Below are 131,611 nucleotides of genomic sequence, written 5' to 3'. Positions count from 1 at the left end.
TTCCAGAGAAGCATGGACGGTCTCTGGCTGGACAGTCCCTGGCTGGACGGTCTCTGGCTGGACGGTCTCTGGCTGGACGGTCTCTGGCTGGACGGTCCCTGGCTGGACGGTCTCTGGCTGGACGGTCTCTGGCTGGACGGTCCCTGGCTGGACGGTCTCTGGCTGGACGGTCTCTGGCTGGACGTGGCTGACGTGAAGCTCTGGCTGGACGTGGCTGACGTGAAGCTCTGGCTGGACGTGGCTGACGTGAAGCTCTGGCTGGACGTGGCTGACGGCTGACGTGAAGCTCTGGCTGGACGTGGCTGACGTGAAGTTCTGGCTGGACGTGGCTGACGTGAAGCTCTGGCTGGACGTGGCTGACGTGAAGCTCTGGCTGGACGTGACTGACGTAAAGCTCTGGCTGAACGTGGCTGACGTGAAGCTCTGGCTGGACGTGTCTGACGTGAAGCTCTGGCTGGACGTGGCTGACGTGAAGCTCTGGCTGGACGTGGCTGACGTGACTGACGTGAAGCTCTGGCTGGACGTGGCTGACGTGAAGCTCTGGCTGGACGTGGCTGACGTGACTGACGTGAAGCTCTGGCTGGACGTGGCTGACGTAAAGCTCTGGCTGAACGTGGCTGACGTGAAGCTCTGGCTGGACGTGTCTGACGTGAAGCTCTGGCTGGACGTGGCTGACGTGAAGCTCTGGCTGGACGTAGCTGACGTGACTGACGTGAAGCTCTGGCTGGACGTGGCTGACGTGAAGCTCTGGCTGGACGTGGCTGACGTAAAATTCTGGCTGGACGTGGCTGACGTGAAGCTCTGGCTGGACGTGGCTGACGTGAAGCTCTGGCTGGACGTGGCTGACGTGACTGACGTGAAGCTCTGGCTGGACGTGGCTGACGTGAAGCTCTGGCTGGACGTGGCTGACGTGAAGCTCTGGCTGGACGTGGCTGACGTGACTGACGTGAAGCTCTGGCTGGACGTGGCTGACGTGAAGCTCTGGCTGGACGTGGCTGACGTAAAGCTCTGGCTGAACGTGGCTGACGTGAAGCTCTGGCTGGACGTGTCTGACGTGAAGCTCTGGCTGGACGTGGCTGACGTGAAGCTCTGGCTGGACGTGGCTGACGTGGCTGACGTGAAGCTCTGGCTGGACGTGGCTGACGTGACTGACGTGAAGCTCTGGCTGGACGTGGCTGACGTGAAGCTCTGGCTGGACGTGGCTGACGTAAAGCTCTGGCTGAACGTGGCTGACGTGAAGCTCTGGCTGGACGTGTCTGACATGAAGCTCTGGCTGGACGTGGCTGACGTGACTGACGTGAAGCTCTGGCTGGACGTGGCTGACGTGAAGCTCTGGCTGGACGTGGCTGACGTGACTGACATGAAGCTCTGGCTGGACGTGGCTGACGTAAAGCTCTGGCTGAACGTGGCTGACGTGAAGCTCTGGCTGGACGTGGCTGACGTGAAGCTCTGGCTGGACGTGGCTGACGTGAAGCTCTGGCTGGACGTGGCTGACGTGACTGACGTGAAGCTCTAGCTGGACGTGGCTGACGTGAAGCTCTGGCTGGACGTGGCTGACGTGAAGCTCTGGCTGGACGTGGCTGACGTGAAGCTCTGGCTGGACGTGGCTGACGTAAAGCTCTGGCTGGACGTGGCTGACGTGAAGCTCTGGCTGGACGTGGCTGACGTGAAGCTCTGGCTGGACGTGGCTGACGTGACTGACGTGAAGCTATGGCTGGACGTGGCTGACGTGAAGCTCTGGCTGGACGTGGCTGACGTGACTGACGTGAAGCTCTGGCTGGACGTGGCTGACGTGAAGCTCTGGCTGGACGTGGCTGACGTGAAGCTCTGGCTGAACGTGGCTGACGTGAAGCTCTGGCTGGACGTGGCTGACGTGAAGCTCTGGCTGGACGTGGCTGACGTGAAGCTCTGGCTGGACGTGGCTGACGTGAAGCTCTGGCTGGACGTGGCTGACGTGAAGCTCTGGCTGGACGTGGCTGACGTGACTGACGTGAAGCTTTGGCTGGACGTGGCTGACGTGAAGCTCTGGGTGGACGTGGCTGACGTGACTGACGTGAAGCTCTGGCTGGACGTGGCTGACGTGAAGCTCTGGCTGGACGTGTCTGACGTGAAGCTCTGGCTGGACGTGGCTGACGTGAAGCTCTGGCTGGACGTGGCTGACGTGAAGCTCTGGCTGGACGTGTCTGACGTGAAGCTCTGGCTGGACGTGTCTGACGTGAAGCTCTGGCTGGACGTGACTGACGTAAAGCTCTGGCTGGACGTGTCTGACGTGAAGCTCTGGCTGGACGTGGCTGACGTGAAGCTCTGGCTGGACGTGGCTGACGTGACTGACGTGAAGCTCTGGCTGGACGTGGCTGACGTGAAGCTCTGGCTGGACGTGGCTGACGTAAAGCTCTGGCTGAACGTAGCTGACGTGAAGCTCTGGCTGGACGTGTCTGACGTGAAGCTCTGGCTGGACGTGGCTGACGTGAAGCTCTGGCTGGACGTGGCTGACGTGACTGACGTGAAGCTCTGGCTGGACGTGGCTGACGTGAAGCTCTGGCTGGACGTGGCTGACGTGACTGACGTGAAGCTCTGGCTGGACGTGGCTGACGTAAAGCTCTGGCTGAACGTGGCTGACGTGAAGCTCTGGCTGGACGTGGCTGACGTGAAGCTCTGGCTGGACGTGGCTGACGTGACTGACGTGAAGCTCTGGCTGGACGTGGCTGACTGACGTGAAGCTCTGGCTGGACGTGGCTGACGTGACTGACGTGAAGCTCTGGCTGGACGTGGCTGACGTGGCTGACGTGAAGCTCTGGCTGGACGTGGCTGACGTGACTGACGTGAAGCTCTGGCTGGACGTGGCTGACGTAAAGCTCTGGCTGAACGTGGCTGACGTGAAGCTCTGGCTGGACGTGGCTGACGTGAAGCTCTGGCTGGACGTGGCTGACGTGAAGCTCTGGCTGGACGTGGCTGACGTGAAGCTCTGGCTGGACGTGGCTGACGTGAAGCTCTGGGCTGGACATCACCAACCCAGGGTCGAAGAATGGCCAGCGTGGAGAGTGGTGTCGGGGCTCCTCTCGACCACCTCCTCAGTGATATAAGATTGTGTGTATGCATTTTTATTGTACTTACCCTGTAACTACATGGAACAAGAGGGTAACAATTTACAAAGCACCACTAATTTACAGCCCGCAATGTCACACTTACCCTTTAACTACATGGAACAAGGGAGTAACAAGCTACATGAAACAAGAGTATCTTTCCCCAATATTTAAGCAAAAGTTGCAATAGATTTCGTTTTCAGTGCACTTTTGTTAAAAATATTAAATTTTTTAAATTACAGGGTACATATCCATGCATTTATAAAGCCTATACAATATGTACTGGTACACCATTATTTTAAAAAGGTACGCAGTATGTTCTTGCTAAATTGATCACAAATGTAAGATTGTTATATCATAATAGTAGAATAAGTACCCCTTAGTTCTATAATACTTACAATATAAATAATTTTTTAATTCTCCTGGTTGTTACCCCTTTATTCCCCAAACTTAAAATATTGTTCCCTTATACTTATATTGTAAGTACGTTAAAGGTACACTATAATTACCGAAGGTTACGCTGTAAAATTGCTTTAATTACGCAGTACTTTCCCGGGCTGTAATCTGAAGCATTACCAACAATGTCTATGACAACTATGACAAAGTATCAAATTAAGTTTGTGTAACTCATTATATAGAAATACCGAAAGGGTTGTTTCTATAAGTAGCTCAACTGATAGAACATGGTAAATGTATACCTTGAATGCATGTTGTTTTCAACTAATCTTAAAGCAAGCTATTAATGGGTGACATTTGCCAAGCAATAAAAAACATTTTCAGTTTCTGGAATCAATAAGACAGTAGCGCAGAAAACAGATGTGATTCGAAATGATGTAAACCTCTAATTTAGTGAACTCAAAGCATGCAGCTTCTTTTCTCAGCAAAGTGCGTTCTGAAGCAGACAGCTTTCTTTTGTGTTATTATATCTGACACCAGAACTTAGTTAATGCTTCTCTGATTACTTTGCCCCTCTTGAACACTGCAATTAATTCTGGTCTCATAGCTGAGAGTTAAACAAGAAAACGAGTGTTTCATCAAGGACTATGATAATTAAAGCCTCATCCCTAGCAATTAGCCCTTGCATCACGCAGAGGAAGAAGTTGCTCAGAAACGCTCATCATTATTAAGGCCACTGCATGTCAAACACGAATAAAGCTTCATTGAGCTCTTCTGTTCCTTGTCAGCCAATGCTGAAATGTCTAGAATGTGTCTTTGTAGGCCTACTTTAATATTAATATAATGTTATATTTGCTACGTAGCTTTCGGAAAGTTTTATTTTTGTCAGAATACACTGATTCTTTTAAATGGCTGTCGATGTACAAACTTTTGCTCACAAAATGGTCTAGTCACGGTGCCGTGCAAAACCCCAAGAGGGGTTTCTAATGTATCTGTTCAAACTCTAATACATTTGTGCAGTATTTTCTGCTGTACATGTTCATAATAGCATATCAACTAAATCAGTTTCCCAATGGAGAAAATGAAAGGGATTTTTACTTTTGGAAAACAACTGTGCTCTTTAACAAATCTTTAATTGAACCTTTCATAGCTTTATTTATATAATGTGGTATGTCATTTAAAAGACGTTCATCAGCTTTTATTAATAATTAAGGCTAAATACACCATGTACAGCGATTTTCTATAATTTCTAATGAAATATGCTGTTCCAAATTCAGACAGTGTCTACTCACGGCTCCTTTAACCTTTGACCTTCCTTCCTTCCCACTAATGTGACTTCTGACTTTGGCTAGAAGCAGTTGACCTTGATGGCCTTTTCTTTTGGTTGGTGGCTAGCTGCAGTTAAGCTGGTTTTGAAACCAGCATTCATACGTGCCACTGACCACAGGCTTTAGCAGGGGAAGTCTCTTTTCTCTGCCCCAAAACCTTGACCTCTTAACTGTAATGTCACATTACAGATTCATACAGACTTGACTTATTCATGCATACAGTGAGTGCATGAATTAGCCACAAAAGGCACAGAACACAGAACATGTACGTACGGTGCCTGAGGTTATTAAACCCATCTGGGCACAAACTCTCTCAAAGTTCACTCTGAGCCAGTTATAATCACAATATATCTGCAATGAGCATAACGTAGAATAAAGTAAAAACGAATTTATCAGTCCTTTGGTGACCAGAATGATAAACACTCTTTAGAGTGTTTAACTTGATTTAACATTAAAAACTAGATGTTTTATAAGATATAAATGTAATTATGGTGCTTTCAGCCCCACAAAAATATATTTATTTGTGAGGCATGGTTATTGTCGCAAAATAAACCCTGACTTTTTTTTTTCAAAATGTGTTTTGTACATAAAATACATGCAATTAAGTAATAATCCATTCAGACCAGCTGACTGTTCATTATAATACTTCTTATGTGGCTACCAAATAATAATAAAAAATGGACATATTATTCATATTAAAATTGTTATATTATGTGAGAAGAAAGTAACCACAAAGCGGTACAAAATACATGAAACTAACTCTATAGAAAATCAGTTGCTCGGGGCAACAGACAGTTTAGCTGTCATTATATAAAAACTTTGTCAACAGAATATTGAGTCAGCTAATAAAAAAGTAATTCTCAGCCACTTTTTTCTGTTCTGCAAAAAAAAAATCAAAAAATATCCAAAGTAACTTAAAAGTTGACATATGGTGGCCAAAAGTGATGTCGCTAGGGGGCATATTTGTTTTAATGACTATACAAGTTTGATTAAACCATCAAAGTATGAGAACAATATTTTATATTTGTTGATTATTTTTAATATGAGAGAAGAGCAAAACATTAAACTTGGTTAAGGTATTTATCTGACAAAATTATTTAGCAAAAAAGGGAAAACCAATTGACTCCAAGCAAAGCTATACGCAATACGCTTACAAAACCTTGAACAAATTTTTATAAACATTTGAATAAAGGGTGAAGATCTCAATTTTACTGTAGGTTGGACATCATTGTTGGCCTCTACTGTATCCGTATAACTCAGAGAGAATTATAAGAACCTAAATGTTCATGAGCTTGTTGTGTAGATTCATTATCACATTAGTTGGTTTGTAATAAGGAATATTCTCTGTTTTGACAGACGTCTCTAGAGACCATCCCAATGCTCCCTCTCCTTCGTGTATCTCTCTCGATTCCCCTAAATCCCTGCTGATGACACAGATTACCCTTCACAGTGTTCCTGGAGGAGGTAATGAAATCTGTAATGGAACAGCGGGGCCGTGGACCATTTGGTCCGTCTGAGTCTGAGATGTTTGTCCCTGCAGCTGCGCAATAGACCTGGAATTACTGAATCAGAACAACACCAGTCAGACACTACCGTACTGGAGTTTGTTAAACACAGTTTAAAAGACTGAATTGTCCATGTCATGGTAGTTTTACATTAAGAGACACACACACACGGATCCATTTTCAATGGAAAACTCTTCTGAGTTTCTTTCTTCTTTCGCTGCTGGCCTTTCTGTGTCAATCATCACTTTTTCAATTATACTATTAGTGATTATAGACACAGCAATTTCTTCTCATCAGACCCAGTGTCTTCATGATTGTAATCAAGCCCAGATCATTCCTTCCTGTCTTCCACTTAATAAAACAGTGTAAAAAGGGAGAAACAGTACAGTTTCATTAATCAAGATGCAGCATCTTCATATCAGACATTTGTGATTGAAGAGCTAAAAAGAACTAAAAACGTATGTGTCCAAAAAGTATTCTGATGCCTAAACCACTCATACATGAATGTCATTGCATTGGAAACAACATTTGTTTTCACGTTTTGAATAATGTGCTTGTCCTCAATCAGTTTTTATTCCAAGTGGTGCACAATGGGAAGTGAGTTTCTGTCATTTTGCTGAAAAAATAATAATAATAAAGGTATTTGCATCATTTATCACACAGTTCTGACTTTATTTCTCATAATTTGAAGTATATTTCTCAAAATTATCAAAAACTCAAAATCGCGAGATATAAACGGTAAAATTGTGTGATTAAAATGCTCTTTTAATTTTTGAAATCCTGGGTTCTGATAATTTTGACTTTTTTTCTTGCAATTCTAACACATCACACATTATATCACACAACTTCTTTTCTTGAAATTGTAAGTTTACATCTCGCAATTCAGACTTTTTTCTTTTCTCTTTTAATTGCGTGTTTTTTCCCCTCAGTTCTGAGATTACATATCACAATTCTGATTTCTTGAAATTGCAAATTTATACAATATCTCGAAAATGTTTTCCTCTGAATTCTCAGCCCATTATTAAAGTATGGTGCTCTGGGATTGATTCTGACAAAAAAATAGATTTTAAAATTAAAAAAATAAATTTGGATTAATAACCTAAAAAAATATTCAAAGAATAGGCCTACTGCAAGTTGTTATTTCATGGTCTGTTTCTTTGTCTTGTTTAGGCTATGTTTACACGGAAACGATCTGAAGAGAAAACGCAAAAGTGGCGTTGCGTTATCACTTTTTATTCTGCGTTTAGACGAGCGTTATGGTTGGGAAATCCGCGTGCACATGGTGACGCAAAAGTGTGTGAAATTCGATGTAGTATGCACTCCAGGCGGCTAGGTGGCAATGTGAAGCACTGCCACACAACAACACCAATATCTTAGAATATTTTGTACAACTGCTAAAAAGACTCTTGTATGTTTTTCAGAGCTGCTAGGGCAACTTGAAGGTCCGACGTATGGAAATAATCTGACATGTTGGTTGTTATTTTCCTGTACTAGCGCATGCCTGTGACGTAAACGCGTACGCGACGAGAGCCACCGTGAGCAGATTTGCGTTTTTACCGTTTAGACGGGAACGCGACGGTGGAGCGTTTTTAAGATTTCCACTTTGGAGGGTGGTTTCACTTTTTTGCGTTTTTAAGCCCCCAAAACGCCGTTGCCGTGTAAACGAAAGGCACATCCGATAAAATAGTTTTACGTTTTCACCCGGAATCGTTCTCGTGTAAACGGGGCCTTAGTTTAGTCATAGTTTTTCTTGTCACTGTTTTGTGTTCTTCATCGATTCTTCATTAGTTGACATGGTTTCTTATTAGTTACACACCTGTTCCCTGTTCCGTTGATCATCATGCTCAGTGTATTTAACCCCTCTGTTTCTTTTCTTCATGGTCTTGTGTTAAAGTTACATTTCTGTGTGTTGTGCGTTCTGGTTCCTCTTTATTGAAAGGTATAATTGTTCGTTCTGTCATGCATCATTCTTGGTTTTCACCATACATGCAACACCAGACAGCTACGTTTTCCCCCGGTTTCACATGCAGACAATGCTTAAGCCATAGTCCCAGACTAAAATGCATGTCTGAGCTGTCTTAACTGAAAGTAACTTGCACTGACATATGTTAAAATATGTTAGTGCCATTGTTTTGTCTCAAGATGCACACCACTAATGTTTTACTTTTCTATGGCATGCTTATAAAAGCTACTTAAATGTCCTTAAAGGGGGGGTGAAATGCTGTTTCATGCATAGTGAGTTTTTTACACTGTTAAAGAGTTGGATTCCCATGCTAAACATGGACAAAGTTTCAAAAATGAAGTTGTAAGTTTGATGGAGTAATTCTGTTCCAAAAATACTCCTTCCGGGTTGTCACAAGTTTCGGAAAGTTTTTTTCGAATACGGGCGTGTGTGACGTCAGAGTGGCCGGAATTTCCTTATACGGGTCTTAAGGGCACTTCTCCCGGAAGGGCGCGCGCGCATCTGTAGCCTAGTGCCTGCGAGAGTACGCCTATGCCCATCAGAGCGCTGGGCTCGGTCGGCTGCGCTGCAATTAAAAAAATGGCACCAAAAAAGTGTGTTTTTGGTTGCCAGGGCAAGACAACACTGCACAAATTTCCAAAGAACCCAGCGTTAAGGGACCTGTGGATGGATTTTGTTTTTCCAGAGCAGCAACGGAGTTGTGCAAGTGTTTTTGTTTGTTCCCTTCATTTCGACGGTAATAGTTTTATAAACAAGGCCCAGTTCAACGCCGGATTTGCAGATCGCCTAATACCTCTTGAGTGGAGAAGTCTCAAATCTCATCTTTAGATGGAGCAGTCCCAACGATAAAGGTTCACGGTCGTGCGTTGGAACCGCAGGTCTGTCTAAACCACGAGTTTGTCTGTTTACAACACACAAATGTTGTAAAACTCGCGCATGACATGGTGTTCTAAAAACACTGCGCTCAAGTTCAAATCATTTCTATTTTAAAAAAAACGCTCGAGACCTTATGTTTTTCACCCATTTCACTGCCCATCTCACGTTTTTGTGAGCAAAAACGCGTTCTGTATGAACGAGCCCTTAGTATTGTTTAGATCCTTGTTCTGCATGGGATTACTATCTGATTATTAGCCATGGTTTATTTTCGGATGTCACTCACAGCTTCCAGACGCTCTCAACGCAAAAGCTTCGCGCGCTCGTGTCGTGATTATTTAGCTCCGCCCACACGGCACGCCTCCACCCGCTCGGGTTTTTCCGGAAAGACTCGGTACAGCCTATCTTTCTTTTATAAATATAATAAAACTAAAGACTTTTTGGAGATATGAAGGATGCAATACTACTCTATAGGTACTCAAGATGAACATGAGATTGAGTGAAACTGAGTGTTTCACCCCCCCTTTAATTGAACTAAGGCCTAATCCTGGATTAATCTAAACCCTGTCTGTGAAACCTGGCCTTTAACCTTTTTTTTTTCTTCTTCACTAAGATGCCTCTGGACACGCAGTAGTTTGCTCCTGCTTGCAGTGTCTGAGTTCAACATCAACATGATGATAGTCTGATGACATACAATACTAAAAAACAAAATCTCTGTGCAAAATCAAACTGTAGACCATGTTTTACTATTTACAGTAACATGAAACTGGTGATGATACAAATATCACTTAACGTCCCTAATTACAGTATATCCTTATACGTTCTCCACCCACGTGCAATAACCAATGTCCACTAGAGGGCAGACGAGACGAGTAGGACTGTAGAAATGGAACAGGATGTGGAACGGTCCATTTACATACCAATGACTTTATTAGGTGATGTAAACAGCATCTTTTAATTACCTTAACCCTGTAAAGCTTATATAGGAATAAGCATAATTTAATTAAAACATGAAGTTTTCCAATTTTAATTCGATTATTCCATGCAGGATGTCCACCTGACAGAATGTCTGGATTCCTCAGTCTAAAATAATTATTCAAATGTGATTTTATTTAGGTGAAGGCAACAGAAAAAATATATATATTGGTTTAATTTCAACAGAGTTGTTTTAATATCTTAATCCTGCATAGAATCAATGCCAATATGCAAAATCCTTCTTCAGACTGGCACCATTTGCCTGGTCTTTGCCCTTTCCTTTCACCCTCAAGAAGAAATGGATTTGGGATCAGGTCTTAGTTATGAAGGTAAAATTAATATAACATGACATGATGGCATTTTTTTAAATCCACTTTAAAAAAGAATGTGGATGTCTTGCAACTGGGTATTGATATTCAGCTAAGCATGCAAAGAACTAACCACTAAACGACATGATCTCATTAGGACTAATGATTGTGTCCAACAAACTTTAGTTCAATTTTAGAAATGTTGTGTTGCTCATTGACAGCTGCTAATCTGTTTATTTTTATGACGGGGAAGCATTTGAAAAAGCCCCTCAAAGTTCAGTTCATTTTGCACATTGGAAATGGAAGACAAACACTGTTCATGAAAAAAAGGAATCTGATTGTACTTTAAAAGGTTTATTGAATTTGTGGAAATTTGTTGATAGTTTGGTCTTATGGTGAAAGAGACACAAGTTCATCAAGTTTTTGGTCATTTGCAATAATTATACACAACAGAAAAAGTTGAAGCAGTGTATTGCTGTGGTCTTCAACAGTGTAAACTACAGACTTTGTGGTAAACATAAACCTGGTTAAAGCTGGTTTACTCAGTGGCCTACGTTGTCTTTTCAGCTCTAATACAGCTCTATTAACAGACCGCTCTAATGTGGCAATGCAAAAAAAAGGCACTTTAAAGCAGTTTTTATTTTTTACTCTTAACAGAAAAAACAAAAGAAACTTCATTCTCTTCCTCTTCTACTCCAGCGTGGATCTTCAGCTCTCTATTGCCCCTACTGGTCACAGGTACACATGCGGTTCATTCATCATCCTCGTTTTGGGAGGACTCGTTAATTATCTGTGATGATCGAAAGGTCAAAAGGTTACAATTTTCATATAAAAACGTAATATCTTATTTAAAAACTTTTTTCATGTCACTTACATGTCCATCTCTTGTCTCGATGGTCTTTATCACCAATTTCTTTGACTGGTTGTCCATCATAGGTCTGGTTTCCCTCATGGACTCTGCAGGCAGAATATCAATCCAAATATAGTCATTTCATCATAAAGGTGTGATTGTGCTTCACTTGGGCTGAATAGGAAAATTGACCATTTTGATTTCTAAATTAATGTTGAATTTCAATGGTTTTATACTCAAACCATGCTTATTCCCACTGCATGTGAACATGTATTTGATTTGATATGATTGGATGCAAGTTTAACACAAGATATGGGACATGTGAAGCATCTTCTTGTCTGTTTTAAAAGTTGATAAGCCTATTTATTTTACTATCATAATTATGCATGGGTTTTTTTTGTTAGTTTTCATACATTATTTACATTCAGCATTGTTTTCCCTAACGTTCACAACATTCATAAGGATGATCTGAAGCATACTATACCTCGAAGGGTTAATGATGTGAGGTTGGGAAATGGTGTGGTGATCCTTGAGAGAAATAAAGAGAGAAATAATGTGTAAAAACATATTCTGATAGTCAAGTCTTAAATTTCCACTCAGTATTTTTTCCCCATTAAAAAGTTTTAGCCCTATAAAGAACTAAATAGTACTTCTGAAAGATATATTTATATATTTATTTACATTATAGGTCACTTTAAGGGACTGACATGTTGAGATCAAGTGACCAGCTGAATACTATTCACTTTATCGTTTGCTCACAGAGTAATAATTAAAAATAAAATTATAATAAAATTGTCTCGTTAACAGGGTTAAACAGGTCAACTGAAACTAAAACTGATAATAACTTTTTTTCAATTGAAAAAAAAAAAAAAAAAGAAATAAAAAAAAAGTATTAATAAAAAACGTAAACTAAAGGACAATTAGAAATGTTTAGAAACTAAAACTGAACTGAAATTATAACTGGAAAAAATTAACCTAAATAGTAATATTTTAAAAACTAATAAAAATGACAAAATCATATATCAAAATTACTAATAATTAAATTAAAATTAAAAAGAAAACTGAAAATACAAAAATAAAAGCACATTAATAAAACATCTATTACATTTTTTTTTTATTAATTTGAATGAATAATTTAAAAAACAATGGTTTGAATGAATGATTCAATGACTCACTCATAAAGACATTACTGGATGAATTAGCGTTTTTGAATCAGCTATTGTTTTCATGATGCTGCATTTATTCCACTAAGTGTCATTATACTGTAAGTCCATGTTGAGTGCACCTTTAAAGAAAACATAATATAAACATGCAAAAGCAAGAATTCACCTGCTTTCTTCCCCTTCCAGCAGCTTCCTGTAGGTGGCGATCTCAATATCCAGGGCCATTTTAACGTTCAGCAGATCCTGGTATTCACGTAGATGACGCGCCATCTCATCCTTCATGTTCCGGATATCGTCCTCTAGATGGCCGATGGTGTCCTGGTAACCGGATGCCTCCATGGAAAAGTTATCTTCCATCTCTCTCATCTGGCGCTCCATGGACTCATTCTGAAATGATGGATCCGATAATTTAACATTTAAGCAGCCATAATATAAAGCACTTTAATAAATGCTAATCAGGGTTATTATAGTTAACTAAAACCATAAAAAAAATTGTCATTTAATAATAAATAAAATAGTGCTGTCAAATTGATTAATCACGATTAATCGCATCTAACATAAAAGTTTGTGCTTATATAATATATGTGTACACACACACATATATACATACATATATACATACACACACAGACAAATATATATAAGTATAATATATATACACAAACTTTTATGTAAGATGCGATTAATCATGATTAATCAATTTGACAGCAAATTTATTTTATTTCAGCTAGTTGCCATTGCAGCATTTCTCATTTTCATTTAGTTTAACTTGATGTATTTTATATATTTTTTTTAAACTAAAACTGAAATAAAATAAATAAAAACTATACACATGAAACAAAACTAAAACTTTAACTCAAATGGAAATGAAATAAAATGAAAACAGAAAATGTAAAATCGAATTTAAAATATTAATAGAAACTATAATCCCAGCTAACAATATGTTCTAAGATCATTTTGCTAATATTCTCATAAAGTTATGAACGTTCAAGTATGTCAAAGGAACATTCCGTTTGATCTCTCTTCAAACATTTTGGAAGTGTTACTTTTGAATGTTCTGAACATTCCGAAACAACATTTGAAAAACCAAAACATTTCAGTACAAAATGCTCCATGAACTATTTATACATAATATTTTTGTGACGTTTTGAGAACATTATTAGAGACCAGATAACTTTTGACTAACATTCTATTAGTGTTACTGGAACGTTACTGGTGTTCTGAGAACGTTCCCTTTTAGCTTGTATATTATCTCAATGATCCTAAAATAACACTGATGTTAATATAATCTTCTCCAGTACTCACAGTTCCCCTAAGAGCTTCTAAGTCACAGGTGAGAGACTGAAGCTGGCGACGGTAGTCATTGGCCTCCTGCTTGGCCAGACGGATCGCGTCGTTGTTGCGGGCAGCGGCTTCTGACAGGTCAGCAAACTACAAAAGAAAGAGAAAGTCCAAGATTAGGAGAAAGATAAAGCTCCATCTGCCTCTCTCTTTGTTTTCTGTTTACCACTGACTGACACTGATTGTGCCAGTTTCAAGTTTGAAGATCTAGGCTAATAGATCAATAAGTCCATTAAGAAGATCAATACTGTGACACAAGAGCAGATGGTCTCGAAATCCACACAAGCCTCTGCGTCGGCCATCTGCCATGTCTGAGATGATACTTACTCATTCCTGAAACATCTCACACTGTCTTACAAGATCAGCAGCACTTCCACTCACAATAATGCTAAATGATCCTTTGTGTTATTGTTTCATTGTTCCTTTGTTGTTCTTTAGTCACAGGAGATTTAATAGATGTTCCTCAACTTTTTATTTGGAGACATAAATACACATACAGTAATAGATTAAAAGAAAAATATATAAAATTTGCATAGCAGCCCAGACTCTTAAAATCAAAATGTTTTGTCAGGCCTGGTTTCACAGACAGGGTTTAGATTAAGCCAGGATTAGGCCTTTAAAGGGATACTCCACTTTTTTTGGAAATAGGCTCATTTTACAACTCCCCCAGAGTTAAACTGTTGAGTTTGACCGTTTTTGAATCCATTCAGCCGATCTCCGGTTCTGGCGGTACCACTTTTAGCATAGCTTAGCATACATCATTGAAGTGGACAAGACCATTAGCAGTTCTCAAACAAAAATCACCAAAGAGTTTCAACATTTTTCCTATTTAAAACTTGACTCTTCTGTAGTTACATCGTGCACTAAGACCGACGGAAAATGTAAAGTTGCGATTTTCTAGGCTGATACTTCAATGATGTATGCTAAGCTATGCTAAAAGTGGTACCGCCAGAACCGGAGATCGGCTGAATGGATTCAAAAACGGTCAAACTCAACAGTTTAACTCTGGGGGAGTTGTAAAATGAGCCTATTTCCAAAAAAAGTGGAGTATCCCTTTAAGTAGCTTTTATAAACATGTCTTAGAAAGAAACTGGTGTGCATCTTGAGACAAAACAATGGCACTGAAATGTTTTAAGATATGACAGTGCAAGTTGCTTTCAGTTAAAACAGCTCAAACATGCATTTTAATCTGGGACTAGCTTAAACCTTTTCTTTAAACGTATGGTAAATGTAGTAATGTTCAACGTGTGGTTGGCACAAACCATGTTTATTCTCGCTGCAGGAAAATCCATATTAGATCAGATTTGAATTGGTTGCACAACTTACATATAGAGAAAGATATGGAATATTGGAAAGTTTTTTTGAGATACTGACCTTGGATTTGTACCATTCCTCAGATTCCTGGATGTTCCTGGAAGCCAGAGTCTCGTACTGCTGCCGGACGTCTTTCAGGGCGGCGGTGAGGTCAGGTTTGGACACTTCCATATCAATCTGCACATGCTGCTCCTGGATCTGGACCTGGAGTTCGGCAAGTTCCTGAGGAGATGTTGGACAAAATCACTTGAACAATCCAAATGCACAGTTTGTACTGTTCAATGTTTGGGGTCTGAAAAGAAGTCCCTTTACGCTGCATTTAATTGATCAAAAATACAGTAAAAACAATAACATTGTGAAATATTACTTTTAATGTTTTAATATAATTTATTGCTGTAATGGCAAAGCTGAATTTTCAGCATCATTACTCCAGTCTTCAGTGTCACATGATCCTTCAGAAATCATTCTAATACGCTGATTTGATGCTCAAGAATTATTTCTTATTATTATAATTATTGAAAACACTTGTGCTACTTAAAGGGGTGGTTCAGGATTTTGGACATCGGGCCTCATTTCCAAGTTAGCCGTAGTGTTTTTTATCAGTGGAGACAGTTTTTAAAAAAATTTCATCCTGTCGTTCCAGTTGCATAGTTCGCCGGTGCTAGGCTAGCGCGAGTAAACGGTAACTGCTAGCCTGCCATTAAAAACAGTTTTACCCACTCCACAGTACACCAAAAGCAAATAAATTATAACGCCAGACTATCGATGTAAATGTCTGTTAAGAGAATAATGTTAGAAATCAAACTACCCTTGCATCTCAATGATCGCAATACATTTACAGGAACTAGTTTCTCAACAGCGGCGGAATTTTACTTTGCTCCGGTTAGTAGTACCGCGCCGAAAATTAAACACAGAACCGAAGCGCACTTCAGTCGGAACTACCTGCACTACCTCTCTCTACCTCTCTCTCTCTCTACCTCTCTCTCTCTCTACCTCTCTCGGTTGCCGAGGTAACTACATATCACTCCGCCGCTGCTGTAGACTGTGCTAATAAATACAGGGAACAAAGTATAACTATTGCAATGCAATGAAAGGGTAGTTTGATTTCTAACATTATTCTCTTAACAGACATTTACATCGATAGTCTGGCGTTATAATTTATTTGCTTTTGGTGTACTGTGGACTGGGTAAACTGTTTTTAATGGCAAGCTAGCAGTTACCGTTGACTCGCGCTAGCCTAGCACCGGCGAACTATGCAACTGGAACGACAGGATGAAATTTTTTGAAAACTGTCTCCACTGATAAATAACACTAAGGCTAACTTGGAAATGAGGCCCGATGTCCAAAATCCTGAACCACCCCTTTAATTTTTGTGGAAACTGTGATACATCTTTTTCAGGATTCTTTGATGAATGGAGTTCAAAAGAACAGCAGATAACATTAAAAATGTCTTTACTGTCACTTTTTTTTTATCAATTTAATGCATAATTGCAGAATAAAGTATTAAAAAAAATACCTTACTGACCCCAAACTTTTTAGTGTTGATGTCAGTTTTAGTTTTTGATTTGAATGTACTGTAAACAGAACAAATATGACTGAAATAAAGTAGCGATAGTTTATTAGCCCTGAACTAATGTACGTCCTGATCCTGGAACAATGTCTCAGCTTTATTCCCTTGGAATTACTCCCGTTTCCACAACCCATTTAATCGCCATGGCAGCAGGTCAAACATGCCTGACAATCCCCTGATATTAACAACAAAAGCCCAACAAAAGAGTCAGTCGGCCAGAAAACCAGGACTGTGAGCGGAAGAGTTGAATTCCCAGAGGAAATTAAATTCACTTTATTGTTCAGATGTTACTTTTTATAGCTCAGGAGAATCTGAGTTGTTTCTTTTAAGTGTCAGCTTTGTCTCAGATGCTTCTCCTTATAGATCTATAAACATAATGTGGATAAGTATTGCTCAGATAATTCGGTCCCCGGAAGAATCGGAAGATAAGTGTTTGAATTCATCTCTCATTTTTGATTGCATGTCTTTGGCAAATCTGAGACACGACTGATATCTATTCTGAGACGCATATGAGATTATTGGGGTCTTTTTCTCAGGAGCAAAATCTGTGAAAATGGTCATTTAATGTTATTGTCATCAGTGAGATATTAAAGACATCTAATTTTTTATGTTTCTGTCTCCAGGTGGTTCAGTACCTCATCGTGAAGCTTCTTCAAGAAAGCGATCTCTTCTTGTAAGGACTCCACCTTTCTCTCCAGGTCCAGTCGGGCCAGCGAGGCGTTATCAACATCCTGTGGGCGTAACACATGTCAAATATATCAATTATGTGCCAACCTAGGAGACATCTCTCCTAAATTTAAGGTGTCCTTACTACAGTGTAATTATACATTTACGGTAAGTACTGAGTAACACTACATGTACTTACTATAGGGTTAGGGTTAAGAATAGGGGTTAGTTTAGGGTTAGTTGCATGTAATTGTGCATAATTACTACAGTAACTACATGTAACGTGTAACAAGGACACTGTAAATCAAATGTTGTTTTGAACTTGTGCTTCCTTGACATCATCTGAATTCCTTTTTCATGTGCAATTCTAATTCAGTTCCTTTTTTCATTTTTTTATTTCTCTGCACTAAAAGAATCACATTATACACTACCGTTCAAAAGATTGGGGTCGGTTTTTTTTTTAAACCTCTCACCATGTATGGCAGCCACTACTCTGGTCTTCAGTGTCACATGATCCTTCAGAAATCATTCTAATATGCTGATTTGCTGCTCAAGAAACATTTAATATTTTTATCAATGCTGAAAACAGTTGTGCTGCCTAATATTTTCGAGGAAACCGTGATACATTTTTTTTCAGGATTCTTTGTTGAATAGAAAGTTCAAACGAAAAACATTTATTTGAAATAGAAACAATTTGTAATCCCATAAATGTCTGTCACTTTTGATCAATTTAATGCGTCCTTTCAGAATAAAAGTATTGATTTATTTCAAAAAGAAAAATCTTACTGACCCCAAACTTCTAAACCATTCCTGAATGAATTAAATAACAATAGCTCGCCTGCTGCTAATTGTTTGTAGAGCTGCAGCTGGTGGTGGCAGACACACACACACACACACACACACTCTTCTCTGCGACCATAAGTCACCAATGTCCCCTGGTAAATACTGGCTCCTCCCACTCGTACAACAGTTTACATTGTCCTGAACGCCCAGCCTGCTCTCAGACAAAGCTCTCTTTTCAGTGGTGTGTCTAAATCTGCTGCCGGACAAGAGGGCAGCTTGAACAGGCCTGCCCTGACCCTGTTATTGTGAGGAAGCTGATCACAATAAGTAGTGTCTTGCAAACACTGACTGGAACGCTAACTGATCACATGCAACTGGTGCTAGCGCTCAGTTAAACATCAGGCCCAATGATATGTCTAAAAAATGTTTGTTATACTTTGCAGATGCATACCTGTCTGAAGCTCCGAAGGCCGTTCTCAGCATCTTCTTTCTGGAGCATCTCTTCTTGAAGTCTGAAAATGATATGAATATTTGAGCCGAGCCACACCCTCATATGCACTGGAGCATCTCACAAGGGAAATATGTTCTCCGGATAAAGCCTTTGATATCAAACTAACATAAATCCATTTCTTCTCATTTGCTGTATCAAAAAATTAAACCAATGATGGGTAGTTCTTAATCTGGCAAAAGGGAAAAACATGTATCGAAGAGCTTTGTTCTAAAAGAAAAGTCTTATGCAGAATCACCTTGCACAGTAAAAATGTTGTAACATTTAACTGCTTTTATTGAGGTCATAAATATGATTTAAATGACTGAATTACTAGTCATTTAAAAGTCAGGTCAGGGAGAAATAGATCCTCAGCAAATCATATCTTAAAATAAAAATAGAATTATAAAATCTTTATATATTTTCTTATTAACCCACGGTTTATACAGTTTATATCACATTTCATATTCTGGTGATATGAAATATGAAACTTTAGACAACATTTTGGTTTTATTTGACCTGGTAAAGAAAAAAGAAGCACCTATTTTGTTTGTAAAAATACTTTGACAGACTGGGGTGGGGTTCAATAAGTTTTACTTCTCCCCACTCCATTTCAAGCATAAGTGTTATTATTATTACTACTATTATTATTATTGTACATCCTTTCTGTTGTTACACTCTTTGCTTGAAACAAACAAACAAATAAATAAATAAAATGCATTTTTTAGCCTACGTTTATTCATTTATGTTAAATGCGAAATGACAATAATCTGATTTAGACTAAACCCCAAATCTAGTTTGCAAAAACTGCCTTCCTATTATAAAAGTATGAACGTGCACCTGCCAGATATTTATTGTTTGAAACTTTGATCAGTTTTTGTCAGTTGGACATACTTCTCTTTGAGGCGCTCGATGTCCTCTCCCAGATTGTCCCGGTCCACCTCCACTCTGGCCTTGTCGTTGGTGAGCTGATCCACTTGTCTCCGCAGTTCCCTCATCTCATCCTCGTACAGATCCCCGACCCGGGACGCGCCTTTGCCCCTCATCTGCTCCAGCTCCGCCGTCAAGATCTTATTCTGCTGCTCCAGAAACCTCACTTTCTCTATGTAACTGACAAACCTGTCGTTGAGATGCTGCATCTGCGCTTTCTCGTTGGTTCGGTTGGCTTTAAACTCGATGTTGATGGCGTCGGCGAGCCCGAAATCCAGTGTATCGGTGGCGAGCCTGGGCAGGGGCGCGTTGGTGCGCACCCTCGCGCCCCTGCTCGCGTAGATGGATGGAGACGCGGAGGACGCGCTGCTGTAGGACACGCGTGGGGTTGTGCGCACCGGGCTGCTGTACTGCCGACTCGAGTAAGTGGACCGGGACATCGCAGGTCGCTCCCCACCGAACATCCTTTTATACGAAGAGGTGCTTGTTCGGTTGGCCATTGTAATCCTTTAGTTCTGGGTTGTTGTTGAAGTCAGCGTCTCCTTTCACTAACTACCGCACCCTGTCCGGACCAACCGAGACCACTGCAGAGGTTCTGCTTGCATTTATAGTCCACTCCCTATGCTAATGACATAACGGTGCAGGGAGGTTTAGTGACGTAGAAGTGTCGGGGCGGAGGAGCAGCATGTGCCCCTCTATTAATAAAAGAGCTTGACCATGGCAAATACAGGCAAATTATATAGCTGTAAAACTAAAAAGAGATAAAGGCCTAGATATAGCCTGTTTACTGTATAATACAGCTTATGTGTGTAACAAATGCAGGTTACCACGTTTCATAATGCATATATTAATAGTTAAAAAGAATGTAAACATACATGAATATAATGTTATTTCAAATAATTACTACGAAAATAAATACATAAATTCAAAATATTTATATATTCAAATTATATACTATATTATTAATGTATTTGGCAATATAATATATTATTATTAAAACATTATTACTGTATTTAGTAGATTATATTAGCCTATATAATATTGTATTTAGTAGAAAATTATATTACTATTAAAAAGAATGTAAACATAAATAAAAAATAATATAATTTCAAATAATTACTACGAAAACAAATAGGCTACATAAATACAACATATTTATATATTCAAATTATATAGGTCTACTTATTATTAATCTATTATATAATATAATTATATTATTATTAAAACATGATTATATATATATATATATATATGATATATATTTATGTATTTAGTAGAAAGTATATTATATAAATAACACCGTATGTATATATTCAAATTATATAGTTTATTATTTATTTATTTATTATATAATATATTACTATTAAAAAAGTTGATCATTTTTGAGGATAACGTAATCTACTTGTACTGTAACAATTTAAAACGCAAATGACTTTTTTTTGTGTGTGTGTTTTTATTGACACAACAATCAACCCACATATTCACATAACCCACATATTCACATAACACAAATGACATTTTAACGTAAAATTATTATTATTATTATTAAGAAGAAGAAGAAAAATAGAAGAGGAAGAAATCGGTTTAAAAAAGCGGAACGATTCGCGTATGGATTTGTTTCTAGACGGTCATGTATTCGGTATTGCACATGTGGCATGTCTGAGACGCTGTCAAAATATAATAAACATCATCCAGCAGTGAAGAATGGACAACATGGACCGACTCCGTGTTTTGGAATTATACAGCGGAATAGGCGGGATGCATTATGCTTTAAAGGGTACGTCATTTTGTTTAAATCCGGAGCGATTATTAAAACACATGACTGACACAGGATCAGTTGCAAAGGCTCTGTCTCTGTCAAGTTATTGACACGCTGGTGAAGTTTGAGTCTCTGTTGTATGATTCCCACAGGTGTCACTGTTCCCTTACTGTACTGTACATTGTTCTTTATAAACAAAAAATTAAACAGATTCACTGGAGTTGTGTAGACTAGCTAAATCTCACAGTAAATTTAGTTGAATTAATTTGCGTTTCTTTCAGAGAGCTCAGTTCCATCTGAAGTTGTGGCTGCTGTGGATGTCAATACATCAGCCAATGAAATCTACAAACACAACTTCCCCAGTACCCCACTCTTGCCCAAAACTATCGAGGTCAGTCCTTGCCCACTTGAATCTTATTTGATTGTGTAAATGATTAGACACATTTTGTTTGGACGCATACACATAATACGAAGTGGCTCCCATAAGAAGTTTTGTATGAATCAGTCTCTTCTTTATTCCAATTAATACAGGCAAACAATATGCATAATTAGATTACAACTAAGATTATTATCACTGACTTGCATTTCTTGCATAGATTTATGTCACTGTAATCACTGTATTATATATGCTTGTGCAAAATCTTATTTAACTGATTTATTGCACTCATAACTACACATCTCTTTTGTAACATCCTTAAAATGACGTTTTTGTAAGTCCTACCACATAGTCCCGTGACTGGGCTTTTAAAAGCAATAGGAGGTAAAGTGTAACTGAGTGGTTTTTGTGGTGGTTAAAGGTTCAATGCTTTGTCAGCATGGTAATAATGTACCTGCCACTGGCCTCAATTCAGAAGAATACACAACAATGAATGGAGATTTTTAAAAATTGATAATGATTATGGATTAGCTATTTAAATGGTATTATTGTAGAGTAAATTTATGTTTTTTTAACTGGATGCACTAAGAATGTTTTAAGTTCAAGACTTAAAGCATAAATAACTTAATAATCATAAATACTTTTTCCTTTATATCATCATGTATATGTCTACATGTGGGTTATATGATACGCTTATGTTTTTTAATAAACAAGGGAGAGCATTTTTTGTCATTTTATTTGTTTTTTCTTAATAATTTGTTTAAAGCTATCTCTTGGTTTTGTTTATAAGGGAATGACGTTACAGGATTTTGACAAGCTGAACTTTGACATGATTTTGATGAGTCCACCATGTCAACCATTCACCAGGTGATCTGCTTTTTTCTCTTGTTCATTGAAGAAATATTGAAATTCTGATTTTATTTTCTCATGCGTATGTTGTTTCAAATTATATGCCTTTCTTTCTCTTGTGGAACACAACAGGAGAAATCTTGAGTACTGTCATGGTCGTTCTTTTCCATGCAATTACAGCAAATGGAGACTGGATCTTTCAAGCTCGGAAAGGGATCATAAAAGCATTATAGATATAACTCATACAGCTTGTGCACTTTATTGCTAGTTTTCTGAAGCCGAATGGTAGCTTTTTGTGAGAAAGAGACTGAAGTTTAAGCCTCTTATGATCCTTTATGGTGCTTTTGCATGAATCTTAAAGATGGTTTGCCTCCCATATATTGTGATTGCATGGAAAAGAGCGAGTGGTACAAATCTTTAAAATGGTTCCAGTTGTGTTCCACAATAAAATGAAAGGCATACAGGTTTGGAACAACATGAGAGTGAGTAAATAACAGAATTAAATTTCTGGCTGAACTATTATTTCTCCACCTTTTTCCTAACAAGCCAACTGTGTTTTAGATTATGGGAGGCACTTCCGGTTTGTTTGGAGATGTTCCACTCAAAAAGACAATCATTTAAAATCATAAGGTTGCACTACAAATGATCCTTATCTGTCGTTTGGACTGAATGAGTTGTAAAATGTCCTTCATGTTCTATTTTCAGACGTCATGAGAATAATGTAATGCTTGGTATTTTTTAATGTGACAAGAATGTCTGTCTATGTTGGCAAGAGCTTTTTTCAGTCACTGCATTCTTTAACTCCTGATCATTTTCTTGTTTTCCCTTTGTATCTCACTGTAACAGTATGAAACAAGACAACATATAGTCCGTGTTTGTAGTCTGCTCTCTAGATTTAGTATATATCCCATGAATAATTGAGTGGAATGCACTAAGAATCTCTTGTTTTTCTCCCCAAATCCTCACGCCTCTTTCAAGGTTTGTTTTCACATGGATGCTTTGTAATTGTCTCCGCTTTTCACGTCTAATCCCTATAGCAGTGTTTACTGGAAATGTTTCTAAAGCAGGTAAATACAATATTTATTTTCTGTCAAAATGACAGAAATCACTTTGAAATATTATCACTTAACGTTCCAGTTAATTAACATTTTTATTAAGGCAATGCATGTTGCATAATACATGCATGTATTACTACATTGATGTTTGAACGAATGGACAACGGACGACGATTTTAACGGAAGTCACTCCCATGATTTGTGCAAAGCGTCATGGGGCGTAGAAAAAAGGTGGATACTGTTCAAAAGTTTAATGTCAGTAAGGCTTGTTATTGTTTGTTTTTGTTTTTTGAAAGAAAGAAATTAATACTTTATTCGGTGATAGAAAACTGGAGTAATGATGCTGAAAATTCAGCTTTGCATCACAGAAGTAAATTATTACATTTGAAAACAAATGGTTATTTTAAATTACAGTCATATTTCACAATATTACTGTTTTTACTGCATTTTTAAGCAAACAAATGCAGCCTTGGTGAGCACAAGAGATCTTTCCAATCCTAAACTTTTGAACGGTTGTGTATTACTGCTCTATACTGTATGTCTGTAATGTGAAAAAGGCTGCTAAATTGGTTGACTAAAGCTAACGTGTGTTTCTCAATAGGATTGGTTTGCAGGGAGATGTTGCTGACCCCAGAACAAAGAGCTTCCTTTATATCCTGGACCTTATGCCAAGGTCAGACTGATCAATCTGAGCTCTTTTAAATGCCTGCTACAGACTGTGCCATTTCAGCAATCCTATAAGATCATTACAAATCACACCGTACGACCATAGACGTGTACGACATGGATCTAATGAACTTGGGGACGACATGTATGTAGACTGTGCGATGATGACACCTATTGAATCATAGGCTACGATCCAAGCTAGTATAGAAGAATAAAAACGTCATTAGCATGCGCTAGTGGTAATTGTGCACTTGGACAATTGTGGTTTTTATGTGTGTTAAACGAAAGAGGAGAATATGAACGCGGTCAATGCTGGGGAAAAGAGGCCAACTTGCCATGACAATTTTGTAAGCGGAGCTTGAGGTAAGTAGGTTTAAGTTTTAGCGCCATGTTGCATTGATCAATACGCCATTTCATGTTGCATCTTTATTGGCTAGTCGTTTAGTCGCAGTGACCGCAGAAATCGGCACAATTGGTCATCTTTCGTATGGGACAGCCCAAAATCTCACAATGGGTACCGGGCATAAGTCACTGAAAGTCCCACTCCGACCATATTTTGAGCTATTTTTAAACATTCCCAGTGGTCTTTAAATTATGATTATGCCATTTTTAGCCAAAATCACAAAACCTGTGCCGTTTTCTGGGACTTCGCTTCAGCAGAGCGGCAGTAGCTCATTAGCAATTCGCCTCTGCGTTGTGGGAGGAGCCGTTGGCACGGAGACGACCCTCCCCCTGCCCGTTGCTGAGAGCTCTGTCTCTCCCGCTAGCTTACACCCCCAATACCGGTGGGGCAACAGTATTATATACACGTTAATTATTATTATCCGAAGTTAATCAAAGTTATCACCGATCACCGATCATTATTTCACTCCAAGACGTCGCGTGAGGAGACGCCCAGTGGAGTTACTACGTCACAACTCCAGTATATTTTAGCCGGCATTTTAGCGTCTGCTACTGATTCACAGCCATTTGAATGTAGAAATACTCAGAAAAACAACTTTGAGCTTATTTTTCTCAAGATATGTCCTCTAACATCAGAAAAATGCCACAAGAACATGTTAACACCTAGAAAAACATTATTTTCATCGTAGTGGGTCTACGGTTCTGTGATATTGATTTCCAAATTTGAGTTGGTCTCTCTCTCTCTCTCTCTCTCTCTCTCTCTCTCTCTCTCTCTCTCTCTCTCTCTCTCTCTCTCTCTCTCTCTCTCTCAATACTTCTTCCTATGAACAAAGCCAAACTTCCTGGCAACGTTCATTCTACAGTATTTTTGCACATCTCACATCATTAATTCATGTCTAATAAAGGAATAAAGAATTGCTTCCCCTCTCTCTTCCTCTCCATTTGCCCTTTCTCAAGTCTATTGTCCTATTCCCAAACTCAGCCAAGGTGTTTTTTTCCCCAGAGCGTGTTTGTGAAGGAATGTGCCTCTCTTTGTCCCTGCAGGCTCAGCGAGCGGCCGCAATTCATTCTGCTGGAGAATGTGAAGGGCTTTGAGACTTCTGCTGCAAGGTAACCAGGGCGGCACAGGGGCTTTGAGATCACCATGGTTATGTGGCTATGAGCCAATGGGGTCATGGGTTTCCCCTCTGTGTTACTGTCACCATGTATTGTGTTAATAAGAATCTTATACAGTAGTTGTCTGCGCATTAAACTGAGATGGATGAAAGTATTTTAATATTGAAAAAGTACGCACTTTGCCTTAAATTGGTCTTATCAATGGTTTATAGTGTCTAAATATATATTAGTTGTTCTGTTTTTTTAATTGGCAGGGATGCTTTGCTTAAGACACTGAGAGAGTGTGACTACATCTTTCAGGAGTTTCTGATCTCACCAACATCTGTGAGTATGTCTCATCCTTTGACATCCTTAAAAAAGAGCTGTTAATGTCTCTTAAAAACCTCAGAAAGTATATGCCAGTCTTGTTTTTGTGATGGTTTTTTTGGTCACAGCTTGGGATCCCTAACTCTAGGCTCAGATACTTCCTCATTGCAAAGAGACCACCAGGATCCTTCTCATTCCCAACATCAGCAGAGGTATTTTTCTGGTTAGACCTATTCTAACTAAGAGACCACAATACAGTTACTATTGAATACTAAAGCTTTCTATCTACTGGCAGATTATAGAGGGTTTCCCCATGTCTGAATCCCCAGACAGTCTCGCTGTTCCACACGATCATCCTACACCTTCTGAATCTGAGAGAGAAAAGACGGGGACGATCATTTTTAAGCTGGAGACTGAACGGGAGTTAGAAAAGAAGAGGAATCAGGACCAACAGGAGACTGTCCAGAGGCTGCAGGACTTTCTGCAGAAGGAAGAGGAGGACATGGACCAGTATCTGCTGCCTCCCAAAACCCTGCTCAGATACGCTCTACTGATGGATATAGTTCAGCCCAGTAGCAGGAGATCAGTTTGCTTTACTAAAGGGTGTGTGTATTATTAATATTATTATAATTAAATTATAATTATAATCAATATAAAAATGATAATGAATGATAAACTAATTAAAATATGTTTATATAAGAAAAAAAACATACACACATAAATATATTTTCCTCATTATAATTGCATTTTTTATATATTAAAAGTATCATAATAAATTGTAACCTGTGCAAGTGTTGTGTGTGTATATATATATATATATATACACTCACCGGCCACTTTATTAGGTACACCTGTCCAACTGCTCGTTAACACTTAATTTCTAAGCAGCCAATCACATGGCGGCAACTCAGTGCATTTAGGCATGTAGACATGGTCAAGACAATCTCCTGCAGTTCAAACCGAGCATCAGTATGGGGAAGAAAGGTGATTTGAGTGACTTTGAACGTGGCATGATTGTTGGTGCCAGAAGGGCTGGTCTGAGTATTTCAGAAACTGCTAATCTACTGGGATTTTCACGCACAACCATCTCTAGGGTTTACAGAGAATGGTCCGAAAAAGAAAAAACATCCAGTGAGCGGCAGTTCTGTGGGCGGAAATGCCTTGTTGATGCCAGAGGTCAGAGGAGAATGGCCAGACTGGTTCGAGCTGATAGAAGGGCAACAGTGACTGAAATAACCACTCGTTACAACCGAGGTATGCAGCAAAGCATTTGTGAAGCCACAACACGCACAACCTTGAGGCGGATGGGCTACAACAGCAGAAGACTCCACCGGGTACCACTCATCTCCACTACAAATAGGAAAAAGAGGCTACAATTTGCAAGAGCTCACCAAAATTGAACAGTTGAAGACTGGAAAAATGTTGCCTGGTCTGATGAGTCTCGATTTCTGTTGAGACATTCAGATGTTAGAGTCAGAATTTGGCGTAAACAGAATGAGAACATGGAACCATCATGCCTTGTTACCACTGTGCAGGCTGGTGGTGGTGGTGTAATGGTGTGGGGGATGTTTTCCTGGCACACTTTAGGCCCCTTAGTGCCAATTGGGCATCGTTTAAATGCCACGGCCTACCTGAGCATTGTTTCTGACCATGTCCATCCCTTTATGGCCACCATGTACCCATCCTCTGATGGCTACTTCCACCATGTCACAAAGCTCTAATCATTTCAAATTGGTTTCTTGAACATGACAATGAGTTCACTGTACTAAAATGGCCTCCACAGTCACCAGATCTCAACCCAATAGAGCATCTTTGGGATGTGGTGGAACGGGAGATTCGCATCATGGATGTGCAGCCGACAAATCTGCGGCAACTGTGTGATGCCATCATGTCAATATGGACCAAACTCCCTGAGGAATGCTTCCAGCACCTTGTTGAATCTATGCCACGAAGAATTGAGGCAGTTCTGAAGGCAAAAGGGGGTCCAACCCGTTACTAGCATGGGGTACCTAATAAAGTGGCCGGTGAGTGTATATACATTGTGTACATAATATATACATTGTGTGTGTGTGTGTGTATAGACACTGAACAAAATTATAAACACAACACTTGTTTTTGCCCCCATTTTTCATGAGCTGAACTCAAAGATCTAAGACTTTTTCTATGTACACAGAAGGCCTATTTCTCTTAAATATTGTTCACAAATCTGTCTAAATTTGTGTTAGTGAGCACTTCTCCTTTGCCGAGATAATCCATCCACTTCACAGGTGTGGCATATCAAGATGCTGATTATTAGACAGTATGATTATTGCACAGGTGTGCCTTAGGCTGGCCACAATAAAAGGCCACTCTAAAATGTATATGTTTGTTTTTCATCAATATAATTGATTTTTTAAATAAAAGTATCATTACATATTTTATATATAATGTGTGTGTATATATATATATAATATATAAACACACACCAAAATATGACAATTTAATTCGTTTTTCTTCCTTATTATAACTTATAATGTAACTTATGTATATATAACTGTTGATTCTGTCTGTGTAGTTATGGTCACTATGTGGAGGGCACGGGCTCCGTCCTGCAGTGCTGTGGGGATGTAGAGCTAGAGAGTGTGTTTAAGAGCCTGGAACTGCTTTCTGAAGAGGACAAACTGAAGCAGCTTCTCCAGTTAAAGCTGAGATACTTCACACCCAGAGAGATCGCCAACCTCATGGGCTTTCCTGCAGATTTCAGTAAGACGTTCATCAGACACTAAACAGCGGCATCACACAACATTCACCAACACAGCACAGAAGAAAAACACACAAATTAACAGAAATCTTCTTAACTTAACATTATGTGCATAGACATTGTTGTATGGTATTATATTTCAGACTATAAGCTTTAAAGTCCAGTATGTCATTCCACTGGAGTGTGAAAAGGTTAATGAATAGCTTTCCATTATTTACTTTTGGCTTCTATTTAGATAATTAAAGGCAGGGTAGGTAGAAATCCCCCAAAATACTTTTTTCCAAATTTGTTTAAACTGTCTTTATATATCAATGCATAATTAAAATGTAAGTAATCTGGAAAATAAATTATAAAAATCGAGTGTCTGTAGTCCTCTCAGGACTGCAATAAACACAGCTCATTATTCCATTAACTCCCACCCCCTCCCTTCTCGGCTCCTTCCAAAGCCACGCCCCCAAAACACATAAACAAGTGATCCCGGCCGTTCGCTCAGCTGGAAGAGTCGGACGCGTTTACCAGCGCCGAGCAGAGAGGAGCGCAGTGCATGTAGTGACATCATGTCAGAATCACAAGTAATAAAATAACTAACTTTAGCAGTATGAATATAAACAATTAACATGGCTGTTAGTACACACTGTCAAGCTCGCTTATTGATACTGGTAAAGTTTAAAATATTTTACTAGCTCGTAAGTTCGTAACCGAATCAAACTCAATATAAGGCAAACTAGCTATAAATAGCTTTATTGATACACGTTTGCCGTTACTATCAGTTACACTGTGATGAAGGTGAATTTGTAAGATTCATGACATATACAGGTGTTTTGCATGTAAGAGCTTCCACGATGAAAGCACTGTTGGCTCTGATGTATTGTTTACAGATAAACTGAGTAACATACATACTGTATTAGGCTATTGATTCCTGTGATCTTGCTTATAAATTCCGCTTCGTGATCACCCAAAGAGGTCTGCAGTCAGTTCCTTAATTCCAACCAACATAAAATATAAATAATTACGCTGTGCATGTACAAATGAATGATTTAGGAGGGAAATAGACTGCTCCCATAACGTTGAAAGCAACGACTATATACAGCAATGTTCGGTAAGTATTCAACCGAAAAATATTCTTCATAAAATTAAACCGGAGAGATAGTTAATGAGTGAATTAACCATGTTCCTAAATACATATGAGCACATATATGCATAACCCATTTAAATAAATGAATTGTGTGTGTGTGTGTATATATATAATATTATATATAGGCTATATATATATATATATATATATATATATATATATATATATACAGTGGTGTGAATAAGTTATTACCCCCATGCTAAAGTTGCCTAAAAAGAGGAATAAAAAATCATCTTTTGGAAATTGATCTTAATGCCTTAATTAGAAAAATGAGGAAAAATCCAACCTTTAAGGACACCAATTTTCTTTGTGTATGAATAATGTATCATAAATAAATAAATGTTCTTCCTTAAAATACAGGGTGCATAAGTCAGGCCCCCCCTATGTTAAATTCCCATAGAGTCAGGCAGATTTTTATTTTTAAAGGCCAGTTATTTCATGGATCCAGGATAATATGCATCCTGATAAAGTTCCCTTGGCCTTTGGAATTAAAATATCCCACATCATCATATTCCCTTCACCATACCTAGAGATTGGCATGGTGTTATTTCAGTTAGCCTAATAGCTGGTTTGATTTGCATTGAAAGATGATCTTATGGAAAGTACCCCATGCCAATCTCTAGGTATGGTGAAGGGAATGTGATGATGTGGGTCTATTTTAATTCCAAAGGCCAAGGGAACTTTATTAGGATGCATATTATCCTGGATCCATGAAATAACTGGCCTTTAAAAATAAAAATCTGCCTGACTCTATGGGAATTTAACATAGGGGGGGGCCTGACTTATGCACCCTGTATTTTAAGGAAGAACATTTATTTATTTAAGATACATTATTCATACACAAAGAAAATTGGTGTCCTTAAAGGTTGGATTTTTCCTCATTTTTCTAATTAAGGCATTAAGATCAATTTCCAAAAGATGATTTTTTTATTCCTCTTTTTAGGCAACTTTAGCATGGGGGTAATAACTTATTCACACCACTGTATATATATACATACATATAAAATATTATTAAATATATTATATACATCAGTTACCGTAAGTTAGGTAACGTTAGTAAAGTGTTGGTCACTTAAGCTATAGCTGCAATTAACCTATTATCTTCCAATAAACATTTACTAAAACTGGCTGCATAAAATATAACTACAGACTAGATTCACGAGAGGTCGGCGAATGTGTGTAAAAGTAAAAAAATACAGTAATTTAATTAATTTCGCTCCACGACACGCGTTACTTCCGCATTCCAAAGTTCCTATGGCGGTCTATGGGAGTGTCGCAACTCTTTCTCTCTATGGCTCTGGTAGCTACGTGTGCTAGTGATACATGCTTCATGAACAAATAAATGCCATCAAAATGAAAACAGCGAGATTACCTGTCCAGCAGAAATAATGCCATCATGGAGTCACTTTTCAGCCCCTTGAGATCCCTCAGTTGTCGCCACCGCTGGAAAGCCACGCCGATATTGACTCTCGTATGATTTCTTGATTTATCCAAAGACTTTTTGTTCATAGCCTTTTCAAATACTGTATATGCAGGTACTGAGAATGTTGACTGTTCTTTCTCTGCTATAATTGTTATTACTAGCTTCCGTGCCTCTTCAAACGGGTGCGCGCATTTGGGCTGCTCCTGTATCAGCAGAGGTGGTATCCATGGTAGCGAGGGAGAGTGACAGTCGCCCCAGCCAATGTTTTCTTTCGTCCCGAATGGAATAATGAGCTGTGTTTATTGCAGTCCTGAGAGGATTACAGACACTCGATTTTTATAATTTCTTTTCCAGATTACTTACATTTTAATTTAATTATGCATTGATATATAAAGACAGTTTAAACAAATTTGGAAAAAAGTATTTTTCTACCTACCCTGCCTTTTAACTGTTTCAGGATTCATAATTAGTTTTTTGCATGAATGCTTTACAGACAAAGCAAAGGTGAAGACAGGGAGAAAAAGACCCTCTCAGACACACTGATTCATACTGTTAATGAATAGTCATAAGAAACAGCAATGTGAAAATGTAATAATTTTGTCGTTCAATTACATGTATTTTGTGTTTCAGCATTTCCAAAGCAAATTTCCATTAAGCAGCAGTACCGTGTGCTGGGCAACAGCCTGAACGTCCATGTGGTTTCACATCTTATACGTCTCATGATCTCATAATAAAACATTGGGAAATTAGATGTTATATATATAATCATTACATTTACTGTAAAGTTGTATATTGTTGAATAAAATATTTTTTTTATACATTACATTTGCTTTGTTATTACTGCCTTCTCTCATTTGATCACACAATACAAACCAGTTAGGCTTTATCATTTTAATGGTTATATTAGTTTTAATGCTGCCGGTCATTTACTGTGAAGCTATTCACATTCAGAGGGAAAATTAGCCCTAAGCTGCAGGTTCACAGCTTTAACTTTGGTTACTGATCTCCAAAACACATGTGACAGCCCCTGACACTCACACAATAAAGTCAAATTACCTGCATGCAGCTGAGTTAAATGCCCTCTAGACACTTACATGTTCTTTATAAATGATTTTGGGAAATGCAGTGGTGTTAGGACTTCTCAGGGCCAAAGTGCATCTCTGGCTGGTTGGGCTTTAGGCAGATCTTGGTGTGAAGGTTCAGTACAGTGTCTGATGAGCGTCCTGGGACGAGCTCTCTCAGCATGGCTTTGACACTGAGCTTCTCCTGGCCCTTCATCTTTCTCATCTTCCTCTCTGGACTGCAGTGTGACAGTGGCGGTCAACCCCACAACAGACAAAAACGGGACATCAGCAGTGACCAGTAAGTTTTAAAAATGTTTTTAATGAATTAGTTTTTGCTTGAAAGATGCTGGGAAAGACTGAAACATTTCCTTGTTTGAGACCACCTAAAATTTGAATTATTAATTTGAATGCGAGTTAGAAATTAAATGAGGACGTGCCTTCCGAAGTTACTTGGTGGTAATTGATTTGCAGGCCTCGTATGATATCAGAGAACGGTCACCTCACATTCTCTGCTGGCTACAACAAAGACATTCGCTTCACAACCTCAGGGACGGGAAGTTTGAAGGTGGGAGCAGAGGACCTCGTCCAGCAGATAAATCAGGTGAGTTTGACTGAAACATCAGATATTGTCTGTTAGAGGAAAATGATGGCTAATAATAACTGCAAGATACAAGTGAATATTTCTGTTGGTCAAGCATGTTGTGATGCTATAGTGATGTCAGTATCACTAACTTAATCTGAAATTAGGTTTTGATAAAAATAAAAAAACATCCCAAAGGGTTAGGGTAACATATGTATATGTTTTTTGTTTTGTTGTATTTTAGTTTGTTTGATTTTGTTTTGTTTTATTTTTGTTTATATTTAATTGTGTTTGTTGTCTTGCTTGTTTCGTTTTTTTATTTTTTTATTTTTACTTGTTTTGTTTTGTTGTCTTTTGTGTTTAATTTTTGTTTCATTTTGTTTGAATGTTTTTTGTTTTATTTTTACTAGTGTTTTGTTTCGTTGTCTTGTGTGCTTTTTTGTTTTGTTTTTGTTTAGTTTATTTTTTAGTTTATATTTAATTGTTTTTGTTATTTTGCTTTGTTCTGTTTCATTTTGTTTTAATGTTTTTAATTTTTTGACTTGTATTTAGTTTCATTGTTTGTTTTTTTGTATGCGTGTGCATTTTTTTTCTTTTTTTTTCCGTTTTATTCCATTTACATTCAATTTTCTTTATTCTAGTCTGCACAGATCAATCATTTTGTGTATGTTATTGAAGCACCTTGCATCCGGGAAAAGTTGTAATAAAGCTTAATCAAGTGCAACTCTGTTCCAGATCAAAATTAACAAAGATGACATCAATACCATCAAGAACAGCGGCCCGTCTCAGGAAGTGACAAACCAGCTCAATCAGCTCAACACCAGAGTGACTACACTTGAGTCAAAAGTTCAGACAATTGAACAGGTATTGCTGTAATCATCAAATTCACTCGAGGCTTATTGCTTATGTGATTTACAAGCCTTCCATTTCAGCCTTTACGATTTCATTTCAGTTGTGTGATATTCTTGATTTCATAGACAGTACAGCGGAAGACATGCAACAGCAATCCATGTCAGAACACAGGAACCTGCTTGAACTTGTTGGATGCCTTTCACTGTCTCTGTCCTGATAACTGGCAGGTCAGTCACTCAGATAGGCGTCTGTGCTTCTGTCCTGTTCATATGTGATTGACTGACACCTGGATCATTGTCTCTTCAGGGTCCCACATGTGCTGTAGATGTGAATGAGTGTCAGGTGTTAGCAGGAACTCCGCTGGGCTGTCAGAACGGGGCCACATGTGTGAATACACCCGGATCTTACACGTAATCCTCCGTTGTATGTCTTGTTTGCGGTTTTTGGTGTTTTATGAGACTTGTATGTTCATGTTTTTCTTTTCTTTTGTTTATCAGTTGCACCTGTACTCCAGAATGGTACGGTCCACACTGTACATCTCGCTATGATGACTGTGCAGGCGGAAGTCAGGATCTGTGTGTTCACGGCTTGTGCATTGATTCAGACAGAGTCAATCCCAATGAGGTGATTCAAAATGATGTGTATTTATTCATTTTCAGTTCTCTTCAGTTCATTTTTGGACAGAGAAACACAATGGCTCTCCCCAAAATGAATGAATTCTGTCATCATGTACTCCCCCTCATGTCGTACCTTTAAGAGTTTATCATAAAAAGACTGTCATGAAGGTGGTCCATACAACTTGTGCGCTGTATTCCAAGTCTCCTAAAGTCATACAATAGTTTTGTGTGATGTATATGCCAAAATTTAAGGCACTGACAGTTTAACAGGATGATCATGTTACCCTTTTCCAATTTCCAGTCTCCAAAAATGTCAAAGAGCATCATAAAATTAGTTTATTTGAATATCATAATAGCTTTAATTGGAGGAATAGACTATAATTTTAGTTAAAAAAAAGTTAGCATACGAGCTACTATTCAACATTTTTGGTTGGTAAGATTTTATTAATGTTTTTGAAAGAAGTCTGTTATGCTCATCACCAAGGCTGCATTTATTTGATAAAAAATACAGTAAAAACAGTAATATTGTGAAATACTATTACGATTTAAAATATCTGTTTTCTTTTTTAATATAGTTCTAAATGTAATTAATTTCTGTAATGGCAAAGCTGAATTTTTATCATCATTACTCACATGATCCTTCAGAAATCATTCTAATATGCTGATTGTCTGATATGATAATAATAAAATCTTACTGACTCCAAACATAGTGTCATGTATATGACTTCTGCACATAAGTAATATATACACAAAGTTTTGTTGTTTTTTAGCATTTTGGTCACCATTCACTTTCATTATACGTATGCTAAAGAGCAGTGTGAACATTCTGCTTAATATCTCCTTCTACATAACAAAGTCATATGGCTGTGGAACAACGTGCATGTCTTTTTCTTCTCTTTTCAGCCCAAGTATAAGTGTATCTGTGATGCTGGTTGGATGTCTCCACCCGGGGTGTCAGCGTGCACAGCTGATATTGATGAGTGCAGTCTCCAGAACAAGCCCTGCTCCACAAACCCCCCTGTGCAGTGCTTCAACACTCTGGGCTCGTTCTACTGCGGCGCCTGCCCTGCAGGTTTGACCACTCAGCACAGCTGAGCCACATCACATAGGATTATTGCAATGATGTCAATATCCATGATGTCAATTACTTATGCCCTTTTTTTTTAGATAGTTTATGTAGAAGATTATGAATGCATTTACATGTGAAGGCATTTGGCTGACTAGCAGATTTTTATCAAGAACATCTTTTCATGAAGTTCATTTTTTCTTTTCCTCAGGATGGCAGGGTAATGGTTACAGCTGCCAGGATGTCGATGAATGTGCCACAAACAATGGAGGTTGTTCTACTTCCCCCTTGGTGCCTTGTCTCAACACCATGGGCTCCTTCCACTGTGGACAGTGTCCTCCAGGTTTAGCTCACATCCTCATTCTCATAAGACCTGTTGTCTTAGAATAGTTCACCCAAAAATGAAAATTCTTGCACTAGTGTTCAAAAGTTTGGTGTCGGTACGATCTCTCTGTTTCTGAAAGTCTCTTCTGCTGATCAAGGCTGCATTTATTTGATCAAAAATACAGTAAAAACAGAAAATTAAGAAATATTTGTACAATTTAAAATAACTTTTTTGTTTTAATATATTCTAAAATGTAATTTATTATTGTGATTCAAAGCTGAATTTTTTAGCATCATTACTCCAGTCTTCAGTGTCACATGACCCTTCAGAAATCATTATAATATGCCGATTTGCTGCCCAAGAAACTTATTTTTATCAATGTTGAAAACAAGACTGCATTTTATTTCTTGTAATAGTCACTTTTGATCAATTTAATGCACACACACACACACAAAAAAAGCTCAATTTCTGACTCCTAACTTTTGAATGGTGTTATGTTGTTTGAAACCCATATCTGCGGAACGCAAAAGGTGCTTTTTTGTTTTGTTTTTTTGAGAACTGGGCGTTACTCTTAAAATAATTCACCATAAAAGTAGTCTTGTGCACTTTATTGGCAAGTCTTCCGAAGCCATATAATGGCTTTATGTGAGAAACGTGCTGAAATTTAAATAGTTTTTGGTGAACTATGCATTTAATATCTAAATCTTTAGAATCAAACTTTTGAGGTTGTTCTGTTGGTCTTGTCTTTTTTTTAAAATTCACTTTTGCTTCATAATTTCCTGTTAGAGATGGCTGGGAAAATGTAACCTGCCTATTTTTAGTACATCTCATATGTTTGTTGTTCCTCTGTCCTGCTTACAGCACAGGCTGGCTTGTAAAATCATGTTTTTTGCTCAGTGTAGTATGTTTCAAATAAGAGACAGATGAAATTTCATTATATTCCCTCTGGGAGAGATGGAGACGGACAGCTAGAGGTGGAGAGATGCATTTACTGGGTTCATTGAGGACAGTACTGTCTGCTAGTCCTGCTAATACATTCAGCTTTACAAGTCTCAATTGACTGCTAGATTGCAGAGAAAGACCAGACACACTGAAATGATTGAGCTAAAATAGCCATTAAATGTAAGATGAGACTGCTGACCCCATGTGTGTGTCCTCAGGCTATGAGGGAGACGGGAAGACTTGCACTCAAGCCAACATCTGCTCCACTAACAATGGAGGATGTTATCCACTGGCCACCTGTGCTTCCACTCCAGGTACACATGCATACAAACACAAATCCACTACTTTACTGTAGTTATCCTTTACAGCAGCGCATGACCAGTAGCATTTATGTTATAACAGGAGCAATAAAAAGGGTGTCAACCTTTATGTTGCAATGTCACCTCCTGATATAAAATACATTATTGCTATCTCTGTCCGTTTTTACTGTTTTTTTTTTGTCAATATCTTGTCATATTCATTAATTTGAGTAAATTTTACTCTGACTAAAATGGCTTTTAATTTTAGTAGATAACATTATTTGTTGATTACACTTTATTTTGAGTCCACTTTAGACATTCTACTAACTATAAGTAGCTTTGGAACTACATGTCAACTAACTCTCATTTCTTGGAAAGTTACTTATAAACAGTAAAATGTCTAAAATCGAAAATAAAGTGTTACCCAAAACAAAACCATTGTAATTTAAATTTATTATTTAAAAATTGTAATCAATGACAGAATCAAATCATAAAATACAAAACTAACACATAAAAATAAACTAATTACTAACTAAATTAAAACGTATTTTTTTTAACATCAATATTTATCAAAAACAACATTATCATGACCCCAAAAACTTTATCATGTTCACTATTTTAATAGAATTCTTATGAATTCTTTGTTTTAGAGTTTATTCATCGTTTACGTTTTAGTGCATTATGTATTCATCACAACATCACATATACTGTACATTCTTTTAATACTACATTTGTTGTACATCTCATATTATATTGTTTGAAATTATTATATTATTTCTATTTTTTCTTCTTCAAAAACATATGTTGTTTATATATGTGTGTAATATATTGTAATGTTTTCTCTTAATATTCTCGTCAGCCATATATTCGATTTAAAATAGTTAAATTATGGTCAGGATGCACATTTGTTTTGTCTCATCTTCTCTATCATTGGCAAAATCAATCTTTCCACATATTGAGGCAAAATAAAATTGAGTAGAAGATTTGCATCATAAATGGTTTAATTTTTGGTCTCCTTCCAGGAAGTATTATCCCATCATGCACCTGTCCTCCTGGTTACGTGGGTAATGGTTATGGACCTATGGGTTGTACTCAGATCAGCGACATTTGTGGCACTAGTAATCCTTGTGTAAATGGCCAGTGCGAGGTTAGTGTTCATCTCTAGCAATCTCTTATAACTTCCCAAAATGCAGCAGCCGGCATATTTTTTTTTTGTCTTGATCTCTCAAGAATACAGCCAGTGGCTACATCTGTCGCTGTGACCCGGGCTGGGCGGGTCAGAATTGCGATCAGAACGTGAACGAGTGCTCTAGCAATCCCTGCCAAAACGGAGGAACCTGCACTGATGGCATCAACGGCTACACCTGTACCTGCACCTCCCAATGGACGGGCCCGCAGTGCCAAACCCCACAGCAAGGTGTGTTTGTTACACAAGTGAGTAAGTATGTGATGGTATATGTTTTTTCATATGGTGACATCATGACCTTTTATGTGCATCAGAGTGTGGAGGAGTTTTGGAAAGTCCAGCTGGCACTTTCAGTTACCCTACAAATCCTGGAACGGGTGATTATGATCACCAGGTCACCTGTGCATGGGTCATCAGAACCGACCCTAGCAAGGTTAGTAAAGTTATCAGTGAACTTTTTCAAAAACCCGGGCTACTTGGTTTTGTGCTTGTGGTCAGTATTCGGTTGTTGTTCCCAGATTCTGCGGATTACCTTCCCGTTCTTCGACATCGAGAACAGCGCCTCCTGCAACTTCGATTTCCTGCAGGTCCACGATGGCGAGACTGCCTCCGCTTACATGATTGGGAAATACTGCGGCACTGCCGCCCCAGCCGAAGTTTTCAGCTCTCATAATTCTCTGTACTTCTGGTTCCGCTCCGATCATTCAGTCAGTGGACGTGGCTTCACCGTCGCCTGGCAATCCCAGGCACCAGGTAAACAAAGAATGCCCTTAAAGAGGCCATATCTTTTACAATGTCTTGATTTTGTTTTTAGGGTATACTAGAAAAGGTTTTCATGCTTAAAAGTTCTAAAAAAAAAACATTATTTTTCACATATTTGACATTGTTGCAGCACTTCTCTTCCCAGTCTCCCAGTAATACTCAGGGGTGCGTTTACCAAAAGCATCGTTAGCCGGTTGACCAATCACAAGACACTGTTCCAGCCGACCAATCAGAGCACACTGCTCTGGCAAAGCCAGCTATGGTCGCAAGTTCTTTTGAGTTGTGTTGGTTATGATGGAACTTAACCCTAACCATAGTTGGCTTTGGGAAACGCATCCCTATTTAGTTTCTGTCACCCCTCCTTCCAAAAAGCGCAGTGTGCTCTGATTGGATGGCTGGACCAGTGTGTTGTAATTGGTCAACCGGTTTGAGTATAATAACTGAGAATTTCAACACACTACCAATGCAACTAAACCAGGCCTCGCCTTTTTTGTGTTTGGAATTATTTAAATGAAGAATGTTGCGACGAGTTCCTTTCCGGAAAATAACTCAAGACTACAATCAAGGCGTTTCAGGGAGTTCAGAAACTGTGCGCACTGATGTGAAGATTAGTTCCTTTTGGAGTGGACTTGTGCTTTGTAACTTTGCAGACTTGAGAATGTAAAAAAACATAATAGGTCCTGGAAAATTTGCTAATTTTTTGCTCGATTTTTGCGGGTCAGTCAACAGTCAGTAATGTAGAAATTGAATGAAGCACAGCTCAGACAGAAGTCACCTTCAAACCAAGCAGCTTTCTGACGGTCAACATGGTGAATCTAGGTTTTCAACTAGATCCCATTGTGAAATATGCATAGGGAAATCTTTCGTCTTATGCAAAATCTCCAATCACATGGTATTCTATTAAAATGACTGGAACAAATGCAAATGGTGCAAATGATTTCCAACCTTGGGATAGTAGCAAATATTTGCATTAGCATGAATCGGATCTCATTCCACTATTCCTTTTTTTTTTCTCTCCAGTGTGCGGTGGGGAGTTGACCAATACATATGGTGACATCAAGTCACCCGGTTACCCAGGTAACTATCCACCTAACCGGGACTGTTATTGGACAGTGAATGTGAACCCTGGTCTGCTCATCACATTCGCTTTTGGCACCCTCAGTCTGGAGCACCATGATAACTGTAACTTTGACTACCTGGAGGTACATGCTTGTTGCATCCTGGATCTACATGAAAATTTGAACTATTTTCTGTGCGTATGTGTTAAATTCTTCAGTTTCCTGCTTTATTTTTTAGATCAGAGATGGACTGCTTCCAGAGGACACAGTTCTGGGAAAATACTGCAGTACAGCGTCGCCACCACCTCTACAGACGACGGGACCATCTGCCTGGATCCGCTTTCACTCTGATTTCAGCATCAGTGATTGGGGATTTCATATTACATACACTACCTCACCATGTAAGTAAAGTCCATTCCATCAAAACACAAGACAGGGGGATTGTCAGACATTTTACGTAGGATAATACACCTGTATGCTACCATTTAAAAGTTTGGATTTGGCAAAGCTGGCAAAATATATGAATTTACAGCATCATTACTCCAGTCTTCAGTGTCACATGATCCTTCATAAATCATTCTAATTTGATGATTTGATGCTCAAGAAACATTATCAATGTTGAAAACAGTTGTACTGCTTAATATTTTTCTGAAAACGTGATGCATTTTTTCAGGATTCTTCGATGAATAGAAAGTTCAAAAGAACAGCATTCATTTGAAATGGAAATATTTGGTAACATTATCAATGTCTTTACTCCCGCTGCATTTAATGTGTCCTTGTTTAATAAAAGCATTGATCCCAAACTTTTGAACGGGACCCACAGTTGATTTTACGACACTATTTTCTTGTTTGCATTTACTTCTTACAGCATGTAAATGATGTGTTGTATTTGTAATGCATTAGCGGTAATTCCAGTAACTGAGTTATGGTTCATTTGAACAGATCCATCAGTAGAATACTGTCCTTTTAAATGCTCATAAAGCAGTTTATTGGAGTTATATAGATATTAAAAGTCAGGAGTCACATTCTAAATGTTGTAAACGAACATGATCCTAGGTCCAATGCTAGGTTCAAATGGGCAAAGCCAACTGTCTTGCAATATTGGGACACATTTCTTGAGTGTAATGCAATTTACTCTGTGTGCCATCAGCTGACCCAGGCTGTGGAGGCGTCTTTACAGACACAGAAGGCATCATCATCTCTCCTAACTGGCCTAATAACTATGCTCACAATAGGCAGTGTATTTATATCATCAGACAGCCACGCAGTGAATTGGTGGCGCTCAACTTCACCCACATGGACCTGGAGAATCATAGTGGCTGTGTTTTTGATTTTGTGGAGGTATGATCTGTGTAATTAATGTGGATGAGAGGAACATATAGTAGCATTTTGATCTTATCATGTTTCCTTATCTATCAAATCTCTCAGGTTCGAGACGGGACGGGTGAAACCGGCCCACTCATTGGGAAGTACTGTGGAAGTACCCTGCCAGCACCAATGTTGTCCACCACTAATGGACTCTGGATCCGTTTCAAGTCTGACAGCTCTGTGTCCCGTGCTGGTTTCAGGGCCATGTATGAAATTGGTGAGACAATGAAACATCCTTTTTATGTAAAGCATATGACGCCCACTGAATGCCAAATGTCATTTTTCTAAAATGTTAAGGAAAAGAGTAAAAACAGTATGGTCAGAAACATACTCTATGCAAGCAAACTCAAACATGAATGCTTTGCTAAACACATTGCAAGCATGCAGTCCCATATTCAATTTATAATGTTTGCCATTAAAGTTAGTAACAAATCTTTTCTCATGTATTGTGACGTACATTTGTGTGTAACATTATCTTTCGAGATGTACACGTTGAATTACGCTAAGAATTCTCTTGCGCAATGACATGTAATTGAATAATTTTAAAACAATTTGGTTACACTTGTTACAATGTAGTTACTATAATTAGAACTATAAATTATGCAATAATTACATGCAACTATCCCTAATCCAAACCCTAATTCTAACCATAACCTTATAGTAAGTACATGTAGTTCATTATTATTACTCAGTACTTAAATATAATTACACTGTAACAAGGACACCTTAAAATAAAGTGTAACCCACAATTTTATGGTGTCTATGTTAAAGTGTAATTAGTAATTAGTACGGAGTAAAATTAACTACATGTATTTACTATAGCTTTAACTGTCATAAATATTTAAATATTTGTATGAGAAATAATGTACCCCGTCCAGTATAGACATGATCTCAGAGTTGAACTGTTTTTGCCAGGTTGCGGAGGAACGCTCTCTGGAACCGGTCAGATCCGCACTCCCATGTACCCTGACTCATACCCCCACAACAAAGTGTGTGAGTGGGTCATTAACCAACCCGAGGGCTTTGTGGTCACTCTCAACTTCCTCACCTTTGACGTCGAGGGAAGCAGCTCATGTGCCTTCGATTATGTGGAGGTACAATGTTAGCGTTGTGCTAATCCTATTCAGTCAAAATACAGATTTCACTGTGCATTTCTTCTGAAACTTCACTTTCTGCTCGCTCAGGTGAGAGACGGTCCCAGCGCTAGCTCCCCTCTGATTGGTCGATATTGTGGAATTAACATGCCTCCCATGCTGGAGTCCACCCAGAAGTCCATGTTCATCCAATTCAAAACCGATTCAAGTGTCTCCAACCATGGTTTCACTGCTGAGTTTGCGTCCGCAGAGCAAGGTAAACTATAGTTTTGTTCTTTTGAAAAAATATACATATATTGTATATACTACCTAATGAGTAACCTATCTAGACTAAGCAGGCATCTCAAAATTCACCTTAAACAATGTGGTGGCAATGTTTACAGTATTACGGGATGCCTGTATATTTTACTTCTTTACCGTATATTTTAAGTGACATAATCATCAGGTGGTTTCAGGTGGAACAATAGAAAGCCAAACAATGAATCAGAGTTAATCGTAAATGGCCTGTCCATAAAACATTGACAATATTCATATACCTCTACAGTATAGATGGTGCACAGGGTCATACACAAAAAGACTATCAGGGTAACACAGATTACACAAAAAAATGCAATAGAAAATATAACACAAAGCACTTTAATGTACATTACTAATAACAAAAATAAGAAGAAACAACACTATTTAAAAAAAAAAGTATGTGATGGGTAATGCAGGGAGTCCTTTTACTGTTTTTCTCCATAAATTATATGGTAATTAATAATTATATGGTAATTAATAACCTTACATATATTGCAATTTTACAATGTTTCACTGTATATGGTAATGTAACTTGCAGTTAACCAGTTAACAGGTTTTTATTGTACCATTGTTACAGTATTTTAGTTTTTTTTTTACAGTATAGGCAATATTATGCTGCCTTCTGAAATGCTTTTTTGGCATGTATCCTTTGCATAGGAGGCAATCCCAGAAGTCAAAAAGTTAGTCAAAAACTTAATCCAAGATGGCAGATGTCTCTATTATAAATATGCTTATTTTTCGTTCAGTAGTGAAAAGTGGTTCAATCTAATTTAAAGAGTTGACTCTCATTGTGCTCGCTTGTATTTAGCTGTTAGATTAGCAACATGCTAATCAACTGTGAGTTGAGTTCCCTGTGTTTATGCTAATGTTTGGCAGTAGAACAGGAAACCGAAAGGTTGTGGGTTTGATTCCCATAAAAAAAATGTATGGGAACTATTTCGAAATGAATTGATCATTTTTACAGGTTGTGGAGAGACTCTCACTGAACCGACGGGTTCATTCACCAGCCCGGGGCATCCCACGGACTACCCTCATGGAGCCAATTGTACCTGGTACATCTCTGTTCCGCCCGGCAACATCATCCGTCTGTCATTCACAACCTTCAACCTGGAGTATCACACTAACTGCGCATATGACTATGTGGATGTCTATGATAATGGCACAGCGCTGACTGGCACTCTTCTAGGCAGGTCAGAATCCAAAAAGCGTGACGTTTCAGGACACTTAATTAAAGATGTGTAAATGAATATGCTGGAAAATGTTGGTTATTTTGTGCTCAGGTTCTGTGGGCGGTCAGTTCCTCCTTCTCTAACCAGCACTGATAGTCTGATGACCGTCCTGCTGGTCTCTGACTCCAGTCTGTCTGCGGAAGGCTTTTCTGCCGGCTATGTCTCCATCGATGCGAGCACAGGTATAATTTTATTGCAGTAACTGGATTTGACCTCATTGTCTCAGGCCTCATTGGGAAGCTCGGGTTTAGATGGCCTTTTTCAAGTGAGCTTTATTGTGATTCTGCTGCATGTAGAGACTAAAGCCTCGTTCAGACTATCAGTCCAAATCAGATTTTTGTGCATATGCAATTGGAATCATATTAAGCAAGTCTGAATGGCAAAAAGTCACATGAAATGCCATTTTTACTAATCTTTTTTTTGGCATATGCCTACCAGTGCAACACCATTTCCATATAAACCAATGCAGATATTCCGGAAAACGAAAGAGCGCCACGGGATGCACAAAACGGATCTGAACAGTTGTGATACACAGTGTGGAAAGTCAATAATTTAAATCAGATTCCAATTGGATACACAAAAAATCAGATTTGGACTGACAGTGTGAACATAGCTTAATTGTTGCGCTCCACAGGACCACAGTGTTACATATATTTCATATTTTATTGTAATATCATATGCTACATATGTATAATATTTTATTTAATTGTGATTAAATCTATGTTTTTGCCCATGCAGATTGCAGTGAGGTGTTTAGGACACCCACCGGGGAGTTCAGCTCACCCAACTACCCTGACAATTACCCCACCAGTCGGGAGTGTGTCTATAGAATCATTGTGGAAGTCAACATGCAGATCATGCTTAACATCTCAGACTTCGAGCTGGAGGGATTCAGTTCCTGCGGTTTTGACTATTTAGAGATCAGGTGAGGGACTCTTCCAGTGTCTTGGGTCAATGATTTGGTCACTTTATGGTTCTAAAACACTTTTCTTTCTCTTACAGAGATGGAGGCTATGAAACATCCCCCCTGATTGGTCATTATTGTGGAACAAATGGTCCGCCCATAATAGTATCCCATAGCAACAGGCTGTGGCTAAAATTCCGATCCGACCATACGCTCACCTATAGGGGGTTTAAAGCCCACTGGGATGGCACACAGACAGGTAATTATTTGTTTTCAATAATTTATAATATTGAATATTTTACAATATTTATAATGCAATATTTGTTTGTAATGTTATTACTTTAACTTATTTTCAGTTAGTGCCAAGGCATTTATCATTTTTGTTTTAAGATTTTAATCTAATGTTTTTATTTTATTTAAGCTTTATTTCAATGAAGAACAAGATTTTTAATAGTTTTAGTAATTTTATTGTGCTTTTGTTATTTTTATTAGTTTTTTAATATTTCTATTTGGCTTTTTTTGTCCTTTAGAATATTTAATATTGAATAATATTTATAATATTATATTATATTTATAATAGTTTTTAAGTCTTTTAGTTTTTAGTCTTTTAGTTTTAGTAATTTTAGTAACTTTTTTAAACTTTTAAGTTGCCAAAGCAACATTTCTAGTTTTCGCTTGTTTTTTAGTTTTTCATGTAATATTTATATTTTATTTCAGCTTTATTTCAATAAAGATTTTTATTATTATTTCTAGGTGCCGTTTACACGATAGCGTTTTCAATTGAAAACATAAAACATTTTAATGCCAATGCCAATAACAACACTGTTCCAAAAAGTATAAGTACTGGTAGTCTTGAAGTAAAAAAAAAAAATCTGAATATCTTTACAATATTTAGCGCTAATATCAATCTGCTTACCTGGTACACACAATTTTGTTTCCTGGATATATGCAATATGCACCAGATGGTCAGTGGACTATATTATGCCATCTCTGTTGTAGGTTGTGGCGGGACATTGACCACAAGCGTCGGAGGTTTCACCTCCCCCAACTACCCCCTACCCTATCACGCCAACGCTGAATGCTACTGGCACATCAAAACCAGTGCTGGAAGCAGGGTCATGCTCAGCTTTGGAGACTTTCACCTGGAGAACTCTATCGACTGCTTCTACGACTACTTAGCGGTTAGAGAACAAAGAATTAGACAATTTACTACACAGTTGTAGAGTTCTCTATAAAAGATATTAAGTTTAAATCCGTCTCTGATGTGTATATGTTTTACCAGGTGTATGATGGAGACAGCACCAATGCTGTTCAGCTTGCCAAGCTGTGTGGAAATCAGATTCCACCTCCCATCAATTCCTCCATAGAGAACATGTATGTGAAACTACGTACAGACAGCATCATCCACACTGGAGGATTTCTGGCTAACTACCAAACCAGTGAGTGACACCCGAACACCCAAGCAACGGCCTGACGTTGTTACAAAAGTCTCTTACAAAGCTCTTTCAAAAGAAGTATTGTGGCAGTACCATGGTACAGAGATGGTATGAGTGGAATTTTTTTATGTATTTATACTTTGGAACAAACACTGATGAGCCAAAAGTTTATGAAAACTTTATTATAACTAGTCACAGGTGAAGTGAATCTTGTTGATCATCTACTACCAGGGCCACATATTAAGGTCTGGGTAGATTTGAGGGTAAACAAGACAAACAAACTGAAAGAGAATATAATTTTTACAATGGATTCCATGATATTTAAATGATACTTCGAATACCTTGGTATTACTATGGTGCATTCCCAAAAACGTAGGAATAACATGGTACTTTTTTTGTAAATGAATAAATAAAGATTACTGCAGTGCTTCGGTTTTGGTTTTAAATCCATGAATAATGCACTTCAGTGCTCCTGTGTTTGTACTTGGCGGATAAGTTCACCCAGAGGACACTGACTCTTTTTGGATCTCTGCTTTTTTGTCTTGTTTTAATTATGTTTGTGGAGGTGAAATGTCACAGTTTAGAACTCAGTGAAGCGCTATTTATCTTCTTTTGTGCATTTTCTTAGTCGTTTGCCTTTTCTTAGGCTGTCAGTGGTCACATGCCACTGTGTTTCCCAGACACTAAAACTTTACTGCAGGGTCAAATCCAGCTCTAGCCCTTATGGCAAGATGCCACTGGTGTTTAAAATATTCTCCGAGTTCTTGATATTAAATAATTATTCCCGTCTCATGTTATTAATATGATGTTCATCAGGACTGGCTTTTCTCCTGTAGTTTGCCAGGGTGTGCTGATTGCCAATCGGAGCCGGGGAAGGATTGAGAGTGTGAACTTCCCCAATAACTACCCATCTCGTGCCGACTGCAGCTGGACCATCCAGGCCTCCATGGGCAACAACATCAACTACACTTTTATAGTCTTTGAGGTGGAACAAAGCTTCGGATGTTCCTATGACTATGTGAAGGTCAGCACATGCTTTATCAAGCCTAAAAACACAGTTCATGGTTAGGCCACATCTTAAAATATACAGGTACTCAATATTGATACTTAAAGTCAACTTGAAATCAAAATGGACTTTACTGACTTTCTTAGTAGACTTTCTGATTTTATTTAGAATGATTAATCAGGGAATGTTATTCTAAATTAAAACAAAAAGTTTATCTTTGTAATCTATCATCAAAATAAATGAATAACTTGCTCTGCCTCTGAAGGACCAAAACCAATAACCAAATAGTTATTTAGGCATCGTTTTCAGGCTGATTCTTTTCTAAAATGATAGATTTGATAAAGAAAAGGATGCGTTGAGATGCTTTAGATGGTGAATTTGACCTTCGGCCTTGTCCGGCTCTATTTTGATATGAAACGCTCACTACTCATGATCCAATCAATTCCTGATGCATAGAATCAATCTTGCAAAATGCAAGAAAAAGTCAATCTTGTTTTGCTTTGAAATATGTGACTTTGTGTAAATGAAATCGGTTGTGAATGCTGGTTCTTGTTGTCCTTAAAGTCTGCATGGAACTGAAGTCCTTTCTTCACTATTGTGACGTACATCCGAAAAAGAAAGAATGTAGGAATGTTGATTTTGTACATCGAGAATTGGTTGAATCATCATTTGCCATCATAAGCGACTGCAATATTTCCATAAAAAAATAAGAATTGTCGATTTAGATTTTATGGTGACTTTAAGAGATCTCTTTTCGGGAGACTGAGTTTGTTTTTCTGACTCTAGGATAGTCTACATGTCTTTTCAAGCTTGTATTATCTTATTATTTCTCTGCGAATGGGGTCAAGTAGTCTAATTCTTGTTGGACAGTTTGCCATTCAATTACACTACACTGATTTACTGGCAGAGCCTTTGCAAATGTACAATGGGCCTTTGAGTTCCTCTTAGTTCACTCATCGCCATGGCAATCTAAACAGTGATGACATCATGGGGACTTTTGTTGAGATGTTGAGAGTTATTTTCTGAGCTCAGAGCCTACACTCTGTTTTCATAAACCTCATTCCATAGATGGGCTTTCATCCTTTTACAGTTGTGTTGGATATTTTGAAATGTGATGATGGCTACTTTATGGAATGTGAAATTTTGTGTGCAAGCCAACAATAGCTCAGCACACTTTTGTTCCGGAGGCAGTAGAACAGATGGTCTGAATTACTGATGGTTAGTTATTGGTTGCATTTCTTGTGAAAGGTCACTACTAAATACATATGTGTGTTATTTCCAAATATAAATTCCAAAATAAGCCCGATACAAAAAGAATGACACACACACACACACACACACACACACGCACACACACACTCTCTCACACACACACACACACACACACACACACACAATATATACAGTATATGTGTGTGTGTGTGTGTATATATCTGGATGGATGGATGGATGGATGGATGGATGGATGGATGGATGGATGGATGGATGGATGGATGGATGGATGGATGGATGGATGGATGGATGGATGGATGGATGAATGAATGAATGGATGGATGGATGAAGTATGTATAATATGAAAATTAAAAGGATTTTACTGTAAAGACTAGATATTATTGTATAAATAATCTCTATTCCTGTTCTTGTCTAGCTATATGATGGTCCAAACGAACAGTCTCCTCTGATTGGTACATTCTGTGGGAACACACCTCCTCCAGCCAATACCACCACCGGTACCAGCCTTCACATTGTGTTCCGGTCCGACAATTCAGTTTCATACAGAGGCTTCCAAATGGACTGGTACCAGAATGGTAAGATCCAATACAAAGCTGATTGGGTGCTTTTCTTGAATAGAGTACAAAATAGTGGTTCACCTTCATGGGATTTGTGCCATTTGTTCTTTAAGTCTGCATTCATAAAAAGTACCACATTCATTACCTGTGTCAGCCTCAAAGCATTGTGTGAAACATCTAGACGTGTATGACAGTGGATGAGGTTCTCAGAATAGAAGGAAATAACATATGCGGAGTCGCTGTTGGGCAGCCAGGGGTCAGCGACCTGTAGTCTCTTGAGTGATGATGACACTGAATCTGTAAGGAAAAATAGCAGTCCTAATGGGCAAACGAGTGACATCACTTAGGAAGGCTTCACTCTGATTGGCCAGCAGCTGATTACCAGCGATGAATGAATCCAGCAAAGAAAGGAAGGAAAGATTTAGTGTAGCCACTGCTGATGCTGTAGAATTTCAGGATTTGGAGTGGATTTTATGCACATGTATTAGTTTATATCCTGTAAAAATCTTTTCCAGAATGACAGTGTGGAAAAAAAAGGCTACAAGCTTTTCTAGAGAGGGCAGATCTCTCTGTTTTGGGAGATGACCCTGTTTAGCTCTGGCTATGTCACACTTAAAGTCAACACAAATTAATCATACACAATAGTTTAATCTCAAACCTTTAATTTAATCCATATCCTAATCGTATATCACCAAAAAATGACCAAGACATACATTTCTGAGATGTATATTTGTGTGTAGCCATGTATGTGTCTCTGTCTTTGTGCTTGTGGGACTTCGAGTCACATGGCTGAAGGGTGTGGACTGTTATTTTTGCTGTCAGAGCAGGATCAGAGTGAGACACATATGGAACTTTTTAATCATTTATGCACCCCTGTCTGTGTGATGATGTCATTATTTGGAAGGAAATGATCTTGGTTTCCATGGACACAATGTGTAGAGAATGTAATGTAATAACACTGTAATGTGCACAGCACTGTTCTGCAGCTGTAAAAACCTTCCTGAGGGAGAGCAAAATGACAAACGAAGAGTAAAAACAGATACAAAAAAACATCCCTATCATAAGAGAAAGTAATTTAATGGATAAATCATGCCAGTGCTGTGGAAATTCCTCTATTTAATGACCCACATTAAAGTATTTAATGACCCACAAGCCAATTGATCCGTTTTGAAAATGTAAAAAGTAACTCCACCCTTCCTTTGTCCTCTCACAGACCTGTGGACGCTGTTGAGATTGATCTTATTGATTAAGACAGCGGGGGGTGGAGAAAATGAAACCGTTCTGACCGATCTTCGGTGAATATCACATTACACTGACCGCATTTTAGTCTTGTTGCTACTGCTTTGCTTGCGGTGAGGGTCAATATGGTTTCATATTTCCTCTGATAAGCTTGATGTGAGACATTTTTCCTGTCTGGACACTGTAATGCAACTGTCTGTCTTCTGTCTTCAGCATCTCAGAACACATTTACAGAGTGTCATAAAACTAAACAAGTTGCATAGTAGTGCAGACACTGCCAGACTTCACTTAGAAAATATACTGTTGTGATATCAGAAGGAAATACTAGGGTAAGGTGATTATAACCATGATACATGTTAAAAAAAATTAAACCTAATTTGCTCTTTGGTTGCCTTCTATTGGGATTGCAATTTATACAAAAGGTTGTGTTACATGTTCTGTTTTGCAAACATTGAACTTTAATGTGTATCCCTGATCCAAAACAGGGAAAGAAAAAGTCAAAGTACCTCACTGTCACCCCCTGCAGGTTGTGGTGGAGAACTCTTCGGGCCTGCTGGTGCCTTCAACAGCCCAGGCTATCCTGACAAATACCCAGAAAACCGTGAATGCATCTGGCACATCCATACCAGCCCTGGTAGTAGCATCTCCATCACCATCCTTGAGTTTGACGTGGAGTATCATCCTGACTGCAATTTTGACAAGCTGGAGGTATGCAAAAAAAAAAAAACCCGAGGATGTGCATTGAACACATTGAACATTTACACTGAGCGCACTTAATGATATACTGTATCCCACAAAGCAGTACACTCAGCTACCTTTAGTTTCCAGTTTGATGAAAAACTGAAATCAATATCAAGTATCTAAAATTCAGTGTAGTGTAAGATACTGCTGTGCTCATAGATAGATACTGCATAAAAAAGCAATTGACAGTGCACAGTATATACTGCCCTGTAAGTAGTATGCTAAAGTATTTTAAGTATTAAAGTATTTAAAAGTGATTTTTAATTTACTTTCTGAATTATTATTATATTTAAATATTAGGTGATGCGTATTAGGTTATTATGTCCCCTGCAGTCAAAATGGCTCACTTGTTCATTATCAAAATTCAAGTGTGTGTGTTTATGTGGGTGTGTGCCTGCTCATGCCCCGTCGGCATCTGCTGGGCTCTGTGGGTGTACTGTATGTTTTGTAGCGTAGACCTGTGGAATGCTGACCTCCACTGTAGCACTGAATAGAGCCAACAGGGCAGAAATTAACTGGAAATCAGAGCTTAGAGAGAGGGCTTAGGGACAGTCTCACACACACACACACACACACACACACACACACACACACACACACACACACACACACGCACACACACACACACACACACACACACACACACACAGATGCCTGTTAAAAACCAGACATTGTTTTAGGCAGTGATTCTTAGTGGCCTATAGTTCATTACATCACTGGTCATCACAAACTTTTTTTTAAATATCTGATGGTGTCTGCAAATGCAATTTTCATCAATATTTAAACATTTAAGCAGCAGTTAGAAATGTAAGTATGACTGTCTTAAAAGGATAGGGTAGAAAACAATTGTCATGCAAACATTTTACAATATAAAATAATTGATATATGATACTGTTCAAAACTTTGATCCAATTTGATATTTTGACACTTTCTGGTAGTTAGTAGTTAGAAAGTAAGTGAAAAATGTCCATAGCCAAATAATAATTGAATTACATACAATTCTGGGTCAAGTTGGTGAAAAAAAATCAAAGAACAGTCAAGTTTGATAAAAGGGTCTAAGGAAAGCTCAAGTATCATTTGATTTTTGAACCCACTTGGTTTGGTATTTTGCTATCTTATGCAGTGGCATTTAGATATTTTTAAATGACCTTTGTCTTGAAAATGACCAGTCTGTAAGTATCCCCTCACCTTTGACCTTTATCAGGTGTATGGAGGGCCTGACCTCTCCGCCCCACGATTGGCCCAGCTTTGCACCACACGCCCTCCCAATAACCCCCTACAGGTGGCCAGTACAGGTAATGCGGTCACCGTCCGATTCACATCTGATGCATACGTGAGTGGCAGAGGATTCAACGCAACATGGGTAGAGGTCCCAGGAGGTTAGTTATCGGTCTGTTACAGAATTCTTGTATCTGTAGTTGAATACTAATCAATTATATTATTTGAGTTTCCTGCTAATGAACTTCTTAAAATCTTCCCTTTGAAAATGCAGGATGTGGAGGGATTGTCACAGCCCCCAGTGGAGAGATCCACTCTCCGCAGTATCCCAACAACTATCCTGACAATGTGGACTGCTCCTGGGTCATCACAGTGGATGTAGGGCATCGGGTCTTCTTCAACTTCACTGATCTGGATCTAGAAAATCAGAGCTCATGTGCTTTTGACTACGTGGTTGTGAGTAACTGACCTTTCTGTCGGCGTGTGATCCATTTCATGCCCAGCATTTGTGATTTCTTGATGTTACAGACCAGTGAATCACAGAAAATCATGTTCATCTCTCTAGATCCATGATGGTCCACATGAGTCATCTCCACTCCTGGGTAAAGTCTGTGGAGTATCCAGGCCTTCTCCCCTTACATCCTCAACGAACGTCATCTATGTTCGCTTCAGGTCAGATCACAGTCAGAACCGTAAAGGCTTCAGTGCCCAGTTCTCAGAAGGTGAGTCCCATCTTCGTTCATGAGCCCAAATGATTTTGTCATGGTTTTGTTTCATTGTTAAGCTTAATTGATTACTCTTATGATTTCTAGCATGTGGATCCAATATAATAGCTGATGATGTGGGAGGGGAGATTGCATCTCCTCGCTATCCATACTTTTACCCACCTAATCAGAACTGTAGTTGGATCATACGGGCACAGGAGCCATGTAAGTTATCCATGCCCTCAAAGTCAAAGCCCAGACCTTGTGTACCTAACTTTAATTTGTGAAAGTCATCCCTGGCTGTGTCTCTAATGCAGATCATGCATGTTAGCAGATTCTCTAAAATCTACCATCCTATATTTCTTTCAGTCAACCACGTTACTCTCTCCTTCACTGACTTCGAGGTAGAAATGTTGTACAGTGACTGCTCTCATGATAGTGTGGAGATCCTGGATGGAGACAATTATCAAGCCCCATCTGTTGGTAAAGACTACATCTGTTCATCAAGGAACCATCAGTGACTAACTTAGGGGATTATCACACAAATTAGATATTATAAATGAGACCTTTTATGAAAGAAATGGCTTTTATAGCTTGACACTTTATTGCATTATGCTTGGTTAGGGACACGCAAATGTTTAAAAGGTTTAAATGCTTCAAATACTACTCATGCAATAATAGTTAGTGGTAACTAGTAACTTTTTTTCCAGGTCGTTACTGTGGGAATGAGTTGCCACACCCAGTCACTTCATTCAGCAATGCCCTTGTGGTAAACTTCGTCTCAGATGCTTCAGTTGGAAAGAAAGGTTTTAGAGCAACCTACATGGCCTCAACCTCAGGTTAGATTTCAGTATTTAGTTCAAAATACATATGAATTTTTGAACTATGAACTTAGGCTGCAATTTAACACTAGTCTGTTACCTGTTTTTCCAGGCTGTGGTGGACATCTGTATATGGAGTCAGGTGCTTTTAACAGTCCAAACTATCCTGATGTATACCCACCTAATGTGGAGTGTGTGTGGACCATCACCAGTTCCCCTGGGAATCGTCTACAACTGTCCTTCATGTAAGCAAATCAGGATGTTACATGGATCTCACAAATGTAATGGATTCATCAAAACAAACAACTGTACTTTTTGTGATGCAGAACGTTTCAGCTGCAACAAAGTTCAGATTGCAGTAATGACTACCTGGAGATTCGTGAAGGACACTCCAATGGCACTCTGGTTGATCGTTTCTGTGGTGACTCTCTTCCTTCCAACTACACCTCTATAACGGGCCACATTCTCTGGATTAAGTTTATCTCTGACTCCTCAGTCAGCGGATCTGGATTCAGAGCAGTATTCTCTCACTGTAAGTCAGGGCGATTGATGTGGACCCTACTGAAAAGACCAGCTAACACTATCCAGAATTTTCATGCTGATAAAGGGGGTTAAGTTGGTTAATGCTGGTTTGTTGGAGCTAAATAGTCATTCTGTTGAGCAAACACCTTTGCTCTGGTTGTACAAGGAAGTCTTGCTGGTTAAAATCTTCTGAAGTTAGAATGAATCTAAATGAATATCCGTACTCTTTTTCTGCTTTCTCAGTGTATGGGAATGAGATCACAGGCAGTTCAGGACAGATAGCCTCCCCTCTTTACCCACGCACCTACCCAAACAACGCAGATTACCGCTGGACCATCACAGTGAATTCAGAATCTCACGTAGAGATACACTTCCTGGACATCGACATTGAGGACTTGTTCAATTGCAATTATGACAAGCTCAAGGTCTGCACTCTTATCTAAAATATAGTCATTAAATACTATAATGATTTAATAGAAAATAAGTGTATGCAGGTATATGATGTAGATTAAGTTGAAGTGGATGTTTTCCTTTCCCTAGATATATGATGGTCCGAGCACCAGTGCTTTACTTCTGGGTGAGTTCTGTGGTCTGACTCGGCCCAACCCAGTAAGAAGTTCAGGCAGCACTATAACTCTTGAGTTTAAATCTGATACTGTGATTGGAGGGAAAGGCTTCCTCATCGAGTGGATGGCCGTTCAGGGCTCTGGTCCCTTGCCGACTATAGAACCAGGTTAGTTCCCCAAGGATTCTTCCTCTCAGATCTTGCTCAAATTGAGTAAAAACCTTACTATATGATCTCTATTCACAATTGGTCACTTTTTTTGTCTTTTCAGGAGCATGTGGAGGAACATTGATGACAGGAGACACTCCCAAGTTCTTATTCTCTCCTGGTTGGCCCGAGCTGTATCAGCATAACCTTGAGTGTTCATGGGTAATCCGGTCTCCCAGCTCTATCATTGAGTTCAATCTGCTCTTTCTGGACATGGAAGATGAGCTTTCATGTCTCCATGACAGTCTGGTCATCAGAGATGGTAATGCTTTTGTCACTTCAACATAAATCTCAACTTGAAGCTGACTTTCAATACTGAATCAAAGGTATGTTTTTCTCCTAAGGTGACACCAACTTGTCTCCACTGATTGCAAGGGTTTGTGGGCGACAACTGCCTGGCTCTTTGCATTCTACTGGTGATGCCATGTTCCTGCGATTCAGCTCTGACGGCAGCATTAATGGCAGGGGGTTCAATGCAACTTTTTCCAGAGGTGAGCAGCAAGTCCATTAACAAAATCAAAATATGTTGGATGTGTATAATACATTTTGTTGTACATTGAGCTATTTCTCTCTTGCCTTCTCCGTCAGGTTGTGGTGGTTTCCTCCATACAGACAGAGGAGTTCTAAGTTCTCCTCAGTATCCACAGAACTACAAGCCCAACCTGAATTGCAACTGGCAAATTATGGTCACCCCAGGGTTTAGAGTGTCTGTAACTTTCCAAAGTCCCTTCCAAATACAGGGTTATGGTAATCAGTGCAGCACAGGTGACTACTTGGAGGTGAGTGACTATAGGAGAAGGTGTAATCTGGGCACTTTTCCAAAACAGAACCAGTACATTATACAAAGAGTCCTTTTTGTGTTTAAAGGGCCAAGTTTAAATAGTTTGATTATTTTGTATTAGTTACGGAATGGACCCGATGGCAACTCACCGACTCTATCAGGGCGTCTCTGTGGGTCCAATGCTCCATCCACATTTCAGACCACAGACAATGGCCTATATGCCCACTTTGTCTCTGATGATTCCAATGAGGGGAATGGCTTTAAATTGATATTCGAGGCCCACAGTTCAGGTGAATACTAAACCTGAATACTGATATTAGCTAATATCAATAATAGTAGTGAATACTAATATTAGCTTATATCTATAATATACCAGTTATTTTAGATTAATTTGATAATGAATGAAAATGATATGAGATAATAATAAGAGTATGATAATAATAAGAGTAAATCCTGTTTGTTTCCAGCTTGTGGTGGTCTGCTTGAGCTTAATGATGGAGATCCACCAGGATACATCACGTCTCCTAACTATCCATCAAACTACCCCACAAATATTGACTGTGTGTGGATAATCACTGTTCCCAATGGGGAGGCTGTACAACTCGACTTTGAGGATAATTTCTACATTGAGTCTCATACAGGGTATGTTTCATATGTTTTGAACAATCACATTTTTGGTACATATAACCATTTAACCATATGAAGTGACAATCTTCTCTCCTAGATGTTTGTATGACTACATTGAGGTCCGTGATGGTCCCACATCAGACGCTGCTTTGATGGGCAGACTTTGTGGCAACACCCGCCCATCTACACAGCATTCATCTGGCACTACCATGTATATACGATTCCGAACTGATGGCAGCGTCACACATATCGGTTTCAAAGCCAAGTACTCCATTGGTAATCCATTCTGAATCCCCATAACATTCCAACCATTTTTCTGATCTCAGTGTTTAAATGACTCAAAGAGTGTTCTTTCTCTTCTTAGCTACATGTGGAGGTACCTACTTCGGTCAGAGTGGTGTCATCAGAAGCCCCGGTTATCCGGACTCAAATTATCCAGACAATGCTAACTGCGAATGGTACCTGGAAGGTCCCACTGGACACTACCTGACCCTTACCTACACTGCCCTTGACCTGCAGAGCTCCTCTAATTGTAACAATGACTATGTGGAAATACGTGAATACAATGCTTCAGGTTTGGGTTCTCCTTACACAAATGAGAGTTGAGTTTTTTTTTTAATGTTGAGGGTATTAATCTTACTTTTACTTTTCAACAGGTCACCTGTTGGGGAAACACTGTGGAAACAGCCTTCCATCTCCCCTGGATACTGCAGACAGTTTTACCTATGTAAAGTTTGTCAGTGATGGCAGTGGGAATGCTGCAGGGTTTAGTTTATCGTTTGAAGCCAGTGTTGAAGGCAAGTGTGTTTAAATCCTTACAGTTTCTGGTTAGGGTCATATAGTTTAGTGGTTGAAGATCAGGACTGGTTACCGAAATGTTGCTGGTTCAATCCCTAGAAGGTGAAATATATGAAAAAAAACGTGACTTTGAGCAAGACACTTAACCCTTATTTTGCACCAGAGGAATTGTGCTTGCAAAATTGTTAAATAAGTTGTTTTGGATGTTATGGAGCAGTTACATGGGTAACTGGTGACATTGTTTCTCTTGTAGAGTGTGGAGGGGATCTGAACGCACCATTTGGGACCATATCATCTCCCAACTATCCCAATCTGTACCCCCACAGCCGAATTTGCCGCTGGAGAATCACTGTTCCTCAAGGTCGTAGGGTCACTCTTACAATCAATGACCTGAGGCTGGAGGACCATGGGACCTGTTTGTTTGACTTTGTGGAGGTGAGGCAATGTGTATGTTTTAGAGGTGCCAAAGTTGGATCATGCAAAATGACACAGTGGAGTTTATGCACATTGTTTTTTAATTAGTCATTCATACCATATATTGCTTTCTCTGAATATTGTTCATTTCAGTGCTGTAACATGCTGTTTTGACTCTTGGGTTGATAGGTCCTAAATGGTCTGACACCCAGTGCCCCACATTTGGGTCGTTTATGTGGTACAGTCCCAGCTGGTACCCAGCTGAAATCTTCTGGGAATACCATGACTGTAATTTTCAGCACTGATTCATCTGTATCTAATGGTGGATTCACAGCAGATTACTCCTCAGAGGAGGCAGCAGGTGAGAGAGAAGAACTGAATTATTATTATTATTTTTTTTTGGGGACCTGATTTGATTGGTGTATATTTGCCCTTTTGGTAGTGTGTGGTGGGATACTCACTGAGCCTGGAAACTTCACCTCACCTGACTTTGGCAATGGAAACTACAGCAACGACCTGAACTGTGAATGGCTGATCCAGAACCCGCATCATATGAATTCCTCCATTGTGGTTATTATAGACGAGCTCCATCTAGAGCATCACCAAACCTGTGAGTGGGACTACTTGGAGTTCAGATTGGGTAAGATTTTCCAAATACACAAAAAGAGACACAACACTCTATACAATGTCCAATTTTCCATTTACAGTAGTTTGACTCTGTAAGCTGCTGCTGATAAGCAAACATGTATGCCATGTTTTGTCTGTTCCTCTAATGTAGGAGGTGCAAATGGAGAGCTTTTGACTCGTTTATGTGGTCAGTCCCCTCCTACAGTCCCCATTGTAGTGTCCACCCCTGAACTCTGGGTTCACTTCCTGTCGGATGAAGCTGTGGGTGATCTGGGCTTCAAAGCCACGTATTACTTTTCAGGTATCATCCACTAATCAGTGGCACTTAAACAGATGGATCTCGACTCTTTAAAATTCTGCTTAAGCTCAGCTGACTTTGACTTTTCTCAGAATGTGGAGGGTCACAAAGTGGAGAGGGAGGTGTCATCTCTAGCCCTGGATATCCCAACAACTACCCCAGCCCGAGCCGCTGTACTTGGCTTCTCGAGGCTCCAGTGGGCCACACTATCATTGTAAGGCACAATTGCTTCTTGGGTCTTTTTTTTCTTTTCTTTAAACCCTAACACTGGAATTCCTCATTCATATAACATAATTTCCATATATTCTTGTCTAGCTTACTTTTGCATACTTTGAAGTGGAGGAGCATAGCCAGTGCACCTGGGACTCAGTAACAATCTTCAATGGAGCATCTTCAGGATCCCCCATTATTGGTCAATACTGTGGCCACAACTCTCCAGGAACTATCCAATCAGGCTCCAACAAATTAGTTGTGGTGTTCCTTGCTGATCATACAGTGTCCAAGGGAGGATTTACTGCCACCTGGTCAACAGACTCATCAGGTATATAGTACAAAAAGATATACCGTGTGTACTTTCTGTAGACGTGTTACATTTTATCCTGAAATTTCTTTCTCTTCTTCAGGATGTGGAGGAACCATCCATGCTGATGCAGGCACCATCAAATCTCCCAATTATCCTCAGAATTTCCCAGCCAATATTGAATGTTCCTGGACCATCATCGCCCATGATGGAAACCATCTGGAAATGGGTTTTGCCAGTGACTTCCAGATCCCAGACTCAAGTGGACAGTGTCAAAACAGTTATATCAAGGTAACAAGATAACCTTTTAATAAGAAACCTTCTCTGATTTTGTATTTCATAAGAGCCATTTGGATCTGGTGGTTTATTTTTTATTTTTGTATTCTGCCTATGTTTATCTGACAGATGTGGTCTAACAACATACAGAATGATGAGAATCTCTTGGCCACTGGTTGTGGAACTACAGCCCCTGCTGTAGTCATTGCACCCCGAAATGTTATTACGGCTCGTTTCCAGTCCTCAGAAACACCTGGCAAAGGCTTCTCTGCCTCATTCTACATAAGTGTGTATCATATGCTTGGTTTGTTCTTTACAGTTTTTCTTCCCCTGTCCATAATTCAAGTAATGTATCTACTTCACATCATCTTTTAGGTTGTGGGGCCAATTTCACAGCCCCAACTGGTCGTGTAGTTTCTCCAAACTACCCAGACCACTACCCTTCAGGCTCCAATTGTAATTACATCATCGATGCTGGAGATCAGACCGTGATTGTGCTCACTTTTAAAACTTTCCAGTTAGAGGGTATGCACTTCTTCAAAAGACACAAATAGTGTCATACATCTTAACATAATGGATAAGTAGTTTCATAAGCTGAACAATCATGCCTTTCCATCTCCTCTAGCACACTCCACATGTACCTACGATGGTGTGAAGATCTACAGAGGCACGACCAACAGTAGCACTCCATTGGCTACTCTTTGTGGAAATACTATCCCAGGTGTCTTCACCACATTTGGACCAATGCTCATCAACTTCTACTCTGATTTTATAATCAATGACAATGGCTTCCTGGCTGAATACAGAACCATACGTAAGCATCAACCATGAAATAAGCTTTACATTTAATGCAATACTTTTTGGTTCTCTATACTATAATATCAGTAGTAAGAATACATTTTTGAATGGTTGTGTGTAGGTGTGTTATAGTGTAGTTTGATGCAACTCTGCTGATGTGGGTGTGGCTTAGATGGAGGTGTGGGTGGTGTGGGTGTGGCTTAGATGGAGGTGTGGGTGGTGTGGGTGTGGCTTGGATGTAGATGCTAGATTATGGCAGTAATGCAGATCTGATTCACTGAGCCCAGAAATGTGGAATGAGAGGACGCTGCACTTTTCAAACAATATGTGGGGATTTGGGAGAATATGCAAGAATTCCATTGCAGATTCCACTGTTACTTCCACAAACAAACTCATTCGTCGTAAATGGTGCACAATAGAAATGCACAGTCAAGTGCTCTTTGACTTGGTGCTATATGGGAAGACAGCCCATATTCCTCAAAGGAAACAGTTGTCCACCTCCAACACATGAAAAAGGCATTTTACTTAATTTACAGTAGGGCTTTTCTTACAAATTGCAGCCCCACATGTTGGTTTGTATGATTCCTGTGTATATGGTACATATATCAATATGTGTATTTATGTGTTTTCAACAGCATGTGGTGGTGTGTTTAATGGTACTGCTGGGACAATCAGCAGTCCATCTCATTCTATCACCGACTACCATCACAATATCAACTGCACATACCACATTTATGTCCGTGACAACCGTGTCATCGATCTCAAGTGAGTTTGAACTACTTCCTGTTAATAATGCAGACTATGAAAACATAATAAGTTTCAGAACAAAAAACTTCCCCCCAGTTTACAAAAATAAGTGTTAAATGAAGAAAAGTCTGTCAAACCTTGTGTTGCTCCTGGCTATGTGTAGCACGCCCTGCTTTATTTCTTAAAGGTACAGCAGCAATAAATGCACCTCTTTCTAAGGATCAGAAAGAGGGTGGAAAATGGTAAATGGAAAAACGTCCTGAATACCTGTTATAGCATTAGCATTTTATCTGATTTATTTATTTATTCGATTACTTATTATACTTACTTATTGGTAGCAACTCAAGTATTTGTCTTCTGATTTTGTTTTATTTTTATTGTATATGTCATGTCTGATGATGTGTTGTTATTTTTGTCCGATACTGTCTTGTATTGTCCTGAGTGAGCCATATCACTAAAATGAATTCCAGGCGATTTGCGACGTTCTGGCAGATAATAAAGACTTGACTTGGAAACCAAGATTTTACGTGATCAAGGCTCTGTGAGCTTATTTCATATCTTGTGGCAAGTCTTAACATTAAGATCAGATAAAAAAAATCGTTTTCATAGTCTCAATATTAATATACCTTTGGTCTGCTTACTTCTCTGCTCCCAAATTGGAGCAGCAATAACATTTAAAAATCCTGCTAGGCATCCATCATGCCAGCTATGTTCTACCAGAGAGACAGATGCTCAGAAAGAGAAGCATTCTGGTATTGATCTTCTGTCTTTCCCTTTGTGCAGTAAACCCCACTGAGATGTTGTATTGATGCCAGACAGGAAGCCCCTTCACTTATAATCTGTCCCTAGAGGCTTTCTATCAGGGCAAACCCCCTCTCCCATTATTGGTATCACTTTCTGAGAAACTAGATTGTTCTGCAGCATTTCCATAGTGATCATCTCTTGTATGTATTTGTCCCTGTCCTATAGGTTCAACTCTTTCAGTCTAGAAGCCTCCTCGAACTGTCGCTTTGACTATGTGGCGGTGTATGATGGAGGGAGCACTCTGGCCCCACTAATGGGGAAGTTTTGTGGACGTGAGCTGCCGCCCAACCTCAGGTCCTCGTCCAATCAGCTGTTTCTCGAGTTTGTTACAGATTCATCAGTTGGGGCGGAGGGTTGGAGAGCAACCTACAGTGAGACTTTAGGTAATGTTTATCTTCTCGGTAAAGAAGTCACGTCTCACACATCGGAAAATGATTTATTTGGTCTTTTCCAAAACGTAGTGAGCTGCCTTGCTATCTGCCTATACAGGCAACATCCTAACTGAAATAAAACCTCATAAGTGACTAAACTGAAACACTCTACATGGCAACTCCACACACCACTCTTCACGTAAAGGGCACGGTTTTCAAAAGTTTTTTTTTTTTATGCATAAAAATAGAGCACGGTGGAGTATTTACATCCCAGTCCGACAAAGTGCTTGAGATTCCTTAAAATGCTGTCTAGGTAGAGTAGGCAGATCACCAGGATTTGGAACAGAGCTACTGTCTCATTATTATCTGATTCAAAAGACAGTATTTGACATGTTACTCACATACTAAGATGTGTGATACTTTGAGCTTGTTCCTTTATGGTTCTCATTTTGGAATAGAATGAAGAATGAGGGAATGATTTCATAGTGAATCACAAAGACAAAGATCTCATTGAGGACTGAACAAAGTGTTCAGGGGTCTTAAACAGTGTTCTTTGTAACAGCTTTGTGCTTTAAAGCTTCTGATGGCCCAGTCCCTTCAGGATGACCAGGCTCTTTAAGAACTGAGTTGTAAACACTTTTGTAGCTCGTCTAGGGGTGTGTGAGTGAACCGCCCCGTCCTACAACCACGACTGTTGTTCTTTGTGAACAAGAAAACTCATTCAGACCACAAAAGTCTGTCCCCTCACCACGACAGAAAACAAGACATAAGTCTTTATCGGCCAGAGCTTTCAAAGAGACTTAGCCAATAAAGTACTCAATTGTCCTAGAATTTATGTGCAATTTATGTTAAATACATTTCATTCATTCATACAATTATTTTTTTTTACATTTATTTATTTATTTATTTATTTGGCAGACACTTATATTAACTGTATTATCTTAATATTAACTTTACTTTAATGTATTTTTTTAAAATGTAAATACATTATATAAATTATTGATTATATTATATAAATAATTTATATAATAAACATTTGTAATTTATATACTTTATTATAATATTTTAGTTTTTAGAAATGCATTTATATATGTATGTGTATATGTATGTATATGTGTGTGTGTATATATATATATAAATGCACACACAAACGAATACAGTATATATACCGATATATCTGTTATGTGGAGGGACATTCTCATTCAAAGATTTTTTGATTTGGACAAAAATGTGTACTCACTGAGAACAATATTACTCTTTCAAATTATTTTAGTCTGCTTTCCTTGAAGAGACAGCCTGTACATTTCAAATACATCTGCTAGTAGTTAATCTGTCCAACATTTAAGAGTACATTAGCATATAGATGAATTCAAAGCTAACAAACAAAGACAAAAACGTTTTGTGGACTCTACTGCCTCTTGCAGGGGGTTTCTTGAAAGCACATCTTTAAGTTGTTTTAAATCTCTCTCTCACTGTGTCTTTCCATCTCCTCATCCCTCGTTTTCTCCAGGTCCTCAGCAGGGTTGTGGCGGCTACCTGTCTTCCCCCACTGGAATGTTTGGTTCTCCTGATATTGACTTCAATGGGCAGTACGAGCCACGAATGGACTGCATGTGGATCATTGCTGTCGATGTCAATAAAGGCATTAACCTCACATTCACCACCTTTGAGCTTGAGGGCCCCACTGGAACCCTCTGCAGATATGATTATGTCACGGTAATAACTGTATAACATATAATATAACATTTTAATTACAGCGTCATTTGTAATACACTCAATATTTATTCCTATTTATAGATTTATGATGGTGACAGTGCTAATTATCCATTGATTGGCTCGTTCTGTGGAGATGTAGTTCCTGCCCCCTTCGTCTCGTCCAGTAACTTCCTGACCGTGCACTTCATCACGGACGGCTCCGTTTCACGCCGCGGCTTTAATGCCACCTACAGCAGAGTGGACAGTAAGATTGGACTTTTTGTCCCAATGGCTTTATCGTTGGATGTCATTTAATGTTGAATCAGTCATGCTAAAGTGCTTTTTCACTGTTTTAGGTATTTGTGGAGGAGCGTTCAATGCCACAGCATCGCCTCAGACCATCACATCCCCGTTTTTTCCCAGTGCCTACCCACCGTTCAGTAATTGCCGCTGGGTGCTGGATGCTCCTTCTCAGGAGGTGGTGAAAGTGTCTGTTCAACAGTTTCAACTGGAGTCCAGCCAGAGCTGCACCAGCAACTTCCTGGAGTTTAAGGACTTCCCTGTGGTAAAACCCAATCGCTACTAAAATTGTCCTACTAGCTAACTAAAGCTATTTAGAATCTCTTCACAATGCAGGGTTATTTTAGTTTTGTTGTAGTTTTATAAATATTTTGAATTAGCTTTGTATATATATTTTTTATATTTTTAGTTTCCATTTGAATTTTAGTTTAATTTTTAGTCATTTTATTTTTTTATATATATTTTTTATAAATATTGCTTTTTAGGTTTCAATTACTTATCATGTATCCTCAAGTGGCTTACTGCTTTATTGAAGTTTGCTACCTTCACTTTTATGTTGTATTCTTACAGCAGGTTTAGAATAATTTAAAACCATATTTGTTTCATCTCTCAGGGAGATTATGGACAGTCTCATAAATTCTGTGGCGTAGACTCACATGTGCCAGATTTCTACAGTTACGGCCGCACCATGCACATCAGCTTCAAATCAGAAGCCTTCATGACTGGGAATGGATTCAGTCTTACCTATCAGGTGGCAGGTGTGTTTTCCGTTACGATTCGAAAACAAAGGGGTTTTTAGTGTGATTATATTGTCATGTGTGTGTAAATTCTGTATGTGATCTTTTTGCAGGTTGCAGCAGGGTTTATGAACAGGAATACGGTTACCTTAAGAGCCCAGGCTGGCCTGACATATATCCTCATAATCTTGAATGCAACATCATACTGCAGGCCCCTCAGAACAGTTCCATCTCTCTGTTCTTCTCTAGTTTTGATGTGGAGACTCATCCTTCCTGCAACTTTGACTATCTTGAGGTGAGCATAAACATACTGAACCATCACCATATAAAAAAAAAAGAGAAGAAATAAAATAAATGTTATTGCGTTCAAGTCATTTTGGAAAGGTCGTATATATGAGTAGAACTGAGATAAAATAAGTTGAAGTAATAAAATTACAAAACTAAAACTGAAATAAATAGAAATTAAAGCTAAATAGAAATATAAAAATGGAAAATATAAAAATAAAAGCTCATTTAAAATACTATAATATTATATAAATAATACTAAAATAACATTTCATTTTTAATTCAGCAATCTGTCTAGATATCATCTTTAAAAAAAAATGTTTGTAAATAAAAATGATCCAGTTTTGTATAAAAACGCTTAAAGTTGCCATGAAATAAAAATTGACAAGTCTTATTATTTATGTAATATTGCAGTGTCTATTATAAATGATTTATCTGTGCACTTTCATGTGCCCAAAGGTTTAATCAAAAACCTTAACCTTCCCTTCCCTCTCGAAACTTCCTGTCATGTGATATGGCGTGAGGGTGGGGCTATCAGGCTCTGTATCATTTCTGCATCCATTTTATTGTTAGCAACGCCCAACCTCCAACGATCCAATCAATTCCTGAAGGACGAAATCAAGCCCCACCCTACAATTTTTTCTCATTTCAGGAGCCGTTTCACTCGGATATACGTCACAATAAGGCAAAAAAAGAACAATCGCAACTTCCATTTCATGCTGAGTACATTGCATTATGGGATACAGTACCCAGTGCGGTATGATCTGATGCTGCTCATTTGGGCAAATACAGATCATCCAGAAAACTTGCATACTGTATACATACTGCAGAAATAGTAAAAGTAGTTTGATACTATGCTATGCTAGCACCTTCTGATGATGATTTTACTGTAGCTGTCTAATGTACATTTCTTTCTGCTGATGTAGGTCAGAAACGGCAGTACCGCCACATCGCCTCTGTTAGGAAAGTACTGTGGAAGCACACTGCCAAATCCTGTCTTCCCGGGAACCAACCAGCTCTTCCTACATTTCAAGAGTGACTTTACTACATCCCGCAACGGCTTTGAGATCACCTGGACTTCCTCTTCACAGGGTGAAAAACGCACCGCTAATTTATGTTTGCAACGATATCCTCAGTCCAATACTGTTGCTGAGAGTCCTAACTGTGTTACCTGTGTGTGTGTGTGTGTGTGTGTGTCCAGGATGTGGAGGTGTGCTATATGGAGACCACGGCTCTTTCGCCAGTCCAAACTACCCTGGCACTTACGCCAACGGCACTTCTTGTGAGTGGGGAATCAGGGCTCCTAGTGGCAGAGTAGTGATAGTCACATTCAACCAGATCAGCATTGATGACCCAGGAGACTGCGAGAACAACTACTTGAAGATATATGACGGACCAGATGCCAATTCACCTGTTGTTGGGCCATACTGTGGATCGGTATGTGTGAACTCTTAGTGTGGTGATTGCAAAAACATAACACTTCTGTTAAGCATCTGTATTACTATTTCATTTATATATACTACCATTCAAAAATTTGGGGTCAACCAGATTCTTTTTTTTTCTTTTTTTAATAGACATTAAATTGATCAAAAGTGACAGTAAAGATATTTAATATTCAAATAAATGCTGTTCTTTTGAACTTTCTTTTCATCAAAGAATCCTGAGAAAAAAAATACACAAAAATATTAAGCAGCACAACTTTTTTCAACATTGGTGATAATATGAAACGTTTCTTGCAAGCATATTAGAATGATTTCTTAAGGATCATTTGACACTGAAGACTGGAGTAGTGATGCTGCAAATTCCGCTTTGCATTACAGGACTAAATTCCATTTACACTATATTCATATAGTTATCTTCAATTGTAATAATATTTTACAATATTACAGTTTTTACTGTATTTTTGATCAAATAAAAGCAGACTTGGTGAGCATTAGAGATTTCTTTAAAAAGCATTTAAAAAAACGTAACCCCAAACTTTTTAACGCTAGTGTATATACACAATTTTTCTATGGATATATAATTGCTCTTTGTTCTTTTTGTAGGAGACAAATATCGCCCCTTTCAGAGCATCTTCAAACCTTGTGTTTGTGAAATTCTCGGCCCAGTCTGCCGTTCTTCCGTCTGGGTTCAGACTCACATGGAGCAGCTGAGAAGAAATTAAAAAGAAAAATTCACACAGAAATATGTGAACACACCTAGCAATCATAAACAGTCCCATTGAGTGAAGAATCGGCAAATCAAACATAAATAATATAATATGAATCCTCATTTGTAGATAATTGAATTTATGTACTGTATGTATTTTTTATGCTTTTTTTTTGGAAAATAAAGATGTTTAATGTGGTTCTTATGTAATTGTGTGGTGAAGGCAGCTTTTTTTGACAGTCGGTAAAGATGTTTTAAATCTTTGTATCTCATTGCTGTCAACTGAGCCTTTAAAAATATCTCTTCTGTGTTTTTTAAACATAAAAAATAAGTCAATTTGCATACTTGCACTCGTTTCAAAGGTTTGGCAGCTTTTTTAAGTGTTAAATATCATTTTCACTGTCTGATATCCTCAGCTTCTCTCTGGACTTCAGGGAAACAGCCCACTCTCTGACATCTCAAGCCTGACGCATTATACTTTACATACCCAACACTGAGAGAGGCTAAGGGTGACAATGAAGCTGTCTGAGGAAGAAACAGACTTCAGTGCTAATGGGTCTGTCTGCTCTGTAGAGGGAGATAGACTTCAGCTTTCTTCATGCAATGCTTCTATATAGAGAAAGCAAACCAACATTTCATCTAATCTTTCATATCTTCCTTCTGAACGCGGCAAAATACTCCCATCATGGTCAAAGAAGAGTGTCTGATCAACAGAAAAACAGATCTTTGAGACATTACCATCTGGTATTAAGGCCTTTCTCACGATTTTCACAAACATTTTATAATAGTTTTCCCTTAACCTAACAAGGTCAAAGTTCATGAGAAGCTCTGTGTTAAAAAAATGTGTTGACCTTGGAAATAGTGCAAGAAAATGGCCTCAGGAGACCTTTACTGCAATGAGGGATTTATATTTTCTCGTTATATTACCGCAGATAAAAATGATAAAGATTATAATAAAATATAATAAAATCAAATGAAGCATATTTTAAGGACCATTAAGATGACCATTGAATTTATATATACAGTATGTATATATATATATATACACACAGTATATAGTGTGTGTCCATATATATATATATATAAAATATGAAAAATAAGTACATATTTGTATACATATATATTTGTATACATGTTGAATTTTTGGTCATTTTCTGATTTTCTAAATTTTAGCATTTGTTGTAAGTGTTTTAAAATCATTAATAGGTGTTATTTTCATTATACAATGTACAATATATAATTATACATTCATTATACATTATAATATATATATATATATATATATATATATATATATATATATATATATATAAAAATATATATATGAAGACCTCCGATGCAAAAGCCTCTAAACGCCACCTTTGTCAAAAATGAGATAATAATATTGAGTGAATGCTCTCCGCACATAGTATACCTTCTTTAAAAAAAATCTTTCACTTCAAACTCACTAAATGCCAGCCTCAGCCCATTCAGAAATGTCGGTATTTGGGTAGAAACATAGGAGCCTGATAGAAATGTTAATATTAAAGAAAAACGTTAGACGGATTTAGAGGCTATATATATAATATATATATATTATTTTGGGGTGAAATGTTTGTACATTTTCTTGACAGGTCTTTGTGACATTTACCCTTTTATAACTAATTGTATTTAGAATAATACAAATTTTAATATGATAAAAGGTGATTTATGATGTAACAAAATTATATTAAGGTCATATATCAGAATAGTGCAGATGGAAAAAATAATGTGTATTCATTTTATATTATAACAAAAAATATATATTCATTTTCAATGATCAACCAATGTTCCTTGTTTAAAAAAAAAAAAAACATAATTGTCAAACCATAAAATCCACATTCCTTCTGGACATACAACGGCTCATATTGACTAATATGCTGGTGGTCTGCTCTGCTGTATATAGTTCCTCAGGCACATAATTTGAGACCACCTCATAAATCAAAGAGCAGATCACTCAGACATCCACACATTCCCACCTCACTGCCCACTTTGGTCAAGTGTCAGTGCTTATTGCTCCTTTATGTAGATTCTAATAAAATACACACCTCCCAGTGCCCTCATGCCATGTCTGAATGCGTCCGCTCTCCATTGGCTTCTGGCCGAGGGTGTTGGTTAAAGATTTTACAACATAAACAAGCTTTGCCCCTGGAATCCAGAACTCCCGCTCTGCAAAGCAAAGTTCAAACATGCTGAAGCATCTGTTGCCACTCACCAAATATAATCAAGCCTATAAATAGAGCCACTGTTTGTCAGTCCCCAATAGAAATGATCAACCCTGCAAGAACCAGACATAGACCGAGAGACAGGCGAAGGAAGGACCGAGCCCAGACCAAGATCCAGTCTGTTGATGGTTCCACCTGGGACCACAGGAACCCAAAGGAAAAGAGAAGTGTATCCATACCTCTGCCTCATGCTAGGGTTCTGTAGGAGGAGGAGACAGAGAAGACTCATATTGCTCTTCCATCTTGTGTAGAAGTCTAAACAATGTGTCTCCCTTGGAAGGTAGGTGATAGCCGGGGATCTGGGCGATAGACAACAGCTGCCCTGTTCAAGACACCTGCTGGATTCACTAATACATTATTCAGATGGATGGATATTTTGAGGGGAAAGTGCTCTTTGTAACGGAGTTCCATATATATATATATATATATATATATATATATATATATATAATTGTAAAGTATTTAAGTATTTATACTCGTTGGGTGTTGGTTGCATTTCTTTTAAGGGATTTATGTTAATTAATTATTTTAAAATAATTCAAAATTCAAAAGTGTGTGTATATATATATATATATATATATATATATATATATATATATATATATATATAATCATTCATATAACATTCAGAAAATCAGAAAATGACAAAAATTCAACATGTGTACAAATGTATATAAATTCAACATTTTATATAGCCTATATACATTCAACATTTATATTTTGATAATTTATATATATATATACATAGAGAAAGAAAGAAAATATATTCCATTCTTTGTTACCAAAAACATGAAGTGCATTAAATAATACATTATGTCAGGGTTACATTACATGTGGTGTGTGTTTGGATATGTTCTTAACAGGCTTTTGTGAAATTTACCCTTTTATAACACTAATTTTAATATAGCCTAACTAATTTTATTTATAATAATGTTGCTTTTAATACAAATGTGAATAATTCTCGGTCGATATTAAAATAATACAAGATCAAACATTTTTTTTTGCATCAATAATATATTGTGCGCGCGTCGATAGCATACTTTTCTCGTCTCTTCCACATATTCATTGATTGGCAGAAGGATTTGCACTCTTGCAGCGCCGCGCATTCTGATTGGACATTTGTGTACCTTTTCTCAACGATTCCACTGACTCTCTAGCAGCTGATTGGACAATAGAACAGAATTCGGCTTGACATTCTTTTCCTTTCTCTCGACCCCGGAAATACCCTTTTAAGGAAGGAATGCGAGACTTTTACAGACATACTATCAACTTCCGGTTGGGTGTGAGCGACTGTCTTGCTTAAAAAGATCTGGTTTTACTGCCCAGAGGGCCTGGATATTTGTTGTCTGTTTTTCCTTCATGCTTGCGTATTTTCCATACAGTTAGGTAAATACTGAGTGAGTTCTTTATCTGATTTTAATGACTAGATTTGAACCACGATTTGAGGCCAAAGTGGCAAAACTCTATTCGTAAGATTCTCTGCGTGTATTCGGTTCTTTTATTGGTTAATCTTTTCTTGTAGAAAATGTCAAAGTCCCTAAAAAAGATAGTGGAGGAGAGTCGTGATAAGAATATCCCGGAGGTGGACATGTGTGACAGAGGAATATCAAACCTGCTGGATATTCCTGGCTTGTGTGAGTCTGCTGTATTCAGTCTGGACAGTTTCTTTACAAGTTTAAAGTTTTATATTGTGCTAATGTTAATAAACTTTATGCTAATGTTAATTAGTTTTGATGATTACACTGTAAATATGTGGCTGTCAATCGTAGTATGTAGTGTCTATTTACAAAATATGATTGCAGTAGGAGATTAGTGGCGTCATCACGTTGACGTCATCATCCAATGACATCAAGTAAACATGTGTCTTTTTTAATTGTTTTTATTTTGTAGTCACCTTGTCCAACATAACCCAACTGGTCCTGAGCCACAATAAGCTGAGTGGTAAGTTCTTGTCTCAAGAGAATTCTCTTTTTGTGTTTTATTTTTGCTTTTTAATTTGAACGTTACATAATTATATTTACAGATAATGCATTACGTCTTTGAGAGATGGTAAAAGTTCTGTAAGTTTAATAGCATGGATGTTTCTAAGTTGGAGTTAGTAATGGTTACTAAGGCAAATCTCTGGGTCTTTTGGAATTGCAACTTATTTCCCAAGTAGAAATCCAATAGGAAACAACCAAGTAGAAGGTAATACAGTAATGATATGGGAGTCCCTATGTGATTTGTTGAATTTTTTGGAGTTAAACTAGTATTTGCTTGATTTATTTGATATGCTTTTAATGCCGTTAATTAAGTTAGATTTAATTTTCATTGCAGTATAGTAGGCTAAACTTTTATAGCACAAGTGTAAAATTATATTGAGACTGCAGGTTCACGAAGGCTGTAGAACTGGTTAACTCCACTAGAGGGCTGTCTCGTCTTTGTTGATCACTGGTTGTTTGATTTTAGGTTCTGCTCAGTTTAAGTACCACAATAATAGATAGTGAACAATAGTAGTACATGTAAAGTTAATCTTCATTGCAATTTGTGAACATTTCTTATCTTTTTTCTTTTAAATGTGAGTTTAATAATAATCTTTGAGAGTTATTAGGAGAAATAATATGTTTGTATCTTGTTTTCCCCTCCCACATAATCTTTGGGTCCATGGTAATCGCCCTAAGCCATGTTCACTCTCATCTGATCTGAACAGGAAGTGTTTGGTTGGGGATTTGTTTGTTTATGCAGGAATCGTTTCCCTTAATCTCCATGAAGATCCCAGTGTGATAATGCACATTTCTGTCAGGTACCGTCGGAAGTAATGATCAAAGCCTTTTAATATGATTTATAAGATTTGAAGATGAGGAAATGACTCATTCCGTTACGGGTCGCACCGCTTGTCTGAGGCTGATTAAATGAGGGAGAAAGTGAAACTTTATGGATACACAGTGGGGTCCAAAAGCTTGAGACCACAAGCAAAATGCTTTATTTATATTTATATTATATTATATTATGTTATGTTATATTATAATTATACTCTGCTATAAATGATCAAAGCCTTTTAATATGGTTATGATTTGAAGAGAAAATGACTCATACCGTCACAGGTCACATCGCTTGTCTTTAGCTGGATTAAATGAGGGAGAAAATTAAACTTTATGGATACAGAGTGCGGTCCAATAGCCTGAGACCACTAGAAAAATGCTTCTATTTTGCTTTTTAAAAATAAATGAAATGAATTAAATACATATTAAGAAAATTTTTATATTATCGAAATCTATAAATCTGAATAATCTATGTGGTCATAAATATGAATAAATTATACTTTTTATACTAATTATACCCCCCCCCCTTATACTTTTTAGGTTTAAAAAACAAAAAAGCAGCATTTAACTTTGTTACTGGACTTCATTGTATAGAAATAGGAGAGTATTTTTATACCCTTTTCCCCCTGTGTATTCCACACCACTCTGCATTTTCTCCTCTGTTCCTCTCCTCTCTCTCATCCTGCCTACTTAAAGAGCAGAGACAGGGAATCTGCCATCTTTTGAACTTTTCAGGGTAGTCAGGAATTACAGTGACATTTGGAACCCTTTCATTAGTGGCTCATGAGTAAAGCATGGCTGCTGTTCGGCCTGGTCAGGCATCAGCTCAGGTAATGAGACCGAGAGGAGAGAGGGGGAAACCTTTCTGCTCCATATAGCCGTGTACTCTTTGTCCTATTACCATCAGCATTTCTGCCTGTTCTAAAGGCTCCAATAGGGTGTTAGCACGCACACACACACATACTCACACATACATTCAACTTGTGTTTACAAGCAGTTTTGTACTTGCAACTTGTGCATAAAAAAATATTTTCAAGCAAGAAAAGCCAGCAGAAGAACAGTCTGTAGCGCTGTTAGAGCCCTCTCTGTGGTTTAAGAAGATAAAGTGTAGATGTCTGGTAGAGGCATGTGTCTTAAGGATGGAAAAGGCCGAACAGATCGATCTTGTGTGTCATTTGGAGATGAGTAGAGGGACCCTGACATGGGGCGCGGAGTTCAGTGTCCTGCAGTGTCTCTTGGTACGTTTACAGTTCCAATGAGACACTGGGAAATAAATCGTATGTTTCAAGTATCTTTTATAAGCGAAAAGGTCAGAGGAATGGATTGATGCAAAAATTGGGAATTGAAGGGTCCAACTGAAACTTACTCAACTAGCATGGACACTATTTTTTTATGTCTAAAATGTACATTTCTGTAACACTTACTGTTATAGCTTCCAAACACACTACAGTTTGAAAAGTCATTAAACGCAATGATATATTATGTATGTGTGTGTGTGTATGTATATATATATATTTTTTTAATATATATATATATATATATATATATATATAGAGAGAGAGAGAGAGAGAGAGAGAGAGAGAGCATGTATGAATGGATGCGTGTGGATGTGTTTAATAACTTTTCAAACTATTTTAATGTTTATTTGTATATTTATATTTGACAGACCAAAATAGATTTTTCATTCGCTGTCGCTGGTATTGATGTTTGTGTCTATATAATAAATTGGCTATTATTTAAATGATATCTCAAAATGATCAAAAATCAAGCAATTAGTCTCTAATTTGAATGTACATAATAATAATAATAATAAATTAACTCTAATTCTTAAATAACATGCACATGTACTGAACAGGGCTATGAGAATGTACACAATGTACTGATAACATAACATTTGGAACATTTATTATTAAATAATTGATGTATGAATTATTATTACAATATATTTTAATATTATTATTGTTAAAAAGAAACATAGGCATCACTTTACAATAAACACTCACTAATAACAAATGTATTAATTAATAATAATATTAAATAGTAGTAGTAGAAGTAGTATTAAATGAATCTGCTATTAGTGAATGTTTCTTAGCAAGCACGTGTGCTGAAGAGGGCTGTGAGAGCATGTGCATTCATGCTTGTGTTTCCTTGTTGGATTTCTGAATTGTTTGTGTGACGGCTGAATCATTTGTTCCTCCGTGTCTGGCGCGGGGCAGCTCTCGTTGATCTCTCTGGAGGTATTCGTGTCATGCTGTTTGTGTAAACCTCTCCCACCTCCCCTCCTCCGTAATGAGGGGCCATTGATCAGCCAGTAATCGGATAGAGCGCCTGTTCGGCCCATCGATCTCTGTCGACAGCAGGAGGGGGAGGGGTGCTGCTGATGATCCCTTATGCTAAGGCCTCCATCATTAAAGTGTCAAATCTATCGCTGGGGGAGGGACCCATAATTGAGCCATCAAAGACGGGACGTCTGTCTGCTGACTCTGATAATTAGCCGTTAAACCTTCGGCCTCTGTTCGTTAGACCTCGTCTCTCGTTTGGGAATGCTTTACCTTGAGGATTGTATTGGTGATTATAATACAGTCAATTGAAACGCTTTGATTGATTTAGATTGATGATACCTGCAGAATTGAAGTTGTTCTTGTTTATTAGTTTATCCTTCCCATCTCTCTCTCTCTCTCTCTCTCTCTCTCTCTCTCTCTCTCTCTCTCTCTCTCTCTCTCTCTCTCTCTCTCTCTCTCTCTCTCTCTCTCTCTCTCTCTCTCTCTCTCTCTTTCAGGTGTGCCTCCTAACATTGCAGACCTGAAGAACTTGGAGGTGTTGAACATGTTTAATAACCAGATTGAGGAGCTTCCAACTCAGATCAGTAGCCTTCAGAAACTGAAACATCTGAACCTTGGGTTAGTCTGATGTGTCATCGTTTCTTGTACTCAGTTTGTTTTGCCTCTTCTCTACTTTTCCCTCTTTGTTTATTTTTGTTTGTTATACTTTAATTTCTTCTCCTCTTGTATCCACTTGTCTCTTTTCTTCTCTTTTCTTCAAATCTTCCTGTCTTTTCTCTTGTGTTCCCATCTGTTCTCTCCTCTTATCTCTCCTCTTGTCTTTTTTTCCTCGTCTCTCTTCTCTTGTCGTCTCATCTCTTCTCATATTTTCGTCTTGGTTTTTCACACCTCCCCTTTCCTTTCCTCTTGTCTAGTGGCTCTGATCTCCTCTCGTCTTTTCTTTTTTCATCTCATCTCAACTTGTTTGGTCTCTTCTTGTCTCGTCTCTTTTCTACTTTTCACTCCTTTGTGTTGTTTTTTGTTTTGTTTCGTCTTGTCTCTTCTTCTATCTCCTCCCCTTTCCCCTCCTCTCATCTCTTTTCGTTTCTTATTTTGTCTCTCATACTTTCACCTCTTCTCCTTTTGTATCCTTATTTCTTTTCTTCTCCTCTTGTCTCTCCTCTTGTTCACGTCTGTTCACTTCTTGTCTTATCTCTCAAATTGTTTTGCCTCTTCTCGTCTTGTCTCTTCTTTATTTTTCCCTCATTTTGTTTTACTTTTTGTTTCTTTTGTATCTTCTTCTATCACCTCTCTTTCCCCTATTTTCTTTTCATTTTTTCCCTCTTGTCTCTTATAATTTCATATCTTCTCCTCTCATGTCCTCTGTCTCTTTTCCTGTGTCCATGTCTGGTCACTTCTTGTCTTATTTTTCTTCTTGACTTTTTTTCCTCATCTCTCTTATCTTGTTGTCTAGTCTCCTCTCATATATTTGGTCTTGGTTTTTCACTCCTCTCTTTCCTTCCTTTCCCTTCCTCTTGTATCTTCTCGTCTTGTCTCCTCTGCTCGAATATTGTATTTTCTCCTCCCGTCTCTTCTGGTTTTCTGAACCATAAATCTGCTAATTTCTGGGTCAGAAATCGTTCCCAAAGATCATGTCTGCATTAACGGCATTAATAATTTCATTTCGAGGAGGATCATTCTAGTATATGTTGTTGATCAGACACTGTTATCTCCTGGTTATCAAAGCATATCTGGTTTAGGAATGGTTGTCAATCCTTTTTTGTGAGGTTAAGAAGCCTTGACAGTGGCAGTGCAGCTGTCTTCCTCTGTTCTTCTTCCTCTCTGACTCTCTTCATCCCTGGTCATCTGGTCATCCCCTGGTGTTTAGAGCCCACCTGAGCCCCACCCGAATCCCAAGGGTTCTCCTTCTCCTCCGAGGGCGGAGCCTCCTCAATGTCACGCAGGATTAAAGCGAGGCACAATCTGCCCCGCGTCTGACACCGCACATTTTCATCGATTTGCTGTCAGACTCACCATTTCTACACATAATCTTGAAAACATAAGCCGGCTTGTTGTATTCCCGGCCGCTACTCTCGACTCAAACGTGAGGATGTGTGTGTGAGCGTGCGGCCGCCCGTTATCCTGATCTCATTTGTCAAAACAATTCCCCTTCCTGTGTAATTGCTTCGCAAACATGTGGTGGAATCAATTTGTTTGTTTCTTTAAAATCTGTTGCTAAAGTTTCATTGTCTTCATGGCAACCAAGTGTCATTTGAAAGCGAGAATGAAAGAGACGGAGCACAGACGCTTAAATAAGCAAGAGTTAATCAGCATCTGATTTGGGCGCCCCTCTCTCTCTCTTTTTCTCTCTCTAATGCTCTCTCTCCCGTGTTTTATCCACGTCGTCGGGCACCTTGAGCCTTTCTAATTTCAGATTCCATGTTCTCTGTCGGAAGTTTTCAGCCAAAATTTAATTCGCTACCTTTCAAGGGCAAATAGGATTTTAACATTTACAGACTCAACATATTTTTTAATATTGGTGAGCTAACTGAACATTGAACTTTCATTAAGAGATACCTTGAGTTTTTATATATATAAAAAGTGGTGTCTAAATGTCTGAAAACATTGAAAATCTGGTTTTCACATACAGTATACACTACTGTTCAAGTGTTGATTTTGAAATAAGTCTCTTATACTCACCAAGGATGCATTTATTTGATCAAAAATACAGTAATATTGGGAAGTATTTTTACAATAATGAAAAAATGCTTTCTATTTGAATATATTTAAAAAATATAATTTATTCCTGAGTTGGCAAAGCTGAATTTTCAGCATCATTACTCCCGTCTTAAGTCACATGATCCTTCAGAAGTCATTCTAATTTGTTGATTTGATTCTGATTCTGATTATTATCATCTTTTCAGGATTCTTTGATAAATAGATAGTTCAAGAGAACAGCGTTTATTTGAAATAGAAATCTTTTGCAACATTATAAATGTCTTTACTGTCACTTTTGATCAATTGAATGCATACTTGCTGAATAAAAGTATTAATTTCTTATAAAATAATTCTGACCCCGAACTTTTGAATGGTAGTGTAATTTAAATCTGTACATTTGAAAAATAATATATATGTTTTAGGAATTTGACCAATTAAAAACAAAAAAGTTTTATGACATAAAATCAATAAGACATTTCAGTCATTAATGCAAAAGGGGGACAAATTGAAAACAGACATTCTTAAATATGTTTTATTTTTCAGGTCCATTTTTGTTTAACTCAAATTTTTATGCTGATAATTGGTAATTGAAAATGTTGTATAAATTGAGTAAAATTAAAAATGGAAGTGGTTTCACACCTTCACTAGTGATCTCAGACTTTTGGTTATAAATGTGAGAAGATCTGTTGAGTTGCGTTATAAATCTGAAATATCAATCAAAATCAGTGAGATGGATCTGTGCGCAATGCATGTCTCTGTCTCATGTCTTCAAGTAGGTCGGCTAAGGATTGTGTCAAGAATTGACGGGTGTTTTATAAGTGTGTATCTGCTTGTGGACGTGCAGTGTCTGTTTTTTTTTTTAAGCTGATGATTTGGTTAAAATTGCATTTTATGGTCTTCATGTGTAGGATGAACCGGTTGAGCACTCTTCCACGAGGGTTCGGATCTCTTCCGGCGCTGGAGGTTCTGGATCTGACGTACAACAATCTGAACGAGTCCTCACTGCCCGGAAATTTCTTTTACCTTAGTAAGTCTGCAACACACACAATGTATTAGCAGTATAACCTGCATCAATCTTACTAATTTATAACAAAAGACTGACTGTTCATAGACCACTTGATGCATATTCCAAACTAAAATAAAAAGAAATGTAGAAAGGGGAAAGCTACATTCTTATTGGCTGGCAATTTACAAGTGTCAGTTTACAACTTTGTTTGTTGTGCACACTGCACAGGCTTTTATTTTGTTTTCCTTAAAACAAAGTTGCATTTCCCAGTCAGGTTTAAAGGGATAGTTTACCCTTAAATGAAAATTAAGTCATTAATTTCTAATTGCTATTCACTGCCATTATATGGACAAGTGCGAGCGGGAATTTTTTTTTAAATTCTCATTTTGTGGTCCATAAATGAAAGAAGGTCATACTGGATTAGAACAACACCAGGATGAGTAAATTATGGGTGAACTATCACTTTAAGGCCCTGATATACTCATGGTGAAGTTATTTTTCGTTCTTCGCTAAGGGCTAAAAAGAAGTTTAAAATGCGTGACCAGTAGTATACTGTTAGCGAATGTCCGGACACCACCCTCACTGCTGTCTGACCTCAATGGATTGAACAGAAGAAATTAACAGAAGAAGATTTCCACGGAAAAGAAAGGCGGAGCCTCAGAGCACACCTATTTTGTTCACAATTACGTCACAACAGTTCGTTTCTTGATTGAACTTGAAGTATAACAGGGAATTTTAAATCTCACCATTTTTGTGTGTGAATTTAATCAAAAGAAGCAACATTTATGATATTCATTTATGATCAGATTTGAATAATGCTTAGAGATGTAAAAAACAATGTTGACAAACAGTGTTGGAGATTTCAGTCTTTCCCCATTAAACCAAAATGGTCATCAAGTGAAATCTGACTTTATTTCACTTGATTACCTTTCTTTTTTCTCTTTTTTTTACCAAAGTTACCTTTTTTGACTACAATGTCAACAGGTTTTTTAGTAATTTCCACTTGCGTTCTCGATTATTTTTGTGACATTATTGATTTGAGAGTCATTTAAACGAGAAAGATTGTGGTTGGTTGCTGAAATAATACGGGTTCCTGTCGATTTGGGTAGTTCTTTGCCAGAATAAGCTGCAATGAGGACCAGACTGCCTACTTACAATATGCTAACAAAATAACTGTTAACTTCATCATCTAATCCTCATCAGTCCAATCAGCTGGTCCCGTCAGAGGATACTGATGAGCAGTGATGGGCTCTAATAACCTGTTATTTTAATGGGAGCCACATAATGAAAGCACCATCTTAACATTAATCAAGGTCTCTGATCTGTAACACACACACATACACACACTCCCAAACTGCTATTTATAAGTGCTGTTTGGAGAGTGGCTGTCATATCGGCTATGATATTGACACTGACTTCTAAAACAAGTTGAAATGGATATGATTGTGATGCTGTTGCTTTAACATCTAATGGTCAGGAACACAGGAAGTGGGTGGGGCCACTAATTAAAAAAAACCCTCAGATATAGATTATCAAAATTCTTGTTAGTTGTGGCCCTATTTGTGTAGGATTTTAAAAATGATTTTTGTTCAGAAAATTATTTACATGTTTATTTAATTGGTTCTTGCTTTTCTGAACATTTGCAGTGTATATTTGATGCTTTTTGTCGATCTGTTGATATTGTGTGTGTGCTTGGGTGTAAGATTGTAGCCATGCTGTATCAATCAGAGATGACCATTTCTATTGATCAGTGTTTGCAATACTCCTCTAACACACACACACACTTACACTTCTCTCTCTCTCATTTCAGCCACCCTGCGGGCGCTCTATCTCAGTGACAACGATTTTGAGATTTTGCCCCCAGACATCGGCAAGCTGGCCAAGCTACAGATAGTGAGTAATTTATCTAAATTCCCTCTGAAATCAATTGCTTTTGTGGCTCTGGAGTGCTCTGTGCCGTGTGTGTTGGATTTATTCTCCGCAGTGTGTGTTCTTTATCAGACGTGGTGAGAGGTGATTTAGAGGCTGATCTTCACCCCTGTGCTCGCTAGGATCAGACTCAATGCAGGGTCACAGTCACATAAAACAGCTAATAATTACAACTTTAAACTTGAAAATAAAATTCAACTATTTTGGTCAGGTGTTGCGTTAAAATATGGGTGTAATTACACCCATGATTTTTATAATGCAAGTGTTAGTATATTAAATGGTGCACTCATGTGACATGCTGTCAGTTACCACAGAGAATAATTTTGACTTGTCCTGCAGTTTATAGCAGTGTACAGTAATGCATTTACAATGGAAGTCTATGGGACAAGAAGACATTGCACCAGAAACATATAGCCTGTTTCAAAAGTATAGCTATATATATGAAGAGTTCAGATGCAAAAGCCTCTAAATGCCATCTGAAATTTTCTTCTAAAATGATCATTTTTATCAAGTTCGTATATTTAAATTCAGTAATTTCACTTAAATGACAATTAATGGGTAATTTTTCTTGCCATTCAAGTTTAATTATTGAACTTAAATATACGAGCTTGATAAAAATGATCATTTTAGAAGAAAATTTCAGATGGCTTTTAGAGGCTTTTGCATCTGAACTCTTCATATATAAATCATGCTCTGTAAGACCAGGGACTTTTATAAGAAAGCAAATAAGGTCAATTCTAAACCTTTTGTCCCTTTCTTTGCTGCCGCTCTCTAATTCCTCACTCTCTATTTTTTTCAGTTGAGTTTGAGGGACAATGACCTCATCTCTCTACCCAAAGAGATCGGGGATCTGACTCAGCTGAAGGAACTTCACATTCAAGGAAACAGACTCACTGTACTGCCTCCTGAACTTGGTAAGACATGAACATGTCCATGTGCGTAACACATGTTGCTGGACCAACATCCTTTATTTATTCCTATTAACCAATCAAAGCCTGGCCTTAAAACTGGAGTGTAGTGGCTGTTGGATAGGAATGCAAACTAATTCACACCCTCCTCAACCAATAAAACATCCACACTTACACTTCCAGACACATCTGTGCATTAGGGTGACCACCATGCTGTACAGTCACGAAATTGTGAGCTTTGTCCTGCATCGTGGAAGACATAAACAGTGTCCCACATTTAAATTATGTCTTGTTTTTTCTTCCCTGAAATTACAATACCACAATGGGATAGTTTGTGGTATTGTACCCCCCCCCCCCCCCACAAAATCACATCTACTGTCCTGCAACAGAGCAATGACCAGGTGGTCAACCTCCTGTGCATTCTAATTGGCTACAGATTTGTCATCTCTTATGTGATTGGCTGGAAGCTGAGTTGGATCACACCTCAGAGTGGTACTGCTGGGGTCAACCCAGGTCGAACTGCTCTCTACCTGAGTGACTTCACTTCTGGAAAACCTCCACACACACACCGCAACTGCCCTTTTGACAGTAGTTTTTCCTCCTGGCTTGTTCCATTCCAACAGTTTAATTTATGATTCTAGTGTAGCGGTATTCCAGCATTATGTCAGCACTCACCTTAAGTGTCATATAAATGTCGTGTGAAGGGTAAGTAGACTAAGCGGCTTACAAGTTGGCAACTATTTTTTAAACATTTAAAGAATTGGCCATTGTCGGCTTGAATTTGTGAGGTGTGTGTGTTTGAAACAAGCTACAAATAGCAAAATTGATGCTAGCAACTGGATACCAACACCCTCAACCACTCACTAGCACCATGACTGAGAGTTAAAAAAATATTTTTGAGCAACAACACTTCAAAAACCACTCAACTCTTTTGCCAGTGCAAAGCAACACCCTCAACAACCCCACTAGCACAGGACTGAGAGTTCTGCACAGGCAAACAGCACTCAAATTGTCTTCAAATTTTTGTTTTATGACCTATGTAGTGTTTTAGCAATTGGCAGTTGTTTATTGCCATTCTAGGTGTGTGTGAACGCTCTGGTCAGCAGGTCTTTGTCCTGTGCACTCTGTAGGGGAGACTCTTCCCGTGTGTAGCTTATTAGGACCCCTCTGTCATGTCCCTGTAATCCCACTCCACAGACCAGCCTCGTTAAGATGTGTGTGTGTGTGTGTGTGAGAGGAGAGCACAGCTAACAAGGAGCAACCAAGCGCACATGCCAAGAGCAGGAAAGGAAAAGGAGAGGAGAAAAAGTGAGGGATGTGAACGAGAGTGTGCAAAGAGGACAGATAGACAGTCTTTACCATTCAGAACATCTCATGTGTAAAGATGCTTTACTGATGCTTTAAACTGTTTAAAATGTTGAAATGAAAAGAGGAAGAGGAGGGTGGAAATTGAACCTGGACCAGCAGACGTCTGCTCGACCAATGAGATCTGAAATAGTTGTGTATATAGGACTGTCGTCTAGGTTTTTTAGGTTCAGGGCTGATTTACACTAACGGTCTTGTCTGACTGAGTTTGTGAGGTGTGGCATTGTGTGTCGGGGCAACACTTGCTAATCAGAAACTATTTAATTAGCCCCCTTGTGAGCTGAGATGAGCCACATTAGCACTTTGACCTGTACTGTTCCATCGGCACACTGTGAACCGGTTCTTTACTGGTCTTGTGTCTTCACGTCTCATCTCGTCTCTTTTCTTCTCCTATCTTCTCTTCACTTCTGCTCCTCATTTGTCGTGTCTCTTCTTGTCTCATGCCTTTTCTAATTTTCTTGTTTTGTCTGGTCTCTTCTTTTCTTTCATCTCGTCTCGTCTCTTCTCCTCTGGTCTTGTCTCATCTAGTCTCCTCTCCTCTTGTCTCATTTCCTCCCCTTTCCGCTTTGTCTCATCTCTTCTTCTCTTGTCTCACCTCATTCCCCTTTTTTCTTGTCTCTTTCTCATAACTTCTCTCATGTTTGTCTTTTTTTTCTTCCCTCTCATCTAGTTTCATCTGGTCTCTTCTCTCTTATGCCACGTTTCTGTTTTTTAGGTTTTTTTTGTCTGGTGTCATGTTTTTTTATGGTCATGTCTTTTCATTTCTTGCTTTGTCTTGATTATTTTCTCTCATCTCATTTCATCGGGTCTCTTCTCTTCTCTCTTATGTCTCATTTCTTCTTGTTTTGACTCATTAGCTGTGTTCCATTCGACAGGGTCCCTATTCAGTGTTCACTGCTGTATACTCCCTGAGCACGGGATATCCATTGAAGTGGACTTCGCTGACAATAATCGCTCATTTGGAACTCCCTACATCATCATCATCATCACCATCAAAGAAAGGCAACGACCGGGTCGCACAGATTATGATATAACATAAATATTATAATATATTTTACTTTAAAATGCATCATATCAGTATCATATAATATACATATCCAAAACAAACATTATGTATCTAATAAATATAATTTAAACATGTTTATTACATGGACTACTTGTAAATTTAATTGACTATTGCAGCTATTATTTGAAATAAAAAATGACAGCGCTTCAGCTGCTTTTCAACATTTGCAACAAATGCAAACGTAAAATTCAATGGCATAACCATTCATAAATATTCTAGTTTGTATAGCAACAAAATATTTATGAATACTCAAAAACCATGCGTAAACTCCTCTATTGCAGAGCCGTTGAAAAACTCCATCGTTGGTTCAGACTAGTGATGCTATGCGCAATGACAGTTGGATTATATTCACTCTCCACTTCCTGTGAAGTGATGTATCGATGTTCCCTTATTCCCTATGCCGTTCGCAGTGCCCTCCGACCTGATCATGTTCGCTCCCATCGGATTGTAATCTCACTTAAGATGGCAGAGTACCCTGTGAAGTCCACTTCGCAGTCCACTTATGGTCGAATGGAACTCACCTATTTTTTTCTCTTTTCATTATATCCCATCTTGTATCGTCATTTTTTTTTTTTTGTCTTGTTTTTTTTTTATCTCATCTCATCTGATCTCTTCATGTTTTATCTCATATTGTGTCTTCCTTGAGTCTCTTTTCTCATCTCTTTCGTTTTCTTGTTGCTTTAAAAAAAATTTTTTTTGTCTGGTCAGGTCTTTTTATAATTTTTTCTTTCTTTACTCATCTTGTCTCTCCTCATTTTTCCATCACACCATCTTATTGCCTCTTATTGTCTTATCTCTTCGTGTATCTTTTCTTTTCTCGTCTCCTCTCCTTGTTTGATTTTTACCTTCTCTCTCACTTTCCCTTTTGGTAAATTTCTAATTCCTCCTCCTCCTCCTCCTCCTTTCTCTGTCTGTAGGTAACCTGGACCTGACAGGCCCAAAGCAGGTGTTTAAGGCTGAGAATAACTCCTGGGTGATTCCCATAGCAGACCAGTTCCAGTTGGGCATATCTCATGTCTTTGAGTACATCCGCTCAGAGACCTACAAGTAGTAAGTGAATCTCTCCATCCCTCTGTGCTGTCAAACATCCAGGAGCATGTGCAGTGAATCTGAGTGACACAGAAGAGATAGTATCTCAATGGTTAGGGATCCTAGCTGCTTGCACAAAGGTTGAAGGTTCGGTCCCTAAAACTAGTGACCGAGACTGATCATCTTGCCAACCTCCAGGTTTAAAAACTCTTCAACACCTGCATCATTCACTAAAGAGTCTTTGGGGTGTTTGCTTGACGTATTGCTCAGCCCGCAGTCAGATGTGCCAGTGTTCATTTCAATAGCCTAAAGGCCAGCGGGCGGCCCTGTTCAGCTTTTGATGCATCGGATGCTACAGCTCCAGTCTGTAAAACACGATGCTAGTCGTGGAACTCGTATTAGATCAAACGCACATCAGCAGACCTGATTTAGACAGACTCGATGGGTCTTTAACTAAGAGAAATGTCCTGAAATGTCTTGCTAAATGCAAAGTATAAATTTAGTCCCTCTATACAGGCCAGTTTTATTGTGGCACATATTTTTCTGGAACAACCCTTAGGATGGTGATGAAAGAGAGGAAAGGTGCAGTTCTCTTATTATTTCAGGATCTGATGATTTAATGCACAATCAAACTAATTAAAATGAAAGCTCGAGGCGTTACCCTAAAAGTCTTGTCGCTCTCTCTCTCTCTCTTTCGTTATCTCTCTCATTCCTCTTACATACTATTAAATATTCTACAAAAAATGATTTATTTGCATTAGGTTGAAACAGAGTGACTTTTTGCATCGGGTGACAATAGCATTGGCCATAAGGGAAAGTGGCCATACAGCGCAGCTTTTTGCTCTCAATAATCTAGTAGTGGAACCAAAAAAAATGTATGCAATTTTTATGTGGAGAAACATTTTTAGAATGTATTATTTTAATATTTATAAGTTATTATATATATTGTATATAATAGCAATAGCAACATATCTAGTGTGCATATATATTACATTTATAAAATATAAAATATATAAATGTATTAAAACTGAACATGCTAGTATATATTTTATATTAATATATATATTCAATTCAATGGGGCTTTATTGGCATGAAAGTTTTTGAAACAATGTTGCCAACGCATCATATATATATATGTATATGTATATGTGTGTGTGTGTATGTATATGTTTTTATAGTTACACTATAATATACACTGTTTCTATATTATATAAAAGTAAATGTAATTGCAGTATTTCAATCGTATGTTACTAAACAAATTTGGCTCAAACCTGACACAACCTGATGTAATCCCTTTGACCTGGGGGAAGGAAGTTTCCAGACTAATTGTAGTGTATCTTTCACGGCCCTGTTCCACTTACCAATCCCCCTGAACAGGAGAGGCAAATCCCCCTCTGTTTGATCATTTAGCTGTGCCGCTGTGCCGCTGTCTGGAGAGGACCGTCGTAACCCACTTACCGGAACTGATCTTCCCCTACGGGCACAGTCAGAACCACCACGCATCTCAGTGTGTGCTGACACCGTGACCGCGTGTGTGTGCACGTCTGCGTGATAATCAGATACCGCTGCTTGAAATGTTTTGAATAGTTTCGATATGTTGACTGCATATCATCCGTTCTAATGCACTTGTGTTTTGCAAAACTCAATATTCCGCATCGGACACTTTCTGTACGCTGCTTTGTATCGAAGTCCACAAGGTTTGAAGGTCACGTCGCTGAGAGCTGACATAGCAGATTCGGTTTGATAAATGGGAATTTTTGAGCGAATCAATGCAGTCTGGAGCTGTCATCCATTTTGTGTCAAGCAGTCGTCAAAACTGCCGTATGAGTTAGATATTTGAGTCCGATATCTGAGTCTAAGCAGTTTTGAGCACCATTTATCTTTCTGTAGTTATCTTTTGTACTTTGTTGTGCCATTTAGTCAGAATTACTCCTCAAGTTTTAGAGAGGAGATCTTGGAGAGAAGCGACATCCAGAAGGGTAGTGTAGCATTGTGGTGAAAGATCTGGGCAGGGAACCCAAAGGTTGCAGGTTTGAAGCCCACCAGGGTTGATCCATGAAGTGAACTATCATCATGTTTACCTAATGTATGTATCATTGGGAGTTTTTACATGGTCAAGTCAAGAAAAAGCATTAAAAACTAGGGGTGTAACGATACCCTCAAGTCACGATTCGATATCACGATACTGAACTCACGATACGATATTATTGCAATACTCCAAGACATATGGTAAAATGTTAACAAAAAATGTACTGTTGATTTAAAATGCATAATTTGGTATTACATTGGGGGGTGTAAATGAATAGGCTTGGACTTGGTGCTGGTAACCCAATGCACCAGACAATAGTGACACCAGAATTAAAATATTCATGATTCTGAAGCTGAAAATACAATTATTTTAAACAAACATGCTTGCACTCTGTCGCCGATTAGAAATATTTAAAATAATGTTGGCCACTTTTTACTGGTAACATAAGACATCTGGCATTATCAGGACCCACAAATATTCCCCCATTGCATTATTATACATTATATTCAACATTATATAGTAGTTTAATGTAGGACTGACTCTAAAACTTGAGACTCTAAAACAGAATTTTTTCTCACACAGTAATTTTCATTTTAGGTGAACTATATATTGTCACTATCCACGATACATATTTTTGCATTTTTATATTGTGACACGATATATTGTTACACCCCTATTAATTTTACTTGGGTAATGTGACACTTTTTGAGGAAAAATATCAGGTAGGATTTTATTCATTGGAAATTATATTATAATATACATATATGCCAAATGATAATTCCATTTTTTTTTTTTTAAATTTAATTTATTTTTTACAAATGTCATTATTTGCTATTATTATTGTAAATTAGTACAGTAACTATTAGTTAAACAGTTACTCAAAACAATGGCTAAATGGCTATTTCCCAGGTAAATGCGCAAAGAAAGTAAATCTGGTGAATTTTGTCATCATGTTGACTGGTCATGACTGTTGTTTAATGATGTCCTGAGCACAAATATCTTTTATAGGTTCTGGACTGAGGTTATGACTTATGAGGATTTTGACATAGAATGAAAGTGCACAAACATTAAGATGCTGTGTGTCTGTTTATGTGCCTTGCTTGCGAATGTGCTCGAGAGAGACAAGTAGGTTGTCTCACATTAGACAAGTGTTAACGGTGTGTAATTCTCAGTAGGTGTGTGTCCACGGTTCAACAGTTTCATTCTCACCTGCCTAGATGTCCTTCAGCTTGGAAATCACGATACTCACACCTCTGTCCCTCTCTCTTCGCCATTCCTCACCTCATCCAGTTTTCATTCCTGATGGACATTTTCTCATTTAAGATCACTGATCCAGTGTTTCGAAATACCAGTATGTTGAAACAGCAGAAGACAGACACATCCAGGCTTCTTTCATTTTTAATTGGCAGGGGCGTAACAATTTACCCTGGCATGCTCCATCTATTTTAAGTGGGTGAGCACAATACATCTATCCCATTTGGCCAATATTAATGTTTTTTTGTTCAGTATGTATCGACCAGTATTGTACATTTAGTATTGTCTTTTAATCTAATATGTAATATCATCAGAGAACCATTGAAACCAACATTTGGCATTGGCTCATTGGCGGGCTCAATGCTAAGAATTTTTTTTTAGGTTAAAAATGACACATTCTACGGAGACCCTAGAGGGACACGGGGATGGGGAAAAATATGATATGAGAGGAGAAAACACATTTCAATGCTTTTGAGTTCTATATAGTTGGGTAATTATATTGCATCAGGGAGCTGCTATCAATAACCAGCCACTGCAGCAAGCCTAACCATGTCCATTTAGGGCCTCCGTAAAATGCGTTATTCATTTTCTGCGCCTTTCTGAATTCGGAATTAGGCTTCGGACACATCCCTAGTATATATATATATATATATAAATGTGTGTATATAATAATACCAAAATTTGCTGTGCTTTTTGGCAAATCAGGTATACCTACTGAACAAATCCGGTAGAACTAGTGGGCAAACGTCACCACACTTACCGGTAATTTAATATTCATGAGCCAAGCTTATTTGCTAAGCCCGATTTTTCTTCCCAGATTCTCCCCTGGTTTTAGGATATTATTTTATAGTTTTGTTGTAAGCGATGTTCCATTTGATGGCCGTTAAGATCATGAGTCATGTTGCTTCTTGAGTGCTGACGTTTTGTCGAATATTCTAGTCATTTATCTTGAATTCACGCAGATGTCTGGAATTAAAACTGTTGACAGTTAGTCCTAACCCTCCTCTCGTTTCCTGCTCTTCTGTCAGTAGGTTTGGTCGTAGCATGAACAATATATCTGGAGTGGAGGAGGAGGGGGGTAACCTGTCATGCATATTTCATGGGGCGGCTTGTTAACCTGACAGAAGGATCTTATATCTGACTGACAGCATTGGGGAGACTCTTCGTGCTCATAATGCATTAACATATCGTAAAGCCGTCTTCCCACCATCTTTTATTCATCGCTAACTCTAAACGCTTGTTGACCGCGGTACAACCGCCACAGCTCTCTTCACAGCTGTCCAGGGCTGACTGATAAAACCAACCGCAATTAACTTCCCAGCGGCACAGACCCTGACATGCACACATATAGGAAGTCCCGCATCTATCTGCTCGTGGACCAGTGCTATGAGTCAGCGGGAAGGAAAGGTCGCAGATCAGGAATTGTTGCATGTGTGTTTTTGATAAAGAGATACAGAGACGCCTCATTCGGAGACAGATTGGGTCAAAAGCCACATTTTCAGTGTTTGACTGTAATTTAAATTTTCTTTAATATGATTTGTTATATTCATTCATTTTCTCTGACTGAAATAGCATATCATTCTATTATATAATGCAATATAATGACATAATTTAGTCAACAGTAATAACATTTTTTTTGGTCATTTCCAAAATGAATTGCAACAAACAAATGAAAGATTTGTCAACATAAACAAAACCACTAGAAACCGTTTGAGCATTGTGCTGAACTATTGGCTGCTTTATAGAAGTTTCATAATTTTTGACACTGACTAGCACTTAAATCCATTCACTTAATTGTTTGTACAATTGTAAGTTGTAATATAATGTTCAATTTTGCTATTGTTACAGCCGGCTCTAAGGCTGCAACAAAAAGGAGACCGGACGCGTCAATTGCTAGCAAAACATTTATTATCACAAGGGAAAACAGACATAAACATAGTATAAATGACGGACATGTGTCAAGGTCGGCCAGGACGCTTAGCGAAGCACAGAACAACCGAATCCATCCCCAAAGCCAACGCCGAAAAGCCGTCCTCACAAGCAGTCCCCACCGCGTTTCATACTGCATCTAACAAGTGTCAGGTGTGTTGGCCCCGCCCCCTCCAGACGGCACCTAAAAGCAAAACACACACAACCACACACACGCACATACGTACAGCCTAGGCTGAGACGTCACACACCCCCCCTTGAAAAATCCCAAATCCATAAAAAAAAAAACCCATAAGTCAAAACACATAAGACATTGAAGGTATACAACAACATTTCTAAAAACTTCTAACCTATAATTTAGGAAAATAAATTCGACCCACTAACCCTTCCAATCTCACCTACCCCACATCTTCATCCCCAGCAATCCGGATCCTGGAAGCAATTTTAAGGTGATAAATAGTAAAGCAGGGAGAAAAGGAAAAGTCAACAGCATCGTAGTCAACAGTTACATAGCCACGTCAAACGTACGCGACAACGCATCAGCCATGACATTATCAACCCCTCTAATGTGCTGAACCTTCAAATTATAAGGTTGCAGAAATAAAACCCACCGCATCAAACGCTGATTTGGACTTTGCAATGAATGCAGAAATGTCAAAGGATTATGATCCGAGTAAACCAGCACCTCTGCGCCTCCCCCCACATAGACGTCAAAATGCTGTAGGGCCCAGATCATAGCCAAAGCTTCCTTCTCGATCACTGAATAATTTCTCTGATGTACATTAAATTTCCGCGAAAAGAAGCAGACGGGGTGATCCATTCCATCTTGATCTGACTGCAACAAAACTGCCCCAGCTCCCACATGACTCGCATCAACCTGCAGTTTAAAAGGCTGATCGAATTTAGGTGCAGCGAGGACTGGGGCTGTTGTCAGCAACAATTTCACATTATCAAACGCTCTCTGACAATTAAAGGTCCATTCAAATTTTGTGGAACCTTTCAACATATCGGTCAAGGGGGAAACCACAGTGGAAAAATTAGGGCAAAAGCTACGATAATAGCCCACAAGTCCCAAAAACCGCATCAGCTCCTTTTTGGTCGATGGAGGAGGGAAACCCTCAACAGCTAAAATTTTAGCTTGAAGTGGACGTACCTTACCCTGTCCCACCTCTTTTCCCAAGTACTTCACTGTGGCCTGGGCAAATTCACATTTCAATAAATTGACTGTAAGGCATGCCCCAACCAGACGATCAAACAATGCCCGTAAATGCTGAAGGTGCTGCCTCCACGTTTCACTAAAAATAATAACATCATCCAGGTAAACCGCGCAACCCTCCAAACCCAGAATCACCCGATTCATTAACCTCTGGAAGGTTGCCGGCGCATTTCTCAACCCAAAACTCATAACAGAATATGAGTATAACCCTGAGGGTGTAATAAAAGCAGTTACCTCTCGGGCACGTGCAGTTAACGGCACCTGCCAGTACCCCTTCAGGAGGTCCAGCTTACTCACAAACTTAGATGCACCAACTTGGTCCACACAATCCTCCATACGAGGAAGAGGAAATGCATCGGGCTTAGTTATCTTATTCAACTTTCGATAATCAGTACAGAATCTTTGTGTACCATCTGCTTTTTTCACCAACAAGCAGGGCGATGCCCAACTAGAAAATGAATGTTGGGCTATGCCATTATCCAGCATATACTGAACCTCAGAATCCAATACTTTTCGTTTCTCAAGAGGAACCCGATAAAAACGCTGTCGTATTGGTAGCGCATCACCCACGTCCACATCATGATCTATCAGATGAGTGCGCGACGGCACATCTCCAAACAACCTAGGAAATTCAGCCACTAAACACATTAATTCGGATCTATGCCCATTCGACAGATGACTTAACACACTCTCCAAATTCCTAAGTGCTTCAGAATTTCGTAGACGAGGTAACAACTCACTATTCCCTGGTGCCCTCACATCCTCCCCAGTTAAAGGAGACTCCTCAAAGACGGTGACGGCAAATGAAACAGGGCTTATGTTTCCCTCAGGGCTACGGGAGAAATATGGTTTAAGCAGATTAGCATGACAAAGTTGATTTGATTTCTTACGATCAGGAGTAGCAATGATATAATCCTGTTCTGACACCCTCCGCAATACGGTATAAGGACCAGAAAATTTTGCACAAAACGTAGATCCTGGGTAAGGTAACAACACTAATACTTGATCGCCTGGACTAAAAACACGGCATTCAGTATGGCGATCAAACAATCTTTTCATTTTTATTTGCGCCTTCCCAAGACGTTCTCGCGCTTTCTGTCCTGCAAGAAACAGCCGCCTCCGGAACCCGCTCACATAGTCGGACAACTTTCTAGGCGGTTCCTTGCCCTTTAACTCATCTTGCAAAACTGCAAGTGGTCCCCGCACCGTATGACCAAACACCAATTCGTTTGGACTAAACCCCAAACTCTCTTGTGTCACCTCCCGAGCCGCTAGCATCAGCCAAGGCAGCCCATCCTCCCAGTCCCGGTTCAATTCAACACAGTACGCCCGCAATAGCGACTTCAGAGACTGATGAAAACGCTCCAATGCGCCTTGACTCTGCGGATGATATGCGCTAGACTGGTTGTGCTTCACCCCAAGCTGTTTCAGAACCTCTGCAAACATTCCAGACATAAAATTGGTCCCTCGATCGCTCTGAACAATCCTAGGTATTCCAAAAATAGAAATGAAATGAGTCAAGGCTTTAACCACAGCTTTAGTAGTGATCTTGCGCAAGGGATAGGCCGCGGGATAACGGGTTGTTTGACACATAACCGTCAACAAATACAAATTACCTGATTTCGACGGTGGCAATGGCCCAACACAGTCAATCATTATGTGTTCAAAAGGTTGACTTACTACCGGTATTGGACACAACGGCACCGGTTTTAACCACTGATTAGGTTTACCAACCATCTGGCAGGTGTGGCAGGTTTTAATAAATGTTGCTACATCTTTTTTAAGACGAGGCCAATAAAATTGCCGCAAAATTCGGTGATAAGTCTTGTTTACTCCCAAATGGCCTGCAACATCACCATGGGCAGCCCTCAATACCACCTCCTTAAATGGATCCGGCACCACCACCTGAATTAATGCCTCGCTGCCTGAATCCTCATTTTGATGACTCCACTTCCTCAATAGCAACTCCTCCTGAACAAAATAACCGTTTGCTACACTCTCCACCTCCTCAGGGGGCACCACAACAGCAAGCAAAGGTTGTAAAATAGGATCCTTTCCCTGTGCGACCACTAACTCACTCCGAGTAATAGAAGAAAAAACAGCTAACCCAGGTACCTCAACTTTTTGCACTTCAGCACAATCGGATGATAAAGTACGACTTATTGAACGTGTTACGGCACAAGACACAAACACCTCAGGGAAATCGCACCCCAATTCATCAGATTGCCCTTTCAATGGAGTAAACAAAACTACAGGTGGAGGAACAACATCCTTCCACACTCGCCCCCCTGCCAAATTATTTCCCAAAATTACCGAAACGCCATCAACAGGTAACGACGGACGCACTCCAATGGTTACCTCTCCCTCCACCAATTCAGATTTCAAATAAACTCTGTGCATAGGAACAGATAACGTCTGCAGCCCTATCCCCCTTATCAATACGTTCTTCTCCGCACTTGAGGCGTCAGAAAAAGGTAGGATCGAGTCTAAAATGAATGATTCTGATGACCCAGTATCTCTCAAAATTCGAATTGGTACTTTGTCAATACCATCCGTTAAAGACACAAAACCGTCAGTAATAAATGGAGCATAATTTACACGAGAATCGGTCTTTACCGTTTTTAATCCCATTATACAATCAGACAATACTGACGGTGGATTTACAGGACTAGATACTGTCTCTACCAATAAGGTGGGAGCAAAATTCATCTTTTTACCTCGTGATCTCAGTTTGCTTGCCAACACCGGACACTCATTTTTCCAGTGACCACTATTAAAGCAATAATGGCAAATATTATCATTACTCTTCCCTCGCACGGAATTAACCGACCTCTGAGTCGGAGGCACAACATCAAATCTTCGCGAGCGTTGCTGAGACAAATTCTCTCTATAGCCAACACTACCGCCGGCACCCCCATCAACCGATCCACTCCTATGAGTCAAGATAAATTCATCCGCCAGTACAGCGGCTTCAGCAACAGTACTGGGCTTATTTTCATTGATATACGTAGCAATATTGTCAGTAACGATGTTTCTAAACTGCTCCAACAGAATCAAATCTCGCAGTTCTTCAAAAGTACTCACGTTCGAAGCAGCGCACCACCGATCAAAATGTGCAGTCAACTCTCTACCCACTTCTACATGAGTCTGACGTTCCCCTCTCTTCCAATTCCTAAAACGCTGCCGATACGCCTCTGGAACCAATTCATACACTCTCAGAATAGTAGACTTAACCTTATCATAGTCTTTTCGATCTTCCACTGTAAGTGCCATATAGGCCTCCTGTGCTCTACCCGTAATGACACTTTGAAGCATCACTACTCGATCAGCTATAGGCCAATTACGTTCCTCCGCAATACTGTCAAACAATGAGAAAAAAACATCGGGATCACGCTCATTAAATTTGGGAAGTAATTTCAAATTCCCTACTACATCAAATGTACGCGGTACTCTCTCATGTAATTGTGCACCTTCAAATGGCATTTTACCTTCCCCGATTAATCTTAACCGTTCAACTTGTAAATCAAAATCCCTTGACAGCTTTTCAGATTCCAGCTGTTGAGAATGTTTAAGCTGCAACAATTCTATTTCACGTCGTTTAAGCAAATCGTCTATTTTTAACCTTTCCAATTCCAATTCGCGTTCGTTGACTACTTTAGCCATCTCTCGACTATGTATTTGCTGCATCTCAAGGATCTCTTTTTTCTGATCAAATGATAAACCTGAAAAAAGATCCACTAATTCTTTCGTCTCCCCTGTAATCTTTACACTATCTGAAATGGACAAAACTTTTCTCTCACTCAACTTGGCCTTCAAAATCATTTTCAACTCATTCTTTTTAACACGTTTATCTACATCTTCAATGCCATAATGTTCCACCAGCTCCCACAATTGTCCCTTAGCCAGCCCATTTAATAACCCCTCCGACGGAGCTTTAATAAAATCTTCAATTAACACCATATTTTCCGTTTCAGAATTTCCAATTCACACATTCATGGGCAACAAAAAAAAAAATTCTCTCAAATGGTCAAAACAGATGAGTATTCATTCATACGTTCCCCTTCCTCAACTACAACCAAATCCCCCCACTATCTTCCTTATCCTAATCTTCATGCAACTCCCCAGAGCCGAGCGCCTTTAAACACTAATATACCGCTGGTAGTGAAATAAGCAAATTTGCCCAATTCACAAACCACGGCAGTGTACTCAGCCCAGGAGTCTGCACAAAAATAACAAACTAAAACAACAAACCAACACTAAGTGTTGCTAAAGCCTAACAGGGGAAATGAAATCAATCTCATCTTATCATTTACCACACAAAGTCACTTACCCATAAAAGTGTGAAAAGAAGACTCTGTTGGATTCACGTCCGTCTCCCACAACATTTCCTCAAACAAAATCAAACAAAAAAAATCATAATCCACGTGATTAACGCATTCGCTTTAAATTTTCGGACGAGCCCCCATTTGTTACAGCCGGCTCTAAGGCTGCAACAAAAAGGAGACCGGACGCGTCAATTGCTAGCAAAACATTTATTATCACAAGGGAAAACAGACATAAACATAGTATAAATGACGGACATGTGTCAAGGTCGGCCAGGACGCTTAGCGAAGCACAGAACAACCGAATCCATCCCCAAAGCCAACGCCGAAAAGCCGTCCTCACAAGCAGTCCCCACCGCGTTTCATACTGCATCTAACAAGTGTCAGGTGTGTTGGCCCCGCCCCCTCCAGACGGCACCTAAAAGCAAAACACACACAACCACACACACGCACATACGTACAGCCTAGGCTGAGACGTCACACTATAGATTTATATTTTTTATAACAGTTTTATTTTAAGTACTTCAAATTCAACTTATTTTTTGTCAGTTAGTGGCCAAGGCAAAAAAAAATATATAATTTTAATTTAGCTTTTTTGTTTTTCATCTAAAATTTAATTTAATTTAGATTTAAAAAAATGTTAATGATAATAACTGATCTAAATGGGCTACATTTGTGAGCTTAAGTGTTTGTTATTGGTGGTGTTAAGCGCTTTTGGCTCTATAATAACTTGCAAAGCCTTGGGAGACAAACATTGGCTGTGACTGTGTGCCATCTTGAGACCATCCCAACAAACTGATTATGTGAATCAATTATTTAAACATTTTTCTTCTAAAAACATTGTTAGTGCATTAATATCTTGCAGAGTTATTTTTATCATCATATTTTTGTTCATCAATCAATCGTCTTATTGCTGATTAAAAAAAAATAAAGTGGTCATCTGACTTTTCGTCAGTAATTTTATTGATGAGATTAACTCTGCTGAGAGCGCTGATAATTTACTCCGAGTACAAACAGAGAACATGACAGCATAGTGCCAGTAATGTGATGTAAAAGATCAGTTTGCATAACAGGATTAAAGATGATATCAATACTGATATACTCTCGAGATGGACTGATTATGAGGGTCTGTATTAGTGAAACTGCAATAGAAATTCAAGTGGCTTCATGGTTTGTACAGTGACTTTTTAAATTTGTTTCTGTGCAAAGCTGTTGATGGGGACTGCGCTTAAAAATATTTTATGAAGACGTAAAGAATTTGTCAATTGTGTTTGTGAATAGTGATCCATATGACACACTCCAAGTGCCTTACAATTGGTTTGTGTGAGAAACAGACCAACATTTAAGCCATTATTCACTGAAATGTAGCTCTCAAATCTCAATTGCGGTTAGTTTGAATATGGAAGAAAGGTCGATTGGGAGTTCTGAACACTAATGCAATGAGTTTCTGTAAGTTAAATCCACTGTGCATGTTTCCACGGACACACTCGTTCCTTTCCATATTCTCTCTAATTATATTCATGCATTGCTGCTTCCTCAGGCCGAGCCCTGCTGCAAAAGAACTGACACCGGCTTTCCCATAATGCCCCTTCCCCTCCTGCAGTTTAAAGAAAAAAAAAAGTCCACGCTGACTCTTTTCCTGTGTTGTGTTTGTGAGTCCAAAATGACAAGTGAAACTGGGCTCATATGTGGATCTCTATGAAAAAGTTTCTTTTCAGATGAAACGGACACAAGGTGTGTTGCTCTTTATCTTCTGAATCTCTGGGTTTGTTTGATTGTGTCATTAACATGAGTTCCAGCAGCAGTTGTTTACCTGTAGATAGATCACGACTAGCTACTAGATATTAGCTAGATCTACGGCCGCTATTGGATGTTGAGTTGTGAATGCTCATTTCCCCCTTTTTTTACATTTAGATTACTATTGCCAGTGATTTTCCTCCATATCCTCTCTTTCTGTCTTGTCCTCCTTACATCCTTAAAAGTACATTTGCTCGCATACATTTCAATGACTATAATCTCTCATAATCCTGCTCTTCAGTTGCAGAAGTGTTGGAGGAGAGTAATTAACTAAAAGTGGAAAGAATCTGAGCAGTGTTGTTTTTTCTCTCGAAGGGTTTATTTATAAACCAAGAAACGCCTGATTGATGGTAGTGATTCGGTTTGTTCATTTAAATAATTGGAAAGTAGTTTTTGTGTGTGTGTGTGAATCAGTTTATTTCAATGGTTTATGTAAATGGCTTGGAAAGACTAGTTCATTTTAGTGAATTTGTTAGTGCGGTTTATGTTAATGAATTTAAAAAGCTGTCTTGTTTCGGTAAATTGGCTTGTTCAATTGGTTTATAAATGAATCAGAAAATCTGATTCATTGCAGTAAATAACATAACCCTCAACTTTCTAATACTGGTGTGTCAATTATGCACCGGGGCATGCATAATTAATGTATTTACACTGTTTTATCATTGATTTTGTTGTTAGGTTTAGCAACTTGCTGTTTTGTGACATCTGGAGTTAATTTTCTACTCAAAATGACACATTCATACTCAAAAATGATCCAATGAATGTTACTGTTATTGTGTATTGTGTACCAAGTATTGACATCTCTTTGTTGGGGTGGTACCACATTACTTCTATTATGTAGATATGTTGTATACACTCAAAAAAAAGAGAGATTTTATTCCAACTATTTATTTATTTATTTATGCAATTGAATTAATAGTAAAATTCCATCAAATTGAATAGAATAATACTTACGTATTTTAATAGAATGATTGAATAATCCTTAATCATTTATTCAAGTAATATACGTATTTATTATTCAATTTAATTTGGTAGAATTTTACTATTAATTCAATTACTTAAATCTTTTTAAAAAGTCTTACGAGTGTACGCAACATCTACTTATTTACTTGAAATAAGTATTGCAAAGTAAACTTAGTAGAAAGTAGAAATTACTCAACAAACTTTAACTGGCCAAGTTGAAGTTACTTATTTTCTTTAAGTGAATTTGAATTAATTCCATATGTAACATTTACCTACTTTACTTTGCATGGAAAAACTTGCAAAAGAAAAATTAAGTAAATTTTACTTTTTTTTTTTTTTTTAGTGCACAGTGAAGTTCATTTGATCCTCCTAATACGCTTTCATTGGGATGCCTATTAGAAACCAACAGTCCCGTGACTAACTGAAGAGATTAGTTCAGTCTGAGTGTGTGTGTGTGTTGCGCATAGTCTGTATTTGTGTTCTTCATCTCTTGGTTCTGGAGGTTTTAAAGGTTGAGAGCAGTTCCATCACTCCTCATTAGTCTGAACTCAGACAGGAACTCCTGCTAGAGTTTATCAATAAAAGGCCACGTTAACAGCCCAAACTCAGCACAGCCTTTCTGTTTACTGTTCACACCGGCTTAGTAACTCTCAGCCGAACAATGAATGTTTCATAAAACATTCATCTTGTAGATGATCTAATGTAGCATGACTGTACGTATACAAACCGGGTAGAGAAGGGGTGGTGAAGCCTGCTGTGATTGGCTGTCTCATGTCCTGTGCAGTAATGGGGTCGCTCGGTCCTGCAGATCTTGTTGATAATGGGGGCGTCAGGGGAGAGATCAGTTATGAGCCGCTCGTTCGCCATCCGTCTTCATTATTGTCATTTACTCTCATTTAGCTAGTGCATGGATTTCCGTTGGTCCTGTCAGTGTGGATAGTGTTTTATACTGAGATGAGTCTAGTGATTGTGTATTTGTGCTGAAAGAAGTTTAGCTGCAAGTTTCTTTATGTTAAACCGTAGTTATGGGTACAAGAAATGAGTGTGCCCGTGATGTGCTTCCTCATCCTTCTCTTTCTCTCTCTACATATTTTAAAAGTACTTTTTCTTGAACACTTTTCACACTTATCTCCCACAACCCTGCTCTTGTTGCAGAGTATCAGTGTTGGAGAGTAATTAAATAAATGTAGCTTAAATGAATCTGAAAGTGCGTGGATCGGGACAGTTTGTTAATTTAATTAATCAGAAAGTCTGATTTATTAGTGTATTGTTTTGTTTGAACTGATAATACGTAAATGAATCAGAAAAGTCTGATCAATTTTAGCAAATTGGTTCATTTGAGATTTAGGTCTGCATTGCTTTTATACTAAAATGTACAACAATTGTAAAATTTCACTTAAATCGTAGATCATTTAAATGCATATATAATTTATATATTACAATAAAATATACAAGTATACATAATATACACTGAACAAAATTATAAACGCAACACTTTTGTTTTTGCCCCCATTCTTCATGAGCTGAAGGACACCAAAAAAAAAAAAACGATGTTGATTGTGGCCTGTGAGATGTTGGTCCACTCCTCTTCAATGGCTGTGCGAACTTGCTGGATATTGGCAGGACCTGGAACATGCTGTCGTATACGCTGTCGGACCCCCCCAATAGAGTAAAACTGCACATTTTAGAGTGGCCTTTTATTGTGGCCAGCCTAAGGCACACCTGTGCAATAATCATGCTGTCTAATCAGCATCTGGAAATGCCACACCTGCGAGGAGGATGGATTATCACGGGAAAGGAGAAGTGCTCACTAACACAGATTTAGACACATTTTTGAACAATAATTGAGAGAAATAGGCCTTTTGTGATACAAAAAGTCTTATATCTTTGAGTTCAGCTCATGAAAAATAGGGGCAAAAAACAAAAGTGTTGCGTTTATAATTTTGTTCAGTGTAAGTGCATTATCTAGTGTGTGTGAAATTTTTGTATATAATGTGTATAAATTATATAATATATATCTTAAATGCATACATGCAAACACACACACACACACACATATATATATATATATATATATATATATATATATATATACACACAGAAATGTACGTATACGCATTCAGTCAGTCGTAAATAAATAAATAAAAAATATTATATTTGTTTTTTTTATTGACCTTACAATACTGATTAAACCATAAAAAAAATAAGAATGTTTTTTTGAATATTTTAAATATGAGGAAAAAAACTAAACTTGGTTAAGGTATTTATCTGACAAAATTATTTGGCAAAAAAGGCAAACTACAGCTACTGGTTTTATTGTACTTTGCAAAAGAAAAAAAAGGATAGAAAAACAAAAAGCATACATTCTCTTGTTTTTGCATGCGTTCATATTTTTTTGTATTACAGCCTGGCCTAAAAGTATTTCCACACAATTTGCCATGTTTCATTGTGTTATCACACACAAAAAAGCTGCAGGCGTGGCATTTAAAGCTCGGGTTCAAGCTATTTCAGTTTAGACCGTGTTTGCCACTGCTGTTTTGTAATCTTTGAGTTTGAGGCTTGTTTACCTGATCTCATTCTCTAATCTTAGATTTCGTGTAATGCAACGTCATTTACAAATGACCTCCAACCTCAATGACCGATCAATGATCCACAAGTCAGCCACACATTTATCATTAATTCATTCCCTCTCACCTATGACACACCTGAACATGCTTTGGGAGCCACTCTGTGAAAAACACCGTCTCTGACACACACACACGTACACACACACTTATGACTGGCCACCCTGACTCTGTTAGACACTCTTGACTGTAACTGAGATTAATTATCCCATGTGGAACTGGAACACTCGCAAGAAAAAGACAGTCTCTGGCTGCGTCTGGGAGCAGCTTCTGTAGATTTTGCTGTCCCGGTCCACTTTTAATTGGCTGTAAATGATGAGGAAAGCAGATAAATGGGGAATAAATCTGTATGTTTACTCCGTAGCCGCTCAGCACTGCAATGCTGCTGTGGTAACATGTTTTCTTAGACCAGGGCCAGATTTTCCCATCCTTACCGGACTACAGTTATGCTGTTATATGAAGATATAAAGAGTGAAATCACAGCTTTATATGACAGTTTCCCTTTTAAAGATGCAGTTGCAACATTAGCTTTGCATTTATCAGGCAATATCTTTGTTCTCTCTCCAGCTGATGCAACATGCTACAATACTCCTGCTATCATTCCCCCCTCTCTCTTTTTTTATCGGATACCAATATGTCATTATTGTCACAAATAAAAAGATTTGAATTGGTTTTAGATGCTGAGGAGTACTGGAAAGTTCAGTTATATGTAGCGAATTGGTTCGTTTCAATGGTTCATTTTTCATTTGAATCAGTACTCAAAAGTGTTCAGAGATCATTGCATTTTTTTTCTTTAATTTTGGGCATAAAATCATTTTTTTAATTGATTATGGCATAGAGAATGTACAGCTGGTCGTTTTCACGAAATGATTCGACAAACACAATGATTCAAAAAGAATCAAATGCATAGTGGACCGTTCATTATCAAAATTATTACATACTTTCCAGACCAAAAAAAAAAAGTATGTTATGTAAATCCGCAGAGTGAGACGAGACAAACCAGTAAAGATATGTAAGAAATCAGTGGCCTTGGTCAGTTAAAAAGTTTAACGGACAAAGTACAAAATCGACTGCAGAATGCAGTATTCCACAGAAGTGGTTTATCAATGTTTTTGATTTAGTTCATATAGATTACATTTATGTTGTCAGCCAACTCACATGATGACAGTAGAGTCATTTTTAATTGCTTTGGTAATCAGTTTGACCAGTTCATTCAAAATAATGATTTGTGAATCAGACATCGGTCATTTAAAAAGGCTTTGAGACGAGGTGAGTAGTTGACATTAGAGTTTGGTTGTCGGACAGGATTCTGATGCAGTCTTTGGTCAGTTGATGACAGCATTATGAAGCCTTCATGGGTTGATCTTTAGACATTGTGTTAGATGTGGTGGGAGTTCGTCTCAGCGTTGGCAGAGGGTCCGTCAAGCCTGCGGGACACTGACAGAGAGAGAACGGCTTTCAGATTCAGATCACACACCCCTGCATATCAGCCTCCTGTAAAACAGCCCAATTTAGCCCTGACACCAGCGCAAACATCTACGTGCATCTGTCAACACTGATTCCTTCAGTCCGCTCCAAAACGGCTCGCAGTCTACGCACATACACAACTTTCTTTCTTACATGGACGTATGAGCTCACTAATATGCTCTCGGCTTCTGCCTGTGCGATCACATCAAACATGAACCCTTTTAAAGTCACCTGATCTGACTTTAAATGACCTTGTCATTTGGTTCTGATAGTTACAAATGTTTAATTTAAAATACTTCATTAAATATTCAATTAAAATAAAATTTAAATATGTTTACATTGGAGACATGGCAACATGTTTAATGCACAGGGAGACATTGAACTAAGTCGCCACAAGTTTAATCAATTAAAATGGCAAAAAGAACAAAAATACATCTATTTCTGTTTTATGTGTGTGTGTACGTGTGCTGGTAAACCCTACATTATGGGGACAATTTTCTGTGATGAGTAGGGGGATAGAATATACAGTTTGTACAGTATAAATATCATTAAGTCTATTGAAAGTCCCCATAAAACATGATTTTTCCATTGGATGTGTGAGATATAAAGCTGTATTGGAGGTCTCTGATATTCTGGAACTCTGAGGGTCCGTAGGGGTTTGAGTAGCGCCTCCCTGCTGGGCTCTTGCCTCTGCGCCTGGCTGGGCAGAACGGGAACCTCCGGGTCCCAAGGGAAGAACCTCAGACAGGACTACGCAGGCGGACAGGCAGCTTGGAGCTTAAGAGAGTTACAAGGAGACCGAATGAACAAGAGAGACTGACTTGTTGATGAGAGGAGGGCTCACTGACAAGTCACAACTATAGAAGACAAAAACAGATCATGTACATACTTGATATGTACATACGTGTGGGGTGGGGGAGGGGGGAGCTGCTTTGCTCTGTTCTGGGATTGTGGTGTATTGGTTGAAGAATTAAGTTTGTAGGTTGTATGTTCATTGGGTCTCATTCATTCATAAATCCGACTGACAACTAGGCTATATATGGGCATCATATTATTTATGACACCAAACGAAGGATTTCAACGTCTTCTCAAAAGCGAATGATTGAAAAAGAAAAAAATTCTCAGATGCAGAAATCGAAGTTTCATTATCAGAAGTTCATTCAAAACACCACATTTTATTTTCAAGCGTAGGCTACATAGTAGGCCATCAGGTCCTAAAAAGCTTGGCAGCATATTACAGATGCAGTTAATGGAGTTTCATCTGTTAATCAAACAGTCCCAGAAGTAATAAGAAAAACCGTATGTAATTACTATATATATAATTTTTTTTCAAAATGCTGTGTAAATATGTACCCGATTAAGGTGAATTAAAATGCAGCCTTAGTTATTAATGAGCAAAACTTTCGGATGTTAAACTCACTATTTACGCGTGGCTGGGAGCAGGTGTAGATTTCTTTCGTACCAACTAACATTTGGAAAATACGAACATTTTAATGAATACGAAAATTTACGCCAGAACCACTTTACACACGATTTACACAAAAATTCGTTCTGCTCATGTTTCATGAATGAGACCCAATATGTGTAAAGAGCATTCAATGAGCTGTCACCAAAGAAATATTTCACCTAAAAATAAAAGTTCTGTAATTCTCGTGTAATTTCTTTCTTCTAGTAGTGCAAAATAAGATTTTGTGCAGAATGTCCTGGTTGCCTTTTTTTGTACAATGTAAGTAATTGAGGAAGAAAGTCACTGAGCTCCAAAAACACCATACAAATAGTTTATACGACTACTGCATACGTCTATACATTCAATTCCAAGTCTTCTGAAGCCATATGATCGCTTTGTGTTGAAAAAAAACAAACATTTTTGTTGCTGATGATGACCCTCGGTCGTAGCTCAGATGTATTGCGCCAGGTTTCATGTCAATGTCATTTGGTCATCACAACCACACTGGCATTCTTGTCCCTTCAAGACACTCAGTTTGACATTAAAGAATAAAGATGTAAACGTTGTTGTCTTTGTCATTGATATCTGAGCTATTATTTCCAGTTCTCCTTACCTCAGGAGTCTGTCCTAAGTATATGCTTAATAAGTATACTGTAGGGCACTTTGCATAAAAAAACTGCTGAATGACTGCTTACAGTAAGAATATTTAGCGATTTCCTCTTGCAATGTGATTAAAATGGTTTAAACGCTGAGCTTGGCTGAGAACGTCTGCTCTCTCTCCGCTCGGGCCGTGTGTGGTCCTTCGTAAATATTTGATATGAACTTTAGTCATGAATCTGAGCTGCCGCTTGACATTTCACTGCACTGCAATTAGAATTCAAACTCAAATAGTATTCTTAATTACATTTGGGAATGTCATAGTCATGGTCCAGATATGCTTGGTGTAGAGCCGCCAGCCCTGCAATCACCAGCCACTATGTCAACATCCAATCAGGGAGAAGTATTAATGAGGTAATGGAAGCAGTGGAACTGCTGTACAGACTTTATTTATATCACTTTCAATAGATAGCTTAAAATCAAGCAGCTTTACCGTAATAAACATGAAAAACAGTGTCAGTGTCTCGTTTCATCTGAAGTATAACTTCATTTTCTACTGTAAAGCAACTCTCCAGCGTGTTCATGTTTTCAGTCTCGGACGTCTGATGGTGGTACGAAGGTGTTTAGCATCCGGAGCTAACTTTTCTGGAAAGTTCGCTTTGGCAAGCTGTTTCAAAATCCCCAAACGAACTTTGTTTTGGCCTGATTTTGTTGGAAATGATGTCACATTAGTTCAATCCTGTCTGACTTGTTTATTTCTGCAGAATGCAGAACATTTTGAAGAACGCAGGACCCTATAATATGGAAGACAATTTCCGCAAAATAAGGGAGATACTAAGGCATGATTACGTGATAAAAAGTCGGAATTCTGACATAAAAAGTATACATTTTTCACGTGTGACTTCATAATTGTTTTAAAGACAAGTCAAAATTGACACTTACTGTTTGGCTTAATTATTGTTTTCAAGACAAAAGTCATAACTGACATAACTATTTTCATAATCTCGACTGTAATAATTATTTTATATATATCTATGTGTTTTACAAAAGAAAGAAAGTCATACAGGGACGACAACAGGGAAGAAAAGTCGGTCGCAATTTCCTGTTCATGCCGACTTTAAGATCTATTCAAGATCAATGTTGTTGTTTTTTTTAGCCTGATAAATTGTGTGTGTGTGTGAGAGAGATTTAAGAAAAAGAAGCAAAATTTATGATGCTATTGTTGTTTTGTTGCTCTTTCTCCATTCAAGTCTATAAGCTTTACTAGTTTTCCTAAAATGTAGCTGCCTGGTGGCGTCACCAAGATGACGGCTACATAAATTGACATGAGAGACTTCGGTAAAGCGTTCCAAATCGGTTTCCCTCAGGATGTTGCCTATGTTGGCAGTGTAGAGCAAAGCAGCTCAGCAGGTTTTGGTACAGAGCCAATGAATCCTGCCTCTGTAAAAAAAAAACAAAAAAAACATTGTCGCTCTCATTCACTTCAAGTCTGTTTTTTTACTCTCTCTTTCTCTTTGTCTTCTCCCTTGTATCACTGAACCCAGCCTTTGAGGGCTTCTGAAATAGAGAGGGACCACTGGACTGGAAATTGCTCTCCCTACATGTCCTCCCCTCTCTCTCTCTCTCTCTCTCTCTCTCTCTGCTCTGTGTGTAGGGTGGTTGCGGATAATTGTCTCTCTGTGCCATACACAGCTGTAGCCGAGGGGTGTTGGACAGCACAGAGAGTTCAGTGTCCCAGTGGGGGACCCGTCAGTGTGTTGGACTCAATTAATCCTCTTTCCGCTGGTTAACACTAAAAATATAACTCCTCTTCCTCGCTACTCTGTATTCAAGCCTTTTGCAGAACCTACGAGCGAAACAGGTGTGATCACACAATGTCTGTTTGTGTTTTGCAGTCTTTACGGGCGACACATGCAGGCCAACCCCGAGGCGCCCAAAAAGAATGCCGACAAATCAAAGAAGATCAGCCGCAAGCCGCTGGCGGCCAAGAACAAGTGAAGAAGGGCTGATCCGAACATCCGAGATGAACCTCACTGCATGTGCCTTCTTCGTTTGATATTTATTCATAAAGTATGTTTTTTATTGCTTCAGTATTACGTTAATCATGTAATCTCCAAATGGCCAATCATTTCTTCCATGTTTAAGAAGTGTCCTTCTTGTCCAATGCCACTTTTTGCCTTCAAAGTGCCACTTCTGTCAATTCAGACCTGCGCTGGGTGCTAATCCGATTTCTGAACGCGTGTCTGTTGCGTCTCTTGAGAGGCGGCGGGAGTGTTGTCCTAGTCATCCATTCAGATGAGGGGAGCAGGGAATTTTGGGAGGTGGTGACGAGTGTTTTGTAACCGAAGAGGGATTTAGCAGGAGTTTGGGGGTCTTAGTGGAGTCTGAGCAGGATTGTGTCAGGTCTCCGGCGGGACACCGCCGACTGCTTTCTCTGCCTCTTAATGACAGATATGAATGGCTGCAAATGGTAGTTTCAGATGGTACACAGCAGATACCAGACACAAACACCCCGGTGGCCATTTGAGAGGGTCAACAAGATATCGTAACAAACCACAGATGATGTTCTTTGAAGCGGTTGGCCATTGTTTCTTACTATGTATTCAAGTTAACATGAGAGTGCAACTTTTTACAGAACTATGTACAGTAGCGTTTGTAAAGAACCAGTTTGGGGTTAATCATTCAACAATAATTGTCATTTCTGCTGTCATCTTTCACTACAGATTGCGTACACTAACATCATGTAATTCTGCAAAGCTTGGCTGAACTTAAAGGAGAACTCCGGCGCAAAATGAACCTTTGGTCTAATTACACATTGTTACCTAGTCAACCGTTATCTGAGATTTGTTTTCATGATTATCGAATGTAAATAGTTTTATCTCTAAAAACAGTTTAGCCTATAAAGCTAGTATAATGCTAGTATATTGGGCATAGTGTAATGACAAATAAAAATCGCTTGTTAATACCACTAACAAGGCTCAAAATAGACCCACACTAACACGGTAGCATAATGAGGGTCCCTACCTTCAAACCGAAGCATTGAGAACTTTGTCAGTGTCCAGACAGTTTAATAAGAAGATATTTTAAACATACAGTCAACTTCGTGTATACAGACAGGAGCCATCTTTGAAATACAGTCTTTACCAGTCGATCTACGAACGCCGATTGGTCAAAAAAGGTCCATTGTCTATAGAGTGCAACAGTTGGGTTTTGGAAGTAAAAAACTCAGGGAAAATGATTTTTAATAATAAATTATAACCAATTAAAGTCAGCCCTACTGTGAGCTACGGGGTTGTTAATGGATGGTATTTGCTTCTTTTGAAGCCGTCAGTATGTATTATATATATGTATTTTTTTTAAATAATCGTTTAACAGCTGACTTTGTGGTGAAACTACATTACCCATGATGCTGTACAGAAAATTACACCAATCAGAGAGTCGAATCAGGCAAAACAAAAGATCTTGTTAGCTCCGCCCACTCTCATGAAGCATTTGACGTAATTGAGTCTGTTTCCCTACACTCTCAAATAACTTAAATAAACGTAATATACGTATATATTTATAATCAACATTTTTAAATGAGTAGTTCTATATTCCTCCATCTTTTTAATTCGATTGAACTGTTCGCAATGCTTCATGGGATTGTAGTTCTTTCACTAAAGCCGTTAAGTCCACAGTCTTGTACCTTTATCTTCTTATCCGATTTTTTGCTTCAAATCAAGCTTTGTAATGTTGTGATTCTCCTCGTAGCTGGTTGGCCTGGTTCATGGCTAAAAATGCTTTAACCATGACTTTTTTTTTTTTTTTTTGGAAATCCCTGTGGGAGAAATGAATGGAAAAAAATACTTCCGGAACCAGCGCCGCAGAAAAGGCACTAATGCACTCGATTGTCAATAGTGTAGCAATGAATGACGCACAGCTCACACAGTCACTTTCTTTTTTTCACAGTCACAAACTAACCAACTTTCTATTGGTCAATGCAGCAAATTCAAGAAACCAATTTGAACCCGTTGTGAAATCTGCTTGGGGAAATCTTTCGCCCTCGCGCTAAATATGGGATTACATAGATATCTATTGAAATGACTGGATTTCGAAGATGAAAATTCGCCAAACAAAGGTAAACGTGACCACACCTTTAGATTGTGCATAAGTGCTTGTTAGCATGGCCATTTAATCTCCTACTGGTAGATGTTGTAACTTCACTATCTGAACCCTAAAAGCATCTTTCTTCTTTGACGCCCGTTCCAGGAAAGTCTTGCACCAACCACTGAGATGAAACAGCTTCCTCCAGGTATTCTAGATCTCATTTTTGTTGCCTCTATAAATCAGAACCATGCATTTGCTATTTTGGGAATTTGCAACAATCATAAGTGCTTGAAAAACAAGTTAAAGTTAGAATCTTCTGAAAGAAAGTTCTGGGGCAGAATGCTTGATTTGCAGGGTGTATTTCTGTATACGCGAAGTTGACTGTATGTTTAAAATATCTTCTTATTAAACTGTCTGGACACTGACAAAGTTCTCAATGCTTCGGTTTGAAGGTAGGGACCCTCATTATGCTACCGTGTTAGTGTGGGGCTATTTTGAGCCTTGTTAGTGGTATTAACAAGCGATTTTTATTTGTCATTACACTATGCCAAATATACTAGCGTTATACTAGCTTTATAGGCTAAACTGTTTTTAGAGATAAAACTATTTACATTCGATAATCATGAAAACAAATCTCAGATAACGGTTGACTAGGTAACAATGTGTAATTAGACCAAAGGTTCATTTTGCGCCGGAGTTCTCCTTTAAGTTTTACTTTTTTATGGATGTGTTATTGTTTATTTTAAAAAAAGGTCACAAGCTGTTTCATTGCAATCACGTTTAAAGTTGTAATATTTTCATATCTTTTATCATGTGCACACTGATCAGTGTGCTATGTACTGATTTTTTGACATTGAAATAAAGTCACCATTTTGTTGGACGATTCGGTTTTTCATTCTCCGGTCTTCATTCTTCAGTGTCACATGATCCTTCAGAAATCATTCTAATATGCTGATTAGATTTGTTGTTCAAGAAACATTTCTTATCAATGTTGAAAATTATATTACAAAAGTCTTTTCTGTCACTTTTAAATTATTGCATCCTTACTGAATAAAAGTGTTAATTTCTTTGAAACCCCTAACTTTTCAACTGTATACTGGTATGACCACGTCATGTTAAACTAAGTTGTACTATAAAGACTTCTCATTCATGTAACTTTGAAGAAATTGTGTAAATTGTTTGTTTTGAATTTAATCTGACGATTTACATAAGAATAGATTTACAACATACACAGAAAATTGTGCAACTGAATAAACAGACACAAGAATACACTTCTTTTTTTTTACATGCAAATCGTCAATTGGGTTTTACTTTTGTGCGCTGATTTACGTATTTATCCATTATGTTGAAACTGTATCTTACTATGCCTCTCATAATTTCAATTATTTAAAAAAAAAATGAGCTACTTTCAAGATGCTAACTAAAACTACTTAGGGGGACAATGTTTGTTTAAAAAATTTAACTGATTATATAATTGACTGTTTTGTCATTTTAATTTTGTCTCACCACACTAAAAGTAGCTCATCATTGAAAAACCTTCACTAGTTTGAAAACAGCTGAACTAAAGTCACACTACCGGACAATTGTCACTTTTAGTTGCTCTCCAACATTAGTTGTCACCTTATTAAGTATAATCAGTGTAAAGGTGTGGGAAAAAGCCCATTGGTCAAAAAAGGTCCATTGTCTATAGAGTGCAACAGTTGGGTTTTGGAAGTAAAAAACTCAGGGAAAATGATTTTTAATAATAAATTATAACCAATTAAAGTCAGCCCTACTGTGAGCTACGGGGTTGTTAATGGATGGTATTTGCTTCTTTTGAAGCCGTCAGTATGTATTATATATATGTATTTTTTTTAAATAATCGTTTAACAGCTGACTTTGTGGTGAAACTACATTACCCATGATGCTGTACAGAAAATTACACCAATCAGAGAGTCGAATCAGGCAAAACAAAAGATCTTGTTAGCTCCGCCCACTCTCATGAAGCATTTGACGTAATTGAGTCTGTTTCCCTACACTCTCAAATAACTTAAATAAACGTAATATACGTATATATTTATAATCAACATTTTTAAATGAGTAGTTCTATATTCCTCCATCTTTTTAATTCGATTGAACTGTTCGCAATGCTTCATGGGATTGTAGTTCTTTCACTAAAGCCGTTAAGTCCACAGTCTTGTACCTTTATCTTCTTATCCGATTTTTTGCTTCAAATCAAGCTTTGTAATGTTGTGATTCTCCTCGTAGCTGGTTGGCCTGGTTCATGGCTAAAAATGCTTTAACCATGACTTTTTTTTTTTTTTTTTGGAAATCCCTGTGGGAGAAATGAATGGAAAAAAATACTTCCGGAACCAGCGCCGCAGAAAAGGCACTAATGCACTCGATTGTCAATAGTGTAGCAATGAATGACGCACAGCTCACACAGTCACTTTCTTTTTTTCACAGTCACAAACTAACCAACTTTCTATTGGTCAATGCAGCAAATTCAAGAAACCAATTTGAACCCGTTGTGAAATCTGCTTGGGGAAATCTTTCGCCCTCGCGCTAAATATGGGATTACATAGATATCTATTGAAATGACTGGATTTCGAAGATGAAAATTCGCCAAACAAAGGTAAACGTGACCACACCTTTAGATTGTGCATAAGTGCTTGTTAGCATGGCCATTTAATCTCCTACTGGTAGATGTTGTAACTTCACTATCTGAACCCTAAAAGCATCTTTCTTCTTTGACGCCCGTTCCAGGAAAGTCTTGCACCAACCACTGAGATGAAACAGCTTCCTCCAGGTATTCTAGATCTCATTTTTGTTGCCTCTATAAATCAGAACCATGCATTTGCTATTTTGGGAATTTGCAACAATCATAAGTGCTTGAAAAACAAGTTAAAGTTAGAATCTTCTGAAAGAAAGTTCTGGGGCAGAATGCTTGATTTGCAGGGTGTGATCTGAAATGGCTAAAGAGGATCATCACATCTAAAAATTGATTTTCCCATTGGAGGCCCTGTCTTGGTCCGGACCTCCATGACAGGAGATCAGGGGTAAAGGAGCTGACCTTTCAGTGCTGCGAGTCAGATGATGTTGATAGGCTTTGTAGAAGGTCCATGATAGCCGCGTGGGATTTCCTGTCTCTCTTTGCTAATTTTCTGCTCACATTATTATTACCCCATCCAGACGGCGTCTGTGCGTCGCCCTGTCCTCCTCGTTCACACTCTCTGTTCTCTCGAACGCTCTCAGCAGGCACATCTGTCCAGCGCACCTTCGCCCAATACACTTTCCTCTTGCGCTCAGCAGGAACATCTGTCAATGGCAAAGTCCACACCGCTTGCCGTACCTCTTCGACTGTCTCGCGCCCCTCTGAATTCTTCATCCACTTCCGAAAGTTTTCTTTGCATTTCAAACTGATGAGTCTTGGAGAGAGGTGTGGTTTCGAAAAGTTTTCCACAAACTGTTGGACATTCATTACGGCCTCGAAGTCTTCAGGCGATCAATCTCTTGGTCCGCGGAGAAACGGTTCTTTAGATCCCGACCCGAGCTTGTCCCATCCTTCTGCCAGTGTCGATAGGAAGTGGGACGTTGAAGTTTAAAAATGAGTCCGAATGGCGATGGATCACCCCGCACGCGGCACGGCCGACAATTACTCACTGACCTTTCAGAGAAATCCTTGAACGTCTTTTTCCCTTGCTTGAGTTACAGACTTGTAGCAATTTTGTTCGGCTTGATTAGTTTTTTTGTTTGTTTAGTTTGTTTTATCACCCTGTTTAAAATGATTTCTCGAGGCGTACTCTCTATGCAGCTCATACGCTGAAGGGCATTACGGCCCTCGCTAACCGAGGTCATTGATTTTTGCCACTTGATTTATGGGGCGAGGGAAACTCCTCTGGAGAGCAGGTCCCATGCCGGCGTCGTCGGAGGCGCTGTTGAACCTAGACTTTCATCAAGCGCCCAGGGTAAGCAGTATGGATAGTGGTCCATTGTGTTGTCCGAAGATAATTGGGTGCGTTGAAGTCAAAACTCGGAACAATACAGCAGATCCAGTGCCAATGCCACTGCTGTAGAGGCAACCAGTCCGTCTAACCAGTAATCCTTGCGAAACAGAGGCTACTAACCTGTTGAATTCAAGAGATGCACCTCAAGCGTTCAGTAGCACACAGTCATGCGACTGCAAGGTGGTCGATTCCCAGATTGGAATTAAATGAATGATTTGTTCTTGCATCCGGTAGTGGCAGTGCATCACTGGCAGGTCTATACTATTGGCATACGTGTCGGTTTGTGGTTTGCGCCGTTACCTTCAAAGCTCATTCTCAGGGATACGTGAATAAACATTTCCAATAGCTTCATTTTTCACTGTGCAGTGACCTAGAACATAAGCTTGACTGAAAAGGGGACTGTACGAGTGCAGAAGTTTGGGTTGCGCATCGAAAAGTTAAAGAAACACATTTCAAGGGATGTAAACGTCAAATTCCCAAAGCGTTGATGCTTGTTTTCTCCAGGGTGGTTATCTATCCAAACTTTCCATCCAAATTTTCATCTTTTGACATAAAACATAACATTTTGTAACATAATTTGTGTGTGTTTGTGTGCATATACATATATAGCCTACTGTCACTGTGTCTATATATATATGTTATATATACACACACACACTGCCAATTTATATATATATATAATTTATATATATTTACAGATAATAATTTAAATTATTATATATTTGAATTATACTCTTCTTTGATTACAATTTCTATTACCCAAACATTTTTAAATATTTTTATGTTACATTTTTATACTGTTATTATGATTATAATATTGTACTTATTTAAATATATATATAAAAAATGCTGGCTTGATATTGCTGAAAATCCATTAAGTAGTTTGTAATAGAATTAACAGCTTTTTTAAACTTTAGAAAGTATATCATATTTAAGAAAAAAGTTATTTATCTTAATTAATTGTTGGTTTAACTTAAAATAATTAATAATTGAATTATTTAAATAAAAAAATTGAGTTAATACAAAGGAGATCGGTTTAATCAACAGAAACTTGAACTATTATGTTATCTGAACATTAATTATCTAAGCAGATTTGAAGTAGAGTGTGACAACATGTCCCGCTATATTTCAGTTATGTTTAACAGTCTAGACTTATTGTTTAATTTTTCTGTCAGTCTGTCTGTCCTGTGTAGGTGTTTGATTTAGATGTCTGTGATTTAGCGTTTTGGTATTATAACCCAGTGCTGTATCTCTCCCTCCCTCTTTTCTCTCGTGTCCTGCGCTGCGCTCACACTCACGCAGAGCGTCTCAGTTCTCCACATTCTCATGACATCCACCTTTATCCAGCTCATCCTGTCTTTTGTGCACTGAGGAAAGACTTTAAAAGCGAGGAAAGGATACCGGGGTGTGTTCCAGGATCTCAGGCAGCTTTTCTCGTGCATCAGTGGAGTTTTTCTTTGCGCCTCCACATGTGGAGAGACGCTGACGCCGATGCGCTTCTGGAGACATGCTGATGCTGAAGCAGGGCTGTGAGTGAGCCAACATCAGCAGAAAAGAAGTTAAGTGAGAGAAGAGGACAAGAAGAGAGAGAAAAAAGAGAGAGGGTGTTGGGGCCCACGCCAAAAGTTCATTAACAAAACCAATCGGACTTTTTTTTCTCATCTGTAGTGGTGCCTCGCCAACCTTCAAAATTTCGCCCAAAAGCAGACAGGAGGATCGGCCGGTGCTGACGAGACTCGTCGGCAGGAAGCGGCTGATCGCGGCTGGGGTGCTTGGTGTGGTCATGGTCCTGGTGCTGGTGATACTGATCCCGGTTTTGGTGAGCTCTGCCGGGACATCCGCCGCGCACTACGAGATGCTCGGCACCTGCAGGATGGTTTGCGATCCTTATGGTACCAAATCCCCGACCAGCACGGTCTCAGCAGAAACAGTCCGGGACAGCAACCTTATGCAGTCTTTACCAACTTTTATACAAGGTCCGAAAGGTGAACCGGGACGCCCGGGGAAAGCGGGGCCGAGGGGGCCTCCCGGTGAACCCGGACCACCCGGACACCCTGGACCTCCTGGAGAGGTGGGACAACCGGGACGACCTGGATTACCCGGGCAACCGGGACCAAATATGGCCACCGGTGCCATCAGCGCGGCCACCTACAGCACCGTGCCCAAAATCGCCTTTTACGCAGGGCTAAAAAAGCAGCACGAGGGCTACGAGCTGCTGAAGTTTGACGACGTGGTCACGAATCTCGGGAATCATTACGACCCCACCACGGGAAAATTCACCTGCTCCATACCGGGAATATACTTCTTTACCTACCATGTGCTCATGCGAGGAGGAGACGGAACCAGCATGTGGGCTGATCTGTGTAAGAACAACCAGGTGAGCGCGCGCGCACACACACACACACACACACACACAAACAAACACACAAACAAACACACGCGCTATGAGTCAAAGACATCTCTTTCTTTCTTTCTTTCTTTCTTTCTTTCTTTCTTTCTTTCTTTCTTTCTTTCTTTCTTTCTTTCTTTCTTTCTTTCTTTCTTTCTTTCTTTCTTTCTTTCTTTCTTTTATTGATTCATCTATTAACGTAAAAGTTTGTTTCCATCCTCAGAAAATCACACTTGAAAATTTTCTGTTCAGTTCCAAATGAGGGTTCTTTTAGCTTTACAAATATCGTAGACCTTCTGCGTGTAAAATATGTGTATTTTGAAAAAAAAAAAAATCGGTATTCTCATGATTATATGTAGATAACGTATGGATAAAATCATTTTCCAAATGGGCTGTTTAAAGATAGCCTACATAAAGTATCAACCATCAAACCATGAACAGTAATTAATTATTACTTAAAGTTATTAATGACTATTGTTTGTATATTTATTAATTATTATTATTATTATGTCAAGATTGAATACTAAAACAAATAATACAAATAATACATTTTTAATAGTAGTCGTATTATCGTTGTTATTATCATATTAAACAATTTCACTACAACTTAATCAACTGCTGAAGTTTTCATCTCACATTATGGTTTTCTGATTGGAGAAATTTATTTTAAAACAATGAGCAGGATCTTTCTTCCAGATATTCTGCTTGTTTTTCCCCCACCACATTTTTACTAATTTAATCAAGAAGAGAAAAAATGCATATAATGAAATTAATCAACATCTTTATTTCATTAAAATAGTATCAAACTTGAGTTTCACAAGGTGAAAATTAATGATTCGAATGTATTCACACCTAAGTTAAAAACTTAAATAAAATGTGTTAATAGATGCAACAGCTTGAGTGAGTCAAAGCAATTTTACATGCAGCATGCAATTTTTTGCTCACATAACAACATACAATATATCCCAGTATGTTTGTTGAAACCCAATAAATAATTGTCATATTTTCACATACTTAAAAGAATGGCATGCTTGGTCTCAGACCAAATTATATATATATTGCACATATAGTAAATATGTAATAATATGCAATACAATCACATAATATGCAAATATGTAATGTAAAAGTTACATGCCAGCCACTGTTTTAAAGTGTATCCTGGTGTATCTTAAAGAAACAATTAGGCACTTTTCATTGATACCAAAGGTTTGTGGGTGTGGCCAATATGATAATATTTACACACACACACATATATATATATAGGCCTATGTGTTACACATTTAATATGAACTTATTTATACAATTGTCACCATGATGTGATAATAATTGTAATATATTTCTTTACTAAACACTCAGACCTTACCCAATCATTTTGCTGGGTCTCCTCAGGTCTATAAAGACTTGAGACCTAATATACAGTATATGCATGGAAAGCCTGTATATCATATTATGCAATTTTTTTGGCATCTGACAGCTGAAACGTTGCACTAAATGTTCCTCCCGCAGGTCCGTGCCAGTGCCATCGCCCAGGACGCAGATCAAAACTACGACTACGCCAGCAACAGCGCCGTTCTTCACCTGGAGCCCGGAGACGAAGTCTACATCAAACTAGACGGGGGAAAAGCCCATGGGGGAAACAACAACAAGTACAGCACCTTCTCTGGGTTTATTATATACGCCGATTAGGACATGCGCACCTACTCCAGACGGTCTATCCTGTCCCCCTCTGCTACTCCTCCTCTTCTTCTTCTTCTTCTTCTTTTTTTTTAGCATATTTTTCCTTTTGGCCCGGGGGCAAGCAGACAGACCTGCTCAAACACCCCTCATCATTAGTCTGTAGATGTGGGTTTGAAGGCAGAACTCTTTGCCCTGCAATCCAAAAATCAAGAACCAAAAAGTAAAAAAGAAAGAAAAAAAAAGAAAAAGCCCGGAGAAAGAAGCACTTCATCACAGAGGAAAGATGTACGGAGGAGAAGGAGCTTCCGAGGAGAAGGAGGTTACTGTGTGTCTTTCTATGTCTGTGGCCATCAAAGAAGCCTGTGAGATGTTTTATAATATGTAACCTGACATAATCAGCTATATGTGCAATAATGTGAACTACGATATCTGTTATTCCAGTTCCATCTCGGTAATACATGACTAGTCAGATGCCTAAATGACTTTGAATCATGAAGCATTAACCCAAATGATATCATATTCCATTAGATATCCAGTGTAACCTGACCAAAACTGATCCTCTTGTGTTCCTCTTGCATAATATATATCTGCTAAAAGACTGCAGATATTTGTTCCCTGACTGTTTGTGAGTGCTAATTATGAATTAGGGACATACAACAAAACAATATACCTTGGTGGTAATGGCTTGCGGTGAAATAATATTCCAGTTAAAGCTTTCAGCGATTTACTTTTAGTCTGCAGTGTCAGGGTGTCAAAAGCCCGTTTTTTAAAAACTTTTTTTTTTTTTTTTTTGGTGTGTAATGTTAGCCGGCATCTTTTATTGCACACAGACGTATTAGACCGAGAAGGAATATGTTTCTTGTGATATTTAGAGCACTATGCAGAGTATGGGTGTTAATATGTAAATGTGTATCTATCCTCAGAGATTTCCAGAATGTGATTAATAATATAGCATCTTATTTTCAGTGTAAATATGGAAATGGATCTCTTTTTTCTTCTTCTTTTTTTTTTTGTTTCAATATGAAAGAGCATCAGGTGACCGTTATGTATATGCGTCACTCTTATCTCCAGGTTGGGATGGCAGGGAATGTGTGTGATGAATTATTATCCGAGGATTATTTTTCTTTTCCTGTCCTGCTGCTGTAATTCTCATTCACGTCTACAACCCTTCAAATACATTTTCCATTAAATGGAAATTTGATCAGACATGTGCATTTTCCTTATTTTATCTATCAATGAATCAGTTTCAGTTTGGTGCGTCCGAAATGGCGTACTCTCTGAGTAGGTCCTAATTTGAATGTGAATTTACTTCACGACCGTTAAAAAAGGACATTCTATATAATGTGTGTAGTATAAATGTAATCATGACGTAATACATCCGCCATGTTATCATGTGACCAGCTTCACTGCCATTCATAAATCCACTCCGATGGCCTCATGGGATAGTAAAGTGTCCATCGAATGCGCATCCAGGGACTTTTTGCCTATAAAAAGTGATCAGTTGACTTAACTTAAATTGTTTTAGTTAAGTCAACTGATCACTTTTAACAGTGACTGTTTCCCCCCACAAATACTATGAATTTGGACATACTACTCTTTTTCGCCTACTAGTAGGGACGTATTTGATTTCGGACACAGCTTATGTTCTCTTATGTGATCATTTAGGCCTGTTGTTATGGTTTTGGCCCTCAGCTTGTGGTGTGTTCATGGATACACAACTCTTCTGTAATGTGACGTGCAGTGTATTTCTGAATCAGGAAAAAAACTATCCAATGGGAACTGAATGGAAGAGTCGGTGGCCTAGGTTTGAAATGAATCATTTGTAATTAGACAAAAAACTATGAAGTATTAAGAAATTAAAATAGACTTAATTTTAATTTCATGGGCAATTTCAATGAAATAAAGGTTACTGAAGTCATGGTTCCATGGAACCTTTCGAGGTTCTTATATATTACCAAGGTTCTTACAGTATATGTTCTTATAGGAAACCTTCAGCGAACAGTTCTTAAAAGAAACATTTTTTTCTTAAAGTGAAGAGCATTTTAATATTGTAAAGAACACTATAAAAACCTTTTGTGCAATGGAAAAAAATTCCAAGGATGTGAAAGGTTCTTCATGGAACAATAAAGAACTTTATTTTAAGAGTTGAAAATGTTCTTCACATTAAGATAAAATGGTTCTTTTAGAACATTGAAAGGTTCCAAAAATGGTTCTTCTATGGCATCAGTCCGGAAACCCCCTTTTGGAATCTGTATTTTTAAGAGCGGAAAGTTTTATAGTAGGACTGATTGAATCTTCAAACGGCATTTGAGTTTGGGGTGAATGTCTTATAAACGGTTCCTGCGGGTAGTAAATGTTTTTACCTGCTATCACACTCAAATGGAAGATGTTTGTTTCTCCGAGTGCAGTGAGTCCGGCAGGTTGTTTGGGCTTTATAGGGTCCTTCCTCTTTCTCAGATTAAAATGTTGACAGTGGACGGTGAAGGTCAGATGGAGGACTCGCTCACACACTCCAGATGGAGGTCTGGCCTCTACAGCTGTGATTGAACCAAAATTAATCACTTTTAGTCTTTTAATAATGTCAAACAGATCCTCAGTAATAGAGATGGATATTTGGTGCAGTGTACGTACCACTCTCTCAAAGTTGACATAAAACAATTGCATGCATTAAGTTTTATTCTATAGGAAATGTGTGTGTGACCGGGCCAATCAGCAAGAGGTCAAACAGGAGTCAACTCTCTGTGTAAAACATTCACGAACCATAAAGATCCCTGGCATAAAGACAGCCTTTTATAATGAGCTCACACTCTTTCTTCCTCTCGTTATTTCGTTTTGCTTTTTCCTTTTTATTCCCTCCAAAATCTAAATCAAAAATAGAACTATTAATGGTCTGATATACACACCTCAAAGTCTTGTGCAAAGACAAAAAAAAAGTACATTTTTAGGACCATCATTTCTTTTGCATGAAAATTAAGCACTTTAATTTCCCCCAAAATATTCTGTAATGTGAAAAATTTTGAAATTCTTTATTTTTTTTGTATCATTGTTGTATAGCTTTTTTTACTGTACTATTGTAAAAATGTACAGAATTCTAGCAACAAAAATCATAATTGATTTATAGTAATAATTCATCAAAAAATCAAAAAGCAGGGGAAATGTGCCTAATTGTTATAAAAAAAAGTCACATTGCAATAATAATAGCAATATTGTTTATGCTAATATAATGTAAAAATAAATAAATAATAATATTTGACCCAGGCATGTTTTAGCATATTTATTTCATTTCCATCTATGGTTTCTCTTCTTTTTATGATGTTGTTCATAAAGACAGAGCTTTACCTTTTTTACAACCTTATTTCACGAATCATCCAATATTTACAGGTCTGATAAACAAAAGAGTTTAGAGCTAGAGCTAGAAAATTTAGAGCTAACTAATCCGGTTTTATAAGCTTTTCTGTCCCCTCAGTTTCAGAGGTCACAGGGCAACATGTTCTGAATCTGATTCCAGGGCTCAGAGGATTTGTACAGGGTCAGTCACTCATCCAACTGGAGACCAAGGCCAAGAGCGACACCATTTTTCCCTCTTCATGTGACTTAACAAAATCTTTCTTGCACCCCTGAATGGATGTCATTCATCACCAGGAACCCTGTCCAAGAAGCCACCTGTTCAGACGACACTCTCAGTCCTTTCATGGGGCGTCCACGACGGACACATCACTCAACATCAGTCACCTTTCACCCAGGATACTGTCCTCGGGACCAGGCAACGTGAAGAGATTTCAAAACACATCTTGGTCTGCTAATTAGTCATGCATAACATGTCGGAAATGTTTAAGTGAATTTGTCTCTCTGTCGGAAAAGATGTCAGCCGAACGTGGCCTTTTAATAATCAGTCAGTTTCTTCACTTTTTGAACAGGTCTAATGCTCAGGGAAGCAGTGATTGGCTGTAAGGAAGTGGGGGTGTGGTCAACAGTTCAGAATGACTAATCACAGAACATTTTAAGAAAATTATAGCATTTTAAATATATATATATATATATATATATATATATATATATATATATATATATATATATATATATATATATATATATATGTGTGTGTGTGTGTGTGTTCACATATAGAAAAATTTAATAATTAAAAATTGATATATATTAGTTTTTATTTTATATTTATAGATTTTTTTGTAAGGAAGTGTGTGTGTGTGGGGGTTAAATAAATAAACTATTTATTTATAGTAAATAAAAACTATAAATAAAAGTTTTTAACTATTTAGAAATAAATAGTTCATAATGTATAATCACAGTATAATAATATAAAAAATAATTCATGTTTTAAAAAAAAAATTGTTTTAAAAATTGAACAAATATATGTATTTATACATCTAAAAATATAATATAAAATACTTAATTTGTTTATATCTAAAATACAATACAATTTCTACCAAAGAAAATAATCCTAAACTACATAAAATATAACTCTTTATAGACTATCGCCTGGGTGGGTAGGAGTTTCTTTTCGAGCACAAATCCTTTTAAAGGTGGACCAGTGTAAATATGAGACCCTGATATGAATTTATGGGCCACGTCTGTACAAAACGACAGTGCACAGTTTATGAGCTAATTATGCAAACGCTAAATAAAATTGCCGGGCTATGAAAGGTCAAACTCACACTTCTGACTCGGTCGCTCATCATGCGGTGCCCTGCATCGGTTACTGTGAGCAATCGCCATCAGATCTTCAGCTGCTAGAAGTATAGGCCTATTGAGAAACACAACACTTTTGACTGAAGGTTTGTTAGACGCACTCATGGGGCTGAAGCTAAAATTGTTTGACTGGATCTTAAGGAATCTTTAAAGCGGTGAGTGTGTGTCCTGACTTTCCCTCAAATGCTTTGTGAGTTTAAATCGCTGCTCTGCTTTGTCCTAGTCACTCTGGTGTGTTGGCCCAGAAAACCCTCATCCTACTTCCTTGCTCTCGTATTTTTCTCTTTCTAGGTGTCTGACTGTATAGAATATGTGTATGAGAAACATAAAATCTGGTATGGGGGTAAAAATATATAATCTAGTCAGAATTTTTGGGAGCAGCGATAAAGAGATTGCATCTTTTGGCATGAGAAACGATTATTGTCCGACAGAATTAAAAATAGTTTTAAAACACAACACTGTATTTTGTAATGAACAAGAAGTCTCAGTTGAAATATGACAAACACACACACACACAGAGTGCTGTAAGGGACCCATGGGTGACATTACTGGGAGAGAAAGAGAGTCTCTAGGACAAAATTCAATACAAATTGATAAAAATGCTGAGGGAATACATTGTGTATCATTTATCTAGCAGTGCTAGTAAAAGGAATTGGACGACTGTAGGCCTGCGGCCTGAAGAAGGAGAGGCAAAATCAATCTGTATTGTTCATTTCTGAGAGCCGTTATACCTACAGGACATTCATAATACTGGCATGTTGTGCTACTTATTGGGGATCACAAACAAGATTCAACCCACTATTTCAGTTGAGGTTCACGGAGCTCTAAATCCATCTTCACATTCTTCTTCATTTCTTGAGAGGATCACACTCATAATGGAACATCACATTCAGCTGTAAAAAAGGGAGCTTTTAAAGGGATAGCTCATCCCAAAATAAAAACCTGCCATTATTTTTTGCATTCGAATATAAATATAGTGCATGAGTTACATTTATGATGCTTTTTTTGCATTTCAGACCTCATTCAATCCCGCTGAAAGAGTGATGAGTGAATGACATGAGGGTGAGAAAATGATGACAGAATTTTCATTTCTGAGTGAATTATCCCTTTACTAAAACCATAATCAGTAATCAGGTCAGTGTGCATTGTAATAAGATAAATGCTCTTTTTGGGCTAGTGAGAGAGAGAGAGAGAGAGAGAGAGAGAGAGAGAGAGAGAGAGAGAGAGAGAGAGAGAGGAGAGAGAGAGAGAGAGAGAGAGAGAGAGAGAGAGAGAGAGAGAGAGAGAGAGAGAGAGAGAGAGAGAGAGAGAGAGAGAGAGAGAGAGAGAGAGAGAGAGAGAGAGAGAGAGAGAGAGAGAGAGAGAAAAAGAGTGGAGGATATTGTTCTTGCTGGATAAATGCATTGTGTGTGAATATCTATAAGCGTCTCATGCTCATCAGATACACAGACATTTGAGCATATCAAGGTCAGAGAGACGAGAAAACTATTCCGAAAGTGAGAAAATACAAGTAACGTTATAGGTCCCATATATATATATATATATATATATGGACTGCACATACAGTATCTCATGAAAGTGAGTACACCACTCACATTTCAGCAACCATTTAGTATATCTTCTCAAGAGACCATCCTATAGAAAAGAAACTTTGATATATTTTAGAGTAGCTTGTATAGTAGTATATATTTACTGTCCTCTGAAAATAACTCAACATTATTGTCAAAATAGCTGGCAACAAAAGTGAGTACACCCTAAATGATAATAGCTGTACGTCGTTTAACCATGCAAAGCCACATGTCCTATTCATCATGTTCATGTTTTTGTCTGCTTGACAGGACCATACAAATGTGTGTATCTTAGAGCAGTTCAAATTTGTGCTTTGAGTACAATTCTCTTATACTGACCACTGGATGTTCAACATGGCACCTCTTGGCAAAGAACTCTCCAAGGATTTGAGAATTAGAATTGTTGCTCTCCACAAAGTTGACCTAGGCTATAAGAAGATTGGTAACACCCTGAAACTTACAGTACAGGCCAGGGTCATACAGAGGTTTTCCAAGATGAGTTTCACTCGTAACAGGCCTCGCAAGGGTCAATCAAAGGAGTTGAGTCCTTGTGCTGTGCGTCAGGTGCAGAAGCTGTCTTCAAAAAACCGACGCATGAGTGCCAGCATTGCTTTAGAGGTTGCAGAAGCGGAAGGTCAGCTTGTCAGTGCTCAGAACATACGCCGCACACTGCAACAAGTCGGTTTGCATGGCCGTCGTCGTCCCAGAAGGAAGCCTCTTCTGAAGCTGGCTCACAAGAAAGCCCGCAAACGGTTTGCTGAAAGCAACCTGTCCAAGAGCATGAATTACTGGAAGCATGTCCTGTGGTCTGATGAGACTAAGATAAACTTGTTTGGCTCAGATGGTGTCCAGCTTGTGTGGCGACGCACTGGTGAGGAGTACCAAGAAAATTGTGTCTTGCCTACAGTCGAGCATGGTGGTGGGAGCATCATGGTCTGGGGCTGCATGAGTGCCGCTGGTACTGGGGAGCTGCGCTTCATTGAGGGAAACATGGATTTCAACATGTACTGTGACATTCTGAAGCAGAACATAAATAAACGAATGAATGAGGCATTTATATAGCGCTTTCATATGTACTACTGTACACCCAAAGCGCTTTACAATCATATCAGGGGATCTCTCCTCAATCACCACCAGTGTGCAGCATCCACTTGGACACAGTACAACGGCGCCAGTGCGCTCACCACACACCAGCTACAGGTGGAGAGGAGAGAGAGGGATAGAGCCAATTCAGTGGATGGGGATTATTAGGAGGCCATGATTGGTAAGGGCCAATGGGTGGAATGTGGCCAGGGCACCGGGGTTACACCCCTACTCTTTTACGAGAAGTGCCATGGGATTTTTATTGACCACAGAGAGTCAGGGCCTTGGTTTTACGTCTCATCTGAAGGACGGTGCTCTTTGACAGTATAGTGTCCCCGTCACTACACTGGGACGTTAGGACCCACACAGACCACAGGGTGAGCGCCCCCTGCTGGCCTCACTAACACCTCTTCCAGCTAGATTTACTAAAATGTTTGGTGAAATGTGAGGGGTGTACTCACTTTCGTGAGATACTGTATATGTTAACCTCTACATAAATGCAAAAAAGGAAACTAAAACACTAAAAATTTAAATCGATTGTTGTTGTTATCAAAGTGTTTTTAATGATTACATTTAAGTGAGCTTTAGATGATGGCAAAGGTTATGTATATTCTGAAAAAAATATCTATTGGCAAATAAACAATATGGTATTGATATGTGTGTCGCAAATTGCTTTAATTACAGAAGATGGAACCAGTGATTGTTGCACTTCATTTAAAATCTCAGGCTGGAACTTCTAAACCCCATGAAAGGGTTTGAAAAACGCAATTCAAATCTTTTGTTGACATCCCTATTGAAGCAGCAAGCTGGGCATTTCAAAGTACATACTGGCATTTATTTTTTCCACTATTAGGGGTAATATACAAATTTACATTTACACTCCTGGGCAAAAAAAAACCCAAACGTGCCAAATAAGCGTAAACCAGGCTTTCATTGTCTTAGCCACAAATTATTAGTCAGGAAATGAGCCAAATTTAAGCAAATGCACAACTTAAGAAGCCATTGCTTCTCAGAAAAACGTAAAAGACAGAATGACGTTTTTGGCAGAAAATGGGAAGTTGTGTGTGGAGTGATGAATCACACTGAAACACGAGTTGAATGGTGATGCTCCAGAGCGGTGTCTTCAAAAGTCTGGTGAGAAATATAATAGTAAATACATCTCTATTACAGTGAAGAATGGAGGAAGAGGTGTCATTGTCTGCAGAGCCTTTTTAGCTGCTAGGATTGGTGAGCTATACTTCACTGTGAAAAGTCATTTAATGCTTTGGAGTACAGGAGAATTTTGCAGAATGGCTAGCTTCCCACAAATGAAATGTTGTTATATTTTAGATCATATGGTATTTTTCAAATAGACAATGATCCTGCCCAAATTGCAAAGACAACCAAGAAGTGGCTCGAGAACAAGTCCATCAGGCTCATGTTTTGGCCAGGTCAGAGTCCAGATTTGAACCCTACAGTGAATATTTGGTCTCACATTAAACTCAAACTAACTGGGAGACATTTTTCAACTACTCATGAACAGTTTGAAGCCGTTAACATTAACTGTCTGCAAGTCGGGGAAGGTTATTCCATACTAAATTACATTATCTACAGTATTTGTGCAATTCTTGCTAATTTCCTGACCAGTGATTTGTAATTAAAATGGTTAAGACCATTAAAAGACCACTAAATATTGTTGCCAATTTTTGGCTTGACCAATTTTTTTGGCCAGGAGTGTATTTATTCATTAAGCAGATGCTTTTATCCAAAGCTACGGATAAATGAAGAACCTATATATGGCCTGAAACTTAACAGACATGGACTAAAAGCCACAAAACTCCAATTCTGACCAATTTCAGGAGTCTTCAAACAATGAAGTGAGCAGTGAGGAGAATTGCACATTAAACTCCATCCTTTATCTGCAGGGTTTGATTTCCAGACTAGAGAGTGTCTCTGGTGGTGTGTATGAATACCAAACAAGCCACTGGCTGTGATGGCAGATGACCCTGTCTGAGCTAGATGGAGTCTGAGATCTTAAAGCTCTGTTTGGAAAACAGTTTGGGCTGCTGACACTGTTGTCCCTGACAAAGCTCCAAGGAGGATAATTAAAACCCAACACGGAACCATCTCTGACAGCCTAAAATCCTCCCGGACTTTGACGGATCCACAGTGAAAAAAACCAATATGTCCAATTACCTTTCCCTGCCCCACCCCCCACATCCCTCAGTCAAATAGAGAGATGGACAGAGGGAAAAATGAGAGAAATGCATCTCAATCCTTATCCTTAAAACAAGTGATTCAATTAAGAAGCTCAGAAAATGATTTTGGCAAAATATATATAAACAACACGAACACATTACAGGTCATGTCGATATAATTCATATTCTCCGGTTTCACAGAAAAGGCTTAAGCCTAGTCTCAGACTAAAATGCATGTTTGAGCTGTTTTAACTGGAAGCAACTTGCACTGACATATCTTAAAATATGTCAGTATTCTAAGGCTCATTTATAAAAGCTACTTAAAGCCTAATTCTGGCTTAATCTAAGCCCTGTCTGTGAAACCAGGTCTTTATATTGTACATAAAAAAAAAAAAAAGTATAACCTTAAAGATCCGTTCACACCAAGGACAACTATAAAGATAAAAATATAATTTGAATCAGTTTCAGAACAATTTCCTGCATCTGATCAATCCAATCCGAATCCATTCTGCTTTTAAAAGCTGGAGCATTTAAACCAGAATGCTTATAATAAACAGAACATTATCGTGTGTTTGTGTAGATGCTAGTTATCTTTATAGTTATCATTCATGGTGTGAACAGGCCTTAAGGCCAGTAACGGACACGCACAGCGCAAACTTCCCCAGAATTCCCTATTGTATCACTGACAGTGCTGTCACAAGCAATGCATGCATTTGGGGAACATGAAGGCATCTGATGCTTCGTAAACAACTGATTGTCTGTGGTGGCAGAGATCAGGACGCCACACACACACACACACACACACTGGCCCTCTCTTCCCTACCTTGATGTTATCAGTTGTGACAGTGCTGTGGAACTATTTGGATGGGGATGTGATACACGGCTCTCCATGCTTATCAAATCTCCCAGAGAGGAGACCATTAACTCAGAGCAAATTGTGCCATGTAGCTTAAAGGCGCTTGTCTGTTCCAATATCCCTAATATCTCTATTTGTTGTCGGAGTGTAAAGAAGTGTGCTGTGCTCTGTTAGGGGGAGTGATGGGAAAAGAACATGCGTTCTCACTCTCTCTTGTGTGTGTGTGTGTGTGTGTGTCTTGAGAACCAGATCAAATCATAGTTTGATCATCTGTTGGTGTTTAGAAGCATCTCTAATGAACAAATAACTTTCAGATATTGAGAAAATCTTCTGAGTTTTGCATTATTTCCAATAGCTGTGAGTTTCTTCTACCTTAGCATGCATTCTCAGCCTGATAATTGGCATTAGTGTGATTTGTGCACACTTTGGTGAGACACTTTGGCAAGAAAATGTCTAATAAAGACATTTAAGGATTTTAAGGACTTATCCAACATTGGTGTACACATTAATTTCCCAAAAATTATTGTGCTAACAGAACAGAGTTAGCTCCTTAGCGTCATTATAAAAACTCTCTGAATCACTTGTGGTTTTGAAAAAAAAAAAAGCCCTTTTCCCGATTGCTTATTGAACACTTGAAGTTAGTCAGAGTAACTTAAACCTTAAGATTAACTTAACCAGGTACCTTCTTTCCAACCCATATGCCTGGGTGGATTCTGCACACTTTTCTTTTCTTGCATGGTTTCTGAACGGATTTTGATGGAAATTCGATGGAATTGACAAATATGAAAAAAGATACTAAGCAAACTGCAAAGCTGAAAGGTTTTTCAAATTATAATAAAATATTGAATATACAAACATGCAAAGTATTTCTAGAATTTTAATAATGACTGATATTCCGTGGAAATCTGCAGGTGTGCGGGTTCTTCGTAATTAAATAGGTCTTATTGCCCTATTTTATAAATTCGCCAAAAAATAGTGAGATTTGCTTCGATTTCATTTATGAGTAAAGTAAACTCTGCTACGAGTAACATTCTTTTATTTTAGGCCAATTAGTCATTAATATCTCTAGCAAATGTTCTTGGAATCAACTTATTGACAGATTTATGATTTATTTTTTTAAGTCAAACATGATGTGATGCGATAATGTTCAGTTTATTAATTAATTTGACCAGCTGAGTTTTGATTAGAAAGACATGAGTTTGATTCAGGTTGATTTAACTCTTGAACAGATTTTGATTTAAGCAATGTTATTATTATAAAAATATAAAAAATCAGTGCTGTATATCGATTAATCACATCTAACATCTAACACTAACTTGCGTTTATATATATATATATATATATATATACTGTATATACGCGCACACACACACACACACACACACACACATATACAACTTTAACTTTAATGTAAAATGTGATTAATCGCGATTAATTGATTTGACAGCACTATTAAAAATTATTTGTATTAGTTAAAGCTGAAAATAATTAAATATTCACTATAAAAAGCAGAAGTTGTAGAAAACTAAAACTAAATAGAAATATATCTATATTTTTAAATGATAAAAATGACAAATGTACCTAAATGACCCAAACTTAAAATTAAAATGAACATAAAAGCTAATTCAAAACATTAATAATTACTATACTATATAAATAATGCTAAAATATCACTAAACATTACACAAGCAAGATAATTGAGATGTTGATATTCAGACGAGCACAATTTCCATTCTGATATTGCTTTTAAACTTTTAATATTAAGTAACATATTCAGATCCAACATTGTCAGCTGCTGTTTATTAATTTCAATAGTTCAAAATGAAGCCAATGAGAATATATGATAAATCTAACATGCTCTTCTCTTACATTTAAACTGCATGACCGCGGGTTGAAATGAAGTCAAAATGTCACATTTGTAATTCGTTTGTGAGATCCTGACTTCATCCTCTAACCAGTGACAAGCAAACCAAACTAATGTTTTCACCCAACGCCAGAAAGAGTTCAGCCATCAATTTTCAAAGCAGACATGTGTGTTGCAGACAAACAGACAGACAGGTGTGTGTGAGTGTGTCTAGACTAAAAACACAGATCACAGGCCCTGAGACATCGATGTCCTGGTGGCTTTCTCATTCCTTGACTCGTCGCTTTAAGACAAGACATGTCAAATCACACCCTCACCATCACAAGCGCTCGTAGCGTATGTCCATCACGGTGGATGCCGGGTCAAACAGGAAACGTACTGGCACATGGACTTAAAACCAGTGCACAAGGCAGTCTTGGGAATAAAGTGAACTTTAGACAGGCGAGACAAGCCAATCAGGGGCCACACAACCCTAATGGGCTCGTGTTCCTATGGTCGCCATGACAACACAGAGTCTGACACATCATTTACAATGACACAACGCTTCAGTTCGGTCCACTCTGACAGAAAGGAGGTGACAGAGAGGAAGAGACTCTCATCGTTCCATCTCTTGCTTTGCCATTGTGGAGTCTGTTGTAACTGTGTGACGCTTTAACACAACCAAATCACTGAGCCTATCATCAGAGCCTAAATATTCTGGAGCCATCAGAAAATCGCATCATGCCAACATATGAACACAGATCCCTTCACAAGCAACTATCTTGAGCTTTGGCGTCAATGACAACATCCACTTCAACATCATAAGCTAAAAATACTCACATTTCCTACCCCTTAACCGAGACTTTAATTGCTCTTGGTGTTCTATAACCTTTACGAGATGGTAATCATTTAAAAGCATGATTCAAAGTGTGTGTTGTGTCTCTCGTTATAGACAAAGCTTTTCTCTGAACAGCAATTTCATATAATTGATCGACTGACTTTTGCTTGGATCCTATGATTTAACCTGCCACTCTTGTAATTCTGTTTTATTTTACTTTAGATGTAATTTGTCCGATCCACACAGTTACTAAAACACTCTCAATTAAACTCCCTTTAACCTGACTTATAGAAAATTCTCCATATTTCCTTAGCAGGAATAACCTCTGATTTGCTTTCTAATATAAGATCCACATTATCAGAGAAATTCAATTTACAGTCAATCATATAGGCTACTTAAAAGTCTTCACAATTTCAACAGGTTGATCACATAACATTATTTCTGTTAAGGGCTCTGGGTAATTTAAAATCAACTTTTTTGTTTTACTGACATTTATCAATAAAGAACTTGCTTCACACCGTTTTTCTAATTTTAACACCTGCTCATACTTAGAATTTACAGTCTTTCCATAAAAGTGCCACAAGTGCACGTCATCTGCATATTTGTATAATTTATAATTCTCACACATTCTTATTTCTTATTTCACTCGTATGAACAGAGAACAACAAAGGTGACACAGCTATAGTCTGATTCCCCTTAACAAATGACTCCTCTGAGCCGCTACTTTGAAGTGAATCAACAACAGTGTAGCCCAAAATCCCGAAACGAATGACTCTTGAGCTGGTTCTTTTTGGTGAATCAACAACATACATGAACCGATTCTTTTTTCAGTGATTTTATAACATACAGCGAGACCAGTATTCAGACTGACAAAATGAATGATTCTTTTGAGCCGGCTCTTTTTAGTAAATCAACATACAGAGTGAGTGCAATCAGATTCCTGAAACTAATGAATTAATCTGATGAATAAAAGTCATCAGTCAAAACAGTCTAAAACTAAACCTTAAACCTTAAGCCTACCCTTAAACCATGGAAGTACAGTGTTGGTAGCAGATCCTAATAGCATATCAGAACTCCGGCTCTTTGTAGCGAATCAAAACCACACAGTTGTACAACCAGTTAAACTGTTAGTACAACCAGTGAAGTCCGATTCACGACCAAATTACTCTTATGAACCAATTCCTTTATAGGGGTGTAACAATATATCGTGCCACAATATATCACAATACAAAAATGCAACAATACGTATCGTGGATAGTGACAATATGTATCGTGGATCGTTCCCCCAAAATAAAAATTACTGTGTGAGAAAATTTTTTTCAGAGTTTTAGTGTCAGTACTACATTAAACTACTATACATAATGTTGATTATAATGTGTAATAATGCAATGGGGGAATATTTGTGTGTCCTGATAATGCCAAATGTCTAATGTTACCAGTAAAAAGTGTCCTACATTATTTTAAATATATCTAGTCAGTGACAGAGTGCAAGCATATTCGTCTAAAATAATTCTGTATTTTCAGCTTCAGAATCATAAATTTTTTTATTCTGGTGTCACCATTGTCCTTGGGTTACAAGCAGCAAGTCCAAACCTATTCATTTAAACCCACGATGTAATATCAAAGTTAGCATTTTAATCAACAGTACATTTTTTGTTAACCTTTTATCATATGTCTTGGAGTAACGCAATAATATCGTATCGTGAGTTCAGTATCGTGATATGTATCGAATCGTGACATGAGGGTATCGTTACACCCCTATTCCTTTAATGAACTATTCAACAATTCGAATGACCGGTTTAAATCAGTCTTGCGAATCTTACTGAACTGAATCAATCAAACCGGTTACTGAATCAACATCTGACTCACTCACTGAACTGGAGTAAGTTATCATGATGTCCATATGGGGAAAAAAAGGTTTACGCCGCCTTCACACTGGCAGTTGAAATC

The 131,611-nt window shown here is 38.4% G+C and overlaps 5 protein-coding genes and 1 long non-coding RNA gene across 8 annotated transcripts; 4 read left to right on the top strand and 2 right to left on the bottom strand.

The window, feature by feature from the left end:
• Positions 1-11,006: 11,006 nt before the first annotated feature.
• vim (vimentin) lies at positions 11,007-20,131 on the bottom strand. Its single transcript, XM_056249254.1, has 9 exons — positions 19,500-20,131; positions 18,570-18,630; positions 17,305-17,400; positions 15,160-15,321; positions 13,750-13,875; positions 12,611-12,831; positions 11,766-11,809; positions 11,306-11,388; positions 11,007-11,221 (listed from the first exon to the last, which is right to left on the bottom strand). Exons 1-9 carry the CDS (start codon positions 20,033-20,035, stop codon positions 11,183-11,185), a joined length of 1,368 nt encoding a protein of 455 aa, XP_056105229.1. The 5' UTR covers positions 20,036-20,131; the 3' UTR covers positions 11,007-11,182.
• A 1,015-nt stretch (positions 20,132-21,146) lies between these two features.
• trdmt1 (tRNA aspartic acid methyltransferase 1) lies at positions 21,147-32,154 on the top strand. The gene is made up of 10 exons (XM_056249255.1): positions 21,147-21,312; positions 21,576-21,685; positions 22,461-22,537; positions 24,176-24,247; positions 25,687-25,752; positions 26,013-26,082; positions 26,193-26,276; positions 26,360-26,667; positions 28,619-28,806; positions 31,993-32,154. The coding sequence occupies exons 1-10, from the start codon at positions 21,240-21,242 to the stop codon at positions 32,091-32,093; spliced, it is 1,149 nt and encodes a 382-aa protein (XP_056105230.1). The 5' UTR covers positions 21,147-21,239; the 3' UTR covers positions 32,094-32,154.
• Positions 32,155-32,475: 321 nt separating this feature from the next.
• Positions 32,476-67,677, top strand: cubn (cubilin (intrinsic factor-cobalamin receptor)). The gene is made up of 66 exons (XM_056249253.1): positions 32,476-32,724; positions 32,898-33,027; positions 33,742-33,870; positions 33,984-34,085; positions 34,165-34,268; positions 34,356-34,482; positions 35,379-35,547; positions 35,753-35,884; positions 37,027-37,122; positions 38,130-38,254; positions 38,338-38,524; positions 38,608-38,726; positions 38,812-39,046; positions 40,076-40,257; positions 40,352-40,514; positions 41,264-41,454; positions 41,542-41,698; positions 42,397-42,575; positions 42,666-42,831; positions 43,837-44,062; positions 44,153-44,283; positions 44,840-45,026; positions 45,104-45,264; positions 46,005-46,186; positions 46,288-46,444; positions 47,278-47,465; positions 49,096-49,255; positions 51,003-51,184; positions 52,422-52,596; positions 52,710-52,891; positions 53,001-53,157; positions 53,248-53,364; positions 53,509-53,622; positions 53,850-53,978; positions 54,073-54,205; positions 54,287-54,492; positions 54,726-54,907; positions 55,023-55,215; positions 55,319-55,516; positions 55,599-55,745; positions 55,843-56,033; positions 56,157-56,325; positions 56,503-56,677; positions 56,760-56,938; positions 57,027-57,236; positions 57,319-57,459; positions 57,714-57,895; positions 58,064-58,235; positions 58,317-58,514; positions 58,653-58,802; positions 58,892-59,013; positions 59,115-59,340; positions 59,423-59,610; positions 59,725-59,881; positions 59,971-60,120; positions 60,221-60,409; positions 61,029-61,158; positions 62,110-62,327; positions 63,826-64,031; positions 64,113-64,275; positions 64,367-64,575; positions 64,924-65,068; positions 65,161-65,342; positions 66,259-66,424; positions 66,534-66,769; positions 67,378-67,677. Exons 1-66 carry the CDS (start codon positions 32,606-32,608, stop codon positions 67,483-67,485), a joined length of 10,881 nt encoding a protein of 3,626 aa, XP_056105228.1. The 5' UTR covers positions 32,476-32,605; the 3' UTR covers positions 67,486-67,677.
• Positions 67,678-69,782: 2,105 nt separating this feature from the next.
• On the top strand, positions 69,783-106,827 carry rsu1 (Ras suppressor protein 1). 3 transcript variants are annotated; one of them, XM_056249250.1, is made up of 9 exons: positions 69,783-70,003; positions 71,246-71,357; positions 71,614-71,664; positions 75,304-75,424; positions 78,412-78,530; positions 80,320-80,402; positions 81,238-81,352; positions 84,695-84,827; positions 106,347-106,827. In XM_056249250.1, exons 1-9 carry the CDS (start codon positions 69,986-69,988, stop codon positions 106,447-106,449), a joined length of 855 nt encoding a protein of 284 aa, XP_056105225.1. In that variant the 5' UTR covers positions 69,783-69,985; the 3' UTR covers positions 106,450-106,827. The 3 variants fall into 3 exon arrangements, with proteins under 3 accessions (XP_056105225.1, XP_056105227.1, XP_056105226.1); XM_056249252.1 differs by lacking the exon at positions 69,783-70,003 and adding an exon at positions 70,912-71,120; XM_056249251.1 differs by lacking the exon at positions 69,783-70,003 and adding an exon at positions 70,916-71,109.
• Positions 106,828-106,967: 140 nt separating this feature from the next.
• On the bottom strand, positions 106,968-109,528 carry LOC130084087 (uncharacterized). Its single transcript, XR_008806893.1, has 2 exons — positions 109,253-109,528; positions 106,968-107,230 (listed from the first exon to the last, which is right to left on the bottom strand). It is a non-coding gene; the product is annotated as an uncharacterized LOC130084087 (long non-coding RNA).
• A 4,160-nt stretch (positions 109,529-113,688) lies between these two features.
• c1ql3a (complement component 1, q subcomponent-like 3a) lies at positions 113,689-116,989 on the top strand. Its single transcript, XM_056249249.1, has 2 exons — positions 113,689-114,900; positions 116,419-116,989. The coding sequence occupies exons 1-2, from the start codon at positions 114,307-114,309 to the stop codon at positions 116,596-116,598; spliced, it is 774 nt and encodes a 257-aa protein (XP_056105224.1). The 5' UTR covers positions 113,689-114,306; the 3' UTR covers positions 116,599-116,989.
• The last annotated feature ends 14,622 nt before the right edge of the window (positions 116,990-131,611 follow it).

The sequence above is a fragment of the Rhinichthys klamathensis genome, unplaced genomic scaffold (assembly GCF_029890125.1).
Source record: "Rhinichthys klamathensis goyatoka isolate OS25496 unplaced genomic scaffold, OSU_Roscu_1.1 h1tg000059l_1, whole genome shotgun sequence".
Taxonomy (NCBI): Eukaryota; Metazoa; Chordata; class Actinopteri; order Cypriniformes; family Leuciscidae; genus Rhinichthys; species Rhinichthys klamathensis.
Note: the sequence above shows the minus strand (reverse complement) of the source record. Positions and strands in the feature narration are given on the sequence as shown.

Coding starts and splice junctions, on each gene's coding strand:
- vim (XM_056249254.1), bottom strand. CDS start 20,035: ATGGCCAACCGAACAAGCACCTCTTCGTATAAAAGGATGTTCGGTGGG. Junction 15,322..17,304: donor TGAAGAAGCTTCACGATGAG/GTACTGAACCAC, acceptor ACATCTCCTCAG/GAACTTGCCGAACTCCAGGT. Junction 11,810..12,610: donor CTGGAAGGGGAAGAAAGCAG/GTGAATTCTTGC, acceptor ATTTCTCTCAAG/GATCACCACACCATTTCCCA.
- trdmt1 (XM_056249255.1), top strand. CDS start 21,240: ATGGACAACATGGACCGACTCCGTGTTTTGGAATTATACAGCGGAATA. Junction 24,248..25,686: donor ATCCTGGACCTTATGCCAAG/GTCAGACTGATC, acceptor TTGTCCCTGCAG/GCTCAGCGAGCGGCCGCAAT. Junction 28,807..31,992: donor GGGCTTTCCTGCAGATTTCA/GTAAGACGTTCA, acceptor TTTGTGTTTCAG/CATTTCCAAAGCAAATTTCC.
- cubn (XM_056249253.1), top strand. CDS start 32,606: ATGGCTTTGACACTGAGCTTCTCCTGGCCCTTCATCTTTCTCATCTTC. Junction 41,699..42,396: donor CAGGGCCATGTATGAAATTG/GTGAGACAATGA, acceptor TGTTTTTGCCAG/GTTGCGGAGGAACGCTCTCT. Junction 66,425..66,533: donor CTGGACTTCCTCTTCACAGG/GTGAAAAACGCA, acceptor GTGTGTGTCCAG/GATGTGGAGGTGTGCTATAT.
- rsu1 (XM_056249250.1), top strand. Junction 71,358..71,613: donor GCTGGATATTCCTGGCTTGT/GTGAGTCTGCTG, acceptor TTTATTTTGTAG/TCACCTTGTCCAACATAACC. Junction 75,425..78,411: donor CTGAAACATCTGAACCTTGG/GTTAGTCTGATG, acceptor CTTCATGTGTAG/GATGAACCGGTTGAGCACTC.
- c1ql3a (XM_056249249.1), top strand. CDS start 114,307: ATGGTCCTGGTGCTGGTGATACTGATCCCGGTTTTGGTGAGCTCTGCC. Junction 114,901..116,418: donor ATCTGTGTAAGAACAACCAG/GTGAGCGCGCGC, acceptor TTCCTCCCGCAG/GTCCGTGCCAGTGCCATCGC.